Below are 144,179 nucleotides of genomic sequence, written 5' to 3' on the forward strand. Positions count from 1 at the left end.
AAAACATCAGAAATAAAGCGTATTTTGTCAATTGCTGTTTCAGAAAAGATAACGGGGAAACTCATTTCAGAACGAGACATCAATGCCATTTAATAAAAAAGTACTTCAAAATTTGGTCAAAATATGAACGATGTCTGGTCCAATATACAACAATTCCATGTGTAGTGCCTCACTGCCTCATGCTTTCAGTGAATGTGTTTTTATTTAAAAGTAAAAATAATGAATTGAAAATTTCTCTGACAATGGCCTGTTTGATGGTTGTGGATCTTCCTCAATCTGCCTCTTTGTTAGATTAAAGAAGGTCAGTAAATTGAGTTCTCTGTTATGATCATTTAAAATGACAAAATCCAAACTATGGCTTCCTGGTAACTTCATTACAGATAGAAAAGCCAGATTACTATAACTACCACTGGTCCATTGGGCGATGTCAATCTTTGTGTGTTTATGCAGGTTTTATGGTCCCAGGCCTATGAAAAACTTTTGTGCGTGGACTTAATGATTTAGAAACTGAAACTTTTTGCTCTTTTTAAATGTTAAGTTTTCTGCAATGAAAAAAGCTGTCTGAGTTGTGATTGCGCATCCACTAACAACCATCTTTCTCAACGGCAATGAAATGAAGGTCAGAAATGCAAGTTGCATGAAGCCATGTTTAGCCAAGACACCTAAATGCAAAATAGGAAGACGTGGCAAATATTAATAAAGTGTGCGCTTGTTTGTTGACAGCGAACAAAGAGGCAGAGAAGAGTTTTCTGAGTTATCATCCTTCCTTCTTCCCCACATTTCACTCCTGACAACATCAAATCAGGAATCAAACTGTGCAACAGGGTAAGAAGGAGAGAGAGAGAAAAAAAAAAGAGAGGGCGGGGGGGAAGAGTGAGAGACATAGAAAGGAAGAGAGAGCATCAAACACTCTGTAATAACTGGCCCTAATTAAGACCAGAGGGAATAGGGCAGTTATTAGCTGTCATAAGCAAGTTTATCAGATCCAGAGAGAGCAGTGTGTGTGTTTGTGTTTTCGTGCGTCAGTGTGCATGCTAAGGAAAGCTCTTGCAAACAGTCGAGCAGTAGTATTCCCTCCAAACACCCCAACTGTTATTAATATGTATGCAGCTGAGAGAGATACCCTCTCATCTCCAAGCTCATCAAAAAACACTCACAAATGCATTATTATCAATCCCCGTTAAGCCGCCACTCTACACAGGCGCACAAACACACACACACACACAGTCATCTATCAGCAAACAAATAATAAGTGTTTAATGCAGTCTGAGACACTTTAGTTCATTTACATAAAGGAAAAGCTCTTTAACTTCACTGACTTATTATTGTGTTGTTTAATTTCTGATTCCTATCAATTGTCTATGTGGGTGAGCGAAAATAAGCATCTTGTACACAGTGGGGGGCGGGACGAGAGCCACCACATCATCTTCTGCATTGTATTGTAGGCCAGTTTATCAGTGCTTGACCATTTCTATGTCTTGCTATTTTCACATTTTAGGATGTTTGGAGTTTTAGTAGACATAATGCAGATGACAATGGTGATAATTAGGATCACCCTGGCAACTGCTATTTAATGCGCAATGTACATTTTATAGTTAATGTACTTCATGCAATGTCTGCCTCTACACCCCCCCCCCCCTTGCTGGGGGACATAACCAGATCTGCTCCCAGAAGCCAGAAGCTCGACTGTTGCCTGTAGAAGTGGGGATGATGAGAGCGTTGGCCAAATGGTTCAGTTGTGGGCTGTGCATGAAGTCACCAGAGTTCATCACCAGCTTCATATTGCGCATACTTAAAGCATTTCTGATGTCAGTTATTTTTTTGATGCCGTTTTAAATTTCACTTCAAGTGGAGTTTATTTATAAAGTAGCTATGCTATGAGTACTCTTTATCATTCTACCAGTGCTCTGTGCTTGGGCTGCGTTTGCCTTTTTCCCTTTGAAATTTTTTTTCTCAGCCTGTTGAGATGTTATACGCATTTAGTCAGCAAAGCATAAGAGTGATTTTGAGTGGGAAGCAGATTTTCTGTAACATATTTTATTGAGCAAGAGAGCAAAACAACATAACGTGCGCTTCCACAAGATATCGTACATCTCCATGCCAGTCATTTCACATCTGCTACATTGATATTGGAAGTGGGTCTTAGAGACTGTGCCTGTGTTTCTCTGCAAAATACACACTCTATTTCAATGGCTCCACAATGGCTTTCTTCACAGCTGGTTCCATACAATTAAACTTAAAACACAAGTTAGCTCAAAGAGTGCTCTGTTGTTAAAGTTAAAATACAGCATATTTGTTCTGATACTGTTGTAATAGTGAGAGTGCCATTAAAGTCCCAGCGGAAATAAAGGAAGTCGCGATTGAGGTTCACCGGACCCTCAAATCAACAATAATTGAGAGGGCAGGAGTCATGTCTGCCACCTTATTGCTGTCAGCTGTGTTCACAGAGCTGGCAAGCAAAGAGGAAAAATAAAAATTCCTGAATCTGAGGATGTTTTCAGCTACGCACACCCCCCCCCCCCCCCCCCCCCCTCTTTTTTTTTTTTTTTTTACTTTTATGCAAATGAACAAACGCAAACAAGACTGTACCTGCTTGTTGTTTTCGTACTTTGTGTTTGCTCTGTTTTTGTCTCTTTTTATCATTTATTTTCTTCTCATTGGAGCCAATTTCCCTGGATTGCTTTTCTTAATCCTCACAGGGGGTTTGAACGAGTTCACTAAGGCGGCACAATTATGCAAAAATTTGCCTACGCTGAGAAATGGCTTTTTTGGTATCATTATTATTATTATTGTTTTTTTTTTCTTCCTGACATCACTTCTTGTAAGAAAAAAATGGATTCTCCCTTCCAGTCACCTTCACAAACTAATTTTCTCTCTTTTCTCTTGCATCGAATCTTTTTAATACATTTTGAAAAACTTTCCCACCTCTCTTTGGTCTTCCATGGCCTACATTCACATCGTTCGGTTTGCTCTCTTGTTCTCTTTACTTACCCATCCCCTCTGCTTCTCCCTTGACCATGCATTCCATTACAGTGCAGCCTCCATTGATTTGCTCTCTGGCTGAAGTGCTATTGATTACAATACATGCTCCACTGCTACTAAGCTCAAGCAGTACTGCTGAGCACAGAGCGTACACACACGCAGGCATGCACAGGCACACACAAACGCACACACGCGAGCCCAGCAATATCTCAAAAGATTCCTCGTCTGTCCCCCTTTTATTTAGCTTTTTGCTTCCATTTCATATTCACTTCAAAACATCTGATCATTCGCTAGATCCCTTCTTTATCTTCTCCTCGTCTCCATTGTGCGTCCCGGCATTCATCAGTGTATTGATTGTCATCGCACCACTGAAAGATTTATGTCTTCATGTGCAATTCTTCAACCATTGTTTTGGAACTGATTGTTGAAAAGAGAGTACGATGGTCCTGACAACCAGAGAAAAGTAACAGATGTTCTTATTGAGAGTTCTTCTGAGGAAAGGAGGCCCTGGAGTACGTGTGTGCGTGAGCGCATGTTTGTGTGTGTGTGTGTGTGTGTGTGTGTGTGTGTGTGTTTAGAAAAGGAGAAATGTGTTTGGAGCTCCCCACCTCGTGAGCCATGAATTTATGCATTTATGCTAACATGCTGAGTGTGAGTGCTTTTTAATGAGATGAAATGAGTGAGAGTGATGGCGAGAGGACGGAGGAAATGTCCAGGCCTTCATGCTGCTGGAAATGACGTATTTTATGCTATGAAGCAGGGGAAGCTCGTCGATGTGGAAAACTGCTGACAGGCTCACTGGCACATGGACAAATCCTTACCGTGCTTATAAGTGGTGTTCTCTCTTTTCACGCCATCCTTTTTTCCAGCTGTTTTTCCCCTGTAGTTTTCCACAGCCACCACTTGTGGTTCTCTTAGTGCTGAATGAAATATCTAGAATAATACACTCAATCTTGCATATGAGAAACAATAATGTAAGACATCGCTGCAGAGGGTTAGCCTATCTCTGTCACATGTAGATGGCCTGGGACTTGGCCTGATCCCCGGAGATATTAGCTCCACTTCATAGGGTATTTTCCGCTGTGGCACAGAGCTCATTCATTACTGGTAGATCTGATAATCTTGTCTATGTCAGTGTCAAGCCGTGACACATGTGCTGCTTTTGTTCAAATCAAAATGCAAATCAAATAATTGTCTCACAGTAATACTTGCGTGTAATAGTGGAGGGATTGGAGACATGGATTCATCTCTCTTTTTGTGCGTGCGTGTGTCTGTGTGTGTTTCCTTGTGTTTGCGTAGGAAGTGTGACACCCCATATTAACTGTGACTAGCCATTTCCTGTTTTATTTTGAAAGATTTTGAAAGACCTGCCGAACCGAACGAACCGACTAGTTAAATTACCTGTTGTGTAATAGTGGTTTGTGTGTGTGTCTGAATGAAGGACAAAATCAACAGTGAATAAATAAAAGAGCATTATATAATCTTAACTTTTTCACGTGCAGAACATTGGTTATATCATTTCTGAGTTCGCTGGTGGTGCATTAATTGTACTTTAATTAAAATCCTCTGAAGTGAGATTAGGATGAATGTTTTCTGTGATGGAGAGGCGATGTTCGGTGTTGAGGTAACTTCTTCATCAGTACAAATGACATCCTGAGGCTTCATAACAATAGGTGATCAATAACCAGTGAATGAACTGCATCCTCGTGGCCAACATTATGAAATCTATCATATTTGATGATGTGCAGGGCTGTGTGATTAATAGCATGAAGCGAAGGAATTTGCAGTGATCTAACTGCGGGCCAATCAGTGAGAGGATTAAAGTGGGCATCCAGGAAGGCCAGTCTCAATCAACACACTTGGTGCTCAGTTGATTTTCATATCTCAGGATGATGCCAGAGAGATATACTGCATTCAAGATGTAAGCCCAGATATGAAGGAAGTGGGGGGGGGGCATCTTGCATTTCATAAGACGCCAGATGTGACGTATCTAAACGGTGAAGAGGATGAAGTGCAGGGTATCATTCTCGGCAAATGCTTTATATAGAACTTAGAATCGACATAAAAACCCCAGAAAACTATTGAACTCAACTTGTAAAGAACTAGTGTCAGTGAATTTGGCACAGGAGGGTTGGATATTAAAAATTAGAGGCAAGGTGAGGCAAAGAACAGGATCCACTGCTGAACGTAGCCGGCATTAGGCTCTGACTCATGTGTCCCCCAGACTACGCTCTGATAAAACTGAACAATGTTATATAGAAAGACAAATCACAAAATATGTTCTGGTGAGATAGAAAAAAAACTAAACAAAAACAAAAATCAACCGTGGGTGGAATTTGAGGGAGAAAGAGAGCAAAACAAGCTATCACATAAACAAAGATGACAACCACAGACTCAACTCAATTGAATTATGGAAATTAAAAACACAGACAGGTCACTTACTGCGCTGGCTGCCACTGGCTGTCTCTCTCAAATCTAATTGTGCTGTTTCACTGCTTTCATTCTTGCTTGTGTTCAAGCTTTTTTTTTTTTTTTTTTCCTTTTGCTTAAGTTTGGGCAGAAACCCATTTGTGCCTTTCAGGTTGAATTATTCTGCCCATCAAAGCAGCACAGCCACTCACTGCCCCTTCACAGCATGCACAGCCCATCACACATGTACACAGGCCCGTACGCACACACCACGGACCCATACACTCTCCTATAACACACACACACACACACACTTATCGCATCCCAATCAATAGCAGTTGTGATGGATGCTGCATGTTGATGTACGTGCTGCCCTCTGACCTGTAATTGAATGTGCAAGGTTCAGACACTTCATCGTGATTGGGCCATTCCCTCCACAGGTCATCGGCTGCTAAATGGTTGATAAGCCACCGCACTGCGCGTCTCCTGCTCATATGTCTTGCTGTCAAAGGGATGGGGCTTTGCTGACCGATTTCTAGTGAATGTGAGAAAGCAAGAGTTTGTTCAGGAGGTTTCGGTGAGAGCGTGTGTGTGTGTGTGTGTGCGCGCGAATGTCTGCGTATCCGTGTGCATGTGAAATCGATTCCTAATGCCTGTCTGCCTCAGTAATTTCTCATCTGAGAGGACTCTGATGGTTCTGGTAACAAACGAGTAGGAGTATCGCATCAGCATCACTATCAGCATCTTGGCCGGTCCATGAACCATTCAGCAGCCTCTAAGTTTTAACATCCGACATGAGGCATCTAACCCCTGGGTCCTCTCCGTCTCAACTGTTGTTTATAACAGTCTGAGTCTTTGAAAAGTTCACATATAAAACTTGTCAAACTTGCATAAAGCTGTATAATAAATGTTTTTAGTATGGGATACGATTTATAAACAGAAAACACTGTTGAAATGAACTCATTAAAGTCCCACTTTCATGTTTTCCGTCACATTTCCTGCTTTGGTTGAGGAATCTCATTCAGGAAACTCACAAAGCTGCAATAACTTTGGTAATTGGTAATGAGTCCCCGTCTGAGAGGCATTTCAAATAATCATTTCAAAAATCACTCAGCAGGAAGATCAGACTATACAAACAATAGGTGCAATAAAAAAAAAAACTTCAAAAGGAAATTAGAAACCAAGGGAAGAAATTTATGTTCACAAACTGAGTTTCTCTTACATTTGTATCAGTAGCTGAATGCTTCCATTATTGGAGTCAGCTTTATTGTCAGGTTTTTCCCCAGTGGGTTCTAACATTTCACAGCTAACAGCCGCACATTCATAGTAACTTAGCACGATACTGAGAAGTTAAATAGTTCATTTCTTCAGTGTAAGCTGGTGGTAATAGTCATATTCTGATAATCATCACTTGTTCTTGAACAATCATGGGAGGATGTTGGCAGTATCACTCAAGAAACGGAAGTGCCGCTTTTCTACTTGTTCACAATGCTGCAACAACTACTCACTAAATTTTGTGCGACCGATTTGATAGCAATGTTCACTTGATAATCTTTTGATCCTTTTATGAGGGAAACAGTCCACCAGAATTGGTCCAGATGTGGAATTATTGACAAATCATGGTGTGCACGGTTCTAATTTCCTCCTGATATAAACTTTAGTTAGTGCACAGCTTTTAGCATCTCTTTGTGTCTTTGCTCCATATTACCTGATATCACACAAGACAGGACTCTCTGCTTTTGAATTTCTGCATCTTCAGAACTTCATATAAAGTTGGCAGATAATCATAACACACGAAAAAAAAACAAAAAAAAAACAAAACAGTAAATTTCCATCCCTTTCTGGTTTGTCTCAATTTGTTATTTAATTCATTGGTTATTAATATTCAAGTTCATAGACAAAAATGTGACATCACAAAATGGGATCATTTAATAATATATATCACTACATATAATCTGATAATGCTAGCTAATGTATACCATCAATCAGCTGTTCTCATGTGAAATTTTAATTTGGCAAGCTCTAAGGGATTTCTTATGTATAGAACTGTAATGACGGTAATAAGACTTAATAATGAGCCTCCAATCACAGTCACAGCAGGAGATCCAATTTGTGAAATGTGTATTGAAGGCCACCACCCTTACGTATTCATGTCTCTTCACTCACTTCATTGCTTTTTTCAACTTGTCTGTGAAGCTGGCAAGTCTGCTTTTGGAGATAATCAGATTGGTTCTGTTGTGCCAGATAAGACAAATGAATCACAGAAAGCTGGAATTAAAGTTAGTTAATGTTTTTTAACTGCTCACCTTTACGGAACCGTTTTCACAGTTTCTTTGCCAGTGTTAAAAATCGTAATTGCAATTGGCATAGTGTAATAGAAACTCCATCTGAAACGAAACAGTGGCATCATTTTGCAGAAAAAAAGGTTTTGATCTGGAGTGCGTCCAGTGTGCTTGGCGTAAGAACTAAACTTGAAGGAGACGTATCCTTTATATTGTGAAATTACAGGAATTATCAGTCATAACAGGACTTCACCGAAGGTATGCATCCTTGATTTTATATTGACAGGGGCCAATAGCAGGGTAGATCGTATTAATCGTGTCATGGTCTCCCCTCTGAGTGTGTTTGCTTGTGTTCGTGCATGTGTTGGTCCAAATGGCGTTCTGCCCCGGGTAGCAACTTTCGCTATGTTGTGTTATTTCAGCAACCACTCTCTACACCCATACACACATGCAGAGGATTTAGCAGGACATTTGGAGGAGAGTAAACAGAGAATATTTCATCAGCTGTGTGAGCTAGCAATATTTGGGCCTGCGGTAACAGCATTACACTCTATTTGTTTGAGGTAGTGTGTGTGTGTGTGTGTACACGTGTACATCCGCAGTGCCAGAGCCTGTGGTTGTGCGGGATAGAAGCTCACCTGAGTTGGTTTGTTTGGTATAATAAGCCGGTGTAGAGCGTCTCACATGCTGCAAAATACACAGTGGGTGCAAGAAAAATAGCTGTGTAGGAACATCTGCTCTCTATGAATTAGACCAGATAAATTCAGGGGAGAGCTATGAAGTGCTGCAGCCCACACTCTAAATCCAGCGCAAAGTGATGCGTAGATGAAGTGGAGGTGAAGGATGAAGCCTTTCATCTCTGAAGTAATGTAAAAGGAGACGATACAGTGCTCTACCATGCAGGCCTCTAGCAGTTGTGGGGGGGGGGGATTACAGTTGGTTTCTATCAAATTAGAATGAATTCATCAACCGCAACAACCCTAGTTTCAAATTCATAAGAAATGGATGTTCTCATCTAACCTGCTAAAGCATGTTTTTGGATTTTGAAAGAACGCAGCTCCCTGTAAGGACTGTACTGCGTCACGTCTTCAATGAACAAGACTAAATAAGCTATCATAGAAAAGCAAGCACTGTCCAAACAAACACAAGGAGTGCACTAGTATACTCTGCAAATGAACCGGTCACTGGTGTAGGGAAGGAGCGCTAATAAATAATAAAAGCCGCTGTAAGTAACTTTCCTAACTTAAAGGGAAATACTTGACAGGATAAAAGTCGTAGTATACATATACGTTGCCTGATTCACCACCATATCGCTGCACACTAGCTGACAAGCGAAACCACATAATAGCTGGTGAGTGTGGAGACATCCCATTAAAAATGGACAGGTGGTGAGTTAAGCAGAAGTTTTAAACGGCACCTCTTCTGAGAGGCACTTCCTTTGTATTAATCCTTTCACTCTCCTGTCTTCCCCTGCTCTCCTTTCCCTCACCCTCATGTTACACCTCACACTCTTCCTCTTCCCGGTGTGTAATTAAGTCCCCTGACGCTCTCCAGGCTGTCCAGCTGTGAGAGTCCATGAGCACGCCTGTTTCCATGTGCTTGCGACATTGATGAGGAACACATTCTCCATTTACCCTATCAGAGGTATCTGTCCCTGCTGAATAGGAAGTTTAAGTGTTTTTGCGCGTGGCACATGGAAGTGTGTGTCGCAGGTGGCTTTGTGTATCGTGCAGTGATTTGGCCTGTGTGTGTGTGTGTGTGCGCGTGCATGCGTACACGTCTCTTATGGGTTTGTGTATAAGCTGCACACAGTGAGACACCCAGTAAAGAAATTATTGAAGGACACATGGATACACGTGCTTTAATATTACCTTTGTGTCATCCCCAAAAGGTTTCCCACAGTCGTGCCATCCTCTCCGGCTGGCTTTGTTTGGGTTCCTCCCCAGCCTGTAGGGGGCAGTGTGATCCCAAAAATCCTGATCACACCTGAATGTGGGAGGTAAACACAAATTAGATAGTCCAGAAATACCTTGGTTGAAGCCATGTAAAATCCTTTTTGGTTGTAGAAACATTGATCCATTGAGGGCAGTTCGGTCAATGGACCTTTGGTCTCACCTCCACTTCTGACATCCAATCTTACACCATTTCTTTTTTTACACTGTGTGCAATTGTTATAAGCATTCACTGCTGATGATCTCATCTTGTCCGACACCGAAAGTGTTTGGTTTGAATCTGTGAGAAAGTGGTGTGTGAGTGCCATGTTTCAGAAGGCTACACTGTCAGTGACACTTTGATGTGGATGTTAATGATAAAGTCGGCCCATTTTAAGGATCTACACACAAGTGACATCACCCAGGGCAGTGAGTTAGTTGACACATTTAATTTAGACCCAAAACAAATCCTGACTCTTATTCGGTGCTTTTATAGCCGACTGACATATTGCTGTTTCACAGATAACTATTAAATTATATTTTTAACTTTATGCTCTATGTTAAAATTGAACTCAAAGGCCAAATAAAGTAATTTCTCTCATTCCTGAGGCAAAACAGGAAATAAGTCATAGAGTATGTCTTTCTGCCAACCCTAGACTGAGCTTCTCCCTCTCTGTGTTTGTTTCTGCTCTATATAGCCCAGTAATCACAGCATCAACTTTAAATGCTGCATTTCTATTGGCCGATGGTGGGACGCAGTGGGCACCCTTTCTCGGGGAAAACAGATTTGTGGAATTTGGTCCCGCTGACTGGAATGTTCATATCCGCATCTACGGCCTTCTGCGCATGATGTCAGACGCTGCGTTTTCAGGGCTCGAAACCAAAATAAGTACTTATCCCATTGTGAAAGGCTGCTGCAGGCATTAAGGTATCCCCAGAGATGAGGAAGAGATCTGGGATGGAAGTATATGACTTCCCAAAACCTCAGAAAGTCTTGCTACACCAACAAAGGACTGCAGAAACGATCAATTAGAGAAAAAGCAACACCGAAAGAAAAAAAGAACCTTTCCCTGTGCAGCATGTCTTCCTCATCAGCAGAGAAAGTGTGCAGCAGTGGACCTTGACTGCTAGCAGCAGAAATGATCAAGCCATTCTGAGAGGGGTGGAAGTTTGACAGCCTTTCAATGTAAAGCTCCCCTCGGTTTTTTTGTTTTTTTTGTGTTTCTTTGTTGGAGAAAAGTGGATGAAGAGGAGGATTAACACAGAACTGACGTAGAGTTAAACGGTCCCGTCCTGATCGACTGACTATGCAAATACGTTTGTTTGTTTGTTTTTTTTCGTTCTTCCTCAAAGTTCAAAGTTGAGTGCTCAAGACTTAATGGCTCTGTAAGAGAGCAAAGCCTGCGTAAAACACTGTATAGCAAAAATTGGCTTTCGCAGATATGAGGCTTTCACTGACGAGGGGAAAGAAATAGGGACAAAGAGCAACAGAAAACAAGACGAGGAAGAAATCATTTAACAGCAGACTCATACACCCGTGCATTATCCTTTGTGGCCCATCGGGGAGAACTTTTGTGATTGCTCCATTGCTCTCTGAAATCCCCTAGATTACTTTATCTGCATTTCAATTGTAGGTCTACAAAGTACACTACTTTTGCTAGCCAGGAAGCCTGAGGGCTGGGACATTCGCACACTAACTGGGGATTATAGGCCTGCATTTGCCATTTTCACCCTGTTATTGGTCTTCAGTGCCTTAGCTCCATTTCCCATGAATGAGGGCTCTCCAACTGTACAGCACTGAGCCAAAATATCTCTATGCATTGTGATGTATTGGGCAGCATGCTGAATTATTGATTGGTTCCCATGGATGATGACGATGATGAGACTTTGTAGTGCACTGGGTTAGCTCCGGGGCACGGGCTTTGATTAAGAAAGACTACTGAGAAAGAAAGAGGAAGAGAAGTGAATACGTGAAATGCAGTAAACAGTGGACAAGATTTGCCTAAACATTTGCAGAGGAAGAAAAGAGGAAAATTACAAAGGGTGTGTGTCAGGGCATCTAGACGATGCATAAGAAGAGTGAATAAGTTCGAAAAAAGAATAAAGCTGAAGGGAATAAAGTAGAAAATACAAACCCTTCAAATGGAAAAAACACCACAGTAAATGTTTTACAGTCTATGTGAAAGTACTCTGGGCGTTCAGCCCAACACAACCAAGCAGAGGAGAGCTTAGTCAGTTGTTTTGCTGAAGTAACCTCACGTGGTTGATGAAACACCACCGCTGGATCACCGTGACAGTTTTTATGCCACGTGTTGCCTCTCTGCTGTACAACTTTGAACTTAAACACTTTTTATAAGAAATCCTAATGTCAAAACTTTGTGGTTCCAGTGTTGGTTCAGCAGACGTTGCATTTAAGGAACTACATTTTTTTTGTAGATGTGTTCTTTATGCTTCAGTATGTTTTTATTAGGAGGCACAATCAGCTAAAACTAAAAATAACATGCACAACAAATGTGATGTAATATCTGGATTGTTTTCAGTTTCATTAAAATTTGAATGACTCATCGTTTAATTTGTTGTATCACTTTTGACCTTTTTAATATAAATGCTCCCCATCTCAGTATAATCCAGAGGTGCATAACTTGGCATTTCATTTTACTAGATTTAGCTGAGTTCAATCTATCTGCTAATAAATTCAAAACACAATGAAAGCATCATTACCTCCTTGTTCTTGTTTCTCTCGCTATTTCTCATCTGTCCTTCTTCAGTCGCTCCCTCCCGTTTTCTCTTTGCTTCACACCGTCTCTTTTTGCCTCACTTGTCTCTTCCTCTTTGCCTCACACTCTTTTTTTTTTTTTTTTTTTTTTTTTAAACTTCAAGTTGTTTTTAAGACACTGGGGGTTTCTGTCTAAATTAGAGCCAGTCAATAGAGAGAGTGTGTGCTCGGGCTGATACTGTGCTAATATATCTTCGCGCTGATTATAAAGATGATGTGTGTTTATGAGTGGGTGTCTGCCTGTGCAAGCATGCAATGAAACTGGATGCAAATCCTGTTGTGAGCACCAACCCAAGGTGCCAGCTTAATGCATGTGACTAACCAATTTTTACAACATTGATGGCCAGAGGCTTAAGCCTCGCCACAGCTCTGCGGGGCATTAAGTGAAAAGAGACTGGAACATGATGATGGTTCAGTCCTGTTCATAAGATGAATACAGAGGCAGCTGCTGGAGTTGGGGTGGGCATCACTAATGCAATTGCATCAGCTGTTGTCATACTTTTTTAAGAGTCCACAAAGGGCTATATCTCTCTTGAAAGTGAGTAACAAGACAAATTTGACCATACAGAATCTCAAATGTGGTTCCATGTAAAAGATGGTCTGTGTATGTTGAACAATGTGTGTGTGTGTGTGTGTGTGTGTGTGTGTGAGAAGAATGAAGCGTGCCGTGAATATGAACATTCATTCATCCAATCTTGTCCTGCTTATCCATTTTCCAGGTCATGGGGGGGGGGGGTGCTGGAGCCAATCCCAGCTCACACTGGGTGAGGGCGGTGTCCACCACAGGGCCAACACACAGACACAGATAGAGACACACAACCACTTACACTCACACTCAGACCTACAGACAATTTAGAGTCACCAAACCCAAACATACATGTTTTTGGACAGCAGGAGGAAACCCACCCAAGCACAGGAAGAACACGTTAACTCTACACAGAAAGGCCCCAGGCCGGGAACCGAACCCGCTTCCTCCTTTTTGTGAGGCAACAGCACTAACAATTATGTGGCTGTGCTGCTGTGAATATGAACATATGTAAGGTTGAAGGACAAAATGGTTTCAGAGAGGAGATTGTATTGATCATGCAGATCGTCTCCTGAGCCCAGGCTCCTCCGGTACACAGGCATCATGAACTCCCACTTCCATCCTCTGATTTGTAATAGCAACAACAAAAGACACAGTCCTTCTGAGCCAGAGCACAGTAACATCTGTGTAATACAAACTTGTAATAGCAAACAAAATCAATATTCTGCTGTCACTTCAAGCCGTTTGTCCTCATGACACCCACATTTAGTCTCTCCAATTCTGTTTCTCTAACACTTTACATATTAACACATATTAACATATGTGAGCTGTATTTTACAATGACTCAGCAACAGAAGGATGAAGACACACTCACACATTTGCATGCAGCCTCAACCATCACATACCAGCATCAGTACTGTCTCAACCATATCTTTTATGTGATGTGAGGGCTTGACTTTGCTGTTACACCAAATCTTTGGGTGTGCATATGGCTGTTTCTATGTGCGTGTATGGTTTTCCAACTGTGTCAATTTGCAGATTTAATCCACATGGTATAATGTGTGTGTCTCTTTGTGTGTGTGTGTGTGTGTGTGTCTAAGCCATGATGAATGGTGGCTTACATGAGACTTTGATTAACTGCCACTGAGGTCAGATTGCCGAGGTCAACTAAAAGGCCAGAAGCTGCACAAGCTGTCAAGAAGCCTATGATACACACACACAAGCACGCACGCACACACGCACAGCTTCTTGCAGATTTTCTGCTGGTTGATTTTCCACATTTGTTTAAACTAACTTATATGTGGGTGTAATACAGCTGTTTCTCTCTCTGTCATCTCTTGCTGCGTTTTTCTCTGTTTTTGCTAATTTGCAAATAAGACCAGATCAGATATGCTGATCTTTCTTCTTTAGAGTTAAACACCAGTAGCCAAGCACCTGTCTGAGTCATTAGAATAATATCGAAGGTTGGTACAGGACGTAAGGACAGCAGTTTTTAGTGCTGTGTGCAAAAAGTAGAAATAATGGATGACAATATGAATTTGTTTTTTTGGCTTCCAGTTGTTCCAAACAATTGTTTGTTCAGGAAATAGGCTTCAAATCCCTCCCCGAAAATTCAGATTTATTTCTATGAAAAGGTCAAATCTCTCTCTAGATGCATTTTATCAATGAATCCCATTGTTTTTCACGACAGTATTGGCAAAGACAGGGGAGATTTAAAAAAAAAAAAAAAAAAAAAAAAGCAAGAATGGAAACCATCTTGGAAGGCTGAGGCAGACAGAGAGCCAAGACCATGAAATTAGAGAAGGAAGATTAAAAAGGTAACCTCTATCTCTCTGCACTTATCTCCACACTCAGTCCATTTCACTCTTTCTCTCAACACTCCTCTCCTTCAGTGCTGATGGCTGAGGCCCCTGCCTGCATATTACGAATGGAACGTGCTCCTCTTTACGCCCCATTTGCGATCAGGACAGTAACTTATATTTCACATTTGATTAATCCCCAATGATTCATCGTCATGTCTATCTTATCAAGCTGGGAGAACATGAATATGCATTCGAAATAAATCATGAGACTGAGTGAGATGAATGGACAGGATTGAAAATTGTCGGGTCGGGTCTAATTATTTACGATTATTAATATTTTTTGTGTTGAAATTCAAGCGAAAATCTAACTGTAACTTTAATGGCAGCGTTTTCACTGTGCAGCAGATAAGTGGGATGCCAGGTTGAAGTTTTTCCCACAGTTTCTTACAGCAGAATGTGCCTCTTAGTTTATTGGTCAGTAAAGATATGGGGAAATGTAAAATGTAATGTATGTGCTTCCTATTCTTTCGCAAACCAACTCCAACCCTGACTTACACCAAAAGCCAAGCTTAAAACAAGTCCCAACAAAGTCTTTTAAAGCAGTCAGGCATGACAAAATAATCTTGCTTCGGTGGTAAAATGCTATCATCTCTTCATGCTGGTGAAAACATCCTGCCTTTCCAACACACACATGCACGTCCTTCTTACAGGCAGTGTTTTTCTCCTCATCACTCTGTCTCCACTTGCATTTTCCAATCTCACTCTATCGACTTTACGATACCCTTTCTATAAAACTCTGTCACTTTCTTCCTCTCTCTGTCAGTTTCCATCCGCTCTCATTCATTCGCTTCTTTCTTATCTGGCTCTTCACAGCTGTCTCCAGTGTCATTCACACTTTACTGATGACTGTGCTGTAAGTCAGCCCGTTTGCCTAACTGTCGCTCTTCCCGCTGCCTCAGTCTTTTAACTGTTTTGGAAGCGCTCCCTATCCAAGCATCAGCCGAGCATGCTTCCCCTAATTTCTTGCAGAGGCCCTCTGATGATCACTTTTCTAAGGCCACCTTCTCCTGGTGTGCTTCTGTAAGTAACCTGTGTGAGCTTCCAGCTATTCATTTATTTGTGTGACGGAAGTGAATATTGTGACACATTAACTCTGTGCCTCCCTCACTTGACGTATTTCTAAACGCATGAAAATATTGTACGAAGCTGGTTGATGGTCCCTGAAGTCCACGTTTTCTAAAAGTCTGTGTAAAATAGTTCAAAACGCATAAATACTGCAGTATTTAAGCTAGCCCCTTATTTCATTTTAAAATTCTCTCCCTAACATTACTGTGAAAATGTTAAAGTTTGCATCATTGCCTTCCTCACATATCTAATCATCACCCATTTGATAGAAGAGGGTTGAATGCTGGATGGGCCTGTTATCACCATGTCTGACTCCACAATTGGATGTGTCTACACTGCATTCCATTAAAATTCTAAGTATCAGGGATATTTTTATTATTTTGTTAACTTTGCTTTGATGTGAATATGAGCTGAAGCCATGAAGTGATAACAGTCTTAGTTGTTCCATCAGGTATTCTTTTCCCGGCTATTACCTGAAATAGTACACTGGCAAATGTTTACCCAAGTTGTTTGTAGTCTAAAAGAAACAAGCTGCACAAATGAAAGTGCGGATGGTTTAGAGAAGCCTGTCGGCCCTCCCGTTGAACTGGCTGAAGGGCGGAGGGCAGGTGAGGGCTGACTAGTAGCTCCCGTCTCTTTGCCAGTGTGCTGGAGTTTAATCCGGTGAGTAGGAGGGTTGCTTCCTTGCACCTTTGGATAAGGGAGGGTCCTGACGGTCGTTGGTGTTAATGTGCCAAACATTAGCTCAGAGTACCCTCCCTCCTCAGCTTGGCCTTACACTCCCTGCTAAGGCAGACTTTCTGTTGAGTGTCAGGACGGCAGGGCGCACAGTTTTAGGACACCGTCTCTGCTGTTCGCAATTAATCTGGTACTATGGGCTTCATCAAGTACATCCAGTTCGTGCTGGGAGGGTTAGCAGCCAGACACCTACCAGGGAAGGTGTGTTGTCTGAGGGGAGGCCTCAGGCCAAGCCCAGGACACACTGCCTCTCTGCTGGCTTGGGAACCTGTCAAGATGGTGGCGGTGGGCTGCCCCTCTGACCCAGAAACGGACAAACGTTTGAAAACGAACGAACGAACAAGTCTGCTCAGTGCTGTATGTAAACAGTGTACGCATTTGTAATGTTAGAGCAAGATTACAAGGGGAGACGTTCGGAAGTTTTGTCTCATCTTTCAAAACCAGATCAGGCCTGTTGTACTTGCCTTAAATCAGTTATCAACGTGTTTCCACAATTAGATTTATAAAAAAACCAAACAAACAAACAAACAACAACAAAAGTCTAGTATAGCATATCATTCCTTATGAAACACTTAAAATAAGTCTCACAGTTGTTGATGTGGCAACATTCATAAAAAAAAATTCAGATTTAATATGTTAAGATTTTAACTGGGTTTTAGTACTTCACTGATATGATCTGTTTTTCATGTACAAGTGTACAACATACTTATCCTCAACATTTCTCTGCTGCTACTGCTGTCATATTTTATGATGCGATTGAAAAAACTGGTGTTTACGCTGTCTGTTTTTTAGAACGTTGTTGTGATTGTACTTATCATGTCTGATTAGGTGAATGGATGTAAAGTGGATGCTTTGATCAAGAAAATGATTTATGCCGCCTTTAAAAATGTCTACACCTTTTCTTTATGGAGATTGGGGATGGGTGAGGAAAGACTCTTGGGAGCCACCGACTCTTTTCCCGAGCAGGACTCAATTTTAAAACAAGCTCTGCTCATGCATAAAACACAAAACACCCAGTGATACACACAATTGCTTTTAATGAAATATTGAATCAATTTAGAGCATGTGAGTTTATTACTATTACTCTGCTGCCATATAGAAACCATGGGAGTAAACAAGTAATTAAAAGGAATTAACTATATTAACGATCTAATTATGAAGGGTTATGATGTGATTCAACACCACCAAAAGGCTTATTTTCTTTCCCTCTTGTCCCTCTCTGTCCTCTGCAAATACTCTATATTGTTCTGTTGAGCACAGTATGTGCCCAATATGATGGAAAGGCTTGTATATAGGACAGAATGGTAGTATGTGTGTTCACCTTGACTTAGTTTAGATTTCTGCTGCCTCTCATCAACAAGTGCAGGTCTAAGGCAATTAGGACTTACCTATCAAACCATTCGCTGAGTGCCCGTGTCACATCGATTTTTGGCATTGTTGACATGCTTCTTCACTCGCTGTTCATGTTTTCCCTTTTAGTTTTTCACTGGTTTATACGAGACAGCTTATCAACACGAAAAAAAAAAAAAAAATCACCATTCCTCTAACAATGTTTCAGCTAAACACTTTCATTTGTTACAGCATTTTGTTATATGCTTACATTGTAGCTTAATTGTTGACATAAAAGCCCCCGCTGTCTCTTTTTGGCTCGGCCCTGGCTGGGGAATATGCTGTAAATTGTAGTCGCTGTAGCTTGAGCTTCACATTGAAGTGATGATGGGCAAGATACTTAACTGAGGTCATGCTCTGAATTAACCCTTTCGAATGGTCACTGTGTGTGAGCGTGTGACGACTTATGTTGTCCATAGACAAACGCATACATGGACATGACCCAACCTGAGCACAGCCAAGCTTCGGATAGAGATGTGGTCGAGTCAAATGCATTTAGTATGTATCAGCTGTTGCTTTGCTTTGCACAATACCCAGTTCACCGATCAGAGGGCTTCTTCTGGAATTTCAATGTGGAGTTTTGGCAGTACGGAGAACAAAGGGGAGAAATCTGCTCAGGTAATCCTGTTGGTGTCAAAAAGGCTCAGCTTTTATTTTCAAGGCAGACCAGAGAAAGGCAGAGTGACAGACTGACATCCGCACAAGGAATAAAGGAAGAGAGACATGTAGATAGGCTCATCGTTAGAGAGGCATGAAGTCAGACAGACTGACCAGACTGAGCTAGAGAAATAGGAAATGTGTCAAATTTTTTAAATCTTGACAAGGCCAAGTAATTAATGTATGTGGGAGTGGGGAGAAAGGTGAAGAAAACCAAAAATGTGCAGAGGAAAAAGGTGACAAAAACAGAAGGAAACAGTGGAGCAGTGAATGGACGACATCTATTGCTCAGCTCAGTAAGAGCTAACTCATGTTCCTAACATCAGTTTCATTAATTAGAAGCAATATCTGAGCTATTGTACCCTTCCCCAGTGTCATTCAGCATTCATTACAACCACTTTGATACTGAAATGAAACAGCCTTCAGTCGAATCATGGCCATTACAGCAAAGAAGCTTTCTACTACTCAGCCAAAATTACATGGTGAAGTTCCTCTTGGGTTTAACTTGCTCTGCATGGGTGCGTGATTTGTGATTTTGAGTGTACTTGTGTATGTGTGTGTTTGTTTCTCTTTGTGTCTTTCTGTGCACGCGCTCATGCATGGGTATGCATGTGTTTATTCGAGTGCATGCCTGCTTGCATGCAGATTCGATTATGTGGTCAGTGTGTGATTGTATGCGTGTGCAAGAGACACAAAGCGAGGCATTCAAAGACATAAGCAACAACCATTTAAAGCAGACAGGAAGGACCCTTAGGCTGTGACAAATTAAAATGCATCTAATAGAGTAGCAATGACGGGGACTGTCGGAAAAAAAAAAAAAAAAAATACACACAAGAACAAACTCTTTTAAAGCTGCACAGAGAAGCTCCCAAATCCCTGTGCACTATTCTACTTATTGAAAGTTGCAAGGGGGATAAACACAGATTAATACAGTTGTTTCTGAGGAAAACGCACACACACACACACACACACACAGACACTCGTACTCACACAAGCCCCTGCTTCACTGAACTTGGTGTTCCAGACAGTTGAAGATGATAGAGCAGCTCACAGAGTGCTATAGGAATAATCGTAATCATGGCATCTCATAACACCAGCTTGTGTGCATCCACTGGTTTGACACACAGTCCTAGATGAGCACCAGCTGTACGAGTGGTGTCATGAGCAGTCAGTCAGCAGGAGGTAATTGAAAAACTGTCTGAAACCATTTCGGGGTTCACAGGAAAAACTGTGCAGGATCGCAGCAGTGTTTATTTCATGCACCCGATTTATTTTCCTTTGACTTGCCCGCACTACAACATCGGAGTAAGGGGGTTGTTTTAAGCTCGTCCTACCAATTTCTGGTTTGCATTTTGCTCGTGTTTACTCTCATTTAGATCAGTAAAGGAGATAACACAACATCTGGGCCTTTCTGTAATTGTAGCTATAATAGACCTGCTAAGTGTTTTCCAAATTCTGGATAGTGAAATAAGACGAGGGATCAACAGCAATTGAGTCAAGGCTTTTGTTTTATGGCTATTCATCATAATAGAAAGAAATGTGTGCAGTGCAGTGAGACTAATATGCAGTTCTTTTGAATTGGAGTCATAACACTCCGGCTTAGTGCAACTGCAGCATGTGAATAATTTATAGATGCTGGAATTTCCACAGATGTTATGAAATGCTGCTACAGAAAAAGGAAAAGGAGAAAAAAATCACTTAAATTTGACATACTTTTGAATTTGACTGGAAACTCTTCCTGTTGTCGGAGTATCAAGAATAATGTTACTAATTTCATAATTGATGAGATGTTAGCGTCAGCATCATTGCTCAGTACACACACGCAGACACTCATACACACACGCCACACGTTTCCATTTAGCAGAATCTGTTCCGCTGAGTTACACCGTTAATCCACTTTTCTTCACCGACTACGCCACCTCCTCCTGCACTTCCCTGTCTTTTATCCTCCTTTTCATTTTCTTAACATCTCTACTGTACCAATCTCTAATTCACTAAGGCAGAATTTAATTTAAGTATCGCAGCATGAACCAACTACTTTAAGTGCTTAATTCTAATACATAGCCGTGGTAAGTTGGGGGGGGGGGGTTTTGTTTGTTTTTTGGTTTTTTAAAATAAGAAAAATTCCGTTTCCAATGCAGTTAACTTGTTTTCTCCCATTCTCAGGAAAATACATTTCGACCTATACAAGTAATATTTATATTATTAAATATTAATTGCCTTGCATTAATAAACTGTAATCCGCGTGTATTAAAGATATGCAGTGCAGCAAAACCACATCCGTCATCCAGCTGACACACAAAAACACAGATACATGCGGTCAATCCTCGCGTCCAGCCTTGTCACACAACTCGCTAACCTATAGTCGCGCACCCAACTGAAAAGAGTACCTCGGTTAAAATTTACAACCCCATGTGTCTTAAGCTTGTGTGTTTATTGCCTGAAATGGCAGGAGGAAATCAAATCATTACATCAAATCATTACAAGGGCCTACATCATTCAGAGCTGCCTGCCAAAGTCTTTATGTTCACGCTGCAGTTAGCTCAGCTTCTCACCCTGGAAATACTAAACAGGAAGTAACCTGGTGTGTGTTTATGTGTCTGCTTAGCATGCTAATTTTGAGGCCTCTGTGGAATCCAAGTGTCAGTCGAGGGCTGTTAGCAGGTGTTTGTAAATATTTTTAGCTCGGGACTCTCTCTTTGGTACCCAGCCTCATTAAAACATATTGCTTTTTCTTGCCTGCTGCCCGTTTTGGATCCGGCGCTGCAGCAGCAGAAGCCGGACCTGCTCTGATACATCCTCCGTGCGTAGTGCTGTTATGAGTTATGACATGCAGTGTAGTTTGGGATGAAAATTACCATGTTATCTTTTTTTTTTGCCACATGATGGAGGCTCCAGGCTGTGACGAGTAGCCCTCGCTACAAGGCCAGGGAGAAAAATCTCCCTCCCATTCCTCCTCGTCTCAGTCCATATCTCCCACCATTCAGCGCTTTCACCTCCCTCTCTTAAATCGGCACCTCCTCTCTGTCCTCTTCTCCCCCTTTTCCATTATGTATCATCCCTCACTACCTCCTTCTCATGCTGCTCCAGTACTGAACTGTGTAGAATAGGATTACAGATCCTGACAGATTTACTAAAAAACTCATCTTCACTTCCCTTCCCCTCTACCTTTCTCTTATCCATCTTGTCACCGTCTTTCTCCTCTCACAATATACCTTTCTCATACCTTTCCCTCCTCTCTCCTGTCAACCCTCCCAGCCTCCCCTTCTCAGTTTTTTTTTTTTTTTAGTCCTCCCTTCCCTCCTTTGCCACTTTTGCAATGAGTGACAAGGTATTGCATTTCTTCTCTCAGCAGTCCGAGCTTCAAGAGCGTGTCATGTTTAAAGAGGGGAATAGTTGACATCACACATCAAACCTTTGTAACATTTCAATGGGCTTCCTATTTCTCTCCACCACATCTTGTCAGACATCAGCCTATTATTGACAGATTGTGGATTAGAGGAGGGGGTGAGGGTGGTGGTGGTGGAGGTGGAGTGGGTGGGGTGGGGGGGGGACTCAGGGCTTTCAGCAGATTGCTTCTATCTGTGTTTGCTACTATCTACGGTACAGAGAGCTGTGGGACAAATGCTGGGAGAGGTAATAGGATTTTCTCTGCTTGGAAGACTGTGTATAAGCGATGTCAGGATGTTGTACAGTGCCGACTCGACAGCACATGCAGAGAAGCAGGACTAAGGCGGAGAACAAGAGCAGGAGGAGGAGTGACGGGAACTGTAAGAGACTTCCCACCGAAGTGCTGTTATTTAGCTTATCTGGCAAACTGCTTGACTGCCATAACATTACATCAGGTCAAGGTCCGTAAGCTTTTTTTTTTTTTTTACCCCATGAACTTCATCAACAAATTGAGTTCCCTTGGTTGCCATGGAAACATACATATTCAACTTTCCATAAATTTGAGCACAACCTTGCCAATTTTGGCTTAAAAGTTGAGCTTGTCACTCATTCTGATAACAACACTAACTCTGAAATTACTGATTCTTCCTCTGCTTTTGTGGAGCTTTTGCCCAAAGGTCCTTGTCAGCAGGAGGGTTACCGCTTGTGCTTTTTTCCCCTTTTCTTTTCTTTTTTAATATTTGATCAGAAGACTGTTACCGTTTTTTTGTCATAGTCACAAAGCATGGTCAAACATGAACAAAGTCAACATATGTTTCAAGTACTTAAGCAGAAAACACGTTTCTATATTTTGCATATTGACAAATGAATTTCTTTTCTCTAATTTTCTATTTGCCCTGTTTATAACTTTTTCCTATGTTATTAGCCTAAAAAATGGTTACTGTCAAATCTAAAAATACTTGAATTTCATTAGTATTTTTCTTCCTAACTCCATTGCTGGAGTTGGAACTGTACTCAGTGTCCCCAGCTGACCTCGGTATATCAATGTTACAACTACCTCATCTGCAACTTTCAACACAAGCTTTGCTAATCCTTCCTTTCATCAAAATTTCCACAGCCATTAGTTTTGTCCAACATCCCTCCAATATATAGTTATTTGCTTCCTTCCTTATTTCCCGATGTCATCTTTCCCCACTCCCCAATCCCACCTTAGCTCCCACTCTGTCATTTGCGCTTTGACTGATGCTTCGCTGGCTCCGTCCCTCTCAACAGAGTCACCACTTTGCATTCAAAATTCAATCATTTAGGAAAAATGGAGCCATGCAGCATCTCTCATCTCGACCGTTCTGGTGCTGACTGAAAGACACCGTTGGCACAGCCTCCTGACACCCTGCTTAGATATTAAACAGTTTGGACACTTGACGCATTTTAACTCTGATGTGCTGTGATAGCTTTCACTGGCTTCTTGGGGTTGATAGGAGTCATGGACCTATTTTGGGAAGAGGAGGGAGTGGGTGGGCTTCTGTTGAGGCAGAGTCAGGCTGAACTAAGCCGAGTTGTGACACCTGAGACCAGAAATTTATTACCTCCCAAGCTGGTAAATGCAAAGTGATATGAATAGATCATGTTATGTATCAATTTAAAAGGGATTTGGCCAGTGGCAAGTTTAAAGAGATTCAAGGGCAGAGGTTCGAGGTTAAGAATTGTGAAAACGTGTCTTGATGCATTTTGATCATGTCGTGTGGCATTTTGTTGCAGAAAAATATGAGCATCATTGAAATGATTTCCTTTCTTGGCGTCCGCAGGGGAAAGGTCTTTAAATAATTTGTAATAAAAATCTAATATATCCCCATTTAATTTTACTCCTGTGAAACTGCAACGCAAAAGTGAGGACTTATGTTCACAATTTCATCAAGGAAGGAGAGCAATATGGGCTTAATGCAGACAAACTAGTTTTGTCAGTGAAGCCTCATTAACAATGAATCAGGACTTTTGTACATCAACAGTCCTGTAAGCAAACTCCTGTTTCAGTAATGCTCTGTCTCTCCCCCTTTGGTTCTTGGTGTTTCCAGATATCCAGGAAACTCTTTTCTCCTCTCCCTGTATGAAAGTTTTTGACTTTTGCCCTTTGTTCATATGTGGTCTGTCTTCTTTCCAAGTCTTCATTGCTGAGGGGGCGATGCTTGGCACTTGGCTCATCCATATTCATACATGTTTGCAACTCTGTCCTATTCGCCTGCATTGAAAAGGGTGCTCAGTTTTTTGGACCCCACTCTTTATGTAAATTTGAATGCCAATCAGGTTTTTTAGAAATGATTATTAATACAGTGTAAAGCATGTTCTTCTTTAAAACAATAAAAAGGCAACTATAACTTCTCTTGAGGTTTATTGTTCTCCACTTCATTCTGCTGACAAGCTTTTCCTTCTTCTCATATTCTCCACTTTTCATCTTCTGTCATCACAGCATACCTGAAAAGTCAGAAAACAGTGATGGTGCTAACAGGAGAGGAGTCAGAGCCACACAGCAAACATATTCCTCCCATAAGCATAAATCTTTTTTTATTTGCCCTCATTTTCTCCACATCCTTAATTCTGCCTTATTATAAATCAATCTTTTGACCTTCATCATGAAGAGAGGTGATATTGCCAGGTACATTTTAAGCAATCCCTTGAAATGAGTCCATAATGTTGCCATCATGATTCGTTGTGCACCAGAACATTATATGCACACATTAAACTTTAAGACTGAAGAAAGCTATGAATGAAATTAAGTGAAATAATATTTTATCTTCCTGAAATACCCAGATCGGCTTTTGCCCTTTAAGTGTTGGTCAGGGATGTTAGAAATCACTGCTAAGCCTTCTGAAAGTTTCATGGGTTAAGTTCAATGAAGCATCTGTGAAGGAAGGTGCCAACTTGATAACCCTGGCATGCGGGAGCCTGACCGTACGCCTGGCACACTCAGTACTGTAACATTCAGATAAGGTGTCTGGTGAGTTGTGCTGCCTTTCCCATGGTCCTGTGGATTTATGGTTAGTGTGCGTGATGTCCTCTGGAGTTACCATTTCAGATTCTCAACTTAATTTCTTCAGCATCTGAATCAGGATTCTGTATGCAAATGCCCTCATTGGATGATTGCACAAAGGCTTGTCTAAGTCTATTGATCCATGTCAACCAGCAGTCATTCTGTGTGTGTCAATGGAGAAAGATATAAAAAAGAATTGTAATTATTATAATAAATAAATAAATAAATATAAATACAATTTAATTAATAAATAAAACACACAATAAGTTAAAAATGAATGATTGTACTTATCATAGTGAATGAATAACAAAAAAAATATTCAATACATTGAAAAAAAAAAACATTTTTATAGGTAAGAGAACATTAAATATCTAAAAATAGATGAGTGAATAAGAATGATGGTGCCTAAAATAGCTCAGAGTTGATTTTAATAAAGTGTGCAATTGGATGTCATTAAAACATTGATAACAGACAATTATTTTGAACAAGTAACCACAGCGTAACTTCATATATAATAGATGTCCTTATCTCATAGTTTATTTCTACTAGTTGGTTTCTCTGACATAGACGTGTAGTAATTGAGAAGAAGAAGAAATAAAAACAAACAAACAAACCCAAAAAAAAAGTAAACCTCTTTGCCCAGAGCCTCATATAAAACCAAATACTTATATAGCAAATGACTTTCCTGGTCAGACGTGTCCATGAACTAAAAACATTACAGAATTTAGCTGCTATGTAGCGTTACTCTATGAATATTGATAATGCCTTGAGGTATGCAATTCAACGTTTAATGAACTGAATTAAGAGGTATAAATTTTAGCGCTATTGAAGATTTGTTAATATCGCCCATCATGATATATAAACACAATCATAATCACCCTGTAGATTGTCCAGCCCAGTTGAAGGTATTACACTCCTGCCCGGCTCTGTCGACTATCACCTGGAGCTTAGTGGGAACGAAGAGGCGGAAGTGGTAATCTGCCCTCCTCAGTTGGGCTTTGATGTGGGTGAAGAGGGCTCTTTTCCTGGCTCCCGCCGCACTGTAGTCTGGATAAATGTGCATTTCAGGGTCTTTGTGAGACAACTGGGCTTTCTCTCTGGCAAGCTGCATCTTTTGCTGTTTCGTATGGAAGTGGTGAATGCAGGCTATAAAGCGGCGGGGAGCACTGTCCTGGCTCCTCTGGCCCTCAGTTAAGGGGAGAGGGAAAGTGGCGGCACCAAACCTCTCTGCAGGTTTCAGTAAGAGGTCAGATGGGTGCCCTCAGCTTTTTTCAGTGTACCTTTTATATGGCTGTTGCATCTCCTGGATTTGTTTTTGAGGCCATCGGTGTTGAACTTCACCTGCTCATTTTCTGACAACTCTAGCTTCTAGTTTCGAGATTCTGACTCTCGTTGTTGTTTCAGCACCCTGGATTGACTGGTCTCATTTCGCAGTTGTGGCATAGTTGAAGGAGATTTGCGCTGCCAGTTTTACGATCATTAGCTTTGCATTTGTACCCGTGCTGAACTGGATATGGTAGGTGTCAGGTCTGATGTCAATTTGAAAGCGGCATCACAAAATATTAGCGAATGAATGATACAGTAGTTCTCAAATAAATGTCAAACCGCCTTGTTGCTTACTCCGCTCCTGCCACACCGCAAGTCAGCATGCTGTTATTTTAAGCTGATGTGTATGCCAAGTCATTCTCCAAAATTTGGCATAAATGTCATAAATGTCAGCGTTTGAGCTGCTCAAAAATCTGACTCGGCTTTGTCTTTTTAACAATAACGTGGGGGAATTTTAGCAGGTGCTCATATCCAGACTGATTTACAATACCTGGAGCAGTTTTGCCACAAAGGAGCCGCAGGTTGGATTCAGGTATTCATATGCAAGCAGGTGTTGTTAAGGGACCGTATGAGCACGACAATGATGCTGATGCAATTGAATGACTAAAACCTGTAGAATGTGCAATGTTTGGGAGCTTAATTATGTGGATGTATGAGGATGAATGAAAATGAATAACAAAAAATTGTCAACCAGAATTTATGGAAAGCAGTAAGACAATCTATTCCATGAAAAACTGCATTAAAGCATCCCAGAAATTAGCCTCAAATCTTAAAAACCGCTGACGTTCTTTGTGTTAGTCCTTCACATTTTCTACAATTTCAGCAAAGGTCTTCTTCCTATCCTATTTTCTGACCCTTCAGGTCCTCCTCCTCCCTCTGGGGTGGTAATATGAGTCACTGAGGGAATGCCTTTGAGCACAGTCAAAATCGGAGGCAGATTAGAAGAAATGCTGTCCGATGAGGCAGGTTTAAAAAGGACCAGTGATTGCCTGGTTAGAAAATAGCCTCAAACCATCTAACATGCACTGAATGTTTGGCAGTGTGGCAATCTTCTTTCGATCTCTCCATCTCTGTCTATCGCTCTTCCACACATACGCATGCACATGATTCCTTGTACACCTATCTTTGTGAAGACAGTTTAATATGGCGCTGTTTTTTTTTTTTTCCTTCGCGCTCTTTCTCTCTCCTGCCCTCTCTGTAGCTCGGCCCAGGTGCCTCTAGATCAGGCCACCATGAGCTGCAGCTGGCCTGAGGATGAAGTGCCTAAAAGCTCTGGTGCCAGCATCAGAAGGGAGAAGCTTCTAACATGAGGACTGCTGGACTGTCTTGTCTGGATTTTCTGGACTTGTTTGTTTTAAAGGTGTCCTTAGTGGTTGGATTGGGTCACTGGCTGAGTGTTGTGTTGCCCGACGGTGTGGCGTGGCACCGCATCTGATTTACCCCAAAAGTATCAGGCTCCAGGTTTTTGGACCCAACAAATGCAGTAAAGCGAGGACATACACAGAGAAACAGGGCTTTGTCTCCATGACATCAGATTGATTCACTCACTCCGGCCTTGTAATTACAACTTACCACACCCTGACACGAGGATCACAGTTACCCACATTGTGACTCTGTAAAAAAGATTGAAGTCCTCATAATAGCAAAAATACTTGGACCACACACACACGTTTTTGGAAAGTTTGTATGTCTTTGATAGCACAGGAGTATCGTCTGTGTCCCGCTGGTTTTAGCAGATAGCCTTAAGCATGATGTCTTACTGTGTGTGAATAACATGTTCCCTCTCTGCAGGGCCTTTTTCACTCCTCACCTTAGTGTATTCACCACAATCCTGTCACATTCAGCATGACTCATGCTGGGATGTGTGTGTGTGTGTGTGTGTGTGTGTGTGTATGTGGCAGGAGCAATACAAAGTGACATGGTCTTGATCTAATCAGACGAGAGGGGAAGTTTGGGGATTAAAGATCGAAAGGCTATTGTACAGGGGTCAAAGAGCGGCAGAAAATACTATGTTCCATATAATACAGACAAATCTGCCATTGTAAAGAATGTATAGATGGTTTGTGTGTCTGTGTGTTTGTGTATTCAAAGTACTTAAAGAAGACAGAAATTCGGTTTCTTCTGAGAGTGACTGAAATCTTAATGAGAATATTTAGTGTGATGCTCAGTGTGCGTTTACCTGATCATCAATCTTATTTCAGAATGGCATTTACCAATGACAGCGTTCATTTGCATGTGTGTCTGCGTAAAGTAGGTGGACTAGCAAGCCAGGCACATTAGTAACTAAACAAATCAGGGGAGCCTCAGGTCTCTTCTTTGTCATAAATCATATTGAAAGTGCTTAGCCACTCACACAGACATACACACCTCTCAGCAGCTCAGTGAATCAGGTGGATGTGGACCAAAACCAACACTGTAAGACCGTACACTGTTTAAACTCTTATTGAACTTATTGAGTGAGCATGCAGTGCACAGATGTTTGCTGTTGTATAGTTAGTTGTTATAGTTAGCACAAACACATTTCAATATTTCAGTCTATTTTCAGAATTTTCATTTCTAGATAACCATTCAGTTAGTTATGAAGTGAAATATTAGTCGGCTCTTAGAAAGGTTTACTTTGCACACATATGCACAAGTGTTGGTCTATACATCTATATATAACATAGATAAATACACAATGAAGCTGATCCACAATGATTCCTCAATGATTAAAAGCCGCAACTGGAAGGGTAGAAGATAAGGTTACATGGGTGGAGAGGTAATGAAAAGAAAGGATCCGGTAATGGTGACATGATCAGATGATGACGATGATACAAAACATGATAATCGACAAAAAACATAAATGAATAAAAAAAAAAAAGATGACATTCTTGGTCTCACCCTCCGAAATCTCTGTTTTAGACCAGCGTTCACTTTTTTAGAATATTGATAACAAAAAATGGATGAAAATATAGGCTTATAGTATTTCTCTAAAGAAGGTGTTCAATGCGCAACAAATGCTTTGGGCCGATTGAATTGTAGTCTCAATTGTCGCTCTTGTCCTTCACGTCTAGATTTGAATACTGCATCATTCAGTTAGCAGGGACAGTTACCACAGGTAGCCATGAGAGTCTGATTTGTGCAGATGAAGACAATTACAGATTCAACCTTCTAACAAGTATGACTTGCAAAGCAGAATCCTGGAGCCAGAGTGTTCAGACAAGAGCGGTGCTATTTGAAATCCCAGCTTGATTTATTTAGTTTAATTCTTCACCTCTTTAGTCGGAGTAACAGCGTCCTAATGAAGCCAGTGTGTGCATGTTTGTCTGTTTTTTGAGTGAGTGAATTTCAATTCAAGCACGCGCGTGTGCGCACCTAACCTCGTCTGCAGTGTTTGTGAGACCACACTTGCCATTCAGCCAAGGCCAGTTAAACAAAGGAGCAGGCAACTATTGATCAACTGTTTGCGTGACTGAGTGTCACTGAGTGTCAATTGCCCCTACAATTCTCAATTTTACTACTGAGTACTCAGCAGCTTCTGCGTCTTCTGTTGCCATGATGAATAGATGATGAAGGAAGGGATATTCAGGAGAAGCGGCATGGTCATGAACCTGGTGTAGGAAGGAACACAGTGGCTTAAAGACGAGAGGAAAGGTGGATGTGGAGCAATTGCTTGAATGACAGTAAATGAGAGCATTCAACCAGATAACAAAAGAATGTGAATAACATACATTTAAAAGGAGAGTGAGGGGGGGAAAAAAAAAAAAAAAACCCTGCACAAGGTGAAAAGGTTCATTATTTGTTGGAAGTAGAGTGCCAGCATGGAAATAAAAAGCTGCATCAGTGAGAGTGGTCTGTGGAAGATGAAGAGATCCTGCTATCCTGAGGCCATGTGCCAATCAAACCTACGTGTCATTCATCGCGCCCACACTTCATGCCTATCATTCGAGAAACACAAAGCGCAGCATCTGTATGTGAACTTCCTGCTGGGTCTGTGCCTCGCTCGTATAGATGAAGTTAATAACAGAAATCTTTTGCCGTGCGTGTACGCGCAGGCAGGCGTGTGTATGTGTCGATGGTGTGCTTAACAGAGAGAACAGAAATGCATGGGGATTTGGAGAAGAGTTTGTGACAGAAGCTTCAAAAGGGAAAGACAGAAAGAAAAAAGGAGCACTTCAGTTAGAGATGGAGAAGGTAACAGAGAGGGGTGGTCCTGGGGGGGGGGGGTAAACACATTCAGATGTACCATCTCATAATAGGAAACAAGCTTGTTAACCACACACTGCCTCAATACTGAAAATGTATTACACACATTACATTACAGACACCCTGGATGCAGGGGTTGGTTGAAGTCGTCTGAGATGTGTGTGTTTGTGCGTGCGTTATGAGACGATTTAAGCTATATCTCTGCAACAGAATATCTCTGTCCTGGGAGCATTTTCCATAGCACTCTGTTGTAAATTTGTGTGTTAAAGTCTGTGTGCGTGTGCTTGTTTTGTTTGTTTGTATAGAGCCACATCAACCAATTAGAGAGCTTCTGTAAAACTTCGAGGAAAATATAAGATTCTACAAATTTCACACACACACAAATAGGGTTAGACATTTGGCCACGTATGTTGTGGTCTGTGTGTCTTTTTCTTTACTTCTTTTTTCTTTACATGCTGTCAGCTCCAGTCTTGCGGTCTTTGCTGCGGCCTTGGTGCTGTTTTGTACTCTGCCTGGGCACATTCAAACTTGTCACTCAATGTGAAAATGACAGTTAACAAGCATCAGCGACTGGTTAGAAAACAACCGGAAATCAACAGATCAACACGTATTCATTCACAGGTTCTGTGAGGGAAAAGAGGTGTCCATTTCCAGAACCACCTTGTCTGCATGACTGAGCACTACAACATTAGTTCATTACATTTAAGACTATGCCAGAGTAGTGCATGTGTGTAAGCTGAAAAGCTCATAAATGTGTGTGTGTGTGTGTGTGTGTACAAATTGACTTGGCGAACAGGTTAGTTGGCAAGCTACTTAGCCTTATGAAGCTGTAATTTTAAACTAGACAATTATGGCCCAGAGATGGGACAAGGAACAAAAATAGTGTGTGTGTGTGTGTGTGTGTGTGTGTACATATTGTTGTGAGTTCAACAGACGCAGTATGATTAGGCTGCAGTTTATGCTAGCTGTTTATCCCCATTACTGCTGCCAAGGAGCTTACCAGCTAAATTGGGCAAATTCTGGTCCCCTAAACAAATTACTCGCTCTATTTGAGGAGGGAAATCAAATTAAGAAATTAGCACAGATCCAGCACTGTATCCCAGCCAGTAATACTGTTCGCTCTTAGTTTAGATTTCATTGTTATTCCATCAACAAAGCTTAGGGAAACTGTTTGGATGCTGATGTTCATGGATTACCTTTATCCTCTACAACTGTAAATATACTCTTTTAAGTTTTGATTAAATACTGAGTTGTATTTGTTCTCACAGGCTGGGGGGGGTCTCACCTTTTGTTCTCCATCTCTACCTCAAAGACTAATTGACTAATCGTTTGAAATCCTGCGCCAGTAACGCAGCGTAGATGCAGAGTGGCTGAATCCTCGCTTCGCCTCTGCAGCTCAGGAACACGGAGCAACTGCAACAAAATCAAATACTTGTCTTTGATTCTAAACTGTTCCAGTGATTACATGGGCTTCTCATTACTATCACTGTGATGGTGTCTTGCTATGGAAAATTTGAACACAAATGAAATAAAGCGGGAATAAATTTGCATACACTACATGTTCACACACTTACATAGTGACAGTATGCATATCCTTCACAGGAATAGGCTTAATGGTTGGTCCAAACGTTGGAGCAAAAGGTGAGTGAGAGGTAATAAGGAAGAAAAGCAGGAATGATGTGTGATGGTGTGATGGGATAAAAATGACGTTAAGGTACGCGAGTGTGAGGAAGAGATAAGAAGAAAGCAGCAGGAAACAAAAAAAGTAGAATTAAAAGGTGGAGCAACAAATGAAATGATTGGATCAGTGAGCGGAAAAAGTGGGTTAAGCTTCTAAAGAGAGATTGAGACAAAAGGAGAGCGCAAGTGAAGAGAAATCACCAACCATACGTCATCTTCCCCGTCCGTACCGCTCCTTTTTTTCCCCCACTCACATTTGAACTACTCTCTCTACCCATGTCTCTTCCCCTACGTTGCCCTCCCTGTTTCTCCCAATGCACTCTCACCTGAGCAAGATTAATCGTTTCAGTCGAATCACATTACCTCCGAGCCCAACTCTGAACCCCCCCACCTACACACACACACACACACACACACACACACACACACAGACAGGAGATGGGTCTGTGAGCTAGAGTCAGAGGGAGATGGAGGACAGAGGGTGGGGGATTGAGGGAATTGAATGCATGGATGGTCTGCTCATTAAACTCATCACATTATTTTAGCCCTGTGCTTTATTACACTTAACTGGGACACTAGGCACTCAGTCAAACAGACACACACACACACATACTCCTGGACTCACACTTAGCCTGATCTGCAGGTTTGCTTTAATGTGTTTATGACGTAGCATTTTAATTTGAGGAAGAGGATGATTCATGGCACCTGATAACAATGCTTCATCATCTCGCAGCAACTGTGGCATAAAGAGGGGCTGTGTGGGGCAGGAAAACTGTTCCCGTTAATGGGAAGCTAATCATCTCATAACAGGAAATGGGTTAACAGGCAAAGCCCTCCATGCAAATGTGTTTGTGCTTGTTTATTGATGTTTATGTGCGTTCTTCTTTGTGTGTACAGATGTGTGCTTAGGTGTCCTTGTGTGTGTGTTTGTGTGTGAGAGGGTGAATATTGATCTACCACTATGTGCTCCATCACCCTGCCAAGCATAATAAGGAAGAATGGGACAATAAGGAGGTGCTCTCCTGCTGATTTATAAAACATATGCACTGGAGTAAACACTTCAATCACTGCAAAGGACAAGACTTGGTGGATTCATAAAATGTACATGCTGTAGGAATAACAGATTCTTATTTTATATGCACATCACCTATTAAAGTATTTACATTTTTTCAAAGGTGCAGTGAATGAATCTACAAATAATCTCACCCTGGGGAAAAAGTGAAGGCTAAATTGGGTCAAGCAGCCAAGAGAGAACAAGGGAAGACTTTGTTATGTTATGAGTTGTCAGCAGGCTACATTTCATTTTTTTACACTCCTCAAAGCAAAGCAAGTGTTAAGAACATGTTCTTACTATCTCTACCTCTTTCCTTGTCAGCTCGTTCTTTCTTTCTTTCTTTCTTTTTTTTCTTTCCATCTGAGTCATGAGCAGAAATGAGGACAATTTAGTGAAATGCGTTGGAGATGTGATTGTATGTCCCAGTGGGACATCATCGTATGCTGGAGGGATAGTACTTCTGACTTCTTAGTCCATCCCAAAATACACTTCTGATGCAACCGGTGCATACTGTAAGTGTTTTGTTTTAAGATGCCAGGAGCATTGGATTTCTTGAGTTTACATCAGTCACATCAAGATGATTCAGATGATCTGTCAATTATTTATATTTATACTGCAATGGCTCACAGCTAAGTTAAAATCACCCCCCCCCCCCCCCCCCCCCCCCGTTTTTCTGCAAATCCTTTTGGACAATGGCTCTGTTTCAAAGAATGTTGTATTCATGAGTACTTAATAATAAATTGTGTTTTAAAGCCAATCGGCATGTTGTGTGTCTGTGTGAGAGAGTGAGTGAGGCTGTTAGTTTTTACTCTGATGCTGACCAGGTCTCAGAGTGTGCTGATGGTGTGAGTTTTATTTAAGAAAAGACAGGGACACTAAGGCTTATTCTGGTCCGACAGAAACTGTCCACGGTTTGAACTTCTCTCCCATCTTATCTCAGAAAGAGGCAGCCTTCCCCAACACCTTTCTCTTTCTCACTTGGTCTCACACTCTCTTCTGTCCAGGTTGTTTTATTTATTGGATCATTTTTGCCATTTCTCTCTTTTTGTTTGACCCCAGACTTTCCTCCTCCATTATCTGTCAGTATTCATTTCTATTTTTTCTCCATCCTTTTACAACTGTCAGTGTGTTTACTCGTCTCCTTCTCTTTTTCTTTTTCCAACACAAACATTTCTCTCTAACTCTCCTTTTCTTTCCATCCACATTTTCCACCTCTGACATGACTGTCCGTCTCTGCTGTGAGTCTCATAACCCTGTCATCAACCAAAGGTAGTCAAATTTTATTTGACACGTGTCCCTGCGTCATTGGCTTTTGATAGACAAGGCTGCATCTCCCATGGGCACTTTGTAAAATGAGCAGGCCCCTCAGGCTGGAAATGGTTAATAATATATAAATCTGATTGGCGATGGTATTGCCTGCTGTAAATTGTTCATGTGTCCAGTGATTCTGCCTCTATGGGAAGATGCTGCTGCCTGTATGCAACATGAATCCTCCTCTTCATGTGGAAGGTCAAATTTATTCTGTTATCATATAATGATGCTCAATGATCCTTTCCTACCCATGGTGCTTTTATGTATAATGCTAATCACACATTAGTAATGAAACCTGGCCTTAATGTCAAACTTGCAAATTGTCCTTCCTGTGAGCCACCGTAACCTCCTTCTTACAGCTTCACTTCAGCATCTTTACTCAACAAATGTTGCTGGTGAACATAATCCTGGCAGCAGTTACAGTTTTGTCAAACTCTATTTGGAAAAGCACAAAACACCCCTATGCCTATGAATGCAATTTATTGAAAACAGGGTCGGAAAATCAAACCCAAGTTGTAATAAAACACTATTATCCTTTATACAGCGCTTCCTAATTGTCTTGGCCAGTACCCCTGCAGTTTCTGCAGGTGGACTGGATCATTTGGGCTCTTTTAAGTGTCTCATGTTGATTTTAAAAAGTCTCAGAGCAAGGTTCTGACTGCCAGAACTTTTTACAGCCAACACATGCTGGTGATTTGCATGCGATTTAATATGACTTACCATTGTTACTATGTTTTGGTCTGGCTTTGAAGTTGTTTACAAGTGCCTTTCCAGGGTATTATTATTTTGTGTATCCACACATGTAAAATCAAAGTACATCTGCACTTTATTTCATATTCAGGTATTAATCGTTGAATCCACGTGAATTTATTTTTGGTTACCGTGCAGCCTCTTACTGTTTCTCACTGAATCATTAAAAGGGGTTAGACACACATACAACAAATTTGTGTGGAAGATGAGCAGCACCAAAAAAAAAAAAAATGTTTTAAGTGCCTCCAGTTGCATAATACCTATGAAATGGGATGTAATTTGCTGAAAAGGAATGGGAATTGTGCTAGATTTCCCACAAGTCATTTCTGAATATGCATATAGCATCCCAGCTTTATTACCATAACATGATGATTGCTTCCTGCACATACAACTCTAATTCTAATGCATGTATGACTGAATGGATAGTTTATGTAAAGTAGCTCCTGAATTATTCATGCTATAGATGCCTGTCAAAGGCAAAATTTTTTGCTGTGTGTTTGTTTGTGTTAATGTGCATGCATGAAGACGTGCGTATGGGTGTATAGTTTTCTGTAAGTTCACTTAGTGTGTGTTTCTGAGCAAAACGTGTGTCCGTGCATGCTTGTCGAAGTGCATGACTAACTAATGCGTGAGCGCCCGCCATCAAATTATTGTCATCAGCTCAGGATAGTCATTTGGGCTTGACCTCACGTAATGGGGTTTGACAGCCAGTGGCTAAGACAATAATTACAAACACACAGACAGGCTGTATCAAAGCCTACTGACTAGAATAAAAATCATTTTAGAGCTGTTGTTACTAAAGAGAAGCAATTATCTGCACACAATTTGAGGCTCAGTGGAAATAAAAAAGAGGGAAAGCAGGGAAACGTCTACTGCAGTGGGTGAATCCTGTCCTTTTCTTAAAAGAAGACGGTTCCTTTGTGGTGATGTTGATGGACCGAGCTGAATACCTAATAATAAGGATTCAATGTGTGACTTGATTCTTGAATTTCCCTTCCTTTTTTATTGCATTTCCGATCCTGTAGTGAATCATCATCCCCCTCTATCCCCTTGCTCTCCTTCGCCATTTCTCCTCTCTCCCCTCCTCTCCACTCTCAGTAGATGTCACTGCAGTTCCACCGTCAGCCAGGGGAGCGGTTGGATTGCAATGCATCGTGGGACACAGACGCCCGCAGGTGACGATAGCGGTGACGAAAGGGACTGGTGGGGAGGGGAGAGGCGTGGAAAAGATATAACGAGGGGAGGAAGAGGACAGATAAATGGAAAGGGAGAGGAGAACACAGCACAGAGACTTTGGCTCCTTCTTTACGGGTCGCTCCATTGGGTTTGGACTGACAAAATACTAAAAGGGAAAAATAAATAAATAAATCACATGAGCAGCCCGACCTGAAACATGAACAGTACATATAAAGTATATAAGAGTACACAAGCACATACCAAAACTATTCAGAATGATCACACAGGCACATCCACACATAAACACAGAGGGAAACACTTACACTATCAGTTAGTAATGAAGATATAGAGTGTGGTGGCATCCGGGGAAATGTGACTGAAGATAGAGGTGTTGCTGACTCGTCTCTGTCAAACAGATAGTAATCTACCAGCTCTCTAGTGTTTCACCGTTTCCACTGATTAGAAATTGATGTAATTATTTTATTCAATATGGGAAAGGAGAAATATCAGTGCTTACTGTGTGGCATTTAGAGTAATACTTTACTTTGCTTAATGGAACTGTACTGAGCAGTTAGTTACCTCAATATTATCTCTCCGCTCACATTTGTTTAGTTTTTATCAGTCTAATACGTATTACATCAAACTTGCAAATCCCTGCCATTTTTTTTAAAGTTAGTGTCAACCTTTAGGATGGCTGCCCTGATAAGCTGTAGATAAATTGTGGCCCAAGATTCAAGAGGAAAAGCTGTAAATGTTCTGGAATTTGCAAAATACTGAGTGTTAAGATCAGAAACTTTTCACTTTTGAGTTGGTCACAGCATCAGTTTATTGAAATCTTCTGCCTCAACTTGGCTGAGCGAACAATCTGGACTCAGACCAGTCTTATAGTAACTTGCCACTTCTGCCACATGCAGAGTTCGTGAGATGTCTGGTGCTTTTTCTTTTTTTTTTTTCCTTCCAATGTCATACACAAAGATGTGATTAATGTGGTGAAATACTCCAGGGGTTTCCTTCAAACAGTTGCAGGTTCACTGAAGTGAAGTGATGTTTTCTTTTTCACAAAATTAGCCAAAGACGATGAAGAAAAAAAAGTTGCATTATTGTATTATTCAGCCATCATACAGGCAATCATTTCTTCCTACACTTGTGACAATTCTGTCTTTTCTTAGAGCCTTGATCAGCTGATCAAGTCTGTCCCTGGAGTCTTCTTTTGGTGGAACTCATCAACTGTTTGCTCTTTCAAATGAGATTCTCTTATAAAATTTTTGATTTTTCTACGAATAAAAAAAACCCTGAACAAACAAAAACAATTCACTGAAGCGGCAAAAAAAAAACTTCTGCAAAAAAACTCCAAACAACTCAATTGGAAGACAAAATTTCTGCAGTGTGGATATAGAACAGCTGAAAAGTTAAGCTGAGCAGTTTTAGTTGGATGGTCAGACCGTATCAGCGAAAAACAAGTGAGTCTGACTGAACTCTGGCTCCACTGACGCCACACCATTTACTACAAAGACACACAGCTCTTCTAACCATTGACATGACCCACATACTATCCTAAATCCCGGACTGATTGATCAGAAAAGGGGATTTGTTGGCAGTGTGCATATCTGAATTCTTTCGGAAGTGACAATATTTGGTTAGAGGCAGGAATATGCTGGTGGGGAAAAAAAATGAAAGTGCCCGCACTCCATAAGGATGATTGCCAGCCAAATTCACGGATTGGTTATTTACCCTAATACACAGAGGGAGTTTCCACTTCACAGTAATTCTGCTAAATGTAATTACAGTGCTTATGGTATTTTAACTTTGACAAAAGTGGCCCTGGCAGAATTTGTACAGTTGTGTACGGATGTGTTCTCCTTTAATGTGCAGTCACTCTCTTGGGTAAACACATTGTCGTCTGAGTGTTTGGTTGCACTCACAGGATACTATTAAATCCTTTTCAAGTACCTGTTTCACCAGAGAACCAGAGAGACTTGTGACTGGCAGTGCCAGAGAAATGTTTCAATTGTCTGTGTCTGAGCATAGATTTCCTTTAATGCGTGTGTGTCAGTGCATGTACGTATGGTTGTAAGGGTTTTTTGTGTGTCACAGTTCAGCGGCGGACAAGTGTAGAGGAGCATTAGACGCCCTCGTCCTCCAGTAATCAGGGATTAGACAGTGTTTAAGAGCATAAGAGAAAACCATAAAACAAATGAGTGTGTGAAAGAGACTGTTGAAAACGCCTATGAGGAAATGACGTGAATGTCTGGCAGTTGTTTGGTGTTAGTCTTTCCTCAATAGTGCCATGCATGTGTAACAAGCCATTTTTTGATTTCCTCCAAAATCTCGCTTATTTACACTTTCCTTTGTTTCCTTTCAACATTTTTGAGCATTCCTCCTTCACATTCGCCTCAAGGACCACCACTAACTTACTTTGGAGCTCCGGAAAATAAATGTGCCAAAGTGAAATATGAATATGTTGTTTTATTTTTTATTCACAAAAATTCTTAGTCTGCCGTTCAGGCAGTAAGAAAATATATCCAGATTATTCGTATGGTGGTGCCACTGAAGAAAACACGTGTAATTCCCTGGGTCACTGTTCATTTATCTAAACCATCCTAAAGCTACACGATATCTGTGCAAACAGCATTTTAGCGCCACAGCAAATATATTTTACATCCATACTACAGCTTGGAAATAAAGTCACATGACCATCTTCCTACACTGGGCATGTGCACGATGACGTGCAATTGTGTGCAATTCTCAAAATGATTAGTATTCTATTAGTCTAACTATTCTATGATATTATATTGATTTATCTGTTAGTTTATTATTTTACTGTTAATTTATTCTTGAAATAGATGCCATGTTGTTATTTGTCAGCTGAGGGTGGTGCAACAGTGCAGATTTGTGCAATGCTGAAAGTCCAGCCTTTGTACAATAGTGTAGACAGTTCACGTGTGTTGGTCTGTGGTGCAGTATGCGTGTCAGTTATATAGATGCAGCTGCTTGGCACTGTTGTCAAATACAAATTTCCCCTATGGCACCTTACTAACTCTTAAATTAGTAACAAAAAAAACAGTGTGAATGAGTGACAACAATGGCAGTCACAGCCGAATTGAACTGCATTACAGCTGAGAGCAGAGAAAAATGTCAGCAACGCTAGAACAGCAGTTCCGAATACTTTATTGTCCCGTGTCTCTTTTTCTGACAGAAAATGTCTCTAAAACACTGCTGTCTTCGCTTTAAGGTGCCAAAACAGTTTTAAAATCTTTGATGTTTCATGTCTGTAATGCAGTAAGATTCAGCCTCGACACAGAAAACCAACGTGAAATGAAAGGCGTCAATAATGTAGCTTGTATGGTTGTCAACCGGTGCTGAACTTGCTGAGTCGTGCGATTCAGCCGTGAGGTGAGTCACCCAGCGAGTGTGTGCACTTTAACACCAATAACATGGACCGAGACGTTCCACAGTTTCTCCTCAGACACGATGCATCCGGTGTGTCCCTGATTCGCTGCTGGTAGATTTGACAAACGTTTCCACAGGTCTCCGTTTCTGTCTTTGCAGCTCTCGAGGTTTCAAACAGAAACAGGACATGGGAACAAAATTCTCAGTTTTAAGGTTAAAAACCTGAACAATCCACTGACATGGCAAATCAAACTCATAAAGGTGGAAAGTGATAGGTTTTCAAAGCTGTGAAGTCCTCACTAAACACATTAGAGATCGATGATTTTTCATATTTCACTCAAAGCAGCCCACAGAAATCTTCCTTCCTGTCTCACCAGCTCCTGAACCGACGTTGTACTTTTTGGCATGAATGCCTGATAATACTCCTGCATGCTTATACACAAGTAAGTCATACTAACTGCCATTCTGGTAGTGTTGCAGCTAATGCAAAATGTTTCAGCAATGTATTCCAAAGTTGACACAACTGGGAGAAAGGTGAGGCCATTTTAGTTGCATGTGCATAAATAGAGTTCTGATGAGAAGCGGGAAACAAGGCATGAGGACAGAATGCGAGAGTTGGCTGAAGGGAAAGTGTGACAGAAAGAAAGGGAGAGAGAAAGATACATGCAGAATGAGTGGGAGAGAGAAAGATGGAGATGAGGAAGGAGAGGAACACAGTCTTCCTGTGGATGTAGAAATGATTAATGTGAAGCTGCCATAAAGGTGTAGAGGGGAAACCACAGTGATGGGGAAAGAGTCATGGCCAGGCACAGAGAAAGGAATATGACAGAGGAGAGAGAGAGAGAGAGAGAGAGCGAGATGGATGACAACGTGGAGATATGAAAAAGGTTCCCAGAAAGACGGCAGAGAGAGAGAGAGGGGAAGAATGAATGTGTGCAGGGAGAGTGAGTGGTAAAACCAAGAGAACGGTTTCAGAAGAAGACTACTTAGAGGGCAAATGAGAGGAAGAGAAATGAGGAGAGAGAGAGAGAGAGGGAACGAGGGAGAGAGGATGGAGGTGTGAAAGAGGATTCAGCAGTGAAACAGAAAGAGAGGCAAAGAGAGCAATAAAGAGACAGACAGGGACACCAAGACAGAAAGAAAAGAGATAGTGCTGCCTGCTAGGATGAGAGACCTGTGATAGAGTGCCTTATGGTTTCTGTTTAAGAGCCCGCTGTGTGTGTGTGTGTGTGTGTGTGTGTGTGTGTGTGTGTTTGTGTGTGGGAACGCTACCATAAATCAACTGTGTGAGAAGAGTTAACTTATTCTCTTGGCCACAATGATCTGTAGATTATTCAGCATGATAATGCTTATGTGTGTGTGGGTGAGAGAGAAGAATAGACAGACATGCAAAGAAGAGAGAAACCTGGGCGAAGATCAATGGTGTGAGAAGAATAAACACATGCTCTTCATTATTTATTAATGCCCTGATTGTCAAGGATGATACGGTGCGTGCGTGTGTGTGGTTACACACATATAAATCTGACCTTTGTGTGAACCACACACAATGTTGGTTTGCAGCTGCAGTTATTGTTCAGCTTCCCCTTTGACCTCGCTCTGCTTTATTACCCCTTTCCATCAAGTGGCTTTTTTTTTTTTTTTTTTTTTTGCGTCGTGCATACCTCTCATGGTGTAAGTCTGTGTGTCAGTGCCGCCATTGTAACGAACCTTAACACAACGATAAGATGTGGAAAGGGTGGTATTGGGGAAAAGGTTGTTTGCAGTGGGCTCTCAGTCCAAGTGCCTCCATTTGTCAAAGTTCAATTTGGGAGTTGATGGATTTTCCATAAATTTAGGCAAATCCCTCAACGTGCGCTCTGAAACATCATGCACACATGTTGAAAACCGACGTGTGTGTGTACACATTCACACAAACACACTAAAGAGCGTTTCTTTTTTTTTTAAATATATATATATATATTTTTTTTTTTTTTGCATAGTAAGACTTCGGTCATGGCCCTCGGTTGACGACCTCTGATGTAAGTGCTGCAAGCTTGCTCCAGCTTTTCCACTCCCTTAAAGCTTCTGTCATCATTATTACATTAACATTGAGTCAAATTACTACATCGAATGGAAAAGGGCTCTTTCATTGTAATGAGCTCAGAGAATTATTACCTGACTGCAGTTCCTGTCAGTTTCACTGAGTGCTTTACTTTGCTCAGCTTATTATTTTGGTTTACTAGCAGCAACTTTAAAACCAATGACACACTATCTGCTCAGCACTTGTTCTTCCTGCCAAATGAGGCATACCAACCCATCAGATGGCCAGAATTATGACCTCTAATTATGCGGTCTCGTCGTAGTCAGCAAGATTAACTTTTTAAGGCAGCAGCGTGCCAGTGAGGTGTGTGCTTAGCTTGTTTTCAATACCTCCGGTCATCAAAGGCCAAATTATTCAGGTTTGTATGGAAAATCCTTCAGCGGTCGTAGCTGTGTCATTTAGGAAGCAGCAGGTTGCTAACCCTGGTTTGCTGTTTGTCTGTTTGTTTGTTTGTATATAAAACCTTTCAAATCTCTCAAAGTCTCAGTGACATTTGTAGCATTTAAATGAGTAAAAATCCTGCCTTGGCACAGAGCCTTACTCAGTAGTATAACACATTCTTAACATCATACCTAGATTTATTCAACAATTCATTCATGTTTATTCACTATCGTGAGTTTGTTTAACGGCCTTTAAGAAAAATGCATTTCTGACAACAAGGATTAAATGTGTTGCATTGATGAAAGAGACGAGTCCAGTTTTCTCAAGGGGCCTCACTTAGCGCAGGCATGTCTCTGATAGAAACACAGAGGCGCTACCGCTGTATTCTCAAAGTAACCACCGTTAAACTCCAATATGCCAAGTAAAGTCAAGGAACGCTTTTTTTTTTCTTTTTTTTTTTTTTTCCCCCCCACAAAGATCACTGAAAGAATAAAAAAGAAAACTCGATGAGAAATGACTTTGATTTGCAGAAGCTCGTGCAACAGAGCCCTGATGTCATGACTTCAGCTGCTAGTGTATCCTTGTGCCGTGCACAATTATGTTAAAATGAGTCAACGCAATAGTGGACACCTACATTATATTGAGAATATTTAGGAGTTGTGCTCCTCCATTTTGGTCCAGCCCCATTCATTTAGGCTCATGTAATTTATTTTGCATTTTGGCACATTCTTATTGCACCAGTGCAATTCATAGGAGTGGATGAAATGGAATAAATAACATGACGCCTTATGTCACTGACTGATATACAGTTTTATAAAATTTATGGAAATATTCAAAGCCGCATAATAAAAAGTCGATCTTTTGCTCATCTCATTGAGTTTATACTATGGCAACAAAACCCTGAGCCTGCCCGGAATAACCATGAATTATTTTAGAATACAATATGCCACGTTGTGATGTGTTTTATTTTATTAACAAAGAAGGATGATAAATTATGATAGTATAATTCAGGCCCAATAAAATGTCATTACATTTTATGAAAATATACTCTATTGATTCCTGTTGGAGCAATGTTTCTTAAGGCCAGCAGTTGAACCGTTGCAGCTTCGGTCTGTCTCAAGGACACTTCAGCATATAGTTTTTGAAATCTATTTTCCTGTTTCTTACGCTCAACTAACTCATCATATGACCTGTGTGTAGTGTTTTTATGCTTTTTGGAAATGTTTGGATACTCCAATATGTTTATTCACATATTTACAAAAAACATCAAAGTCACACATAGTGCAAAAAAGACTGCATTATTCCTCTACCTGCATAGCTTTTATCGATGGTTTCCAAACCACCTCTGCATTTTACTGGACAGTAATTAGAAAACCGGAAGTTATATTGTGGAGATGTAACTTTCCCTTGGGGACAGTAAACGCATTGAACTAAGCCGCAGTAAGAAACTCCTGTGAACTGCAAAATGCTAAACTGCAGTTATAGTTGACCGTCTACCCCACTGACTTTGAATTTTAATCAGCTGAAAACTGTAAAATCATTTTTATGACATTTCAGTTTTCCTGATTATAATGCACAGGACAGAGACGGCCAACGTGGAAAGCAAAGACAGGATAAAACGCAACACAAGCGGGGAGCTCGATGTAAACTGTTACGAGTTGATATGTCGCAGAGTTTATACTGCAAGAAAGTAGATTGTGTTCTGCCTGGAGTTTTATGCCTCCCCCCCCCAAAAAAAAACAAAACAACTTCTTTATTGTTCTCAGTGGAGATCAAGTTTGGGCCAAGATATATTTCAGAAGCAGTTATAGAAACACAGGGGTCACCTGCACACTTACACTATTTGATCATTAGAATTAGGCATTTTTAATGCTCACCACTTTACAGTGGATCCAGTGAAAAATGTGTACCACTTCCGCAAAAATGGAATTTTTTTATTTTCCCTTCCATACCTCGCCATATCTGCCAGAGCATCTGTCACAACCTGGTGAGAGGGAGGCACAATAGCACAGAGACTGAAACTTACTGTATATGATGTCATTGATACAAGGCGACACACACCTAACAATTCTGTTTGAGACAAGCAGCAAGCAGTAAGTACGGGAAATATGAATCGTGCACTATTTGTCGGGGATGGTACAAATTGCTCCTCTCCCTTCACAATTCTCCTGCCTGGTGAACTTTTTCTCCCTAGTTCACCCTTTCCTTTTCTCAGGTATTCCCTTTTAACTCCCCATTATCTCACTGTAGAGTGTGTAGGTGGTACGGCGTACATGATGGCTGATTAAATAGTACAAGCAGCCCATACTAGAGGCTTCATTAGTCATAAAAGGCCAATTCACCAACAATTAAAACCAGCTTCACTGGCTTTAATGACACCACAAAGACAGCATGAACTGCACCACTTTATGACACAAAAGAAACCCAAGACCATTACAGAAAATATGGAAAGAGGGGAGACTGACGGGGCTTTGACTTTACAAAGACTACTGGCAGCCAACACCCCCCCGCCCAAAAAAAAAAAAAACCAAAAAAAAAACAAACAAACCTTGTACACACTGCAAAACCTTTTGGGGGCTATACAAGCGACATGCTGCAACTAAGTTATTGCAGATATACAGATAAGACACGGCCCACTCTCTGCCGATGTATGTACATACAAAAATCTTGAGGTGGAGGAATTCTCCATCAACCAACTTGACAAAACTAATTTTAGATAATGTAGATTTTTAACAAAGTGAGCTATACTGAGTGAAAACTATAGCAAGTTCACTGATATTGGAAAAGTTTTGTTTTGTTTTTTTTTATCCCAACTTGATTTGCATGACGTCACATTAGTCAGAATTTCTGATTTCTGAAAAAAAAAAAAGACTCTCCAGCATCAATACACATCGATCAAGGGGAGGCATTTTATCCACTTGTAATTTTACTTTATATATTATTTTATATAGGCGAAGTGTTCTCTCATCTGTCCTGTCGTCTAATTTACCATATTACATGAAATTACCTTCACATAATGATGCGCAGCTTTTGGCTTACTGCAACATAATGTACACGACACCACAATGCGTCAGACATACTGGGCTTGTAGGCTGAGATAATAAGCCTCTAATTATGCAGGACTCAGCAGACCATACTTACTGCCATAGAGAGCAGAACAGCTGGTCTGTTGCCCATTTAGTTCAACTCAGACGGGATGAACTCAAGGAGGGAGACCAGTCGACTAATCTTCGTGCAACAACCAAAATAAGATACATGAATTTCTTTTGTAAAACTTTTCGACACATTTTTATAATCCTTAAATATTGTTATCCAACTTTCATCCAACTTCCAACTTAAGCGTACTGTCTTCTATCCATCCACAGTGCCTCCAGAACACTGTAGCTGGCAGGAGCCTATAAATACTACGACTTATTGTTCTGATTAATTTCATTGCAATTATTGACATGGTCCAAAACTGCATGTTTTATTAAAAACTGACATTATTTTTACTCACCACAAATTCGATTATGTTAATTTCATCTCAGAAGATGCTAGACTTATCATGCAGGGCCCAGGGAACAGAGCCTTTATAGGAGGACTGGTAGAGATTGATTGGCTGAGGGAATGTGGATTGACATTGATTGTTCCAGGCTTATTTGTGGGGCCACAAAGTGAATAGCCCAGACTTCACAGTCTGCACACTCTGCATGATTTGAGATTTGGATCTACTGGTAAAAAAAGGGCATGTAGGCTCATTTCATCTTCATGATGATGATAATGTTCTGCCAATTTAAAAGAAGGCAACTATGAACTATATATAATACTTATAATGATATGAAATAGAAAAAAAAAAAAAAGAAAGACAGTGATACAAGTTTGTCAGACGACCAGGAAATTCAAACAGAAGCTAAAAACAAGTGATAAAAAGACAAGACAGAATGAAAGGGAAGCAAAAAATAAAAGTCTGAGTGAGAAAGCAGGAGAGTGATAAAGAGGAAGGGGAGGAAATGCCAAGGGAAAAGGGGAGAGGAGAGGAAATCAAGTGCTGACAAAATAAAAGAAAGTAAGAGGAGAAGGCAGGGGAGAAGACACGGGAGAGAACAGAAAGAGTGCTGTGTCTCCTGGTTGTCTTTGTTTACTGTGACAGGGACAGGTGGAGGCTGACAGCAGGACCTTTTCAGAAAGCCAGTTAAATAAAGAGGGGATGGAGGGATGGAAATGAGCAGAAAGAGAAGAACAAAAGAAGGAGGGAGACTCCGAGACTAAATGCCAGTCCCCGAATGGCTGCCAAGCCTTCTGTTCACTTCCTGCTCAGAGTTGTAGCACCATGTGGTTGATCAGCAGCATAGATCAAACTGCCACCAATAATTTGACTACCTCTTTGTCTATTTACTTGAAACATTAATTTTTGATCGCGCTTTGAGTACTACAAGGAAAACTGACTTGATTTTTATATATGAGCAATTGCTTGTGCATTCGTTGGAAAACATTTTCAGCCACGCTCTGTAGATGCCAATGTTGCTTGGTTAGTTAGTAAATTTGGTGTCATTTAGTGTAATTGGAATTGCCGGAATCAGTAACCTAAAACAAATTCCATGAAAGGGGCGAACATCTCTCCCAAACACACAGCCCATCCTTTTGAACCTATGGGGTATTATGGAATGGTCTCAGTGCTTACTGAGGAGCATGGGTACACCAACAAACAACAACAACATGAAACAAAGGGGCTAACACACACACCTGTGTGTGTACACATCCATGGAAAAATTGCTCGCACATAGATCGTCTCGCACATGTCCGGCCCCTTTGACAGGGATAATCCCATGGCATCCTGAGAGAGGGTAAAGTTACGAAGAGACAATCCCAAACCCGGAAAAGCCGATTAGAGGCTGAGGGAACAAAACCCAGGCAGCAGGAGAACGAAAGAGGGAGACAAGTAGTCAAAGCAAGCCAAGCCAACCCTGACACAAGAGGCTGGTTATGCTTTATAGACCAGCAAAACAGAGCGGGATTGGGAGGAAAGGGTACAGAGTGTGAGGGCAGATTGTAGGGAGGGAGAAGGAATACTACAGAGAGTCACGAAGGTGTGGAGCAGAGGGGAGTGAAGGGATTAGGAGATGGAAACAAAAGGGGATGATGAAGAGGAATGATGAACTGAGGGGAGGAAAAAAGGGGAGTAGATGAAAAAGTGAGACAGAAAGAGATGCACATGGGATACGAAAGGCGTTAGAGGATAAGGAAGACCGAAAGAGACAGAGAAAGTTGTGGGACATCAAGTATTTTATTTTGACAGGACAGAAAAGTAAAGAAAAAAGTGAATCCAGCAGGGTGTGCGTGTCCTTGTCACTCTGCCCCAGTTGATTGTTGAGGACGCCCCTTTTTCCCTTCTTCCCTTCTTCTCTTTTCCTTTCATACATGCAGTAAAGGGCTAGGCTTCCCTCCATCTTCTTATCCATGACCAAGGTACGCTGGACTTTTAATTATCGGCAGAGAAATGTAAAAGGCAACGATTGCAAAGAAAGAAAGAATATGACAAAGTGGATGCCTACTGCAACATCTTTCTTCTTTTATTTATCTTTTATCTCTTCATTTCTCACAATGCATTTTCTTTTCCTCGGCCCATTTCTGCTCCCCAAATCACGCCCCGTCTTTCTCTTTGTCACTTTCTCCCATTCACTGTTTATTTCTCAGTCTTCTTTTGTTGACGTGTCTGTCTCTATTAATCCCAGGGGCTCTGGGGTTTGTAGAGTTGGCATTTCCAGATAGTGATAAGCACCTTCATAAAATGAGTCTAACACTGGAGGGGTCATAATGTGTTGAAAGCAATAAAAACACGAAAACACGCAGGCATATGTATATGCTCATCCGGGCAAACACACATACGCACAAACGAAACCAGATTGTATCTCTTTAGTAAAATAGTGTGCAGATACCAGCAGTGATAGATGGATGTGAAAGGCTGAGAAGTCCTGATAAGTACTGGAAACATACGAGACAGATAGGTAGAACATAGAAACACTCTCATAACAAGGCTGGATTATTTGTTCCAGCAAGCTGTTCACCCTTTCCATCACCACGGAGACAGTTGATCTGCATTCAGATCGGCGCTGAGACCTGTGGCTACACTTGCTATTTTTGTTGGATTCGTGCGATGTGATCACGAAGAGTGGATTTAATGAGGACGTTAGCGCTCTGCATGCTTGCTTGTTCTGAAAAATGCCCTCTTGTGTATCTGGGGTTGTAATTTTCTTGAGTATACAATAAGCTTTGTTTTCCTTGCCATTCTTCTCTGTCTTCTTGAGCAGAGACACTGACAAATTCATTTTTTAACATCCTATAGTGGAACAAATAGGATTTTGTTGTTGTGCATCTAGGCTTGTCACTTCCTTGTCTCCTGGCGTGATTGAATGATAAATACTGCAATTAAAGAACACAGACGGAGATAAGTGTTGCTGGTCAATGTCTCTGTACGTCTTCCGGGGGAATACGTGCATGTCTAAACCATCTGCGTTATGTGCAAAGGACACACACATTGAAATTTAATACATCATCTTGATATTAACTCTTATGTGCTCTGTCAGTACAACGTTATTTGAAGAACTAAGTGTTGAATGACTTTACATTATGTACCAACTGCCCAGTCCATCACTGTTACATTTAGGAAAATGAAACCTTACAGGATCATGACTGCAAAATTTCACTAACCACAACTCACACATTACCAACCCATAACTTTATCTGAAAGGCACAGATGTGTCCAAATTAGAACTATTCCGTTTTTCTTAGTGAGGAAACATACAGCGGGTATATGATGGTCTTTCTACAGAGAAAAACGGGCATAAGGAGAAAAATCACAGAAATAGGGAGCCAGTGTGTACCATTTTTTTTCCATAGGCTTTCTTGTGGGAACATTTGCTAGAGTGCAGATTACCATTTTGTAGAGATATAAATATAGATATAAAATTTCGAGATCGTAGGCGGGCATGTACGTGACAAAGATTGAGACAGCAGCCAGTACAGCACCAGTTTGGAAGCAGGGGTGGGGGGAGGCTCAGCAAATTGAAGTTTCATGAGGATGTTAATAGAGACAGGATGTGGCCACAGCAAATTAGATTGTAGGGAAAATACAAAGCCAGGCATTTTAACACAGACTTATCCAATGGAAATGGAAGGTCTGGACATCATGGAAAAAGCTGTACTGATGCACTTTTCTCTCTCTCCAGTGTGCCACAAGTGCACGCAGGCCAAATGTGATGTTTTATGATCAAGCTGACCAAAAAAAGGTCAATTGAAACATACAGTATGTACAGTATGGCTTTGGATGTCCTCGCCGTGTGTTTGTGCATATGCCTGGAGGGGAATCGCAGAGATGTTGGCAAGCGTAGAATCTGTGACAAAGCAACAGTCGATATTTTTTCAGCCTGACGTTTGGGAAAGCACTTTTGAATAAAGGCAATTTCATCCAAGTGAGAGGAAAGCAAACACACAAGAGAAATATTAAGGGTAAAATGCGGAAATGTAAGCAGAGCTGTTGTGAAATGAGTGTCAAAGAAGAAAAAAAAAAAAAAAAAAATCACAATGGCAAGAGGAATAACCAGGGAGTCATGGGAGCTTGAAAGATGGACGGGGGGGAAAAGGAGAGCAGGATAGACAGAGACAGAGGAGTAGAAGTATTGATATTTCCAGCATAAACACTCATCCTAATGGACCCAGAGAGTCGGAGTGGGGATCGATCTGAAGACAGAAGTCTCGGCAGATGTATGGAAGGAAAATATACCTCTCACCTGCTGTGAGGAGGGCGGAGAAAGGGTGGTGGAATGGAGGGAGGAGATTAGGAGACGAGCAGACGCTGTGGGGATACCGAAAGAAAGACGAGGCTGAATCCTAATGTGCAAAATGTATTTTTCATGAGAGCGGGAATCAATAGTGATTTGGAGTTTTGTAGATGAAATGGGCTCAGTCCAAGTGAACGAAGAGGTAGGCTACAGAAAATAAAAGAAGAGGAGTGTGGGTGTGAGGCTCGGATAAATTGGTGGATGGATGGATAACTGGAGAGATAAATGACAACAGCTGGCTAATAGGTGGAAGTTCCCGGAGAAGGACAGAGTGGAGGGCAGTTACTGAGAGAGTGAGGTTATAAAGGCAGAGAGGGGACAACAATGTGTGTATGTGATCACAGGGCACAGCATTTATTTAAATCAGAAACATCCTGCAAATTGTGTGCCAATCTCTGTCCTCACCTCGCAAACTGAAGCACTATAAAAACAACTAGCTTCACACCTGAGTGTATGTATATTAATGTCTTCACACCTGTGCTTAATGCAGGGGAGTAATCTGTGTCCTGCTAAATGAGAGTGTGAGATGGTGGGAGCCCTGACTTACACACACACACACACACACACACACAGAGTGGTTCTCTCCTTCTCTCCTTCATATAACTAAATCCACATAACAGCACATGTGGCATCCATATTTGATTTACAACACAGGAACAAATCAAACACATACTAAAATGATTATACACACATTCTCACACCAGGCACACACACACTCAGCCAGACAGACCCAGCCAGTCTCTTTTTCTTTTTATGGCAGAACCTGAGCTTAGATTTAAGTACATATTTCATGGCACATTACCCCCCATAGCAGCGAATGAGGAGAAGAAAGAAGGCGACTGAGTGGGGTGAGAGACGAAGTAAAATGCACAGTCCTGTCTGTGTCGACTGCAGGCCTGCCTCAACATCTACTCTACTTCTTCTTCTGTCCTTTCTGTCCCCTCTTATCTTTATCCCCGTGTTTCTTCTAACTTAATGTTTTTTAATGGTCGGGAACCAGAATGGGTCACAGACGTGTTCCTGCTGGGTCCCCACATGACAAGAGCAGTGATATGTTTTAATGAGCCTGGGACTCGGGGCACAAGATGAAATTTCTCATTTGGGCCGTACGCTGAAAAAAAAACCACATCTACCTCCAGCCTTCTCGCTGTTTTCCATGTTGCGCTGTTTCTTTCATTCTATCAGGCTCATCTTGTTCTTTTTATGTTTTACTTCTTGCCGTCTTTGTTACATAGCTCATGCTTGTTCATGCCAGCACTAATTTTTCACTAATATTGACTACGTGCACAGATTTCACACGTATGTAGGAAAGAGCAGTGTATATGATCGTGTAGGTAGAGCAGACTTTTCTACTTCCAGTTCTAAAAATTTCACATTGTGTATTTTTTGGTATCCATTAACATTTTCCTCACCTTTTGTGCAGTTCAGCTGACTGAAGCCATGCTGAGAAAATACTGCCCACGTTGTATCACCGCTGGGCGTCTTCAGTGTCAGAAAATACCACTAAGGTCTGTAGACTTTTGGTGAGCGCCACATGTGTTTGCCTACCTGCTGAGAGAGGGCAAAGTCCTCTAACCATATGGCTTTATCTCACTGGTCAGTAAACCGCCATGTGCCTCTTTCCTATTCACTCCTTTTAAAGGTTTGAAGGACTATTGCCTGATTCTATATATATTTTGTCTGCTAAACCAGTACTAAACCAGCACGAGAACACAATGCTTGACGGACATTTTCCTACCAGCCTATCTAAAGGTATCAGCTACCTGCTCAAAAGTAGAATGGAGGCCCCGTGTAAGTACACAAAAAGATCTTTAATACTATGTTATACTTGCACGAATCTGGCCTGCGGTTCTATGATTTTGGTTACGTCATCAATACCGCCAGTTTCGCTACGAGGGAACAGCCTAAGGGGTGTGGAGCATCTTGGTTTTCATTTTGACTGCTATGTCAGCAGGTTCAAGTATGCTGTGCGATCCAGAGCTTCTGTGTTTGAGTGGAGGACAATCCATGAACAAAAGGACAAACTGTTATGAATTACTTACTTGAAATAAATTTTTCCTAAAAACACACGTCTGACAAAATCTGACAAGAACCTCTTCCTTTTTATCTAATGGTGCAGTGGTTTAATATTTAGAGCTTTTTTGGGTGCTTAACACAAATAATGAGCCCACAACATTCATCAAAATTAAACTGAGGCATACATATATATATAAAAAAAGCTTAATAGAAAATTAAAATATCTTTCAGATGGTGCTGGCTAAGTATGTGGGGGCTGCACCTTTCTTTATTTAGATAGATTGCAGCGGTCTCGCTTATTGAACGGATTGCGAAGGTGATATGCATGACTGCTTAGTGTTTCTCATAAAATATTTAACGAGACTATAAGTGCTAACCTCAGTGACCTTTACAGTGACCTCTCGCTGTTTGATGAAGCTCATAAAGTAAAATTTGAAAACAGCTGATGTAAATGTTCACACTCCCTGCACAGACACACACGTATTGAGACTGACAATAAAATATTTGAAACAGCAGCAAGAAAGAGTAAAATAATGAATGCCGGGGTCAGTGCACGTCAGGCTGTCTCTCATAAGTCCCGTGGGATCATTATATACTCTTTGAATACTGGTCATAACTGAAGACTTTTAATAATGAGGAGTACTTTGTGTCAGTGTGAACAGGGTCAAATGTACAGCAATCTGTATTGATTAAAGCATATTGTTTGTGTACTGCTCTGAGTGTTACCTCAAGGTCTAGTTTAAGCAGTGCAGAGGGCTGCCAACAAATTTAATAAATGCAATTTAACCATTCGATAAGAAATTCAATAAGCGTGATAAAACAGATGCATATACATGTAAAGATTTTCCAGTCTATCCTGACACCACCTGCTAGAAACAAAAGTAGATGTGGGTCAGAGTGCAGCCAGGCTTTTGTTTTTGAGTCTATTTATCAAATGGCGCCATTGGCTATATGAAGATTTGTCATCAAGATAGCTAACACCGCATTAAGTGGCTGACGGAAATCTTAAGACAAAGGGCCAACAATGCAAAGTGATCATTCTTGTCATTAGATTTTTTTTTTTTTTTTAGCTACATGTGTAAATTTCACTAAACACCTCTAAATAAACACAAGGCATGTCTCAGCTTAAGACGATGTTTTTATACGTCTCTGGAGTCTTTGGTGTTAAAGTTGGTGGGGACTCGTCTTTAGGCTGTGGTTCTGTTATAACAAGTAAGGTCAGCGTTGCTGGGAGAGGAATAAAAATGTTGAGGAAATACACAAATATCCCCTGTAACCCGCTGATGCAGGCCCAGACACAGTTTGAGCTTAAGCAGCTTTAGCGTCTCAGTGTTGCAGCTTCCTGAGTTCTGTTTCTTCAACAAAAACAAAGAAATATTGTTCACATCTATAAAAAAGCTAATTTCTGCTTCTGTGTAATTTTGTGTGTTGAATGCATTTATGTCATTAGAAAATAACCTTGAGATAGGGATACATTATTTGTTGGCTGTTGTTTCATACTACATATTTGTATTTAACATAGTGCATTTGAAAGTGGTCGTATAAATACATTTTTTTTTTTTCTTCAAATTTTCCAGTACAGAGCTGGATACTCATTATATGTAATCCTGTAATAAATACACTACCAGTCTTAAGTTTGGACACACTTTCCTATTCATTTGAATGGGAAGCTGTCTCCAAACTTTTGACTGGTAGTGTATGTAAATGCACGCTACACACTCAAGCAGTTCAGTAAAGTTGCGTTAAACCTTTGTTTGAAATTCCATTATAACTAGTCTACAGTGAAGATGGACTAATTTATTCTGTAGGTCCTTGTTACTTTTGGCTTTTTTGTATGTGGGACACTTAGTCTCAAACGATAAAATGACCACAGTTAGTTTATTATAGGTAGCGTCACACTGCTTGTGTTAGAGCCTGGATATTGGTTTGCAGATGGGGAAAAAAGGAACAAAATATACACTCGTCAAAGAGTTTCAAAACCCATAAAAGAGTGCAGAGACAGAACTATTGATTTTGGCCTTGTAGCACACTGGGAGCACTTTTAAACCAGTTTTATGTCGTAGACAAAGCATAAAACATCACTGGTTTATCCTTCTACTGAATGTCATTTTTGAGGCTTGGTCTCTCCTCCAGAGGTTGCCAGCCTTATTTGCACTATCATCTCTGCACTGTAAACAGCCATTTCCTTCCATGTTTTTCTTGTTTCTCTACTTATGTTACCGAGTTGTGATTTGTCTTTTAGACCGACACAGTTTGCCTTGCCGTACACGCTGATTCTGTGTGCATGTCGGAAAGCGAATGAGGCGTCATGATTAGTGGAGATCTTGATCTGAATAACCAGCTTTTTGAGGTTTTGCAGTTGCCGTTATTGCTGGTTTTCTCCAGCACACGGTTCCTCCCGTCATCCGGGGGACATGCCAGTCTTTCTCACTGTGTCCTCTTCTTGTCTCATCTTCTGCAAAACCTTTGTGTCTGCCTCTCTTCGCTACCACTATATATGACCACTTGCTTCAACTTTTGGTCCCATCGTGTCTTTTTCTCACAATTTATCTGTTTATCACTCTTCCCTGGCCTTTGTCGGCCTCCCTGTTCAATTCTTTGTCACCATTTCTGTTGGGATTGCTCAGTCTCTCCCTCCTAATCATCCCCATCCTTCACTCTTTCTCCTGTCTCCTTCTCAAGTATAGAACCAATTCACTTCTCCTTTTCCAGCAGCAAGTCATTAACTTCCATCCCAGGCTTCTGAAAGATTCTGTGCTGTAATGGGCTCTGTTCTGTGTGCCCGAATCAGCTGCAGAGATGTGTTAAGTAATTACTACTGAAACATCCATCCCACTGTTGACTCCTTTGAGAAAACGTACAAGTTTTTCCTTTTGTTTCAGATTTATTTGGGAATCCGGCTATTATTTAACACTCCTAATATTGCTGAAAACCTCATGTTCTGCCTGTTCTTTACAAGTTAGCGTCGCCCTCTCATATGTTTTTAAACAATAATGAGTATGCACTGATGATCAAAGGTCTATGTAGTCTGTTACAGTAGCTCTAAGACATGCAATGGCTTGCACCAAAGTCTAGAAATTATCCCCTCCTGACATTAATTCAGCACCAACTCTTCAATATGGTGCAGAAATCTTAAGGGTGAGGAATAAACGGTAAAGAAGATGTATTTTAAGACGTGTCTGTCTAGGGAAAAGGACTCGTATATACTTACATGGACAACAAAATGAGATTTATCCCTGCATACTGGCCGCTGCTGCTCAGGTAATTGCATCTGTGAGCTAAGGTGTGGGAGAAGCAGGTGTAAAATTCATTGCACCGTAGGCATGGCAATTGTTTCTATTCATAGCAGATGCTGTTAGCACGGTGGAGTCAGGGTTGCCAACACTAAGTGAGAGAGATTTTACTGCGAAGAGGGTGATCAAGAGGATGACAGAGAGGGATTAATCAACATCTTAGTAATGTCTAGTGCACAACTTGAAAGGTGCATTTCAGCGTTTTCAGCACCTTATGATTAAGCACCGCAGGATCAAAACAAACAAATATATATATATACATATATTTCAAGAAAATCAACTCATATAATTTCTTCTCATTTTTATTTATTTTTTGCTTTCTAGACATGTGCAAGACTTGTAATCCGCAGTCCAGCATCAGGATTTAATTGGCAGTTTGCATTTGAATGAACACAACAGCAGATGTGCTCATTTACATCATCTGTTTTCTAAATAAAACATGTGGTGAATCCCTGATGGTAATTTGTGCTAGGTTTAGTAAGTCAAACCCTGAACCTCTTCCAGGCTTTCCTATCAACTCCTTAACAGCTTGGGGGCTACAACTGGGCAGCAGATTTTACAGTGTTGAATCTCATTTATACTACATGTATACTGTAGCTGTGGCTTGAAGGCACGCAGGCACTTCGGTAAGGTCACAACACCGGTGTTTGGTCGGCTCATTTGTTTTGGATTGTTTGAAACTACAGTGGAATACAGTGTGTCCACGTTTCTAATTATGGTAACGCCATAACACAAACAATACTAGTTTTAAAAATCAGATTTTCACCCAAAAAGGTCAGTTGCCTACTCCCCCAGGTGAAAAAGTTCCTTGAGGAGTTCTTTAGGAGTTTTCATCCATATAGGATATTAATGGCTGCCAAGTCAGCATAACAGTCTCACTTAACATTTCCAATTTTAAGTCTTAAAAATCACATCACACCTTTAGGCCAGTGAGTTGGTGTTGAGGGACTGCAATTCCTCCATCACAGAAGGACGCCATGACTTGCGGGAAATTGCGCTGGGAATTGGGAAACACTTTAGGTTAAGAATATACTTAACTTAATTCAATCAGACAAAACTGTTGAATGAATGCAGAGGGGACACAACATTTTGGTACATTTCAAAGTGTATCTAATTATACCTACATTATTTGCAAAGCATACATCTCCTCTTCTCTTTACTTTCCACGCTGCTTTGTTGCCTTTCCCACTGTTGGACTCTCTTCAATCCTCTGATCCTCATTGCTACCTTTAGAGAGTGCAGTGGGGTTCTAATCCTTATATTCCACCTCATCATCTGCCCTCATCAACTCCTCTATGTTGTTCAAATTTATAGCATGCAATATTTTTTCTATTAGCCCCTCAGCTCTCCGACCAGTCATGATTCGTAGTATTTTCAGCCCTAACTAGCATAACTAGCATTAATGCATTCCTGTTGAAAAGCAGTTGTGCAGTGTATGTATAGCATGACTTCTGATTAGACTCAAAGAACACCCACCTTGTGCTCAGACGTTCATGGTATTAAATGTAAGTTGGAACGTTTCCATGCATATTTCATACTTTATGTGTTAAAGATCAGTGATTTTTACCTCTCAGGATAAATAGTCATTTTCCAAGACAATATCTATTTTCAAAGCAAGAACTGGTGTTAGTGACTGACTCGGTGCAGCTCGGAGCACACTGAATCGACCATCTCTCTTTCACTTCTTTTTTCTTTCTTTCTTTTTGGTAAATCATTTTTCTGCTCCATTCAACTGGGTATTAATTATGTCTGCTGTAAATTCAGCCTATTCACCACAGGATCAAGGCTTAGAGGAACAGTCACACACTCAAGGCCATTCGGTTTTTGAGACCACAGCATAACCAAGGAATGAGCCCGACTCATCGACATGCATTTCCACCTCAGGCTTTTTGATGAGGGCTGGAGAAGATGCTAGATACTCTTAGCTCAACCGTCTGTCCTTCCTGTCTGTTTTTCCTTCCCTGCAACACACAGCGCCGCACACTTTGCTGCTCTTAAATTTCCACCATTAAAACCTTTTATTATCCTTGTTAATCCTGCTCGCACACATCCAGTATAGGCTGTAAAATGGATTGAACAGATCTGTTCACTGACTCTCTTCTCTTCTTCCATGCTGTTCCTTTCATGCCCTTTGAAAGACTTGAATTAGCTTTCCCCTGTAGCAGCAATGAGTCTGGCTCTTGTCCCTTTCAGTCTCTCTTTCTACTGTCAAAAAAACCCACTTTGCTGCTCAGTACTGATATGATTACGTTCCTTTTCAGCTGGATTTAACACTGAAGTCAGCGTATGTCGCTCTGGTACTGTAAGACTTTGAAAGGAATTCTGGGAACATGGACAGTCACTGTTTTCTGTTCAACTCACAATGAAAGAATGAAAAAAAAAAAAAAAACAGTATAATAAAAGAGAGAATTAAAAGTGACAACTGGGGGACTGTGCAGTGAAGAGAAATTGACATAAAATTGAAAATTTACTTGATTGAATGCAATGATGAGCTGTAGAAGAGTTTGTCATGTTTTTTTTTTCTTAAAGTTACTAGCTTTCTTCTTGAAGAAAGTTTCAACGCTGCTTTGGGCAACTTGAAAGAAATTTGAAAGTATAGGCAGGAACTGAATAAAAACATTCTCAGAGGGTGAAAGAGACAAATATCAAAGAGAGAGAGAGAGAGATTTTCACTGCAATAATCAACTGTTGCAAGTTAACTGTGGTTGGTAAAGTTTAACTTTGACAACACAAAAGACCAGTAAATTCAATTACAACCGTATGCCACTATCATTTCAATTTACTGACCGTGAAACTGTCTTTAGGCTCTTTTCCTCTTGACAAAGACAGCATCTTGTTGGCTGTGGTGGGAAAGCGATTGGTGTGTTCCTCTGCGCATCCCTGTCTGCTCAAAACGTTCTTCGTTCGCTATGTTCCAAAAGTCATGAAGTCAAGTAGTTTTGAGCTATTTGTGTTTTTTTTCCTCACAATGTCTGCTCTGCTCAGTCTACACAAGTTTGTACCATTTTCGCAGTTCCCCCCCCCCTATTTATTTATGTATTTATTTATTTATTTCAGATTTGCGTGTTTCAATTTGGACTGCCAGTTGCTGGAGGAAAAGTGAAGTGGTAAGCTGGTCACGCCCCAAAAAGCAGCTGATGATCCTGCAGGTGGCCCTACGTGTGCCTGAGGAGCAGGTGAAACGCCGTCCACAACCCGTACAACACACAGACAAGTTTCAAGTTTTTCCAAGTTCAACATTTACTCATATTTTCAATATGTAAACAACTTCATCATATTTTCCTTTTTTTTTTGGTTACCTTATTGTTTGTTTGTTTGTTTTTTTTTGTAGCTTAAAATGCCTTTGCTTCACGCTCTTTAATTGTAGTAGGTGCTGTTTTTTGCATTGACATCTACTAGCTTCAGCAGTGAAGTTGGCAGTGTAATCTTGTATGCTGCCGGCGTGCTGGCACAGCTACATACAGGAGCCCTATATACACGCTGTGGCTTCACTATCAAAGAGCTGAATGTACGTGATGTTTTTAATACACAAGCTTCTGTTTGGAGAAGGCAGCTATTGAGCTCACTGACATTGAGTGCAGCAAAAAGTTTTTTGACTGTACACTTCAACACAATACGCAAACAGACACACAAACGTGGAAACACACACACACACACACTCTTCTTCAGTAGAAATGACAGCATACACTTTTTACTGTGCGCGCAGACAATGCATCTGCAGCTGGTCATTTCCCAGCCTTTGTCCGTTCATATGAGGGATAGCCGGGTTGTTCTTTTATTCTCTCTCCCAGTCTTTGTACCCGTCCCGCCCTTCTTTGTAGTCCTTGGCTCATCTCTCATTCCTCCATGCACCCAGGAAGAAGCAGGTGAAAGAAAATGTCAATTATAGAGTCACACTTTAAAACTTCTGTTGTACAAGTCAGAGCTGAAGTGTGTTTGGTCTTTGGTACTAAACAGGATCCAGCGCACTGTGCATCTTTGAACCTCCACATCCTCTTTGTACATGGACAAACTCACATCCACAGACATACATGCACGCACTCTGCGGTATCAAAGGTCAATCAGGTGCTGTGGGTAGCTGGAGCATTACAGTGTTGTAGTTACAGCACATCAAACAGCCTGTAATCACTCTCATGTTCTCACATTAGCATTTACCAACCTGTCCTCCTTCCCTTCTCTGACACTTCACACTTCTCTGAATGTTTTGTCACACATTTTACCTAAACTCTCTGTATTTGTCTACTTCCGTAACCCTATTTCAGGACACTAACATGTATTTTTATGCACAACGTGTTCTTGAAAATAATGAATAAATCAAATAATCAAAGTGATGTAACCAAGGTAATTTCCTCAGCACTGCTTCTCTGTGGGCGTCGGCGTGACCTGAAAAGCCAATTATGTTCTGCATATACACAACATATTATATATTTAAGGTGTTGTAAGTTAATATTTTCAACTAGAATATTCAGACAACTTAAAAATTGTTCTGTAGTACAACATTTGATACTTGAAAACACATCCGGCCTTTAGTTCATAGTAGACAATCTATAGACGTCAATCTGCTGTCAGATTTTATCAAGAAGGAAACAAATGCAGAGTGAGAAAATATTGATGGAATAATGTGTCAAATCTAAATAAGCATATTTAAACTAATCACTTTCCAGCCAGTAGAGGCATTTAAATCAGCATAGTAATGACTATTGTGTTTAAAGGAAACATGGGTAAACCGGCGTGCTTTCATCTACAAATTACTATGAGGGATTCTTTTGTATCTGTTGTCCCCAGCTGCTTCACAGCTATACGAAAAAGCTTCTCTTTCGGTTCATTAAATCAGTGCAGCATCTGACGGCAACAGGACACATACGTTGGTGACTCGCAGCACTCTAATTTGCGCTGCATCAGAGTGCTGTGACATTTTCCTCACCGATGTGTTTACATTTCTGAAATCACTTGGAAGCGACACCAGACTGAAAGAAAGTGACCTCATACGTCCCACTACTCACATTACACCGATCCATTATGATGCTGCACTCTGTTGTTAAAGATATATAAATTAGATTACAGCCACTCATTAATTCCTTGTCATTGCCTTTCCAACTTCTTCCTTTTCAGCAGTTTGCATCTCGTATTTTATGCTTTGAGCGCATCATGGTGCAAATTCCGGTTTGCCACATTTTACAGTATGATGTGGCCATTTATGATGAGAGATAGTGTAGAAATAAAACTGAAATACTAGTGGATTGATGGCCTCATCAGCATTTTTTATATATTTATTTATGTCATCATTGTATCATCATCTGTCTCCATTGTGCTGTTGCTCACCACCCAGACAACAATATAATCTCCTAGAGACCCTCTTTCCATCTGTTGAGCTGTTGTTGTCATGCATCACCGTGATTGGTTGCGGCGTTTCAGAGCAATAAGACCAGAGATGTGACTAGCAAAGCTTGAATTTTTTTTATTTACCGCACCGTTTGATTTATATTGTACCTCAGACATCCCTTTTACACTACACTGCTGCACCCACATTACCCAAAGTAGCAGGTGTCACTGGAAATGCTCAGTCTGTATACCTAAAAACCTAGTTCTCTGCACTTGTCATTGCACAGTTAAAACGGGGCTGAGTGTCTTTTTCGTTACAATAGCAATATAATACAGAATTATCGTGCAGCTTCTATCCCAGCATCTAGATATAAATACCTTATGAACACAAACTGCACACAGGAGAACACCTGCACACAAACACGAAGCATCACCCTGGGAGCTTACCTAAGCGGAGGTGTGTGGTGACCCTAAGCTCTGGCAGATGGCGACTGTGGGCACTACCTGCAGGTACTGAAAAAACATTTTGCTTAAAATTCGGAACAGATCCAAAATCACGCAATGTGTTATATCTGCAACATATTTCGGGTCCCCGAGAATCAGCTTTAAGTACACCTGCTCGGTAAACTGCTACTTAAACGTTTATAAATCAGACTATCTAATTCTCATTATACCTGAATTAATTCAATTAATTACATTGTTACGACTCCAGGTTTTGTTACAATTTAGAAAAACTAACCCTAACCCTCCCAAAAGGAGACGTTGTTTATGTGCCCACACCATTTAGTGATAGCAGAATAAAACATAGGTAGGCTAAAAGTAACCTAATGAGCAAGAAATCAGAGTTTTTGGCTTTTATACTGGTGAAATAAAAGGGATACAGCCTGATCCGTTCTGGCACAATGGTAGGCAACACTTTTCACCTATAATCTGCTGATGATAAGATACTTGGTTAATTTTAGGTCCACCAATTTTGAACCTCTGCTTGTGAGTAATTTTGTATGTTAAGATACATACTGTGTGTGTGTGTGTGTGTGTGTGTGTGTGTGTGTGTGTGTCTGTCTGTGTGTGTGTGTGTGTGTGTCTGTGTGTGTGGTTGTGTGTGTGTGTGTGTGTGTGTGTGTGTGTGTGTGTGTGTGTGTGTGTGTGTGTGTGAAGGAGGAAGAATGAAAGTGGACTATACTGGAACAATAGGAATACCACACTATCCTTTATCACTTACCCAATTATGTGGGATTGCAAAACTAATCTACAACTCTATTAAAACAAGAGACCCTGCAGCTCAGGGTTAAACAAAAGCAAATTACATTACCCTCTCACACGTACACGCACACACACACCCTTCACTTTTCCAATACACTGTGCCACTCTGTCAACCAGACTTGTTCCCATTCACCCATATCTCAGCTGAGATTTTAGAAGAGCAGCAGTGCATAGAGAGACGTCAGCGCTTAGAAGTTATGGATATGTAGTCATATGTAGTCTTTAAAATCCCTAGTTTCATTTGAACTTCCCACTTTCATTAAAAGTTGATTTGAATGAAAGGCATGTCAGCGTTTCCCTTTTCCCCTCATTGTTCTGAAAGCAACGGGGAAATTGTACATGGGTTGTACATTACAGTCTGAGTATGAGCGTGCATATAGCGTCAAAGTTAAAAATGTTTCTTACTTTTAGAGGATTCAATTCTAATTTTAGACATGCTGCTTTGCATATATTAAGCAACATATAATAGATGTTTTGTTTTTATGTTTGCTGTGGCTAAAAGAAGAGTTTCCACTTCAGTACTTTCTAACGATATTGGATTTTATTCAGCACATGCAGCAGTTGAGTCTGTGGCGGCCTAAAACAATGAGGATGTAAAGTCAATTTCAACAAAATGAGAGTTAAATGAAATCCATCCATCTTTCTTTTTTCCCCCACAACATAAAAGCTAAATTTTGCTGCTTGGTCTGCTCAAATAGAAATTCAAAAATGTTTTCAGAGTGCTATAACTAAATGAAAGGTTATTAGCAGAAAATTATTTGCAGTCAGACAAAGAGCAAAGGTTTCCTGCTCCATTTGTTTTGTTCTGTGTTTTGACCACACAAAGGGAAATACACAGTTGAAGATCACAAATAGCAATTTCTCCAATTTGGCTATCAGCTGTGGCCCAACCTCACCTCATCCAAATAATTTTTCTTTTTGTAAAATTGTTCTGCTGCTCTTCCTTTTTACTCTCATGCATGCAAAATCCCCACTTGTGTACATGAAGCCCCAGTTCAGACTGGCTCATTAATAATTGGAGAGCATCACAATATAATTTGTACAATGTCAAATGAGCGAGGCACAGTAAAAGGGATCCTGTTTATGAAGATATCAAGTTTTGCATATTCTCTATAAACAGTGAGTTAACTAAATTGAGCCCATTTAGTAAAACTTTGAGCATCTCTTTGTGTCTAAGGAGTCCCTGTGTCAGTCACATGGCCTTTGCCTCGGTGACAATACTTCTCTGAACCACAATAACCCCCTTCTGTGTCTCAGGTCACCACAAAGATTCTGTTTCTTCTCTAATTCACTCCTCACTCAGTCGCCCTCCCTTCATCTACTATGACCTCAAATCCCAGATGGTTTTTTCTGTCTTTTTCTCCCTCTGCAGCTATCTGTCCATCTCCTGTCCAACCTTTCTCTCTGACCTCTGACCTTGTCTTTTCAAAAGTTGTTTGAAGTTCCGACTCTCCACTTCCCGTCTTGTCAAAGAGAAGCACTTGGTGTAATTCTCTCTTAATCTTTTCATCCCCTCCTCTCCGGGAGAAAGCTCTGCTACCTACTGATGGAGGACTGGAGAGGGTGGAGAAGGAGAGGATATGAAGGAATAGACAGGGACAGAGAGGGACAGGAAGCTGGCCTGTGGCTGCTCCCAATCAGGCTTTCCTTCTCACTTTGTTTTTATCTTCTTTTGTTCAATCCCTTGTTCTTTTGCTCAATCTTTCTCTCTTTCTCTTGCTCCCTCGACTTAGAGAGTTTGCCTAATCTCTCATTTAAAGTTCAGAGAAAATGCTTCAGAGATGAGAGTCAGAAATGAAATGACATGGGGAAAAAAAAAAAAACAAAACAAATGGGGTTCATTAACAAGAATGGTTTGAAGTCATGAAAAGATGAGGCTTCACCTCGTTAAACTACATGTCAATTTGACTCTTCTTTTTTTCCACTTCAGATTAATGCCAGCGAGTCTGATGTGCAGAAAAGACAGGAGAGAGGATGTGATGGACATCCGCTGAAGAGTCTGGCCTTTCAGTAATTGTACCAGCTGTGGAGCAGAGGTCAGAGGTAAATGCCACACGTGGATATGTCCTGCTATAATGAGTGGGAGGGGGGTGTGACACATTCACTAACACCAACGCACCACTCACACACCTTTGCAAAGAAACATCATCAGTGTTACATTGTTGCATGAACTACAGGCACACAAACATGTTTTCCTGCACACAGCGGCAGTGAGTCGGCTATTTTAGAAATGTGCTCCATCACAGATTCTAGTTATCTTATCAGGACTGTAATCATTCATTTCCTACAGCATTGGTAATATATTCCGATCTTTGTCAGATTATTTTTGTATATGTGAGGTCGACCAGTGAAAGCTCCAATAAGTTGGAGGTGTTGATGCGCCTTAATAATCAGAGGTAATAAGAGGCTGGACTATTTTTGGAGACCTATGGTGAGTTTCATTTGTCACATTAACATGATGCACTTACACAGTGCAACATAACAGAAAATATGTTTAAATGAAATGTCATTAATTTAGTGCAATTCCGTTATTATTTAGGGAAGAGACTGACTGTATTTTGCTTGCTCACACACACTGTTAATTGTCCATAATCATGGTGCTTGCAGCTTGTCAGTTGCAATATGTGTCCAATTACGTGGTTGTGTTTTGATAATAAGGAACGTCCACATCAGCAATGTTAACTGCTGGGCTGCATTTATGCTGTTTACCCTCCACCACCGACACAAAGCATTTTTTCGGACAGTCAGAAACTCACTTCAGATGACGCGCTTTACTTTTTATTGTGAAAATGCCAGCTTGACCCAGAGGGGGGTTGGCTGCTGGGTACAGCAACCCGAGAGGAAGAGGCAATTTCAAAGATCCGAATGTGTCTTGGCAGTTTTGAACATGTATATTTGTGTGTGTGTGTGAGCGCTTATCAGGAGGTTCGCTTGTTGCATACATGTGACTTTGTTCAGTTTTTATTTGCACAAAAAAGTTAACAACTATGTGCCCGCTTGAGCATTCACCTGTGTTTCGCTTCACCACACCTATGACTTCATGTCTGTGTGTGGGTGTGTGGTCCAGATCCCCTACTGTTTTAGCAGATGCCACCTCCTCCTAAGCCAACATGTCTCCTCTCTCTTCCATTTAATTCAGTGCCTCACATGAAATATGCATTCTTCTCAGAGCTGTAATATTGTTTTGTTGCGGTGATAAACCATTATTTTCCAGCCCATTTCAGCAAGTTTTCCCTAAAATGTGAAGTGAAGTGAATAATTTTTTATTCTTTTTTCAAAGAAAAAAAAATTGTTCATGGCAACTGCTCCTAGAGGGAAGTGAATATATAAATATTATTAAGGGTCAAAGTCTCATATTTGATTGGCTTCACAGACTTCTTTTGCTCATTTTAACATTACCTGGGAATCAAACTGTGGGAAACAGCAGCCCACTGTGAGAAACCTATCAATGAAGTCACAAAAGCTTAATCTTTTGTAAAAAGTCAATAAGTATTAGCCTTGATAACTGCAATGTGTCTGTGTGTGTTTATGTTTCCACAGTCTGTTGGATATCATATTGCTAGTAAGGTAATTAGACATACCTTTTGCTGAACTCATGTCGTGATGCCTGACATTTTTACGACCCACAGTGAAACCCAAATGCAGGCCGTTGACTCAGAGTTGGAAGTAATAAGGGAAAGTTTGATATCTGCTCTAATTGAGTCAAGATGGACCGAGCGGATGATTATGGTGGCTGAGGAAAGCAGGCGGGGGGCGAAGCACAGCAGAGTCTGGATGAAGGCCAGGTTATGAGTGTGGCTGGATGACTGACTGGCAGACAGGGAGTAAGGGCAGGAAAACAGGCAGGCATGCAGGGATCCAGTCACTCGGGGAGAGAAGAATTAGTTCAGAGATCAAAACAGCATGAGCATCAAAGCAGCAATCTGATGAGCGGATGGAGAGCTGGGGTTGATATACTGCTGAGATGATGAGTAGAAGGAGTGCAGGTGTGCAGGCTGATCAGCAACCAAGGAGCCGGAAGAGGGAGAGGAATGCCACGCCCACAACACACACACACACACACTGAGATAAAGGCTGGCAGGGGAGCACTACAGGCACAGGGAAGGGGAAATAGTAAATAATAAAAATAAAATTGATGCTGATAAAGAAGAGGCACAGCCTTGACCATGCCACACAGTGTACATAATATACCACAACTGTATAACACAGGACATCCCACTGCACATGGACTTATGCAGCCGGTGCAGTTCGTAAATGTTGAACACACACATTTACACATACTCACACACACTTGTACATGATTGAAACACACACTGGAATAGCAGCACAGGAATAACTTTTATTTGATCTGCATCGTGCACCGTGGAAGCAAACATCGCATTATTATGCAGCAATCTGATGTACCATAAAATCAATGCACCTGACTCTTGCTAAGCTATCCCACATTCTATATGTAAAATAATGTGACCATGTTGCCTTCTGTGTGTGTCTTTCTGCCTGTGTGCGAGGGAGTGTGTTTATGTTTTTTTCTGGCCTGATATATATGTCTATGTTTATATGAGTCTGCATGTGTAGAACTGCACCTGTAACTCGACCTTTGTGTGTGTGTAATGCACTTTTTGTATGTTTTCTTCTGTGTATCTGTGTGTGTGTGTGTGTGTGTGCTTCTGAATTTCCATCCTTGAGGGTGACAGTATATAAGCTATAATAATACAATAGTCAGGTAAGTGTGACAGAGAACGGAGGCACATGAACTAGCCTCAGTTCATAAAGCACAGAAACATCCACACACAGACACAGTGTTATTAGACTCTGCTTAGAACAGCAATTATTGCCTCACTGTGATATTTCACTGTTGTAATAACAGCATAGCATGAACTGCCCTCTGACCCATAGATGCTGAATCTGTGTTGCTATCGGACACACAAAATGGCTGCTGTTAAATGGAGGTTAACTGATATGGGGGCAAGTAGTCAGGCACAGAAAGACTACTGTTGAGATATGGAGGAGTGGGTTGTTAGACCACAGATGGAGCTTCTCATTGAGTCTGGCCAGGCAAAGTGTTTTTTTTTTTTTCAGTCCCAGAATTTTTTATTTTTTTTATTTATTATTATTATTTATTTATTTATTTATTTTTTTTTCATCTAGTGGTCGAGCCCAGAAATCCTTTGCAGTTGAGCCAGGTTCCTCGCTTTTGCCAAGCAACTCTTCACTTTTGCTGGAGCTCGCTGCTCAACTTTGTAGTGGCCTCATTGAAATTGCTGAGCTTTTAAATACAATACTGTTGCCTTCCTGAGCATGGCCTGATATTATGATACCTGTGAAAGTTGGGACGCTTAACAAAAAAAAGGAAAAAAGAAAAAAACTCATTTGGTTCACTGAAACTGTTTTAAATGAACTTGATAGTCTGAATGCTTTCCCACATGTTTTGTCTGTATACCAATGTGCCTCTAGTACGAGCAGATGTATTGTCCTCCACCTTATGACCATTTCAACGCATTTGTAATGCTCCTACATGCTAAAACAAACATGCAAGAAAACAATCAAACAACAGAAAACACAACACTACGAGCCTAAACCGCTGAGTGACATCCTCAGGCACAAGTGGCTTGGCACAAGCAAAAAGCAGCTCTATGTAAATGGATTATGAATTTGTGAGTTTGAAATTTGGAAAGTCAAAAAAAAAAAAAAAAACACATACACACTCACACACAAAGGTCTCACAAAGGCACATCAAAATAGCTTTAAGCAAATGAGCTTTTCTGATACTGAAACTAGGGAGGGTTGAAAGAAGGCCTTTCATGCATAACTTATCAAACCACTGTCACTGTTCTCTTATCATTACCCAGCACCCTAATGTTATGTGATGTCATTCATAATGCAGAAAGAGCAACGAGAAGACAGTGGGCTTACATTTATTAATATTTATACATTTCAGTACCTTGAAAGATGCTGAGGTTCTTCTGGCCAAAACCTTAATCAACATGAAATATGCATCCCAATATTTGTAAAGACGCTGCAGTGTCTCATTTGCAGCTGAAATATTTCAGATTGAATTCATTATGTGTCTGTGCAAATTTGTTCATCATGTTTTACCTGACAAATGACACCATGAAGAGTCATTTTTGAGCAGTTTGTTGAGCAGACCTAAAAATTAATTCAAATTAATTCATTCATTAATTTTCTATACCGCTTGTCTGTCAGGGTCGCAGGGGGTGCTGGAGCCAATCCCAGCTAATGTTCTGGATGAGGGCGGGGCACAGCCTAGACAGGTCGTCAGTCTATCGCAGAGTTGACATTCCATTTGCGCCCACATTCAGGCCTATGGGCAATTTAGAGCCACCACTTAATCTAGATGTGCAAATGTGCATGTCTTTGGACTGTGAAAGGAAGCCAGAGTACCCGGATGGAACCCACGCAGGTACAGGGAGAACATTCAAACTCCACGCAGACCCGGGAATCAAACCCTCTGAATTAACAACTAAAAAAAAAAACAAAAAACTGTGATTTGACTGCTTTACTGCTTTCAGTTCAAGCAAGTCGAATTTTTATGGCATTTTTGTGTCGTCGCAGTTGTGTGCTCCGAGCAGTGGATGTGTATTGTTTTGCTCTAGATTTTTCTGCATGCGTGTGCAGCAGTTCCCTCAATGTTTTGTAATTAAAGCTGAAGTCAAGTCAAATTTTTATTACTTTGCAGTTCCCGGGGTTAATTGTGAGAGCCGCGCAGCCCATGGCAAGAGAGAGGACTGTTAGCGGGAAATGGGAGGATGTGAAACGGCAAGAAATAACACCACCATTACTTGCACAGTACATGAAGAGAACAGGGCGAGGTAGGGCCACCAGTCGGCCTCCATGAAAATATTAGTGTGGGCAAAGACAATTTTTATGGTTAAAGAAAAAGATGCTTAGGTGTCGTTTCAGTGAGGGTTAGTGAGGTGAGGTGATTTTTGTTTGTGGTTTTGTTTGTGTGTGTGTACAGTTGCATGAAGGAAGTTGTTTAAAAGAAACCTGAGATAGAGTACAGGATACTGAGCATCTGATGCTTGTCTGGCTGAAGTGGCTTTGGATTATTGAAAGACATGGGCAGATACAATAATAATGAAACTTTTTTAGATGTGCATTTTAAGTTCATTTTCGAGTAATGGCTTTGCTCATTATATGTGTCGCACTTATTTATCTACCATTCTACAGTTTATTGCAGAATATATTATACACAGGACATCAGGATCGCAAAACAGACTTGAGCATATCGGGCAGTGTGTGTGTGTGTGTGTGTGTGTGTAGGTGTGTACACATGCTTTTTACCTGTGGGCAGTCTGAGCCGGGGAACTGACAGACATCCTCTAACCTTCTTGTCACGCAAACTCTGTGATTGACGTCTCCATGGTGAGAAAGTGGGCAGCAGGAGGACAAGATATTACTGCGGAGGTCAGGGTTGAGTGAAGTGAGCAATCACTCCAATTCATATGTGTGTGTGCATCGGCGCACACATTTGTGTGCCCATATCTACCTTCCCATTGCAATTTCCCTCTTGTGATGATATCAATTTAGCCGAAGGATAGCACTCGCTATTGAACTGTAGAATTATCATTTGATGCCATTTGATACCAATACCTTTCCCTGCCCTGTAATAGAAAATCAACAGAGTGATTACAGCCTTGGTGTGAAGGATGGAATCTGGACAAGGAGGACATGAATCTCAGTTTGATCACTGCTAAGCAAAAATCATTACCAGAGAAAATTAAAGTGAAAGTTGAGAAGATGCAGTGTTGTGCTATTCCTCTGACGGCCGCCTTGTTGTGTTGCTGTAATTAAATGTGACAAATGGTAGAAAAGAGATTTATTAACTCGCATACTCCCTGCTGCATGACGGTGCCCTTCTCTCTCTCTTTCATCCATCCGCCTCCCACTCAGCGTCCCCCTCAGGTGATGTTGACACCTGTGTGGACCTTATGTCATTTCATCAGCTCCACATTGAACTGATTATTCTTTGCAGCAGCCACTTATGAAAGAAGCAATATTGGAAATTTTGGTAACACACATAAGTTAACATCTTCTTGATTAAATGTACATTTGTAAAAGCTGTAAAAATTGTATGAAGCGTCTGCATGTAAAGGGTTCAAGGCAATCAAGCGTGTCTTCTCCCTGTCATGGACTATTTAAGCACCTAAACCAGGGAATTCCTACTCTTGTCTGAAAGCACCCATTTTATTTTTCACCTTTGGTTTAACATCTTTGACCTAATGTGCAGTTTTGCCTAATGCTGCAAGTCATTTTGCTTTCTGTCTGTGAGCATCGATTATAAAATCATTTTACTCTGTGATAGCAGCAAGCTTCCATTCACAATGTATTTCATGGTCTAACTGGCAACACTTGACGATAAATATTGTGGACACGTAAATCTCTACAGAGCACATCAGATAGGATGCCATCTCAGTGGTATTGTTTAGGTTTTGATTGGTGCTGAAAATGAAGGTGAATGGTGTGTTGAGGGAGAACAAAAAGGAGAGAGGCCTCGATGGGAAACAGGCTGAACACTCAGCGTTGCTGTAATTATCCTTTCATGCCTTTAACTGTCTCCTCTTAATTGGACTTTCATATGAGCCCACCTTGGTCTTTTCCCATGGACTCTGGTTAGCAGAAGTCAAATGTGATGTGTGTGTGTGTGTGCGTGTATGTGTGCATGGGAGTTAGTAGATGGAGACTTTTATATTGTCTAGTGGTTTGAGTAAACCTCTTTGCTGTCAGTTCATTTGTCTTTATCATACACGTGCAAATGGCCCCACAAGGAGAGAGCCATTACCGTCTAGTCATTGTCAGCACCACTTCCATAAACCTAACAAATGTACACACTTTATGTGGCTTTATGACACAGGTAACTTCACCGGTCATGGAGACAGTTTTTTTAAGATCTTATTTACAGCACACTCAAAGAACATAAACACAGTAGTACCTTTCCTGACTTAAAAACTTCATTATGTTAGAATATGTGTACGGTGCAAATGCACCCGGCATGCAATCCCAGTCCATTTCCAGCGGGAGACAGACAGGCACGGTAAAGCTGATTCATAATTTATCGGGACTAATAGCCACCTGCCTTTGCCACTAGCTGTTATCTGCCACAAATTATGGGCTCAGAAAACGCTGTGTTTTGACTGAGTGTGCCGGCAGTGTGACAGGCTCAAAGCGGATGAATTGAAAATGAGTATGGGTCTTTCTTCACAGGGTTGTTTGCAAAGGGGTGCGCATACAGTAGCTGCTGCAAGGGGCCTGCACGTGTATCTGTAAGTGAGACGGTACCAAGATCTCTTATCAAAGAGCGTAGCCATTTTCATCCAACAGTAGGCATTTGGTATTATTTCCACTCCTTCTCTTTGGTCCCCTGGAGTCTGTGGGTGATCACAGATTTCTTTGAGCTATAAGACTATATGAATTTGGTGCTCTCCCTGAAAAAGTGTGTCATCGACAGTTTCATCCTCTGTTATTGTTAAGGTTTATATTGTTACTTTTTCGAGTGCTCACACTCCTTCTGAATGCATTCTTTCACAGTGTATCCAGTAACTATGATATGTCATGATAAGAGGTATTAAACTATAGTGTGAGTGCTACAAATCCACAGTGACGATCTCAGCTTTTTTTCTCTTGTTTTTCTTTTTTTGGTGTTTTTTGTGAAATAAGCTCCTTTCATTATGCTACTAGTAGCTGTACTCAAGTCTGTAGCATTAATCAGAAATAAGGTCAGGGCTATAGATGTCTGCAGTAGTCTCTTCTTTTTAACACCCTGTTTCTACTCTTCAGCATCAAGCATCCACTCGAGGAAGACCTTCCAATAGGCTCAACACACATTTTTCCTGGTACTCTTCTCTGAGGCCTGTAAAGATACTTTAATGTTGAAAGTTTTAGCTTTCTGCTTTATCTTACCTGCGTCAGGACATCACGTCATCTCATGTGAAATAATTTCACAGGGAGTTGCAGGTCCAAGAACCAATCATTACCCTTTGCTCCCACAAAACATGGATTCAATTATATGCGGTTCGTGATTATGTGTCTGAGTAGACAGCACCAATTCAAGATAGTCCCAAAATGGTTTAAGCAACATACGAGAAAATCCACAAGGTGATTTTAACAAGTGGATCCTTTTGATGACTTTTTTCCCCAAAGAGCATTAGGACGCAGGGGGGTTATCATCTCTAAAGCGCTTTACTGATTAAACCTTTGGCCTTTTTTTAACTATGGTCTATACACTTCCTTAATGCCCAAGTGTCGTTATCTATTCACTGACTGGATTTTTGATATACTCCATCTGTCTAGTAAGGAAATGAAATGACATGAACTTTCAAGCCTTTAATCAGAAGTTCATGCTAAGTCTGTTCCAACACACTTCAGTAATGTAGATAGTTTTGCTTTGTGTTACGTTGTCCTCATTGTAGAGCAAGTGGTCTAGTGGAGACACTCTCATTGTGTCATGTTGCAGTTGATGCTTGACAACTCATTAACTGGAATGATTATAATTAAACCTAATGGCAAAAGTAAACCACTGAAATGTGTATAAATGTGTGATGCTTAAAAGTGTAAAACTTCTGGGTTTAATAGGAAGGTGAAATACTTTACACCAGGACTTCCATCGTAATGGTCTTCATGTTGGAATATATATTTTTCAGGGAAGCCTTTCTCAAGTTTTAACATAGTTAAAAGGGTAATCTCTCCCAGCAGACTTTCACACAGTTGCAAAGAGTCCAAGGTAGACATAAATGAACCTGCCTGTAATGGAACAAGACCTGCAAATCACTGAGGTTTAGTGAGACCTAGAGGGTTACTGAAGTTGGCATTGAATGTACCCTATTAAACCTGCATTTTCACTGCTGCTACCCCCCATCCCCAGATACAAAATGGAAAAGTCAATTTCAAAGTCAATTTTTGTTACTGGTTATCAAGACTTATCGAACAGGGAAGTAATTAAATGAAGACCTATTCCAAACTTTCTCCAGACTCATTTCTGAGTCTGCTTCAAATTTCTTTCACTGTCAAGTTAATTCAAGTAAAAATGTGTCTTTGAAGACCACAGGAGCCTCAGTCTGTGCATATGTGAGTATGGCCACTTTAAATAAATGGCCGTCGTCCCAATTCGTCCCTTTCCTAAGTAGCGTACCTCAAAACAGCCTCCATGTTCTCTCTCCTCCGTATGTGTGTGTGTGTGTGTGTGCACATAATCTAAGATGATGTAAATAATTGAAGAGGAAATTACAGAATGTAAAGTGTCCTCAGACATTCTTGATTCATAATTTAGAGCTAGACGCCAAGTCCCTTTTCCTGCCTACAGATCTAATCTGTGGTGCGAGCTAGAAGTGCATTAAAAATTCATTATTAGAGAGGTACAGCCAATGATAATGATACCTGTAACCTTGTCGCGCCGACATAAACACACTGCACATTTCACTTGTACATGTACAGAGAGACGGCACACATTAGCAAAGATTTCAGTGAGCCTATGTGCACAAGCAAATAAACCAACAGGGAAAAAAAACAAGCTTATGTACACACTTCCTGCTTGTTCTCCTTTAGTGTCTGAGTGTCAGTGCCAACAACAATTTGTCAAGTGTCAGTTGCCGGTTAGATTTTAGCCTGCTGCACTGGGGGGACTTTGCCAATTCACTGCTGGTACTTTGCCATCAGGACTTAGCTGATCGACAAAGTAGAGGTAGTGGTGAGAGGTGGAGGATGTAAAGACAAAGAGGTGTGAAATTGAATCATACAGTATTCTGTATTTTTTTTTTTTGTGGGGGTGTGTAGGTATTTTTTTCTTTATGTTGTGTCCTAGATTGTACAGTTTTTGTGTTCTTCTGGCTTTTTCAGAGACTCCGTCCTAATGTTTTACTAACACGTAAACAATAATGCAATAAAACGCTGCCAATCTTCTCCCATTATACAGACATTGATTTGGACTCTATTTCTTTGGGTAGCTTTTCAGAATCTCTTTGCTGTGTCTTTCTTTGTTTTGGCTGCATACTATTGATGCTGAGACATTGAAAGTTTACGTCACCCCCCGGCTCATTGTCTGAAAACAGGTCTGCCCCATCCCAGACAAAAGTAAAAAAACAAACAAACAAAAAAAGAAAAACGCATATACATACACACGCACACTTACACACACACACACCCTAACATATACATACACACACACTTTAATTGAGGCTTGTGCTTTGGACACCTGTTCATTATTTTTCTCAGCAGGGAATGTAGTTCCTTGCCACTCGCTATCTTGTTACACCCACTTACATACTGTGCATCATGGGAGCTGAGTTGTATTTGTGTGTATATGTCAGTGTGTGCGTGATGCGTGTGTGTGTTTGTGCCATGTGTACTCTATACTATACAAACTGGTCCTTTGACCTAAACAACTATATATATTGTATATCTCTGGTCTATAATCCAAGTTGGCACACCAGATTTCTGTTGTCATGGTAACAATAACGCAACCTGTAGAAGCGTACCAGCCCGAGAACAACATACAACGATGGGTCATCGCACAAACTATGAAATCATTTTTAGAAGTGGTTGGCCTCTCTTGTACTGTGCAGACTTGTACAGCTATCACATCATGACACAGGTTTACACATAAAAATTGGCATTTATTGGCTACATAACATGAATTTACTGAACTATACTCCATGTACGATCCATGTTTTCATAGTTTATAGGTAATGCCTATTAAACAAATGTGTCAAATATATGTGTGGCTGGAGCTGATTATAACACCTGCAGTATGTTTCTTATGATTCTGAATAGCAGAGAAGTATATGCTCCAAGGTTTAACCTTGACCTCCGCGCATCCAGGGCCTGAAAGGAGAAAAAACAGACGTAACGTACCCTCAGCCTGGCACCCAAAGATGATCCTGCCAATAAATACTCCATAAAATATGGTGTCCACTAACCCATTCATCCACAAAGGTTTGCACTTAGTGAAGCGGCAGAGTAGCAGAGATAGAGCGCAGCAGAGGGAATGACAGAGCAGCTGCAGTGGAACAAATCAGTAGGTCAGCCTCCATGTCCTCACAACACCTTTGAAAACAGAGCCACTTGAACAGGAGAAGTAGCAGAAGAAGGAGAAGCATGTGATCCCTTATTAACAAAACCCCGCTGTTTTCTCTCTGTGCTCAAAGATTCCAGGAAAAACTTTGAAAACAGGAGCTTATTACTGTATGGCAAATTCAAACATCAGTGCAATGACTCAAGCAATGCTGCAGTTTGCTGTTGGTTTAAAAGTGAGCTGACCAGACCTCAGCTCCACTCTGATATTGGTTTAATTTTCAGATTTAATTTTGCTCAGTACCATGCCAACATTTCTATTGGCCGTTTCTATTGGGATTACAGGCTCTGGATGAATTGCAATGATTTCTGGTTCTCTCAACCTTGAATTTTGCTCTTCTCAATCTCAGAGATCTATTAAACATAACTGTGGCGTTCATATGTGAGGAAGTCGTTTATTACCTTTAATAAGGCAACCGAGTGTAGAAATATTGACATGCCACAGGAATACTACTTAATTTCTTCTCTCCGAGACACTGAGCATAGTTCAATAACTGAAACATGCTGTTTTAAAATGTTATATTGATACAAATTCATACAAATTATAACTGATACAAATAAATACCACATATGAACGTGAGACAAAGAAATGATAAACAACAAGACAGATATTAACAGCTGTGAACAGAAAAAACTTAACAGAGACAAATGAAAAGACAGTATTTCAATTCTTGAGTTTCTTTATGGGATATTAGTCTGATCTTTTTCTGTCTTATAAAATCCTCATCTTTTCCATCTCCCCCTTGTCTGTATAGGAATTAAAATACATGTATTATACAACTAAAGAGGATTTAGTTAATTGATGTTGGCTTATTTTTAATTGCAATTAAAGTTTTTTTACAGCAGAGTGGAAGATTGTTGCAGATCATTTAAAGAGATTAAATATATATAGCAATGGCAGCATGGGTGATCGAGGTTGGCGTGCGCCGTATTGTCGTGGCGACCTGGGTTCAACTCAGATCGGGGCATCTATGCTACATGTTAGTCTTCTCTCTCGCTTCCTGTTGGAATCTCTGCCATTTCCTGTCTGAATAAATAGGCCAAAAAATAATACTTTAAAAAATATATAGCAATAAAACATGATAATTAAGGGTACTATGTGGGAAAAAAAAAGTGAAATAGATTAATCTATGTCATCAAAATGTGTCTGCGTGTGTGTGTGTGTGTGTGTGTGTGTGTGTGTGTGTGTGTGTGTGTGTGTGTGTGTGTGTGTATTTGCTTCACCTTGAAGCAGCAGCAGGCTGAACAATCAGATATTTGATCTGGGCTTAAAGGGAAGATTTAATCCCCAGCATGGTGAAAAGGTTTTCTCCCAAGTTGCATTTATGCAATTTTGCCTTCTGGTGCAATTCTAAAGAAATGTATCAGTGCAATTCCAACACCCAGGCCAGGATTAGTGTGTTGGAATCTATTTGTGTGTGTGTGTGTGTGTGTGTGTGTGTGTGTGTATGTGGAGGGTGGGGGGGGGTCTGGAAATCAGTGTAGTCTGGTTTGTGAGTGTGAGTAAAGCAGCAAATACCTCAAAGCAACTGTCAACTCACAGTATGAGAAGGTTCTTTAGAAAAGGATGGGAACGGGAAAATCCGCCGTTGTATATAACTCCTAAGGAAAGACAGTACACACACAGCCACACACACATGAGAGAGGAAGTCATCCAAAGATTAAATGTGAATACATTTCTGCTTTCATGTAATTTCTCAAGTACACAGGACATAAAGGAAGATGACATGGCTTTGATTAGCGTCGGGATCTCTTTGGCCTCTGATGTAACTTTATGGGTGGTGTACAGAAACGACATATTAACAAATCTTTACATGCATTTTTAGTTAAACTGTTAAGTTGACTGTTGAGTTAAACTGAGCTTTGTTGAGTTGGGTATCTCTGCAATTCCCTGGAGCTGCGGTGATGGGCACAGTACGGTGATGAGCAAGAGCAAGAGATTCAATTTAATTTAATTTAGTTAAGAGATCAATTTATTCAATTTAAGTTTAACTCTTTAGTGCCGCTACTGTTCTCCTAACACTTGTTAGGAGAACAGTGTCTGTTTGTTTTCATGTATGAACTGGTCACTTACAAATTGGATATTCTGAACTTTAATGAGTTTACTTTACTTTGCAGGGAAAAAAAAAAAAAAAACTACATTTGTTTCCCTTAATTAACTTGTTAGGACTGTGAGCGCGTCTGTCTAATATCAATGGAACGCCACTATCTTTCCCGCTTCCATTTCTTTTACTCATCTTTCCACGCCCTGTTTGCTTGCCATCTCTTCTTTCAGGGTGTGTAAAAACTGCCAGGACTTGGTGCTCGGTGCTTGGTTAAAGGGATGGACATAGTTCACAGACCTAGGGGCCATCTGTTCTCCCTGATTAAAGGGGAGTGTAAATATCACTCTGGCCAAATATTGATATCAATTCAGTGAGAGGTGCCATCTTGTTACTTGTCTGAGCCAAAACTGTGCGAGCGTATGCGTGTGTTTGGGCGCGCACCGTTTGCTTTTCAGCGCCTCTGCATGTTTTGCCATACGAAAAAGCCCATAGGAAATGACAGTGCCACCTCATCTAATCTCCTCCACCTCTGCTCTCCTGAGTCTGCATTTTCAAATGACTGTGTGTGTGGCAGGTGTGTCTACTTTCATCTGCCTGCGTGACTTTGTTTATGTGTTTATGCATAAAACATGGTGCTGTGTCTGATTTTACAGCTCCAAAATGACGAGGCAGCCAGACTGCTATCAGATGTAGTCACCCCCTGCCTGAGTTGGGTAAATAAGAGGCAATGAAGGAGCCAAGACTAAATACCCTGGTGGCCTCACTGCACTGGCCTCAGCTTAAGCATCTTGTGCAGCCAACATATCCACAGCATAATGAGTCTGGATCTCCCCGGAGTATTGGGATAAATCTAAACACTCTGTAACTATCAGCATGTGTATTTTGTCTGTGTGTGTGTGCTTGTTTGTGCGCTAGTGAATGAGGTTCCTTCCCCAAGAGGACTTGGGTAAATCTAAATGCAGCTCATTGGCATAAGAGGATTTGACTTTTTCGTTGTCGTGGTAATGAGCTGCGATAAACACCAGCGGATAGGTTGCATGTTACAGACACATATGAACTCCCACACAAATGGGGGAGAGTGAGAGAAAGAAAGGATTTACGCTGCCAGTGTTAAGTGATAAGTGTTGCAGGTTGTGCAGATCCGTATTTACTGTTCCTTTGGGTAAGAAAAAAATTTTTAGAAAAATTCATAGCTCAACCTCTACATATAGTTGACATTTGAAATTCTTTAATTTTTCAGTTGACAGTTTCACAATGTTGTGTAGAAGAATGAACTTCACTGTGGATGAGCTTCTAATCTGTTTCATTAAATTGTGATTAAAAGGAATAAAAACGTAATGTCTGCTATTCCACTAAGTTAGACACGACTCTCTGCTTTTGCCAGAGGAAGGAAACACTGATTGAAAGCCAATCTATAATCAATAGATGGAATACGTGGAAAAAGTTTGTCACTTTCTTAATGCCAGAAATGGAGCTTTCCATGGTCCGCGGAATCCCGAGCAGTCAGCCGCAAAGCTGCAGTTTATTTGTGTGCACAGTGTAGGCTACACATACTGTTTGCACATTTCCTTGGATATATATCAACAATGTGCACTTTAGTCATCATAGTAGCACTCCAGCGCTCAAATCAGGGGACAAAAAAAAACTTCCAGAAAACACTCTTCTAGCGAAGATCAAAAGCCCTTATTACATTCAGACTCCATTTACATGTAATGAAAGCATGAAGCTGTTTGCGGTGATGAAAGTCTGAGCCACTTAAAAGTTTGCTGCTCATTTTTTACTTTCACTTTTTGGTTCAGTTTTGCACATATTCACCATAAATCTCCTAAAGTGCACAAGGTTTGATCTCAGAGATCATTATATCATGTAGCACCATAGACAAGAGAACTCATCCTGGTAGATCAACTTCTCCTCTTTCAGGAGTCACTCAGATTACTGACAGTAGTAATTAATTATTTAATAGTTTCTCTTCAACAATTTTGATAAATTTTTATGCATAAAATTAAAGAATAGAAAAGTAAAGAATTTTGTTATTGATACTTTGGGTAGAAAAAAGATTTACATAATGACTGGATTTTTCCTGCATACACAAGTCTCCCTTTGAAGAGTCTCAGTGCTGCAGCCATCTCTTTTCATTTACTAACCAGACTATCACCTCCACCTGTTCTCTGTGATGCTCTTTGTGATCAGACGGTGTTGTACACTGAGACAAGCATCATCATCACCCCCTGAATGATTTACAGCCGCTCAGCTGCAATCAAACACCCTCCAGTCATCCTCAGCCACGTCCATTCTCTTTGTGCATATCACCTATCATATCATTGCTTGTGAATATATGTGCCTTTATCAATATGCAACAATACTTGTGCATGCATTTCTTGTTAATGTGTGAGAGTGAGAGTGAGAGTGAGAGTGAGAGAGAGAGAGAGAGAGAGAGAGAGAGAGAGAGAGAGAGAGAGACCATGCAGCATATCAGCTTATGATGTAGAATAAACCATGGGTGTCCCCTAGCACCAAAGTGTTAATAATGGAATAAGTAGCTTCATTTCTGTTATGTATTATTAAAAGAGATTATACACACACCACATCTACTGGGACAAACGAATAAGTACTGAATAAGTGTGTGTGCATGTGTGTGTGTGTACAAAGTGCAGACTGCATGTTGTGCAGTGATGGAAGAGCAGGTGTGCGTGTGTACAGATGACATGTTAGTGTCTGCATGTTTGTGCATGTTGAGACGTCATCTTCATACATTTTGCAGAATGTTGTGGACTGTGGGTTGCAGATCAAAGCTCTTAGATAAGAGGAGGTTGGGAATGTCTGGACATGTTTCATTGGGATATGAAACATGAAACTTCAATACAAAAGGAAAAAAAAAAATTACAACATTTGATGAGAGGCAGTGGTACAATAAAAGCTTAACACTGTTATGATATGGGACACGATGCATATCTTTGATGAAAATTGTGTGTCTGTTACATGTGATACAGCTACGCTGACACTAATAGCTTTTTCTGAACCTTGCAAACATGTTTGACATTTTCCTTTAGTGATTGCATTGTAGCAAAGCTGTGTCAGACTTAATTTACAGTAAAGTGAAGCATAGACAACAGCAGACATCCAGTCTCAACAGCTTACTGGCTGATGGCATGATGGGTTCCATTTAATCCTTTATTTCCTAGTATGAAGCATTTGATGAAGGTTAGGGGTGTCATGTGTCGGTGTCAAGGCATCGAGGTAAATCTGAGATTATTTACTGGACTGACACTAAATTGAAAAATGTCCCATCTTGCCTGACACTGACATAAATTCGTCACATTGTATGCTGACATCTATGCCCCATCAGGAAAACACTCTTTTGTCATAAGAACCTACCTTTTCCATTAATTGCTCTGTAATAACTCTAGAATCATTTCACATTCTTGGAAATCTCTGTGTATTTACATCTTTGAAACATAGTTTGCATCGCTGTCAGTGCTCAGTATACTGATCTGCCTGGAGCTAAATATATTCTCAGAAATGTAAAAATATCTTAATGGTTCTTTTACCAAAGCTCAGCCATACCATGCAAAAGTCCACCATTCCTAATGATGTTTCTTATCTTGTTGTGTGTGTGTGTGTGTGTGTGTGTGTGTGTGTGTGTGTGTGCGTGCGCGTGTGGTAATGATATGCCTTTATCTCCTCTCTCCACAGCCCATTAATCCTGAGTATGGGACAAGCAGTCATTGCATATTTAACCCAGGTCACTTACTGTGGGTGGCAGATAGGTGCTGTCACTGTCCGTGTGTGTGTGTGTGTGTGTGTGTGTGTGTGTGTGTGTGAGTATATCAGAATGGTGAAGACAACACCCATGTACACACACTTACATGTGCATGCACCTGAATAAAATTGCAGGAAATCACCCAAGTTTTACACATACAGTAATTATTTGTTTAAATTCGAAACAACACTGAACGACTGTGTTTGCATAGTTCTTGTGTGTGTGGATATGATATGTAAAACCTGACCTTCAGATAAAACTCTCAGCTCAAGCATTCCTAATATTATCCCCCATCCCCCCTGCGGTGGCTGATAGATAAATTTCAGCTTCAGAGAACAGGTGAGGCTCAAGGAGGTAAATTATGCACTTGGGACCTCACCGACCCCCTCAATACCCTCCATCTTTTCACTTGAAGTTGGTCGACTAAGAATAAGAATAACTCCTCACACAATATTTTTTTTTTTCTTTAATCCAAGTGCCACTCTTGCTGTCACGACGTGTGCCGAATTTTACATGTGTAGTGCTTATCGGCAGTTCCCATCAGGGCTTACCCCAAGCATGTGCAATTCCTATGGATTTCCTGACATTTTCCCCTTCTTCTTGTCAGCCTTCCCATGCTATTTGTTCCAGACGGCTGGACTCAGCCGATCTGGGATTAAATGCCGGATTTCTGTGGTAAAGTGATGGGCATTAGAATTCAAGGGCTTATAACTTTTTTTTTTGCCCCTCTGAAGATGAATAACCCTACAACCTGATAACCTTAAGAATCCATTTAGAAAGTACCTGAATTTATTTATATCTCCAAATCCTCTCCCACCCAACCAACTTTTCAGAACTGCCACATCTATGTCTGTTGGCATGTCTTTCTGCCTGTGTGTGTGCGTTTGTGAATACGATGGTGTTTGTGTGTGTGTACAGCTCAAGGGCTGGAGGATGGTCTAATATGCTTAGCTACCAAGGGAAATAAAAAGCTAATACTTGGGGTCAGAATAATTGCCTGAAACGGCCTCTCACTTTATTTTTATTTAACCCATCAACAGCCACGCACATGCATAACAATTGCACATTGTACACGCAAACAATCGCACAACACAAACATTGAAATGGACTGAGCTGTCTCTCTATATTCAGCACACTGGTTATATTTAAGTATATTTAAGTAGCCTTCAAAATCCCTACTGGGTGTGTTTATATCTCTCTGGCTTGGCATCCGCCTACACACACAGACACGCACACAAATTGCCTTCTTCCTGTCCCCAAACAGACTCAAAGTCAGTGAATCATCATTGCATTTAGGACTACCTAAGGCTAGCCCGGGGTAACCGTACAGCTAGCTCTGCCATGAAGTAACAATAATTGCAGCATGATTTTCGTTCTCCTTTTTGGTGCCTGTGTCATAAAGGAAGGCAGCGACCCTGCAGCTGTCATATCACATTTAGAGCCGTTAGGTATAAAATGAGATCGGGAAACCCAAGGCCTTGAGACAGACCAGAACCAAACAATAACCACATCCTTATGGCCTGTACATGTCTTGCTCAACTCGGGGGTCAATATATGTTAGAGTGTTTAAGTGCATGAAAAACCATCATTGCACGTGCATATATTTAAGGTAAGGGTGGCAACGCTGGGTGGTTGATTTGTCACCCATTTCTTGCAGGTTTTTTTGCATGAATCCCCCTGAAAAATCAAATAAAAAAATCTGAATATCTTTGATAGCATACCTGGATTTTCCTTCACATTTATGGTGAGTAAAAGGTCCTGACAGCTATTGTTAATTATCATGGCATTTGTTACAAACATATATTTTCCCTCTCAGGATGATTAGCAATGGATTGTAATAATTTAGGGTCCAAAATATTCATCAAGATTCATCTCATAAAAAGAGAAATGTTGTATCGGATTTAGCTACTGGCTAGTTTAGGCTCAGTTGCAGAATATCTACTGTCACTTTCACAAGGGTAGTAATCCAAAGAGCATGTGTGGCTGTATGCGCTCATTTCTGTTTTCTAGTCCGTGTCTTATCCCCCAAGGAGAGCTGGAGCCAGGCTTGCCCCTTCACTGGGAGTGTCACTGACTATCTGCTTCTCTTCTGAACCTCAGAGACAGGAGACAGGAGAGGGGAGATTTACTGCACAGGAGAAAGGGGGGTGGGGGGGGGGGGTGAGAGAGGGAAGAGACAATAAAACTGGAGGAATAATTTAAGCTTGAGGGTGGGAGAGGGCACAATACTGTGGGCTCTGGCTCCTTTTTTTTTTCATCTGTGAATATGCTGCATTCACGTTGTTCAGTATAATCTGTGCTCATGTTGTGTGTGTTTGCCAGGGTTGTCTGTGTATATTTAGATTTGAGGATGGATTCAGATAACGCACGATAATGAGAACTTCTCACCTATCTCTTGGTCTGTCAACATGTGCATTGATCTCGTAGCAGTGTACAGAGAGCTGGGAGGCGTCTTTTTGCATGTGTACAGCGATATGACGAGGAGTGCTCATGAGCCTGGATACAGGGCACATCTATGCATGTGGGGAATCAACAGTGTTTAATTTGCTCTTTCTTTTTTGAACTTGAACCTGATGCCCAAAGCATCCTTTATGACTGCGGTACCTAAGAAATAAAGCGATCTTTTGTCATGAAGGGTCCCAAAGGTAGCTTTCCACTTGAATCTGTTATACGATTTAAAATGAAAAGGGAATTATGTTTTTTGCATTTCGAAGATTTCTTTCACCCGAGGCCCGCCTGTTTTCATGCGGGGGCTGGTATCACCTATCAGTAACCTGTGTGTATTGCTGTTCACCTCCTTCTCTCCGTTTGAAGTCAATAAACTATGAAGGATGACTCAGTTGAAGCTAATGCTGTTTTGAATGTACTCCATTTGAATCGAATGTGTTTCAAAGCATGTGTCCTTTGAAGTCAATACCTGTCCCCCTCCGAGGCCACACTTCTCAGAGGCAGTCCTCTCTGAAGTCAATGTGTGTCCCATTTGGAAGTCAATGCTTATTAAAGCATGGATAGTAAAAGATCGCTGGATGTAGTTGAATAACAGTGTTTTGGTTGGCTGCTTCCTGAACAGTGTTTACTGTTTAGCTCTGTTCAGGTGGGGCTTGTTTGCTTTCTTTTTTTTTTTTTTTTTCAGTTTCTCAGCCTTGTTCATCGGTAAGCTAATTAGATTTTTGTGTGTATGCAAATGTATGTATAGTTGTTGAACAGCTTGGACCCCATGAACTAGATATTTGACGGCAGCTTTACAGCTTTCAGCTGCGGATACGGTATTTGGCATATATTATAAAATATACTGTACTAGTTTCATGAAATATATTTATGCTGCTAATGATTGGACATATGAAACATATTAGACAAAGCCAAGGCTAATAATGATAATTTCAAACTCAGTGGGACCAATTCACACAGTTGCAACTTCTTAAACTAATGAGCTCGACCAAAGAAACCAAAATGTCAAGACATTTTACGAAAAGCCACAAACTCAACTTATGAATTATCATCTGCTCAGATGTATTTTTGTTTACCTGTGATAAAGACCTTGACATTATCATTTGTGTACCTTTGTGTAAGTAATCCTTTTCACAGCACATTGTGTGTGTGCGTGTGTGTGTGTGTGTGTGTGTAAAAAGCTCCAAAGCCACTGTGGGTTTTGGAGCTTTTTGATAATAAAATCAAACTGGCTCTAAATCAGAAAAATTCAGTTTTTAATATTTTCCATGTAAGAATATTAGACCTTTTTTAGCTGAAGATTAATGGTTCAGACATGTTTGATTTGATATTATGAAACTTGATATCACGACCATGAGTACTGCTGTATCAAACCAGAGAAACTTGTTAAGGAAACTCTGTCTCAACTTTGATTCCCCCCCTTCTGACTTTTCTTGAAATTTATTTCACGATTTAGAAACTTTCTGATAAAATATACTTTTTCACATGCTCACATTTTGAATTTGAGCTAGTGTAATCTACTTTCCAACAAATCCTAAACTCTTTGTCTTTCTTTTATCTTTCTTTTAAGTTTCCAAGTTGGCATCTGTTTTTTTGTTTTTTTCCCCTCTCCACAAAGTTTTATTTCTACTAAGCATTATCTGTCTACAATGAGAGGATGGTGAGTTTTGTCATCACAGGCGCTGTGATGAAATATGTAAAAAAAAAAAAAAATCCTTGTTTTATTCTGTTCTTTAGTGCTACACATTGTGTTAGAACATAACACAACTCTCTGTAGTGTTTTAAGTAAAATTTAAGATTTTGTGGCACCCTAGATGGTGGCTGTGTTGGGGATGAGCCAACCATTTCCAGGATGTTTTTTTAATCTGTGGTTTTCTCCATTTAGTCGTTCACGTCCAAGAATTTCCACAAGGCTGTGCATATGTGTGCATTCACATATATGCCGTGTGACACCATGAGGAGAAGCAAACCTAGCAAATGGACCTCAAAAGGCGTAGAGGCCCCCAGTGGCACCTTGTTGCCAAACTTTGCGACGGCAATGCAAAGCAAATGTTAAGCCCCCAGCCAGGATATTATGCAGAACACTGCTTTTGCCCCGAAATTTGCAATTGCCTGCATGTGGGCATTAGGGCAGTAAATTGTAGCATCTACAGATAATCTGCATAGGAGGCCTTTCAGGTTCTGGGATTTGATGGGGTTCTTTGCCTCTCAGGCTGAAAAGGACTCCCACTGCATGCACTTTCTGCGTGCACACACTTATGTTTACAGTGTGTACATGGTTTCACTAAAACGGCGTTTTGAACCATAATTACATGCCTTCCCATCTCCCCCTCATCAACCAGGTTGAGAATCACTCCTTTCCTTTTAGACCGATGCACTCTGCTCGAAATGCTCTGCACACACAGACATGTACTCACACACCAGTCAATCTCAGGATGCATCACATGTTTTATGTCATTGAGGCTTTTAAAGAATGAACTTGTATAATTACTGATTTCTTTCAATAAACCCCCCAATTCATTTCTACACAGCTGTATCACTTATCAGAACGGGAAGCAGAGCAGATAACTAGAGATAAAAAAAAAAAAGCAAGAAAAAATAGATATGAAAAGTAAAAGTAAAGCAGATAAATATAATATTTGTCGTTCATAGTCTGTCCAACTTCTTGCCATTTGATTCCACACACCTGAACTGGGACCTGAATTTCTGTTCTTCCATGAGGGTTTTGTGAAGACAAGGTATTTAAAAGATACCAGAGAGAAAGGGAGGGAAAGAAACAGCCAGACAAAGAATGCCAAACAAACAGGAAGGCACTGTAACAAATTACGTTGCAGAAAGGCATGCCTTATCTTTCCACATCTTCACCGTAGCTTCTTCAGAGGACAGGGCAGCAAAAAAAAGGAAATTTTCCCAGATGCTTCAGAACAAATGTGATTTTATAAGCAGGAAGAAATGAATTAAAGGAAAACAAAGCCAACAGTAGCGCCTCCTTGTAAACGATCATCTGTTTCTGTGTCCTAGCAGAGTCTGGCACCTCCCTTGTGCCTCCTCTGATGGTGGTCACCTGAAAGGGGAATAAATCCATTTTGGTATTTGTGCATTCTTTGGTTCCTCTGAGATGAGATGAGACTTTTTATGCATTTCAGTCTATTCTTTTCTGTGCTCTGTCTGTTTGGTGCCCCAAAGATATGGCGCAAAACCAAAATTTCCTTGTGGAGGGTTAATTGACTTCTCACCTGATTGCTGGCAGCTTTACTTGTGTGTGGGTGGGTGGGTAAAGCGAACAATCTTGTTGTTAACAGCAAAATCTTAAATCAACATGATGATTCTAGAAATGATTTCAATGAAACAGGTGTCTGAATCGGCTGAGATTTTTACTAGCAGGCTGCTTATCATTGAAAGCCTTTCCTCCCCAAGTGCATATTAAAACTGTGATGCATTCTGGTTAGTTTCACTTCAGCGAACTAACTTTGCACTAACTATCCATCCAATTCCAGACTGGCAAACCAACAAAATGTTAAATATTTTTTTATTTTAATTCAGTGCCCAGTGAGGTATGAGGTAGATTAGGTCTCCTTTTTAGCAAGGATAGCAAAGATATCCTAGTAGGGGCAGGCAGCGTTTGGATATAAATATCAGTTTATTTTCCTCACTGACACTGACAAAATGAAAAGATTGCACCGATCAAACATCAGTTTGGGGAGGAGAACAAATATGGGATAATTCAATAATGGAGGTAATTTATTTGGTATATTTCTTCTCTCTGTCTGTCTACATTATAAATGCAGCCACACAACCGCCTTCACAGTCAATTACATGTGGCAGCAACACAACAGGTCTTGTCATTACTCTGAAGTTGTGTAGTTCACCAGCCTTTTGAAAACTGCCCCTGAAACTAAGACTAAGTTAATGATCAGTTGCATGCCGAAGGTCAGTGAAAACACGTGTTTGTATTGAAATTATATTGAAATATATAACAAGGTGGTTGTTCCTGTGTAAATGGATTTTGATTTCTTGGAAAAATAGAGTCACGATTGTTGCTTTTCTCCTCAACAATTTTTTCTTTTTTTCTTCTCAACGGATTTCAGCTCAGTTCTCCTCCCTCCACCGGGCGCCAAGTAAAAGGTCTTTGTGTTTAGGGTTGTTCCAAACAGTTATATTTTAAGGGATCTCAGAGAGCCTTCATAAAAAAAGCTATACGATGTACATATTACTGTAGAGAACCATTCTCACAAAGCTGTGCTTGAGTTAAGAGTAAGTGATACTTTTGAGCGAAAGAGAAGCACAAATAGTGCAACAAACCACCCAAAGATGTTGGTACACAACACTGCCACAACTGTAACAAAGCAACAATGCTGATGAGTGATATACATGAAGCACCTTTCTGTCCGATTGTCGAAGTCCTTTCTTTCCTCTTAGTTTCCGAGAGTTACACCAATCATATTCTCAAATGTTGTCATTACAGTTGTTACCTATCAGCAAAGCCAGTAATTATGAGTAAGTGCTGTCTCTTTCTTAACAATAGCTGCAATTATATGGGGAAGTCTTGAGTCGTGATATGGGAAAATCACTCCTTTTGGACTTTGCTTCTACGTCTCCTTTGCCTGATACTGAGCCTCACACATTAAGCAGTGAATAAACACCAGCCGTTCTCACTGTGGCATTTTTTTCTAAGTTGAGGTTTCTAATTCTAAGTGCTACAGTGACAAATCAATTAGACACAGCAGTTAAATGACTTTCCGTCTCGGTAGTATGTTGTGAGGTTTATGGCTTAGACACCTGATTATTTTCCTATAAAGCCAATGTAATGGCATGCAAATGATTACAAACTACAATCATTAGTATGCTGTAATTACCAACTATCAAAGAAAACATCAATAGTAAGCAGTAATCTAATATGCAGCCTGACATAACAGCCATTACCATTGCTGCAACTAATAAACACATTTCACTTTAATTGTTGTTCCGTCTCAGTCTTGACCTTAAGTGTTTTCCTTGCATGCACTAATGATAATATTTCATCGATGGTGAAAGAAAGCATCCCTCTTTGGAGGTGGGCTCAGTGACTTCACAGGATGCTATACGGCATGCTTCAGCATAATAATGTACTTTTTTCTTTTTTTAAACCAACTATCTTTATTATATATATACACGTGTGTTTGTATATGTGTCTATATAGTCAATAGGTGAATTTAGTATGCTGTGCAGCAGAAAAAATTTTCATTCACATCCTAACTCAGCCAGATGGAGATTGAGATAGCATGACAGTGATGAATAGTGTGACTAGTCTCACAAACTACCTGACAAATTTCCATTTTTTGTGGTGATGCTCCAGAAACTCTCATTCACCGTTCCTCATTAGTACATTAGTATGGAGCACATTGTTGTCACAGCAGAGCCAACGGGGGCATATTAGGACAGAACGCATTTATGAGAACAATTTTTTGGGGGGCTTTATGTCTCCCTCAAATGTGCGCCAGCTGAACAGGTTGTCTTAAGAAAGACATCTTCTCCAGCTCCAGGCGTGTAATTCGGGATCTGACTGTGCAGTTAAAACTTGAGGACTAAATTCCAATGTAATTTACTTTTGCAGTTTTCTTCATTGATACAAGTGTGCAAAGTTCTTGATTGATATACATTTATTATTATTTATGTTGCAGGAAAATGAAGTTAGTATTTTTGTCAGTATGAGCGCAGCCCGCCTTTTCCACATCGACTTGAAGCTGGCATCTCACACGATCTATTGATATGAATTGATGTTAAAGTAGTCCTTCAGATGAAATACCCAGCAGCTGATGTTGAAGATGAACTTCCGTCTGCTGTTCATTGGAGTGTTGTTATCAACAAGAAGAACTGTTTGAAAGTAAAAGATTCCCATGGGCTGTTAAATCAAGAGCGCGCAGCTGTCTGAGGACCTTAAGGAAAACTGAAGTATGTTCAAATGCACACACACATGTTTGAATGTGCTTCATTCTTCTATGTGACAACTTAAAACATCACTTTTTCAGTGAATCCTGAAATGGCGCTTGATTATAGAATCATATCTATTAACAAACAAAATTCAGGTGCATGAGTATATTAGATGCCTGATAGTCATATTTCATTAAGTCCTTGGAAAGCTTTTATTGTTCACAATGCACCCATAGTGACTTAATGCTATAAAAAGCTAACTGCTGACTCCAGGTAATTAAAGGAAGACTGCTTTATTAAAAACCAGGTCCTACTTAAGCAACTCAGGTCATTAGATGAAAACTCAGTAATTACTGTGATCTCTGTATGTAGCAATATTACAAAAAATTAGGTCAATCATTGCGTTAAACACACAAGTAGTCTGACAACCATGCAAGCTTGAAAAAAAAAAAAAACTACAGTGAAACAAATTTAGAGGAGAGAGAAAACGCTAAAGACATAAAAAAAATTACTCAAACTGCATTTTGGCCACATCCATCTAGTTTTATAGTCAGACTCCCTCCTTCAACTTGACCTAAACGTGTCAGCACGTGTGTGTTGTCTTATTTTTATCCGCAACATTCCAGACCCTCCATATCGCTTCAGATCCCGGTATTTCAATGGATTGGTTTCCATTATACGGTATAAAGCCTGATCAGTTACCAAAAATGATATGCACCATCAAATAAATATATCACAGTGGGAGAAATTGAAAAATTAATTCATCCATTGGCTATACTACCCCTGACAGTTTATGGCTCTTTACTCAGTGTGAAGGCTGCGCTGCGTGAACATGTTCTGACAAGAGGAGACAAGAAATCAAGACAAAGTTTTCTCTCTCTCTTTCTCCCAGACTCCCTCTTTTGCCAGTGGAACTTGAAGAGCTTGCAACATATTGTGTGGCTTGAGTGTGTGACTGTGTGTCCGTGTGTGTTCTGGCTGGCAGACCATTCGACGGAGGTTCTGTGTAATCCCTATTGTAGCTAAAATGCCACCGCTGTTATTAGGAAAGATTTATGTGCTGTGCCCAGGGATGGAGTGAGAATGCCAGCTTGTGTGTGTGTGTGTGTGTGTCTGTGTCTGTGTCTGCTCACATTATTAATACATTGCCATGAGGGATAGAGTCACAATGCCAAAATGCGTCCATGTTTATGAGTCACTGTCAGATTTATCACATATTTTAGACCAGTAATTGATTTATGGAACCAAATACTTTCTGGTCAGTTGGTGCTATTTGTCATCTTTTGTGCATAACACACACACACACACACACACAGACATATTTGAATGGATGAGATACAAGGTGTACACATGTATGTGTGCTACATTATAATTTTGAACTTGTCATTTCAGGAGAGGAAAACAACTTTAATCTCTCCGCGTTTGTAATTATGCAGTCAGTAATTCAAGTCAAGTCAGGGCTCCTTGTGCTCTCTGTGCACAGATCCTGTGTCATAACCCACAGTCAGTGGGAAACCAAAGAGGGAGACCACACAAGGTTTCAAAGTATATTAAAGTCCAGTATTTTTAAATTAAGAATAACTCAACCTTGTAAAACGATCAGTAATGTGTTTGGTCAATGATGAATACAGTGTGTGTGTGAGAGAGAGAGAGAGAACAACCAAAAATAGCCAAACAAACCGAAAACAGGCAATCAATGGTGGGAGAGAGAGATAAATGAGAAACAGGAGCCATGTATATCTATAACCCAGCCCCAGCCTGCCCAGGTGCTTGCCATCAGGCTCTGCAACTCCACCCCTCTCATTAGCAGCACCTTAAAAAAAAAAAAAAAAACACCTGAGAAGGAATCCATACAAAGACAATGGGAGGGGTCGCCACAGCCCCCCCACCACACATAAGATCAGAGTCCCACCAAAATGTCAGATTAAAGTTAACCTGATGAAACAACATAGCAATACCAAATTGCATAATACCTGCTCGTTCTTTTATTATCCCACTAAGAACGAAAAAAAACACCAACACCTTCTGCAGTTGAGTTAGTTGACAAAACCCAATATCTTCTGATATTGCTCCCCCCATGGAGCATTTTGAAAAAGGGCAGAAGACTGAACAGGAACAAAGAGAGCAAATAACTTGAAAGTGTGAGAAAGGGCATCGGCCATTACATTTTCAGTGCCTTTTTATATGGTGAATGTTTAAATGATATGGCTGCAAAAACATTGTCCATCTCAATAAGTGTTGATTTGGATTTTGCAAAAAGCACAAAAAGGTCAGGTGGCTACAGTATGGTCAGCGTACACTGCAAGAGCAGTTCCTGACCCAATATACACAGGCTGTAACCCCCAGATTAAAGCAAGGGCCTTCTTCTCAACAACAGAGTCGTTCAACACAGGAGAGTGATATTGTCAAGAGCACATTGAGCCCTAGCTGACCGCACACACTTCACCTTAGACTTGAGGGGATCTGTGAGGAGTGCTACAACTGAAGAGAAGTTCTTGCAGAGGCTTCTGTAATAACCCACCATGCTCTTGGAATGCATCCAGTCATTTTTGGTTACAGGGACATTTTTTACAGCTTCTACTTCAGTTTCAACAGGGCAAACCTCCCCTTGCACCGCCAAGTAAGTGACACTAGCTCTGGCAAATTATATGTGCTCCTACCAGTCTGTCAAGCAGTGCAGGTATCCTCTGCAGGTGTTCCTCCCAATTACAGTATCGCTGACAATGACAAGAACACCCTGTTGGATGTGGCTGGAGCATTACGCAAACCAAAGGGTGTAACTTTGTAAGAATACAAGCCAGTGGTGCAATAAATGCACTTATCTACAGTACCGGGCTAGGGGGTCGTCACATAAGCATTGGTACGATAAATGCTTAAAAAAAAAAAAAAAGAAAAAAAGAAAGACCAGACCATCATGGAAACTTCTGCACTGATTTCATTAATTGCTTTAAATAATTGTAAGCACACACACACAGAGGGCACGAACACCAGACAGACCAAGTAAGATAGGATAATTCACATGAGTATCAATTGCTGATTTGGTACATTTGCTGCCATATGACCTCCCACTAACTAAAGGCCTGGTACCTTTATCTTTATGCTGTGTGTTCAGATTGATCAGATGTGGACTCTAGTTGGCATAGCTATGCATCTGCCAATCAAACAGCTTATTGCTGATTATTTCCACAGCTGTTGGAGCAAAAGTGCAGAAACAACACACAAAAAGGACAAATGATTTAAGGAGCAGGGGTTGTGATTTGAGAGTTTTGCTTCAGCTGCACAACTGTATCCTGGCAGTTGGTTGGCAATTTATTTATCTCCACTACAGGAAGGAGTTGAGGTGTGATTGGTTTCAAAAATGTCATTTTTCATGTGTCGTTGATTTACATTATATTTGTCCTCTGATTTGAAACATGCATGTGTCATCATACGTCTTCTACATAGTATAGTTTTATATTCATCACGTTTAGAAATTTGAATAATCTATCTTGCACAGAGAATAATCTACTGGACATGGCTTTCGATATTTATTTATTTTACTCTTACACTGTGATATCCCTCCAAATAAATGAATAACAACAAAGAAACCAACCCGAGGATTTACATCTGATGAATAGGCCGATCTGTGTGTTTGTGGCAGTGTTGTGACACGTTAAATGAGTTCTACCTTATTTGTCTTTTACAAATTGGATTTTTATCAGTTTGATGTACATATGCAAAAATAAACACAATCAGGGCAGCCGACAGTCTTGCCTGGACCTGGGACATGATAATCTTAGATGCCCCCCCCACACACACAGCCCTTTCTGAGCGCTTCCTTTCTGATGGAGCTACCAAACTCAGCTGTTTCTTTCAAAGATAGCGTTTTGTGTCGGGCTTTAATACAAGTTAGGCTAATGGACGTTAGCATTAGAGCTAGCCAGTTAGCTTACATTGCTCTTCACTGTCACCGCCTTTTTTAAAAATATTTGTTTAGAAAATTTCTTAACCCTTTATTTTCTTATTCTCTTTTCTGGGCTGACCAGACCAGATGTATTCCTATCCAACTTCAAGCAACTGAAAACAGCCTGGCATAGCAACAGTGGCCATGGGGGGGCGTGGCTTAGCATAGGATCGGCGGCCAAACCATTTGTTGGGAGGCTGGGGGGGGTGTGACAATCAGGAAGAAAACAAATAAGAAGCGCATGTAGCTCAAATATTCCATAATTTAAAGGTGCGTCTCCAGCATCATCTTCATCACCTTCCATGCAAAAAGCTGAATCAGAGGACAGTGAGGAGGACCATGCTACGTATGGAGTGAGAACCACACAGCAGCTCCTGGTACTCACCTGAGTAATTCACTGACAAAGTTACGTGCACCCCTGCTTATAAAGTAAGAACACAAGGGCGCGCACACACACACATTAAAACATATGCATACACACACACCCAGATCTATCACTGCTCACTTTTAATAATGAGTCAAATGCTGGCTTGGAAACTGAATATCAGTGGCGGTGTTGGTAGGATTGATGGCACAAAGACGGGTCACTCTGTCCTCTCGGAAAGGTCTTTTGATATTCACGACAGCTATGCATCGCACAAGCCATTTACATGTTGTTGTATCTCCTGGTCCTTTGTGTGTCTGTGTGCGTGCATACGCTCTTATGTCAATGTGTATCTAAATCAAAAGTGTGTGTGTGTGTGTTTCTAAGTGTGTAAGGTCATATATTCAATTTACTGAAAGATGGCAGTAATGAGTGAGCAGCACCAATGTCATCTTAGAACTTTCAAGAGGGCAGAGGATTAGAAAATAGTTAGATGAGGGGAGAAATAAAGGAAAAGGGGATGAGGGGGACTGATGAGAGGAGAGGAGGATGATTACAGAAGAAACTGGAAGGGGATGAAATGGGACAAAAGGACAGCCAGGGCTAATTTCTAAATGACGGAAGGAACACTGATTGAGATCCACACAGTCCATTCTGCAAGTAAAGGAACTTCTCTTTAGTTTTTTTTTTTTTTTTTTGGCTTTTAGCTTTATGTTTTGAATCTCATTTCGACCTCTTGTGTCTGTCTCCCTTCTCTGCCTGTCCTCCTCCATCTCTCTCCTCTCCTGTCTCTCTCTCCATTACTCAGACATCATTTTCTTCTCCTAGGCAGTCATGTCACATTGTTATCCTTACAGTTCTTGAATCCGTCACTCCTCCTGCTCTCTGTCGCCTGTTTTCCTTTCTTTCTTTTTTTATCTGCTGCATCAAGGTTTCAGCTGGTTGAGCAGCTTCGGGCTTGCCAACAGACTTAATACGTAGCTCTTCATTTGACCATATCATCCTTCAGCTGACCTGTGGGTTTAACCTGAGTGCTGTTACCCACAGCGGCCTTTTGCATTAGCTCCAAATTTAGCCATAATTTCCTGATAATGGGTTTCCTGATATGGGGTGCCCTTATGCAATAATGAAAAATGAGTGAAGCGTCTACCATGGCTTCTTTCTAAACTGCTGTAATTGCTTTTATCTTTTAATATCTTTATTAGGACTCTGATTTGACCAGAAAACTAGCATTGAAATATTTTCTTGGCACTTTTAAAATGAACTGCTCTGAAAAATCTTTAAAACCATAATTTCAATGCTATTTCATCACAAAATCACAATAAATCTTGGACCCAATGAACACTTCATAGCTTGGATTATAATACCTAATATTAGAGGTTTATTTTCTCACACCTTTGTTCCCATTAAAAACAAAACAGAACCTGAACAAGAGAAACATGTTTACAAAGAGATTCGAAAGACGTTAATGAGATAGAGAGTCAGCATGCTTCACAGTGTAAGCGTAGCAAAAAAGGCCCAATCAGCAATATTCACAAACCTTGAACTGTGACTAGCCAGCAGGTGTCCTTCCACAAAGTCCAATTCTCAATTGGTGATTTCATAGTGATTTTGTAGTTGTGTTGATATTCATATATCAACACAACTACAAAATCGAGGTTTGTTGGTCGCATTGTTTTCATGTTCTTCCCCTGTCTTGCTTAGATTTCCTTATTATTATTCTTGACTGGTGAGCGATGTGGATCATCCGTGCTTCTTATTTACTGTGAGCCCCCTGTAGGCTACACATTTCATTACTCTACATCTAACACGTAATGATTCAAAATATATCTATATATATATAAAGATATAGGCACCATCAAATGGATATGTTTCTTTTTTTATTCAACTTTCATGTAGTTCTTGGTAAAAGAACAACAACTTTGTTGACTGAACAGACACAAAAGGACATGCCAATATAAATCATTATAATTTCACACACTACAAATACATATATATGACTGTTATTGGGTTGAGCACAAATACGCCTAAGTGACACACAAACCAAGCTAAACTTTTCTGGTTTTGTGAGAAGAGATAAGTTAAAAAAAAAAAAGACATTATTGCATTTGACCTCTTTCGGCACATCTGAAAGAGCGAGCCTGACACAGACATGTCCATCGCTTTTATCTTTTATCTTTGATGTCCCCCATTCTCTCTCACTCTAATCAAACACTCTGCTTTACTTCATCCTTGCCAGGATATATTTGTATTTATTTGTGTTTATTGTAGGTCTTTGTGCAGAGTTTGCATAGAAAAGCAAGATTTGTCACTTCAGCCTCTAAAGGGCTTTACACGCACATCTGTGCGCATACGATGAGAGAGGAACTGCATAAAATCTCACAGTACTTACTCACGCAGTAAATCGTGACATCCGTGTCAGCAAGTTGCTTAAGGCTTTGTGTATACACCATCATTGGTAGTCGAAAATCCTCACTGGCCGCAAATATTTTGAATGATGGGTCACTCTAGATTTCAGTTTCATGCGGAGAATGACATATGAGATAGCACTTCCCTAGACACGCTCAAATACAAATACTGGACACAGTCAGTAAACCAAATCAGTAGGCACTGTACAGTAAAACTGACAAACCTGGCATTAGAAAAGAGACATGCTTGCCAGTTTGCAGTTTCCATATCGAGTCTTCGAAATTGGCATTCACTTCCTTGGCTGAATGTCAGATCATACTGGACCAAAAAAACACAAAAACAGGTTAGTGGTCTCCTGGAGTGACAACACCCGTTAGATCTGGGCTAACCGCAATTTTACCGCAATAGAAGACGGTGGCAATTGTCATGGTGTATGAGAATAGCCCGGAGTTTAACTGTTTTAAACTTCAAGTGGTGCACATTCCACACTGCTGCACGCTTGAAGATTATGAGCCGCGATGTAAAAGCCTGGAACTACGAGAACAATGCAGATTTGTGTGTCAACACTTAAGCTTCTGAGCCTGTTTCGTTTTACAGGCCTGGTCCAACTATATATAGAAGCATGCTGACTTACACAACTGTGACTCCAAGCTCAGCATAGCTTTTTTTCCAGCTTCGTCCTGAAAAGAGTCTAATTACAGACCAGCCCGAGAGTGAAGTCAAATCAATCATATCTAAACTCTTAAAGCTTATTAAAAGTGAAAAAATGTACAGTGTCTCGTATAATGCCACGGTGACACTCAGTGTTAAAACACATGGCAGCACTTAAACTCATTTAGGTGAACTGAAACTTTCCGCTGTTTGTCTGTCTGTCTCGCTGACTGAAGCTTTACACATTGAAAGTCTTGGATTTGAACTTTGGAATCTATGGAATTTATATTAGTGACATGAGCTTCAAAGATTTACAGCTAAATGAGAGAGAATTTGCTCAGTTTGTGCTCACTGCCATGAATAATCCCTGCCAGGGTTTGCCCTTTTTGAGCACAATAACTTTTTGCCTTGTTTGACTGTTGTCTTTGCAATAGAAGCAATGTCCCACCTCACTATAGCATCATGATACTATAGTTGGAGGGGGGGGGGGGGGGGGGGACATCTTTCCCATTTTAAATGCAGCACACATTTGTGGAGTACAGCCCACAAAAAGAGTCTCTAAACTGAAATGTAACCAGATCGACCAGATTACAACTCATCAATAAAAGCACAAAAAAATAAAGAAGAAGAAATAAAACATATAAATATGTGTTTATTTTTATTAATATTCTTCATTCTTTTTTAAAGAATAGGTATTTTAAGCACTAATATTTATGCAAGTTGCACTATATTACTTTGTCATTACATTACATTTTTCAGTTTAGTCAGGCCTTCTTAACATAATTACTGAATTAAACAAAAAATGTATTTTATTTTTCTTTCAAATATTGAAAGAAGTGGTGCAGACAGGTTGCAGATTTAACCGAATGCTGGCAAGGCATCAAGGTATAAGTAGTAAAAAGCAAAGTACTTCAAAATAAGTTTTCTTTGAAGTAGCCTGAGTAGTTTCCCAGTTGGGAATGATCTGTAAGTAGTATTCAATTCCAGACTCGCCAGTATGTCAATATATAACTTTTGTGGCACAGCAGTAGGCTAATACATCAAGTTGAATATCCAATACTCTCAAGTGTATGTATCAGTGGGGAAGTATCTTGCTGAGACATCCCTTTTTCAACCTATCAATTGTGGTTTCTCTCCCAACTTGGTCTTTTCCCACTCCCCTCATCTCTCCTCTGCTTTTGATCTTGCTCAAATCCATTCTCTGCTCTTTCTCCAAACTAATTCCTTGAAGTATCAGAGCCATTGTTCAAGTAAATCATGTTCTCTCACATGCTCTTTTCTCTCTTCTTATTACTTTTAGCTTTTCTTTCCCTCTGCCGTCTTTTCCTCTTCTTTCAGGTCCACCCCCATTGCCTGGTCCCCCTGCTCAACTCTCCAAATGACAGCCCTTTTCTCCCATGATGTCTCCTGGACCTTTTGTCATCCTTGTTTGAGTGTGTCCGTGTGTGTGTGTATTGGATCTGCACGTATGTTTGTGTGCGCTGCAACTGCAATGTGGCTCCCAGTAATTTGTTGGAGGAAATTATCTTATTGGAATGTACTGCATGTGTTGTATTTGTAAATACCTCCGTCTTTTTTATCTATTTGCAAATCAGCCATAAGACCTTGTGGTTGTATTTCACATGCATGTTTGTATTTTGAGGTGCCATGTGCCAGATGTCTAACAGATAAAAGCATTGCATGGCTGGGATTAAATTTCATCAATCAGGACCAGGCACAATATTTCCACTCCTCTCCTCCACCCTTCCTGCTTTCCTCCTCCTGCCTTTCATAAATTTCAGTTCAATATACTGCTTGTATCTATTTTTGCCAATAAATCTGATATAATATATTTTTTATTCAGGTTCTCACAAATTGTCCTGTTTTCAATATCTTTTTATGCACAGACTGACTTCCACCTGAAAGCCTGAACCCTTTGCCAAACAAAGCGAAATTAATTCAGTCAAACCTCAAATAAAAAAGGTCATAATTCTGTGAAAGTTTCTAGTCATCCAGGCCATAGTTATCCAAGAAAGACGAATCTTATAATACAGAAACATTTGTAGTGCTACTTTATTGTTTTCCTTGGATCCAAACTGATGACATCATTTTCCAAAGGTCATCACTACTTTCGGGTTGTCTTTTTGTAAACTGCCCTCTCCTGGAAGAATGAGAATCACCCTGGCATTAGTGCCAAGTTTAGTTTTACAATGTCAGACAAAGAACACAATAAATGTAAGGAGAGCTAAGTGGCTTTGTCAGAGAGGAGCTACTGTCAACTCTGACCTCATGTGAAAGCAAAGACTTTTATATGTCCCTCATAACTCCAGAGAAATTTACCGTCCAACCTTAAATTGATTTTATTAGCCTGTCGGTCCACACAACGACCTGAACTCTGGTATGTATGTGTTTGATTTCTCCTGGCAGAAATTTACTGTTTATAAGGATCCGTATACAACTACACAAAAAGAGTGACCCACATAGCTAACATAGTGACATAACAATAAACTGATTTGTGTGTGACTAGTTGTGAGACTGTCTCACAGCAGGCATGCAGTATTTGTGTATCAGGAGGGGGGGAAAAAAAAAAGCTTTATAAGGAGATGAGTTACAACAGAAGTTTATCGAGCATATTATACTATGAATAATAAAACTCTTGACTGCTTCACTCATTCTCTGCAGCTATTGTGTGTATGTGTACAAAGGATGGTTTGCATGAGTGCGTTTTCATGCGTCACCCCAACATCAAATGAAGTACCACATTTGATTTATAGATGTAATCAATTAGAAAATCAGATTTAAATGAAGGTGTTGGTGACACAGATCATACCAAACCCATCCATAACATTGTTATAGGCCTGTCAGTGCGTCTTATAAACTACCTATCATAAAGTAGATATGAAAAATAATGAACATTATATTTGTGTTGTCATGCTGGGCGACACCGTGTGTGTGTGTGTGTATATGTAGATATATATGAATGCATGACATTTGCTCAGCTTACTAAAATTTATATCTGTTTTTGCAAAGGGGGGTTGGTGGGAGGTTTAACTACGGGGTCGCACTTTCTTCACATTCAACACACACAGGTCTGTATTGTTGGTGTCATGCATACACAAGCAACACTCTAGGAACAACTTGAGGCGCAACTACATGCGCCCTCCTAACTTTCAGTTTCAGTGCAGGAGGAAGAGCAGTAGCTCACTGAACCGTCCTTCCATTGATCCATTTTTGCAATTACTAAGTCGAAAGGAAAACATCTGTCAGCCATATCATCTCTGTCCTCTCTCAGGCACATGTGATGCATTTGTCACTCGGTCACGACCTCTCATACACTGAACACAAACACCCCCCAATCACACATGAAGTATTGTTGAAGGTAAAACATGGCTTTCTTACCCCATGATCTATTTCTTACATTTTCAGAGGCTTTGCCGGTTGTTACCTTTACTACAATTTAATGCCAGTGGAGAAAGTACTTGAGAGCTGTAAAGGCACAGATGCTCAAGAACTGCCTTTTGGTCATCCCATTATGAATATATTTATGGTATATTTCAGCAATTGATTAATGTGGTTTACACCATTTCCTTTTATTATTCTTTAAGGGTGTCATTTGGTCATGGTGGATCGCTCGAGGCAATGACAAGACGAAACTAGTACATTCATATAACTGAGAGGGAAACCGCGTCGTCAGAAACATTCTACAGTTTATGGCTTGAGTTAAACTGTATTTACAACATACAAATAGCTGCATTAGTTTTACAGCAATCTTACAAGAAAAATGCCAATGCCAATTGTTGTTACTTATGATTTATTTCTTTTTCACTGAAATTCTGTCCCAAATTTGATTTGTACATAAATTGTATTATCGAATATCAGAAGTAACGTTTGCGAGTGAGTTTTATTGAGGAAGCCAGTACTTCAAAAAACTTTTATCCTGTAGTATGCCATTAAAACTATAAACATGCCCAAAGTTTTTTATTTGGAACAGTACACTAAGGTAGACTATACCATACAACAGTACAGAAACAGTAGTTTCATAAAATGTTTTTTGATACATGTTTGGACAGATTTGTCAGCTGCCAAGCATTTGTTCTACCATATCCCAAAGATGCTGTCTTGGATTCAGACATAATGACTCGGGAGGCCACTCAAGTACACTGAGCTCATTGTCATTTTCATGAAACATTCCCCGAACCAGCCTGGACTGTTTACACAAGGCAGATTGAGCCCATGGTTTCATGGAGCTGACTGGGCCATCTTCACTCACCAGATAATTTGATGTGCTCTTCTTTCTGAGATGGTTTTTCTGCCCGTCCCAACAACTGTAGCCTCCCCGCCAGTGCAGACATTGATTCTTGAGCCATTTATTTGACGTTTTCCTTTTATTGAAATCGGTTAAGGAGTGGAAGAAGTTGGCCCTTTCTGTGTGATGTTCAGCATATTTTTTAGGTTGGTTTTTTAAATACTTGGTGGGCTTCTTCAGAAGTGCACATTTTTTAAGGAGTGATGTGTGTACCATTGTGACCATTTGTCTGGTGATAAGGCAGCCTAGAGAAGGATGCCCATGCCAGGAGGGAGGTCAAGGCAGCCACTCATTCCTCTTCCTAGACACTTCCATTTATCAGGCCTGACTGCATGTATCACACACCCTCAAGGTAGGGCTGTGTGCATGTCTGTGTGTGTGTGTGTGTGTGTGTGTGTGTGTGTGTGTGTGTGTTTGTGCAGAGAAAGGGCGGAAGACCTGCAGAGATAGGTAGAATTATGTCAGTGGGCAAGAAACAGAGACGCTGAAAGAAACAGGTGAAATATCCAAATAGTGATCAACCCATAAATTCATTCTAGAAACCTAACATTTATATGCAATATTATTTAATCGAGAGGCTTGGTGTGAGGGGCTGCTACTCTGACCCCAATTATCAAGCTTTTAATGCAAAATATCCTTATGTAATATTTGGGGCCTTTGTAAGCAATCAGGATTTAATCTACAAAACAGCTGTAACATACAAAAAACAAACAGTGGTAACATACTCTAAGTAAAATAACTATTAACTAACCAAATGACAATTATAACTATATATTTTTTAGTGAATTTAGGTGAATAATGCAGCTATACCACTTGAAACTGTAATCCTTCCTTTTCTGGTCTTTAGTGCCTGTGCTGTATATCATACCTGACTCACAAAGGTTGTCATCGCGTGGCTGATCTTCAAGGTCACTGCGATGCTACCTTTCATGCCCTATTCTGTCTCGTGTTTACAATGTCATATCAGTGTTTTATCTAGTTACATGCTGGAGCTCAGAATTGGTAAGAGTGCAGCCATTCAACAGAAAAATGTGGCTGTTATGTAAACCTGTCAACTTGTGTCATTTCAGAGACACCGTCATGTCGGAAATAACCTTTCTGTTGCTTGACTGGATGGCTGTCAAAAGGCCATCCATCCAAGATGATTTGCTCACCCAGGAATTCAAGGATGTACAAAAAATGTGTGTGATCCATTAAGCCGTGTGGAACATGCTGTTGAGCAACCTACAGATGGAATATATGTTGTTGCATGCCTTTCCAACTCTTACATGGAGGTTTGATTCAAAAATAATTGATATACCTGCAAAAATAAATCAATCCTTGCCCTCAAAACATAATTCTGTGAATTCATTAGTTGAGCAATTACAATCTTAAATGGCTGGAAAAGAGAAAAAATTGCTGTTAAATGACAGCTTCTGACCTGATCATTACAGCAAATCAATGAGGCTGTCACATACTGTATAATTCACACTGCAGAACTTTTCCGTACTCAAGAGGAGTCAAATCAGCTTGAAGATGAGAGCGTCGGAGTGTGAACAATTAAATCCTGGCATGTCTTTTGAATATTTAACTGTCATGGTGGTGAATGTACAATGGCAACGGTTGACACACGCACACAAGCACACACGTCTTTGTGAGGACGCTCATTGATACTGTGGGTTCTTGAGCCCGTTGCATTAATCTTTACCATTCTTCATAACTAACTGTCAATCCTAAACTTAATTCTAACTATAACCCTAAAACTCAGTGACAACCCTAACATGGCCCTCAGAAGGGTGGGGAGTGAGGTCCAGTCAAAAAGTCCTCACTTTGTTGGGAAAATACGTCACTCTCAGTAAGCAGCATTTACAAGTATACACATACACACAGCTCAGTGTGTGTGACATATAAGCAATTAAATCCTTGACAAGGTGCATCTTGAGGCGTCTTTCCCACATGCTTACATTCCAGCGATTGAACTTGCGCTTTCTGGAGACACATCTGAACAGATCTGATCTGTTCAATTACAGCACTTCTCTGTGTATCTGTTCATCGGTTGTTGTTGTTTTTTTTTATTATTATTATTATTATTTTCTTTACATCAAGTGTGTGTGCTGCATCAAGGCAGACAGGCCTGAACCTGTGACAGCAGCACACTTGGTTGAGCACCATGAGCTGCCAAGCTGTCAGCTTGATGTCTGAATTACAGTGCATACACATCTGCACTAGTCAACCCACAGTTAATACTAACACCTGCACATGTAGCCTCAGTTGACTGCCTGGGAAGGCATAGGGTTTGTAAAATTGATACAACTAGCCTGTAATGTTGACTGTTTCTCTTCCCAAAATAAGACGAAAAAAAGTGACAGCCACGCAGGCAGTATGGCCCGTGTTAATCAGTTGGTTGGTCTGTCCACAACCTTGGTCCAGACAGAAATACATCAGCAAATATTGGTATAGGCATGGTAAATACAGGGAAAATCTTTATTACCCCCTGATGTTTTCCTCAAACATCGACGTATGTTGGTTATGTAGGCTGGAGACTCATAACTTTTGAATTTTGTCATGTACAAAAGACAAATGTGTGATGTAATTCATTTATTTATTCAAGCCCAGCTCCCTGCAAATGATATATCCTTACGTACTTTATACAATTCAAAGCAGTTGTCCAGAAGTAGGCATTGGTACCTGAAATTAAGCACCAAGTCTTGATACCTTGTTGTGTGTGGGCACAACCTCCTGCCATTTAGAAAATGGCTAAATGGGAGACGTAAGATTTGTACATGACATCAATGATATGCTTGTCTCCATAGCACCTACATTACATCTGTATATGCATTTGGGTCGATGGAGAGCTCTTGTGCGTAAGTGTGTCTTTTTTGGAGTAGCTCTGCTCTTATGTCTGGCATGATAAGGGCTTGGCTCCAATGACTGTTTCAATTCAAAATGCGTAATTTGTAATGCCATTCATACATAATCGATTCCTTTCAAAATGATCTGGATGGGAGAGGAGGCAGCACACCCAAAACCCCCTTGTCAGATACAAAAATTCAGGTACATTAACAAAAATAACCCGGAACAGAACAAGCAGCAAAGAGACAGTAACTGATGGACAGGAAGATAAACTTCATAGCTGCTTTTTTTTTTTTTTTTTTTTTTTTAATCCTACCTGAAGTTCATATTCAATTTATCTTGCCAGCAGGCAGCAAAAGGGACATTTTGAAAGTATGAAAAAAGTTTTTATCCAGAAATCATGTGTATGTGACATTCATAATCTGCTACTCATGGAGCTAAAGCGCTCCATGAGGTATATTTAACATCTTTAGAGTCATTTAGCAGCTATCACAGATAGATTTGTGTGAATTCCCATTCTGTCTGTCAGCGTTTATCTTCTGCCATGCCTGGTCAGAAATAGTTTTCCTTTTGGGGGAAAAAAAACGCAAAATTCTTCTGGTGAGAGTAACGTAAGGAGACTTTGGCATCTTGGTCTTTGTTTATTACATAGCTTGCAGCAAGCTCAGAACTCTGTAGCAAGGAGTGAGGAATGACCCCTTCCTAAAGCACTCAGCAGATATATATACGGCGTACAATGTCTGCAGATACCTGTTGTGAAAGGCCATGATGAAGTGCAGAGCACACTTCCCTCATGTGGTCACATTACATGCAAGGGTTACAATAATAGCGAGCACTTTCCCGGAGTAGATAACAATTACAACATTTGAAGAGTAACAAATCTTTCACCCTCTCAGCATGTGTTGAGAAGTGATAGTTGAGCATAATGAGCATGCAATCCACACACTTGCCAGAATATGCACGGAAGCACAAACACACACAAACATGCACAACGTGCAACAATCCACTTGGACTCCCACTGACTTCTCTGGGGCTTGATCACCTCCACTCTACAACATCCGATAACATTAACATGGACTCAGTATTAATTTCCCACCCAAGTGTGTGTGTGTGTGTGTGTGTCAGCCTTTCTCTTATCCTCGTTTCCCTTCCTGCTATTTTGTCTGTCTCTCAGTTGTTGGTAGGACAATATACTGTGGGCAGAATTACCATGGAGATGTACTCGGCCTAGCCAAAGGGCCCAACAGAGGTATTAACCTGATAGGATCTGTGGTACTCCATCACACTCCGACAATTGCACACACATCGGCACTTGCATGTTGCGCCGCATGAAGCGAATGCACTCACACACATTTACACAAATGCATGCTTGCACACATTCAATGACTGATTGTTCTTCCCTTATCTGATGTTTCAGCCAATGGTTTATTTCCATTCCTCTGCCAGGGAATTGTCCCATGAATGCTTTCACTGGAAAAAACTCATTCCTGATGATCTGAGTCAGATAGAGGCACTTCCAGCGGCCACAGATAATTCTGGCTCCGAATGGCCGCAAAACGTTAAAGGGAGAGGGTGAAGGGGGAAAGGGACTGCCTCAAGACAAGATGCACCCAAAATGATAAAACAAGGGAAGTTGATATCCACCCAGTCGTCTTCCTGACAGACAAACACATGGCTCTCTGAGTATCCGTGGAATGAATATTCACAGCCCAACCTTCAAACATTCTCAAATCTATCAAATGTTTAAAGCCGTGTGCTCATACAGACCTGTCTCTCCTTTTGTCGTGCTGAGCTATAAATTGCTCCGTGTCTCTCGTAAATCCATGAAACACCACTTGGAAGGAAATGCTTTCTGTTTTCTTTGGTGGCACATTGGCTTTGGGGAAATTGGTTTGCAAACAAAGACATGCATCAAAAATATCTAACTGTTCCAAGTTTGAGGATTTTCTTTTTATCACATCCCTTGTGGAAACTTTGCCAGCTGCAGCGCAATTCAAAACTCGGAGAGATTTATTAAACCGGTCGTACGGTGTATCACAAAAAAATTTGTAAATTAATTCACTTAAAACATAAAGTCACATTTTGCATAAAAATTTTGATTATAAAATCTTTTTATGTTACATTGATATGCCAAATTCATTTCAATGAGATTTTACTGAGAAAACTGAAACGTCTTCACTCTGAATTTTGAGGTACCCATCTGCCATACAGTTTAGATTTCCACTGTGTGTTAAACAGGGAGAAGTAGATGTGGTGGAAGCAAGTGTTTACAGCACATGTTCCCTTTCAGACCAAGTAAACACAGGTGTAACATAATAAAACAAATGAGAGGGTTTGTCAATGAACTCACCAAACTGTGTTAGTGTTGTTAAACCTCTGTTACACTCATGATGATGAGCATAAATCTCAATGACTGCGATCATGGTGACCGAGCAGATCAAAAACTGAAGACGATCGGGTTTCTCTCTCCTTTGCTCTGTACAACATCATATTAATGTTTGTTATTTTTTATCCAGAAACGGATAAGCGGTTGAAGATGAATGAACAAATGATTTGCCTAAGCTGTAAATGGTATAAAAGTATAATCTGTGTTAAAGTCAATCTGTATGTATCAAACATATGTGATGTTATCAAGATGAGTCATGTCAGCCTGCAAAATAATCAGGGCGGTTGGAAGTGAATCTATAATATCCTCAGATTGCCAGATAATCTGGATTGACAATCAGTTTCTGAACAAGGTTCTGATCAAGATTTCTTCCCTCCAGCTGTCAGGATGAGTATATCTGGTGTAAATGGTCCACATAATCCTCAACTGTGTCCTCAGCTTTATTGATTACATCTACAGTCATATCCACTTCAGTCAAAAAAGGAGCAACAGCAAATAAAATGGCAACAGACTTGAAATATGTTGAGGTACAGAATAGGGACTGCAAGTATGTTCAGATTTATTTTATCTTTAACACTGTATCAGCAAAATGCTAAAGCAACGGAGAAAAGTACTCTGTGTGTGACGGGTCAACAAATTCTGATATTAGGAAACACGATAGAGACGCCCTTCGATTACAAAATCTGGGACTAGATGGAAAAGAGCATTAATGATTTAATGTGTGACCTTGATACTGCCCCACTTCTTCAGGCTCTGCTTTTGCATTTCCTTGCCATGTTTTCATTGCCCTTTCTGCCCACCCGCTCTCCTCCCCTTTAATCAAATGATTGATTCGGTTGATGTAACTATTAAAATTCTAATATTAAAAACTGAGCTTATCCTGGCAGCAAGATTTACCTGCAATAGTTTTCTCTTAAGCATTTATCCTGAAGGTGGCTTTTGGTTGCCAGAACACAGTAAAAGAAATTGTCTTGTGGGCCGTGACCTCAGTTGTTTACATTTTAAAATGTGTTTAATAACTTGTCCAGTTTGCTAATGATTATAAATTGAGCTTCTGCCCATTTATACACACGTGGATAAAAGCAAGCTGACAAATTGTGTGTGATCCACATTAATTAATAGCGCTCTTACTTTGGAGTTTGGCCCACTGTGAGACAAAGCCACATACTGTCCTTGTTTTGCTTTCAGTGAAAAGGAAGGAATCTGGAATCCAGCCACTGTCCTAGCTGAAGACGGGAACACGTGGAAATGCCCCAAATTCAGATGTATAAGCGGGCAGATTGAGTCAGGACACCGCAAGGGAAAAAAAAGCTGATTTAACTGACGGATGAGGTGACACACATTCACAACCAGGAACACAAGGACAGGTGGCTGGGACCGAAGCAGGTAGTTTTGGGCAAGAGCAGATTATCCTACAGGGAAGAAAGAAATAAGGCTGGCTATAAATGAGTCCTAAGTCGATTCCTCTATGATGTGAATGTGGGGAAAGCTAAAGTGACTGCTGATGAGTGGAAACGGGTTTGAGCAGAGGCGAGGGGAGGTATTTGTCAAAGCTGAAAATAATCTATCCCAATATTGCCCCCTTTAATATTTGTTCGTACTGTGTAATATGCTAGAATTTGCTGTTAGCATCACAGCACAGGTTTTAACGATGGCTGCCTGCTAGCACCGCGTATTAGCTGATGAGTTGGCCAGTTTTTACTCAGTCTACTCATTTGCTAAGGGGCAATATGAGTCTGTGTCTGAAGTGAATGTTTCATTTTATTGACGTTGAGTCATGGGGGATATATTCCAGACTGATGTTATTTTACTTTTTGCTATTGACAGTCACGCAGAGTAAAGTTATCAGAGACTAAATCTCGATGGAAGAATTAGCTACGTCGGTGGAAGCGGCGAGGTCAGATAAATCCACTTGGTTAGTCCCAGACAGAGATTCTAGACAACATTGTATCAGTAAAGTTTTTTATCAGCACAATGCAGCAAAGCTAATACAACAACAACAACCAGGTCAGTCTGCTTCAACCTGTTGTGCTTCCATTCTTGTTTATACTTAATTCTGCATTCTGTTGGACCAGCAGACGGAGCAAGCTGTTTTGAGAGAGAGTGGATTGTGATGGATGGGCAGCACGGCGGCATAGTGTTTAGCGCTGTTGCCCCAAAATAAGAAGGTTGCGGCTTCCTGGGCATGGGGCCTTTCTGTGCGGAGTTTGCATGTTCTCCCTGTGCTCGTGTGGGTTTCCGCCAGGAACTCCAGTTTCCTCCCACCATCCAAAGACAATTGGTGACTCTAAATTGTCTGTAGATGAGTGTGAGTTGTTGGCCCTGTGATGGAATGGCGAACTGTCCAGGGTGCACCTCGTCCTTGCCCAGTGTGAGCTGGGATTGGTTCCAGCACCCCTGCGACCCAGAAACGGAGAAGTGGTCGAAGATGAGGGAGTGATTGGATTGTAATGGGACCGTTGGGGTTGTGTGATGTAGCTGCGTGGCAAAACCTGTAGTCGCCTAGCTTCCCCTCTCCCGCACATAAAAATACAGTACCAGCAAGGATTCAGACTGATGGAGCCAGTTAATAATGACATCAATAAAATCTTGGTTTGCCAGCGGAGTTAGCTGTCTGCACAGCTGCGTCAGGAAAGAGTTGGGTAGATGAAACCTTTGAAATGGCAGACGTGCAGAGACTGAGGCAGTAACAAAGGTGTTGGGGCACCCAAGCAGGAGACAAAGATAAAGATACAGACTGAGCTATTGTGCCAGGAAGGGTCTACATTAAAATGGTGTAATTTACGATGCTAAATGTAGCAAGGAGATTGCCAGGCTCCAGCCAGGCTGCTTGATGGAGACGACACTTTGGTTTTACTGTAGTCTTTAAAGAGAAGTTTTGCATCGTAAATCATTCATTCTGGAAGCTGCTTTAAAACGTTGGGGATCGCTACCTGACTTTTGGGAAGGATTTATGATCATTATATCTGTGTGAGCGAGAGGACACACAGGTCCAGGTCTGACAGACAATTTACCTTGTCAAATCATCTGAGGAGGAATTTTGTGTCTATGTGTCTGCATTCTCAAAAAGGGCAATATTCAAACTTTTCTTTGACATAACTTAGAACTAAGATTCCTACTTTTCTTAAGCTCCCCTTAAGTTTTTCATCACAAATAACTAGGCTGACGTGACTGCTGCTATCGTGTAGTGTTTTTATTGAAGGGGGGGGGGGGTTCTCTTTCCTTGCCTTTTTAGGTTTATTTTTCAAAGAGAGACTTCTTTAGGTTTAGATTTCCTCAGTAGTCTTCAAATCCACTTTGACCTTACTTTGAAGGAAAATTCATGCAAAATGGTGAATGAAGTTCTTATTATCAAAAGCACAGTCCTCTGATAAGGCATTGCACTTCACCCTTAATTTTTTTTTTTTCTCACTTTTTTCTGTGATATTGAGTCAGGTCATCTTTCCTTTCATTTCCTTCACTTTCTTTAACTCTAAATATTAAGTTTACCATGTCTCACTGGAGAACTATAGAGTGGATATGATATGCTCTCTGGGAGTTATAGAAGGGTTCAACTATTTGTTTTGTAAGTGTTTTTTTTTTTTTTTTGAGTGTTTCTTTTTGAGTTTGAGATGTAACCTTCAGCTATTAAATACTGTTTCATTAAAACACCCAATGTTTTATAGGTATAAAAACTTAAAAGAGAGACAGGTCTGGTTTCATGCTTTTGAATGTTGTATTTTCACCATATTTTGGTAATTTTGCCTTAAAAAGACTATCTAACTCTGTTTTACTAGTTTTGGTGTAATTTCTGTCACCTCTATAGCTAGTAGCCAGCCTCTTGGCCAAAGCATAACAAGCACAACAGTAGACACCTGCCTGTCTGCTTTGCTGTCCAACATCTCTCCATTGTGTTTTTAATTCACACTTCCCCCATTTTCTTGGGACAGCTGCGTTTTTTGATGGCTTTTTCCTGGAAAACAGGGATGTTTGGTTCCACTAGTTGAATTATTAAAACTAATGAAATCCCCAGCAGTCTCATTTGTGCTTTACCTCCAGGGCCTATTAGTAAATGGTAGCGTGACAGCATACTGAAATGGAACAGAGAACATGCTAAACATTATTAACTCCACTTAACATCAGCTTTTAAGCATTCATCACTGTGAGCATGGTGTTTCTCTCAAAGCACTGCTGTGCCTGCTAACTTTTGCACTCAGGATACGGTGAGATTGCTCCTTGGCATTGCTACCCTTTTGGAGGGTAAATGTACGAGCAATATGTGAGAATTTTGTGGATGTGGGCCAATTTTTTGTGTGCTATCTCTGTAGTAATTAGGGGGATGCTATTTGAATGAGTTCAGCCAATTTTTTGTTTGTGTGGAGCAGCTCAGAGACATCGTGCTAATCTTATCCTGGGCACAGTGGATAGTATCTCTTCCTCCTCTCATCTCCATCATGCTCGCTTTCTTCTTTCTATCAGTATGCCCTTGAGCTTTGACTGATGCAGTCTTTTCATTTTCATCTCTGTCACGAAAAAAATAAACACAGGAAAAGTTATACTTATATGCAAATTTTACGGGTCTCAGTTGGATCGTTTTGAAATGACAATAAAAATTTCGGAATTTCGCCATTATGGCATGCATTTCAAGCCTTTACAAAGATTGAATTGGAAGAAAAGCATTTAAACTGACAGGTTTAAATGCTTTTAACAGTGACAGATGAAAACAAAACCTGTCATTGGATGAATGTAATGAATATTAGCTAAGTGGCTAGTTAATAATAATTGACTCAAGTGAAACTGGCCCATATCATTGGATGGGAGGCACGGCGACAATGTCTGAAGGAAGTACTGGCATTGTGACACTGCAGTACATCAAGGTGAACATGAAATTAGTTTGAGTACATTGGAAATACATTGGGAGTAAACCATCAACATACATTTCACATCTCAGCTGCCACTCACTTAATTTAAGAAGTCATTATATTATGCCGTAATTAATATTCTGTGTGTATTCTGAGTGTTCCAGCTGCCCATTCCAACATTATGTGTGTGAGAACATGTGAATAAGGATTATTACCTATGACGTCACTTGGCACATAGATTCACCAAAAGCTTCCTGGAATTGATTTATTTAATCCATGAATGTTGTACTGGGATGGTGAGTTCATGGATGATGAGTGTAATAACATGAGAACACATGCTGAGCAGGTGGACTTGATATTGAAAATTAATCCTGTCATCTCGTCCTGTGTCAGTTTTCAAAAGGTGGAAATATCAAAACTTAGTTAAGTATTTGTGGATAAATTTAGTTTTCCCGTGATCTTCGCCATTTCACTAGTTCTGCTAAATATAGTTTAACCCATGTGTTTGAATCATTTGAAGCTGCTCTGTGACCTAGAGGCAGGATCCTTGCATATTTTTACAACCACATAAAAGGTAGTTTGTGAATGTTCTGTGATCCCAGTTATAGTTCACAGAGAAAGTTAAATCTATGTCTTTTTCTGAATATAATCCAGAGCTGAAGAAGTCTCTTGGATGAGAGGTAAAACATCTGCGAGAATATACCTTCAAGTCCAGTTGCACTAAATTCAACTTTCTGGGCATACATGAAAGGTAATATTAGGTACTTTTTTTTCCATTTTCATAAAGAAATAGAATGCACATCAACCATCAAAGGTCATGCTTGGTTTGAAAAGACATCACCTGTGGAGCATGGGGATTCAATAAGTGCATGGTGTTTCTTTTATGGCATATTTCTTCAACTCCTCGCACTCATGTGACCCTAAAAACAGATAACTGCATCATCTATACCATTGCAGTTAGAAAATTCCATCCAGCCCTTGTCAGGAAAACGTGACATTTTTAATATGAACAAGTGTGCCAAGGCGTCAGGAGCACTGCATTGTTGAATGACTGGCATCTGGTGCAATAAATTATAGCCTAACTGGGCTATAATTGTGAAATACACTTACAAATTCAATTCAAAAAGCAATTCTTTCCTTGTCTAAATTGGCTTGTGGGTGTGTGGATCCAGCAATGGAAAACCATATGTCAAGTAGCTCAATTTTAAGCGACAATATACTGCTAGATTCTAGTTGTCATTTTATTTTCACATCTGTCATGTGCTGGAGAGGTAAATGAATAGCAAAAATAAGGTGTGGCAAGATGGAATAAAATGTAACAGTCAGTGGAAGGATACATTGCATTAGCATAATCAAACTCAAGGAAACAATATGTTCCAGGTTCAGTGACAGGTGATGAAGCTGCACATTTAAACCACATAACCAGATCTCCATATCACACTTTTGGCAGGCCATAAGAAAAAAAAAAAATATCCAAACCAATACCTTTTATGGGCCAATCCTTCATAAGTGCATGTGACCAATCTAAGAGCCCAAAACCAAACTGATGTTTGCATACCCAAGGTGAAGTAAACTCTGTGGTGGTTTGTTGTAATCACTTTAAATAAGAAAGGCTGCGCTGTTTATAAATGTTGTGCGCGGGCAGTTTCTGTAGTTTCTGTTGTTTCTATTGTTCTATAAGTGTACTGTGTTCTGTACATGCTTTTTTAGGCTGTGTTATCCTGTGTGTGTGTGTGTGTGTGTGTGTGTGTGTGTGCGCACTTTGGCACAGTAGTCAGTGTTAGCACAGCTGTCCAATCCAAAGAGACACAGGAGGCGGGACACAGGTGCCACATCCACAGCAAGCCACATACATAATTATCACTCCTTGTTTATCTCCTTGGCACTGTGTCTCATTTTCTGTTTTTTCTTTGGTGTGTGCCTTTTGTTGTTTTTTGTTCGCCTTTGAGTGTGTGTGTGTTATTCTATGTGAAAGGATAAAAAGTGAGAAGAGGGAGCAAAAATGGTTGCGAAAAACAAGAGAAGAAGAAAAGTACAAATTGAAAAAAAAAAAATACTGGCCTTTATGATAAGGACACTTGTAGCTGGAAGAGAAAAATAATAGGAATAGCATAATTACCCTGGAGTCAACATGATTACTGCCCCCTTGAGGTTTGGAGGTCCCACTCTGATAGCAGGATTACTGCTAAGGGGGCTATTAGTGTCCCCTCCCAGTCATAGCTACCAATGCCAGGGACATTTATTACTGCTGCTGCAGACTCTGACTTTGCCTCCTGCGGGTAATTAGGAACTAAGGCTTGTCATAAGAGGACAGCCCATAGGGCAGATTGTGTTCCATCATGTTATCATTATTTTAGACTGCTGACCTTGTGAAGTTTATGAACATCTGTCCCCGCTGGCCTTAGATGGGGTAGTTGATGCGTATAAACATCATAATGCAGCAATTTCATAGAAATCAGTTACTCCTAGAGAGTTGGAATGGCTATATAAAGTACAACATCATCATGAGAATATTGCTCTCTGTCCATATTTTTATTTTTAATGTTTTTTACCTACTTTCACAATTTCACTACAGATTGTGTTGGAAAGTTATCATCACTACTTTTTAGGTTGGATAGAAGCTCATTACATTGAACTCTCTCTCAGCAGCACCTAGAACAGTTAGAGATGACATGTTGGGTGAAGGTGCAGAAGGTGTGCGCATATGTGCCATTTATTCATGAGTCTCATTCATTATTTCTGAACACTTTCTTTTTTTTCTTCAGAGCACATTGCCTGTTATTAACACTTAAACTTGGCTGGCAGTTTATAAGGTTCACCAGTGCGGTCTAATCCATCATGATTCCTGTTATGTTTAGTTCGTGTTGAAACTGCTTTCAAGTGGTGCTGACTTTAACTTTATGATCATTTCAGAGGATGTGTTTAGTGCAGCTGTTGGGTTTTATTTTTATATGGAGTAAGTGAGTAAGTAAATTTTATTTATAGAGCACCAAAGAACACTCACAAAGTGCTTTACATATGATAAAATGCAGGAAACAATGAAGAACAAAAACCTCCAAAAAACTGTGAGATATTTGAAAGGTGTTTTGTGTTCACACTGAAATAATTGTAGTGGACAAAATAAAAGAACCACCTTTGTATATAATGCGGTTCATTATAAAAATGAACGTCAAGCTGAATAAACATTTCTATGAAGAAGAATAAAAACTTTTGTGCAGTTAATTGATATATTAGTTTCTATTAGTTTTAGCAACTCTAGTTTTAACTGATAAACTGACCTGACCTCACACTCACAAAATAGCATTGTAAGATTTTATTGGTATTGATATTCTAATATTTTACAGATATCCTCAACTCACTCTGCTGTTTCTTTGCTCTTTCATCCACAACACATTTGCCACTGTGAGTTTACTCAGACTTAACTACAGTCTATTTTTTGCACATCCATTATAACTCGACTGCCCCGCTACCTTAGCTACACTGAGTCTGGCAGATTTGCTTTGGCAGCTATTCAGTGACCTCATCATGACTGCAGACGCTCAGACGCTTCCGTCTTTGCTTGCAATCGGCGGTTATCTCTTTTCTCATTGTAGAATGTTCTGATGCTCAATTCACCTCTGCTCACCAACAGGTGTCAAAGTGAAATGAACTGCAGGGAATTGAGTCCAGAGATTGGCAACACGGTGGAGGAGGGAGCACAAGTTTTCAGCGGTGGTTTGTGTGCGAGTGTTGGGGGCATGTCCTGTGTGCTGTGCATCTCGGTGTATACTTCTATGTTGAATGTAGATATGTATGTCTGAGTATGTGCACTGAGGGCTGTGCAAGAGGGTTTTCATATTATAACTGCTTTCCAGCGCCCCGCCACCTCCCAAATCCTGCTCAGACAAATAGAAATTTCAACCAACCACTTCAGAAAGCTGATTTTTCCACCCGGTCGCCTGTTCTCACTCTCTCTGGCTGTAGCTAACAAGGCAATTGACAGGATGATATGAGCACCATTTCCATTCTGGCATTTCCTAATGTTAAACACCAGAGTAATCAACAAGCTGCCTGCCTTCCTGTCTGTGCCCCTCATCCGCCCCCCCTTCCCTCAGCACCACCGCTCGCTTGCTCTCCTCGCCTCTGCTAACGTTCATTTAACGCATCCATATTGGATTTCCTAATGCTTACAGCCAACCAAGTGGTTTGTGCCGCTCGCATCTGGACCACTTTTGTTACAGACAAGCCCAATTTGTGTTTGTGTGTTTCAGCACACCTGCCCATGCAAGTGAGAGGGAGGGGAACTGATTTTTGTGTGTCCATGCCAGACTGAGTCCCTACAGCTTTATTTACAAGTGCAATTTTTGTCAGAGGAATTCAATATAAGTATGATCACACCACCTTCAGAGACAATTCATAAACACAAGGACTTCTTGTTGTGTTATATATAGGATTACCACGTATGGGAGGGAGTGCGGGAAGGAGGGAGAAAGTTCTTATGTGTTATTATGAACAGGATTGTGTAAATAACATTCAGAGAGGTGAATTAAACCCAGGCAAAAATGAACTTTTATAAAGCTACAAGAGGCATATTGATTTGCAAATACTTAAATAGAGAATGTGTAGAAAATAGCATTAACAAATCGGATTGGGAGAAGAAATGGGAGAATAGACAACTCAGACTAAAGGAATATTAATTTTATTTGTACAGTATAGTATAGAGTATAGTTCGGGTTTTTTGGCCATTTTTTTTATTTTTTCCATGGACAGTTAGAGAAACAGGTCATGGGTGAAAAGGTCATTATGGGGATTTGAACCTGGGTGACTGCGGTTGTGTCTTAATGGTACGTGCTCTACCAGGTTGGCCTCCTCCCAGTGTGTGTTTTCAGGGAATAGTAAAAGTAGATTTGATGACATTATCCTACCTGTGATACAGCCACAAAAAAGCACCTGTCGCCTCTGTTGTGAGAGAAATTATCACGCTGGCTATAAATTTTTTTTCTGAAATGCCCCTATATACGTATATATATATACATACCCAAAAATAAATTAGTCATAGTGTTTACTACATCCTTCACAAGGACAACCCTTCACTTTTCAGTGGTTTATTGGTTGCTATTTATCATACTACAGTTTGTTTATTGCCCCTAATTACTGGGAATCAGGATTCGGAGGTATTTGTAATTCCAATGTGTGTCATTCATTTATTTATTTATTTATTTTCCTCCCCTTCCCTCCAAACTATCAACCCATCTCACGTTTGACGTCTGCGAAAATGAGGCATCAAGAATCCTCATAAATTCGCCAAAAGCAACTAAACTCCTCCATGGAAGATTTTCTCTCTTTTGATGGTTTGTAGATTAGACGGGGAGAACGTTATTAATGAGTGAGATTACACCCAGCCGTCGCTAACCGGATTATGGTTTAATACAGCTCAATTTTCCTCTGCTATCCAGCTCCACTCCTCCTTTTCTCTTCCCGCTGTCTCATCGTTGCGTTTACTCTCCTCTCCTCCCCTTTGGCCTCTCTCTGGTCAATGAGTGCTGCGAGCACTCTTATCTCCTTGTTTGTAATTTTAAATGCAGATATCAAAGATCCAGAGACTCGATGGTTTGGCATGATGGCACACACACACAAAAGCACATACGTAGACATCCGTGGGGATGAACAATGTGTCATCGCGAAGTTAATGATGGATAACAAAAAATATGCTAATGGGCATGTTTATGCTAATGGGCCAGCAGGAGGCAGAGAATGAGTGTTGCAGCATCAGAAGTTTCAAGAAACCTATTTTGACAATTTAATTACTTCAAGCTGGGATATGACTTTGAGTTCTGCTGATTAACCCCATTAAACAAAAGACAGAAAACCAAAGAAGGCGCAAGAGTGTAGAAAGTAGGAGAAGATTCTTTCTTGCGGCTTTTGTAGTTGTAAAAGAGGGGCTAGTTTCCACCATATTGCAGAAAATGAAATGAAGTGAACAGACATGAAAGGAGAGTGAAACAAAAACAGGATGACAGTGACTGTGAAAAGAGTTTTTTTTTTTTTTGGGGGGGGGGGGCTGTAAGACTGGGAAGCGTAAGCAGTACTTAAGTCTGTATCTGTAGCATTCTGCTTTTTCCCTAATTGGGGATGCCTTTCCTCATCCCCTTCTGACCGTTCGTCCTCCCTTCTCTCTTTTTTTTTAAACTCTGACTCCTGCTTATGGGTCTCCTTTCCAAATCACTTGACTTTCTCCACCTCTCTTATCACTGCAGTAGTAGTGGTGGTGGTGGTGGGGGGGGGGGCAGATTACACTATTGGCTTTGGGAAACAATAGACCTAATGCAAGGCTTAAGTGGCAAGAACCAAACTAAATCAAACATTTTGCTGTCGGGGGGGCACCATTGTAATCCTCCCATTTTTTTCCCTTGTTTTTCTCTCATCTTTTTTCACCCTTTTGCTTTCCCATTTTGTACTCCTGCACTTGTTGAGAGCCAATCCCTTTCGCATGACTTTAATCAGGGCTTTGCTGTTAAAGTTGGCTCCACCAGAGGCATTTTCTCTCATATTAAGAGTGTTTAATTGGCTTTAAAATACTACCAGTGTGCTTGGATGATGGGTAAGGAGGCTTAACTGTAAACTCAGTGAAAAATACCGATCATGATGACTTCCTGTTTAAGGGCACATGTGTGGGGGGTGGGGCTGGGGGGGTCACAGTATAATAAAGGAGCATTATGGTTTATTGAGGCCTCAATGGGTACCCCGCCTCTTGACATGCTGAAGATGTACCACCTTAAACCCAGAGCAGACTGATTAACACTGAGAAACGGATGAACAGATATGTGTGATGGCAGTCGTACTTGGCCTGAGATAAGATGGCACTGAATAAGCAGAAGTGTTGGAGAAAGTGACGGAGGATATTTGTCAACATTGGTTGAACTGGCTCTCTTTCTGGAGTCTGTTTGGATTACCGTGGCTTCTACAGAATATCTGTGAAACTGATCTGTTATCATTTAGTCATTAGCAGGACCAAAAAAATAACATGAGTCCCTCTCCTCTTTTCTCTCTAACGAGACCCCCCCCTCCAAAAAAAAAAACAAAACAACAACAACAACAACAACAACAACAACAACAACAACAACAACAAGGCAGATGGTTAGCATTATGGACCGATCAGAATTCACCACATGAACTGGAAAGGGAAAGCGTGGGACAGTTCATAAATCTGTTTACAAAATCTGGTTTTCCATTTACATTTTAGATTTTAAAGATTCGATTTTTATGGTCACCCAGTATGTGTGTGGGCTTTTGGAATATCTAGCTAAATAATAATAATAAAAAAAAAAAAGATCACCTGCCAAATGAGTTGTCTGAAGATGCCAAAAACCAGGGAAAAGATCCACAACAAGGGTAATACAGACAGTTTGGGAAAGAGGAAGAGCATATGAGAATGGGTGAACACGGAGACAGGAAAAGAAAGCCAGGCTAAATATGAATCTCGTGAATGGAGATGTGAAACAGCTTTCCTTCTCTCTCTCTCTCTCTCTCTTTTTTGTTTGAACACCCAAAACATTGCTTCTCTCTTTCTTTTCCCATCCTGTTTCTGAACTCTGTTCGTTTGCCTCCACCCAGGTAAGAGAGTGTCATGTAGAGAGGGTGTTATAGAGGTGGCTTCACATGTGCTATGATAACAAGGTGTCAGGATTCCCTGGGGTAGATTTGCACTACTGGAGATTTAGCTGTTCATCGGATAACATCATCAGATAATAGAAATACAGTGGAAAGGAAAGGGAAGGAGAAGGAAGGGGGCCACACAGTCGTACTCAAACTAGAATACTAAATGGCACAAGGAGACATGCACGTGTGTGAGCAGAGATAAGCATATGCAGCACAAGCCAGAAAGGCCAGCAGCCACAAGATATTCATACAAACACATACAATATATTGGCACTCATGCACAGTTTCATCATGTATAGCAAATAGTTCATATACAACAAAAATGGATGTAAACATCATAATTAAAAGAAACATATGAGCAAAGCCCAGTGTATCTAGAAACTATGTTGATATGACATGATTCCATCTCTCACAGCTTATAGGAATAACTTCACATTTCAGGAATGTTGTGTTATTTAATGCATGGTTGTGTGCCAGCCCTTTTCTTGGCTGTTTGTGTGGGCTCTGAGCAGTTTCTGGGTAACTAGCAGAGATGCCGGAGAAAATTATTATGCCTGTCCAAGAAATAGCTTTGGCACATAAATACTCATTGAAAGGCTGATTGCTCTGTGTTTTCTTTCTACTGGTGTTTATACCAGACAAGATATAAGCTGTTAATCAAAGATCTTAGCAATTTAGTTAAGAGCCAACCTACTGATTCCTCATTCTTTGTATTAAGCCAGCTTACAGCTGGCTGTAGTTTCATATTTATTGTACAGAAACGAGACTAGTTTTGATACTTGCATTTAACTCTTTGCCAAATCGGGATTATGTGCATTTCCCAAAGTAGAACTTTTGCATTTCCAATAGCAAAGGTTGGTGCCAATGCATGCTTTCCAACTTTGATGTGAGAGACTGGTGACCATCTGATCACAAACTTGCTTTTGACAATCTCCTGTTTGTTAATCATAACCACAATCTTTCTAAACGTCACCTGCCACGCTATTAATTTTTACAAATTTTCATTTTTTCATTTTTTCATTTTAAGAATGTGCAAAGGCATCAAATGCAGAGTTTTGCAGTTTTACTTGAAAATAATGCTGACCATGATTGATGATCATCTTTTGCTGTCTTCCAATTGAATTAACATCTCCACACAGGTTGGGGGTGCATAAAGAAAAACTCTCCTGGGAGCGTCCCACCAGATTTTATGGACAGCTGTTCATCTACAAGATAGATTACTGCTTCATTTCCAAACTCTAATTAATACACGCAGCTTCCCATATGCAGAGGTTAGGAACAGGAGTGAAACAATATAGCAATATCATTCCCCATGTCCTGGCCACTAGGGAAATACTCCATATTTTAATATGTTTATCATAAAAGTTGTTTTGAATATGTGTCAAAATCGAAAGCATCTCAGAGAGAGTTAGCAACTTACGTTGAGTATAATTAGGAGAAGAGGTGTTTCGGAGACAGAAAAATAGATTTTGCCTGAGGCTTTGACAGATCTGCTTAAGAGGAAATGCTATGGATCAAAATGGCCAAAAATGCACAAATATGTGGAGTTGGGTGGAGTGAGGTGACAGAGGGTGAATGTGAGGGGATTTCCTAAGTATACCAGGTGTGTGACTGAAAGAATGGACAGAAGACGACAGAATACTAAGGGGAAAAAAAGCTATCACATATATATATATATATATATATATACATATATACATATGTATGTAGTATTGTGGTGTATTTGTGTGGTCTTATTTTGTCTAGCCTGGGGAATCACCTTGGCTTGTTTTTCAGGATGCAACAACCACTTGCTGAGATTTGTCCTGTGCAACCAGCCCACACAGTTAGTTACAAAACAACTCTGGCAGAGTACTTCGAGAAGTAGTGCAAAAACTTCTCAAGGTTTGAAAACTGATAACTTCTTAAAATCTTACTACGCTACAAGGACAGGAAACTCGTAGATACTGGCTAATGCACACCGGCACATATACTGTAGGTGCACACAGCAAATACTCAAGTCAACAAGAGTGTCCCACAGAAGCCAGCAGAAACTACAATAGCAGCACGCACACAGAAATATGCTCAAGGAGAAGGTCAGTGCAACACCAACCCTGACCCCCCCCCTCCCTCCCTCCACTGTATTGTCCTGACGGGAAAAGGTCAACCGTGCCATTCAATCATCTAGCCAGCAATCATTTAGTAATCATTCCTCTTCAATGCCTGGAAGCAGAAAGGAGGCGGGAGAACAATAAAGGGAGCGAAAAGGAGCGAGAGAGACAGCATGTGACTAAAGCAATAAATAGACAGAGTGAGTAAAAAGAGGAGAAGGTAGTAGATAGATAGAGTTGGGCTGAAGGGGGTGGAGGGTGAGCAACAGCCTGCGCAGCGCTAGCTGAAGCATGTATGTCTTTGACAGCAGACAATAACCCCAGATGGTAACTCTTCCTTTGTTAACTTTGATAAATATTTCACATGCAGTGCCAAGGCTGAGAAAATCTCTATATCACCTTCCACCAGTTGTTAGCCATCCATCACCATATACCTTCACCCTAAATTTTGGTTGGGGATGTGTCTCCTTTGGTGTGCGATATACTCTCGTGTTTAAAAGCACAAAAGGTTCTGCAAAATCAATCATTAGGATTATGTATGAAGGCGTTAGGTGAATTGCCTCGAAATTGCTCTCCGTCTAGAATGATGTACTTCAGAAAAAAAAAAAAAAGTATTGATCCTTGTAGGGAAATTGCTTTGTTACAACTGGGAGAAGGAAAGTACATAACTGAAACAACTCAAATGTGAAAATAAAATACAGTGTATAATAATAAACAATTATGAACTAATGTGTGTGGTGAAATCACGACGGACAAAAGTGCAAAAATGGAAACATGTAAAACAGCCTGCATGGTCAATGTGTGTGGATGATAATACCATAACGAGAGCCTATAGGAGCAGTAACCATGGGCACATTATTCACAGTCTTTATGGGTGAATTTGAATGAGAGGATTAGATGCTTTTCTAGCCAACATGGATTGTTTCACACCTCCATATTACATGCTTATTGCCTGGCCATTTTGCACAAATATAAACACCATTTCGCTTGCATTTATCAGCAGACTTGAGATATCTGAGCGTTGTTTTAATGTTTATATATTGACACAGAAAGCCCCCTTTCATTAATGCCAAACTTTGAGCTGGGTTAAATCTCATCAACTCAAGAAGTGGCAGGATGACAAGGTTAAAGGAGTCAGGTTACAATTTGTAATCAACTTTCTGTCAGAGTTTGCCCTCTGACAGACCTATAGACTTAAAAAAGGGTGAATGCCTGCATTTCCTGTTATGTCACCAACATGAAAACAAGGCCATGGCTTTGGGTCACATAAAGACGTGAGCCATCACTTGCACCCTTCTGTGGTAGGGGCATGAGACAAGACCACCCTAACTGAGCTTGACTGCCCTGACACAGTCCAACAATCTACCCAGTGGGAAAGAGCGCAGCAGTCACGTCACTGCCTTGGTGAGTTTAAGGCAGATATTTCCACAGATATCTTGATACACACGACCATCTGCATTCAGGATACGGTCTTTAGGTGGCCTATGCCACTAATTACACTCAAAGGAGGTGGAGGGCTGTTTTTTGTTTTTAGATCCTAGTTGGATAAACAAATAAATCCATATCATGCCACTCAGGACATTAATTTGAGTGCCATCCAAATTGCCTTTTTTTTTTTTTTTTAATTCTCTCTTGCATCAAGAAAAAAGATTAACTGCTGGCACGGAGTGGCCTATCATTCAGTTATCCTTACTTTAGGCTTAGTTAGCCGGAGAGATCCATTCCGGCTCATTTCTTGAAGATGAGGCATAATAACTCTAGGAAAGAATATAGCTCAGACTCCCTATGGTAGAATTTATAAATAAATAAGAAAGAAGTAGGTTGCATCACATTAGACGGAAACAATCGCAGAACTACATGCCCTCAACTCCAATTTAATCATTGCAAGAGTCAGTAGGGAAGATAAAGATTTAATTATAATTGTATTTCTGCAGACATCCAGCATTGGAAGGTCAGATTGAGATTGGCAACGGTGTTCCGGTTGATCTCTCCCATTGCAATGCGACTGTTCTGCAATAACAGGAAAGAACGTACCCAAATATCCCCCGTGTAAGAGAAACAGATAAAAGCGTGTATGGAGTTCTGACACTACACAAGGGGGGAAGTAAGACAGAAGCCCGCAGCTGAGGGACGATATACTCCTGTGATGAAGCCAGTGTGTTAAAAATCTCACATAATGACACTTTGTTCTTGTTGTTCTTCCTCTTTCCTTTAACCTGAAAGCGGATTTTTGAAAATTAATTCAAAAAGAATTTAATATGTCTCATGCCTTTGCAGGCTGTGATGTGTTGAGAATAAGAAAGGTGATGCAGCTAAAATGATTCTCACTTAAGTGCTTTGTGTGGATGTGTGTGCATGTTACATATTGTCTCAGAGTTTGTACACACTGTTTGCAGAGGTTTCATAACCCATGCAAAGTAATTCAAATGCACCTCTGCCTTCTCTCTTTTCAGTAGTTTTTTTATGTCCTTTTTCCACCCACCTATTTCTCTGACTCTATTATTTGCTTGGTGATGAGGAATTACAACACACATTCTTCAATTATAAAAATATGTTTGTGTGTGTGTGTGTGCACGCTCATACAGGAGCACTTCAGTGCCCACCCCAAGGTGGTGCTGTGCCATTACCAATCAATTCCATATTTTCCAAAAAAGCCCCGTGCAAGAAGCTGCCATGTGCACATGCTCGCACAGTGTATCTGCTTGTGTGCGAGTGACAGAAAGATTGAGAGAAGACATCCAACACGTCAGGCAAAGATCTTAGTATAAAAAAATGCTAATATCTTCTGCATTTTAATGTAACATTAGTAAGGGGTTGTGGCCCAAATAAATATATATATATATATATATATACACATACACATGTAAAAATACTAATTTACAGCAGATGAAAGAAGCCCCAAAGATTTATGCATAGCATGTGAGCACAAGAAGTCAAGTATAATGACGATTTTAAGTGAGGCCAACAGATGATCGTTCTGGTATCCACACTCCAGTGATCTTTGAATGGCTTGCGGATTCCATAACAACAACCACTCAGTTTTCTCCAAAGCAAAAATTGATTTGGCATGCTACGACTGTATATAACATGGGACTCTACGCCTAATAGGAATAGAATCATGCCACAGGCAATGTGTGGTTAATCATTTCCACATCCCAAGACTCAGGAAATTCATATGTCGAGGGATGGAGCATGTAGGATTTTGTTTCCCCCAGTATTGTGTATATATGTGCGGTCTAACATGAGCTGAAAATTCAGTTTTGTTGTGCAGCATGGCTGCATGGTGGTGCGAAATATTACCCCGCAGCAAGAAGGTTGTAGGTTCAATTGCTGGGCCTCTGCCTTTCTGCGTGGGATTTGCATGTTACCTGCATGGTTTCCCTCCCACAGTCCAAAGGCATGCATGTTTGAACGTCTGGTTTAATTGGTGGCTCTACATGGCCTATAGGCATCAGTGTGGATGGTTCTTTGTCTCCATAGACTGAGAAAGGATGACGACCTGTCCACGGTGTTCCCTTTTCCCCTCATTTGAAATGCCAGCTGGGATTAGTAGCCCCCCCACCACCATAACCCTGATGGATAAGCGGTTGAAAATGAAATTGCACTGTTGTGTAATTTCCATGAGTTGTCTGTAGAGCAAGTATTCATTGCATAGTAGTAGGCATCAATATTTGACAAGTCACAGATGGAAAACTCAGGCTTCCCCGCCTATCCCATTCCTCTGAGAGACCAGGTTCAAGGGATGGAGTCAGGGAGTGTGACAAAGAATTGGGAAATGGAGAATGGAAGAAATAAAGAGCCAGAGAACAAGCCTGTCATTGGAAAGATTGATGTGATTAGTGGTGATAGCCATTAGTGAGCTATTTAATATCTACGTGCGCCTTTGAAAAGACGTTAGTTTATTATTTTTGACGATTTAACCCTTTAGTTGATACTCTTCTGATATGTATATCAGTTATTTTCTGTCTAAAGCCAGATACAATAGAAAATAAACCAAAAAGATCCATCCATTCTTTATTTCAATCTTGTGAAATTGGATTATTTCCATGAACATCCTCTGTTATATGATATGCATGATTCCAAGTGATTGAGTGTAGCTGCAATGAATCTAAAATGATATGACTGAATACAATTGCTATTTTTATTCCACCTGCAAAAAAAGGAGAAGCACAGTCAAGACGGGCTTGAAAGCAAAGATGATTTAATGGAATTGCTTCAGTTTCCCAGCTGTTGAGTTTTCATAAGGCGAATACCCTGGATAATGGGAAGTTAATGAAATTACTGGATCATGGAATAATTCTCATGCAATACCTTTACATTAGTCCAAACTCTATGTTCAGTATATTTGTCAGTGCTGCTTTGCGTGAATCAGCTATCAGCCAGGACAACAGGAATTATGCTTTTGGGTTGTGTGTCCATCCGTTCATCCGTTCCTCTCTTCTTCTGTCTTATTCTTGTGAATGTGAAATCTCACTATAGCCTCTTTTTTTTTCCAGATTTAGCTCACACATTCACTTGGACTCAAGAATGAACTGATTTGATTTTGGTGGTCAAAGGGCAAGGCCACCGACACATCATGTCCATCCCATTCTTGTGAACGAATAACATCACAAATTTAATTACATCTGGCACAAATTTCTACTGGGATTCAAGGTTGGCCCAATTAACTTAATATGGTGGTCAAAAGTCAAGGTTATTGAGAAGCACAGTTTGGCAATAACTCCAAAATGAATGCATTAATAGGATAAGAGGATGAAGTGATGGCATTTTATGTATATCCCAAAGGTCAACTTCCCTGTAGCATCTTACTGTCCTACAAAAACATTTCTAGCCGTTATCCAATGCTGTAAATCAGGAACAAAAAGTGGGACTGACCATATTTTCTGCTCCTTGGCTGGTTGCTGGAGGTCAACAACTGTGAGGCGCTAATTCTTAATTTCTTAAATTTTGCTGAATTCGGTCACAGTGCTGCGTGCTTTCTTCTCATGCTATTCTAATAGTCTTCCAGAGAAAGAAAAAAAAACAACCCCCCCCAAAAAATAAATAAATAAATAAATAAATAATGCAGACCAATGCAACCCAATATTTATTACATGGTCACTGAATTATTATTTTTTTTTTTTTTCATTCTTTTGTGGATTTTAAAGGAAATCACTGCTTAGCTGTCTGTTCCTCTTTAATTTGAGTATTAATTGCATGGTAGAAGTTTAATCACTGCTAACCACAAAAGGCAAAAGTAAAATAGTGCACCCTAAAATCTTTAGTAAAATTATACAGTGTATCCATCAATGCTCAGTAGTTTTCTTATCAATTTATTTATTTATTTTTTGGTCTCAAATTAGTTGAATTTTCTTGTTAGGAGTTATGGAATTTCAAACAATTAAGTTTAAGAGTTTAAGAGTTAAGTTTTAGAGTTGTCCACAATATATTTTGTGTTTGTAATAGTAATAATGAATAATTGTAATAACTTTGTAAACTTACAGTTATTTTTTTCCTTCTTAGGTGAATTATAAAGGGAACAGCAATATGACAGCAATTAACATTATTAATTTCACTGATTCTCAAAATGATTAATAGGTGCAAAACACCAAAAAAGGGATTTTTTTTTTCTGTTGAATGATAAATATTGTTCTGTCAAATAATTCAAATTCAAATTCAATTTAAAAAGAAATTTTCAATCTGATGAATCACAAGATAGCTGTGGAATAATCACCATTAATCACCATTTCAACAAATGACCAAAAATTTCAAATTTTCTCTGTATGGTTGGAACAGAAATAAAAAAATGAGGCAGATCTCTTTTTTTTTTTTTTTTTTTTTTTTTTTTTGGTAAATGTTGGATAGTTGGAAATGTTGTAAATATGAATTGATGCAATTACTATAATGTAGTTCATATGAATGTATCTTGAATGGGAATCAAAGTGAAGGACTTAACCTGATGAACTTACCTTTTAGATTTGTTTCAAATCAAAAGGAATGTAATATGCTGAGGTAACAAAATGTGTATTTCAGAAATGTAGCTTGCGTTCAACATTAGATATAAAGTAAGTTCATTCTACTTTTGAATTGTCTAATGATCCGTTTTGGAGGGTTTTTCCTTTTTAAGTAAAACGAGCCATGAGAGGCTACTCGTTGTTTTTCACACCCATGAAGGACAGTATGCTACATCAGGAAACAGGAAGCTGCTGACAGCTAGAAAGCCATTAAGTTAAGGGTGCGATGAAGGGACTGAATAACAGCATGTGATTAAAGTGATTTAAAAAAAAAAACAACAACAACAACACAGCAGTCACTACCTTTTAAATCAGTTGTGATTTGAGTGTTAATGTCGAGAGGGTGATACACTGTAAGCATGATTAAAAAGTTTCTGGGTAAAAATGCTATACAGTATATGCTTATCTGTCTGTGTTTGCAGCCACACCCTAGATACACACACACACACAGACACACACAGACCCACGGCATGTGCAGTACATGTGACTGGAAATTGGCAGCACTTTGTGAGTGTACAAGGTGGCATAATTGCATATATACCCTCTGGCAAGAAGCCATGAAAGTAAAAGGGAGGAGGAGGGGGGGTGAGTGAGGGTTGGGGGGGGCACAGCGGTCAAGAGAGGGGCAATGTTGAAGGTAGAAAGTGGCCACATTGAGGTCGGTGTGCAATTACAACACAGACTCATTCTCAGCCTCTGATGTATATTTAAGTGGCAATAATTCACCATCGATTGTGACGAGCAAATATTTTCAGTGGTGTTCTAAGCAAGTGTGTAATAAAGGTAATGTCTGCATTTTATCCGAACATACTGTTAATGTTTTAGACCACCGGCTAAATCGCAAATAACGGGCCGGAAAAGAAAAATAAATAAATAAATAAAAAATCAAGTGGAATTCAGGTGACAAACAAAATACCTACCATGTTCACACGAGTAGCTTTCATAGGAAGAGCAGACGATGCACCTTTCCACAGCATTACTAAATGTCAAAAAGCGTTGTAATGCCATACCTATTATTTTGTTGCTCTGAGCTTCTCTTGTGACTTGATTCTTGCCCATCTCTTGTGCTCGCTATTCAGTTTAATGTTGAGTTGCAGTGGATGAAACTCAAAATGTTCAAATGATGAGTCACAGTAAAGGATCTCCAGAAACTAGATTGCATTCTCCAAACATAGTTTTCAGTGTAACAACATTTTTCTAATGTAATATTAGTACATTAGTATATATATATATTTTACTTTGTAGCCATTCTCACACCGTGTGCTCTTTGAATGGCTCTCAGTTTGCCCTTTGGTCCAGACCAGTGTTACCTTTGTTTGTTTTCGTCAGAATGCTTGTCAATGAATGACAGAAATGAAATGAGAACAAATTAAAAACTAAGTGACTTCATGTAACTTTTGTCCGTGAACAAAAATCTGAGCAGTTAATTTTCGTCAGACAGTTGGATTGACTGTCTTTCGGAGATGGTGGGCGAGGGACTCCAAACATTTTGCACAAGGGGAAGTCAACAGCAGATATATTCTGTGCTAAACTATCTTTGAAAGCAAAAGTTGGTTGTAAGAGACGAGCAGATGTCTGATGTTCCCAGTGAGCGGAGATCTAAGAGGAACATTTCAAATAAGGCATCACACTTAAACCAGAATTAAGTTGACTAATCTACCATATATTGTGTCAGACTAAAATAATTATGGTGTTTTGTTTACTAAACCTAGACAAAGATTAAAGCATTTTAGATTTATAAAATTCAACTAAAACTAAAGGGCGTTTTCTTAAATTGAAATTGCTTGTCAAAATTAACATTGTTCGAAACAGAAATATGTCACCAACTAATGGATGGAATACCATGGGCTTCTACAGACACTCATGAATCCCACAGGATGAATCTTACCACAACTTTGGTGATCCCCTGACATTTTCTTTTCTGACCCAGTTGACACGTTTGTTTTTAATGAAGTGACAGATATTGGACTGACTACCATGACATTTGATACACATATCCCAAGATTGTGCCCACAGAATAAGTTCTGATTACTTTAGTGATCCCCTGACCTTTCTTCTAACGCCACCATAAGGTCAAAATATTATTATTTTTTTATTTTTTAATTTATTAGCAAAGCTGACATCCCCCATCACCCTCAGGTATAAGTCATATTCTGTTCCAATTAGGCAAGTCTAGCATGCTAACTTGCATTTAAAAATGCTGAATATTTTAACCTTGCGATTGCAAGCATGTTGGTCAGGACAAAAAAGAGCCAATAGCATAGCTGTACTGTAGATTTACGGCGTTGTTTCCTTTATTTTGGAGTCCTTTTAATATCAAATGAAAGGTTTTTCAAAAGAAAGAGAAAAATTTAGAGCATATACGGAGCCATGGTTCCTGGAGGCTATTATTTTTCCAATATATTTTTGGGCTTGCTTTTTACATCAGGATATTTATGAATAACTGATACATTATGTTACTTTCTTCTTTTTTCTGCCATCAATTTTAATTTCATAGAATAATTTTAGTTTACTTTGGTTTAATAATTCAGCGTACACACCCAGAGACTGATTGTACACAGGCTTGCAAATTGTAGTCAACTAGTCAAATATTGACTGTAAATTAATTGAAATTACTGGCTATTCCGTGAAAAAGGGTTATTCTGCCCTCAGGATTTCCAGAATGCATTATCAAAGGTTAAATTTGATATTTCTCATCTTTGTTGATCTCAGTTGTGCCTTGGAGCAAACAAAAAAAAAGGACGGGGGCATTCATTCATGTCTTCCAGCTGAAGAATTTCCTTTAAATACCATGCACCTTTCATCCTGAATGCAGACAGAGATTGAACTGGCAGTGTGCCCTTGTGTTGTTAGCAGCATGATAACTTCAAAAATACCACTTATGAAATATTACATAATTTATGTCACGTTTCATTTTTAGATGAAACAAGTTTTTTACATTCCCAAATCTCTGTCACAAGTGGCAAATGAAATGTCTAAAAAAAGATTTGTTTCTTATTAACATCTGAGTGACAACCTCTTTTGTAGCTGCTTTCCTCGCGTTGTGTGTTGAAAGAAATACCGGCAGTCAGTCTTCATTCTTCCCTTCGCTCTATAGTAGGGAGAGACTTCTCCATATTTAATACCTTTCTGTATATAATTTACAGAACCAACCTCAGTACCTCACTCGTCAGGAACTCCTAATTGGATGCGACGTGGTTCCCTGTTTCCCTTTTACTCTCTCTCTGTTTCTTTGGTCTTTGTTTCACTTTATATTAATGTATCTAGCAATCTTAAATCCCTGTCCTGTGCCACCCCTCTAGGTGTGCAGTTTTTCAGAACTTATTATGCCAGAGAAGTTTCCAGAAGTCAATCACAATCCTAAACACCTGGTCTGAGAGAATTCTCACCATCTGCAATCCTGTAATAGCGACCTTTGGATGTGTGTCGGCCATTGTGTGCCATTCATTACGAGCAAGTATAAGACCTCTAAAGCAATTTCCTCCAGACATATTGTTAAAAAAGCTACATTCCACAGGTGGATTGCTTCACATGCTGAACAAATAGTGTGTTCATGTAGGTCACATCTTTTGACAGAGTATGCTCCTGTTAATTTCAGTATCCAGAAAGGTGGGAGAAAACATTTTTTGCTAGACTGGGTTTACGGACCTTTGTCTCTTCTTCCCATTTGAAATGCTTTTGATTAATTAAGTATATATTCTCATAGGGCGTATTTCAAGATTGTTTTTTTTTTTTTTTGTTTGCTTGTTTTGCTGCAGGCACCGACAGGTAAACTTAGCACAGAAAAGTCGTGAGCTGTGTATGCTGCACTCAACCCCAGGTCACTTAAACGTAGGTGTCAAAAGAGGCGTAAAAGTAATAACACATAATCTATTTTCAGATTAATCAGTTGCACTAATTAACTAGTTAGATTATGTATTAAGTGGTTCATCTATTGAGGTTATCCAACCATATCACATCCAATGGATTCCCTCCCTCCTCCTCACTTCACTTCGCTTGATGTATAACCATTTTAATCTTTCACAGTGTACCCCCCCCCACCCCCTTTTAATCTAAACCATCAACTTTAACTAATATAGCAGATATCCTATTAAGAACATCTATCCTCCAGCTTCCACCCCTACATTTTTCTCATCTACGGCTCTTCTCCTTTTCTCTCCAGCCCACTCTGCTCCCATGGGCTTTGGTCAGTAATTATGGTGGATAGAGGGCCCATTCTCACCTCCCCCAGGCTTAAGATGTCTTTAGAGTGGTCAGCAATAGACTGCGCACCAACCATAGTCTGGGGCTATGATTCACGATGCTGTGCAAATACACCTGAAGGATCAGGTGTCCATCACTCTTTTTTTTTTTTTTCCCCAATTGCTTTGTTTCACTTCTCTCTCATCTTTCTTTTAATAGTTTTTCCTCATGATAAATTTCTCTTTTCAGTTTTGTTGCCTACAGTACCTGATACCTAACTGACTGCCTCCATGATTCTATATTTCCTGCAAGTACCTGTCTCTCATTCACTCTTCTTTCTGGTAAAAGACCTGTGCATGTAATGGTGCCATCAAAATGGACTTACATGACGGTGACTGTGACCTGAACTGCATGCTATATGTGAAAGGGAGATGGTGTGACATAGTGTTGTGATAACTGAAAGATGAAGAAGAAGATAAAGAGGATAATACGTTTAAACATATGCTTGTTTGTATTCCCTCTACTGTGTGTATTTATGCATTACTACAAATAGCAGCATGACAGTCATTGCAACAATGATAGCTCTGTTTTAAGATTGTCAGCCAAACCCAGTGCTCTTTGTGCATGTGTGTGGCCTTGTGTGCTGCTACTTTCCAGTGGCTGCCTTAAGCCAAAGTATATTACAAACAAACTAAATGCTTGTGACAGCAGTTTATATCTTGCACTCAGCTAAAAGGTTTTCTGTACTAAGTAGGTGTTTCCAGTGGGATATATTGTCCAAAATCAGTAAACATATCTGCCCTGTAATAGATGCTGACAAATGTTTCATTTTTAAAGTAGGGTGGCATATTTTTTCTCACCACACAAGTGGTGAGCTGTTTGAGAAGAAAAGGACTGTAGAGACCCCCTTTAACATAAAGAGTGTGCAGAGGATTTATAGAAGGTGCTGTGGGGGTTATTAAACTACATACTAACAGAATCCAAGACTTGGAGTCATCTTTCCAACAGGTGACCAACTGCCTGTACTGTAATATAAGAGACTAAAGGACAGTCAAGGAAAGAGCCAACAGAGGATTGCAATTTAGTGAAATGTTTTCATAATCAGCTGAATAGGTTATTTTGATCTCGATCAAAGAAAAGATGAGTCAAGCTAAATGTGTAGAAAGAAGCACTTACCTGTACATATATAGGCCGCACTTGTTTATAAGCTGCAGGTGTCAGAAATATGGTAGGAAATGGCATATGGCAGGAAATATGTTACACCAGATTGATCGACTGTAACTTAAAAGCTGCATCATATGCATTGCTTCGTGTGTTTTCCATGATAAGGGTGTGCGCATGAAGCGCAAAATAAATGACCGATCTGACGACTTCAGTGTGGGTGCGTTTGATTTCATTCGAACAATTTCATGGGTCCACTGTGACCTGTTCGGTAATTTCATTGGTCTGATGTGACGCTAAATGTATTGGCGGCATGAAGTTACCCGTAAAAATTAGCCACATCGTTGTTTAAGCCGCAGGTTTCAAACGTGTAAAAAAAAGTAGCGGTTTATAGTCTGGAAATTACGGAATTCTAACAGTTGTTTCACAGTTCTGCAACCCAATGACAGATCAAATGCTATGCATTTAACCGCAAAGAAATAAAAGAAGCACAAGTCACTTTACAACTGATCAGTTTATGTGATTTAGTTTTTTGCCTCCTCCAACCAAGCTAAATTCTTCCTTGGGTTTGCTTTTATCATGCCAGGGGTTTGTTTAAAGAACTGATCAAGTCAGACGGAAAAGCTTTACGCATTTTCACTTGGTTGGCCTGCTCAAGCAAACAAGATTAGCTTTCATCAGTATAACACAAAGCAAGGTTAGAGAAGGCGTCACTATATTAGTGGTACACATATTCAACTCCATGTTTGTTTCCTCTTCAAAATATTTTTCAGGCCATTTCAGTTACCTCAAACACAATGATTATCAGGTAAGCTTTAACAACAAGATGAAGATCAAAAACCCTGTTTCCCTTCCAAAGAAATCTTTCTCTTTTATTTTGCAGTTGAAAGAGTGGGTTGATAGTTTATAAGTGAGAAATAAAGAGTCTGAAGTTGTGTGTGTGTTGACACTCCAAAGGAAGTAAAGGAAATTCCTTCAGAGCCCAGACAGCCAAAGCACAAATATTTTAGCCCTCTTCGCACAGAATGCGCTTTTGTCTGAACTGCACGCACTCAAACGAGGCCACACACACAAACTACAAGGATTACACGTGCACTAGTGAGGTTCAGCTTTCCCATCCACTCAGTGTTCACACTAACAATGCACACGTATTAGATAATCTAATAGTGTCCTCTGACATAGAGATGCGTTACTTCAAAGAGTTTAGCTCAAAAAGCTCCCGCCTCTGATACCTTAAAAAACTCCCTGGAGCGTTGGAGTGTTGAGAGCGCACACTCACATACACACGGTCTTGCACTTCAGCAAAAATACACTGATTGGTCCCAGTGCAGAGCCATTGAGAGGAAGAGTCTAAAAAAAAAATAAATACAGCACAGGGAAGAGAGAGAGGGAGGGCTTTTCCCCCCTTTTGAGAATATCTTTAATGGTATATTTATCATTACTTATTCCTTCCACAGTATTTCTTGTCCTGCTTGTGTTGTTTACGCATTAAAGCCCTTATTTTATTAGTGCGGGCAACTCTCTAACAAGCTTTATAAGATCACTTCTGCAGAGCGTCACAACAAGCCCTCCTCGTATTGGCTGTATAAATGGCCAGAGCACAATAAGTTGTCATTCTGTCAGGCCCTCCCTCCTGTCCGTTTCCCTCCTTTATCTTTGTCCTTGTGTGGAGGCCGGCATGCAGGACAGCAGGCTACTCGATGATGGCACACACTACACCATTAATAACCGGCCCACTCATTTGAGGGAGCTATACTCTGAATATCTGGGAAACGTAGAGGAGTTTTCATGCAGCTTTCTAAGTTGTGTCACTGCTCCTAAACCATTCATTAACAATGGCCTACTCAAAATTAAACACATTGCACAGTGTTTTTATTCTAACAGGACTAAGCTATGGTGGGATACTGTTTACAAAATGGAGGGTAATTGCAGCAAGTAATTGCTGGTAGAAATGGTCTTATGTCTGTGAAAACAGACAAGACGAAAAAGAAATAAAAAAGGGAAGAAAAAAGAGTTTTATTGAGAGTGCAAAAATAATTAAGCTGACATCACAAGAATGCAGGCGCTGTTATGACATGTTTATAAAAAAAAATAATTGAAGCAAAACATTACAGTAATTTCACTTGATGCTTCTTCAGTTTTATACAGCTTTACTTTTCCACCCTGTTAGTATTAGTGTGAATTTGTTAAGACAAAAATTAAAACAATTTTAGCAGGTGGTGAAGCAGAATATTCAAACTGGCATGTGGATTTTTTTAAGCATTTCCTTTAGAGCAGAATCTCTCTCACTCCTGCTGGTATGTCTGTCTCATATCAAAGGTTTCTCTTCCAAAGTTGTTTCACGTGAGTGAGTCTGCTAAAGGTCAGCGCTGATAATCCTCCCGAAACTTTCAACATTATCATTATTTCCAAATCCAAATCTCCAAACACAATAGGCTAACTAACAGAGAACACAAAGGCTCTGGAAGATACTTTTGTTTTTATGCAGTCTGTTTTTCAGGGTAACTTGAATGCCTGTGTCTTGACCATAATGCATTGATGAAACCCTTTGTTTTCCTATCACGTCCTTATCTTTTTCAATCTATCATCACAGTGACACATCCAGACAGATTCCTAAAAACACAATACAGAGTAGGTATTGGACTGCTGCTACAAGCTGTGCACTAAAACCACCTAAGAAGAACAGAAGATGAATTTCATATGATATTGATATGCCATCCAACATGAGAAGAGGGAGATGGAAGGGGAGCAGGAAGGATGTGATAAGAGAAAAGTAAGAGAAAAAAAAAGAATGCGAGAGTGACGGGCTGCAGAACAAAATGCAGGGTGGCGAACTGAGTCACTGCGTTATGCACATTTGAGCTGAAATGAAGTTGATGTACCATGCAGCTGTTTGTTGCACTCTGTTTGCCTCAGTAAGAGGAGTTTGCTGCATGGGAGCTCAAAAAATGCAAGGCCTGCACACACACAGCAAAATTAAAAGATTTCACAAAAAACATCACTATGCAGAACATCCAGTATGACAGGTGGGAGGGCTCTGCATTGTAATGCCTTAAAAAAAAAAAAAAAAATCAGTCCAGACTCACATACTAAGAAGCTTTGCACACAAGCATTTTAAGGATGTTTATTAAATGCATCACCAGCAAATTAATAGTGTTTTGTTTTTTTTTTTCCCCCCAACTCTGTTTTCAGAAGTGCCATGAACACAGCAACCGCTAGATAGCGCAGTTCATGTGGAGCTGAAATTTTATTTCAGACAAGTTCAAGTACGTTGCAGTTTATTTTGGGAACTTCATAAGGCAAGAGCCACCAGGATACAGTGTGTGATGTCCAGTGACTGTATTACAGCTCATAGCAATGAGCTGGTTTGCTGCTCATTTCTGCCTACTTAATCGCGCTAGAAGCTGAGCAAAACTAAGAGAAGCTAATTGCTGCATCTATAGCTGTCGCTGTAGCTTCTCCAAAGCTCAGCAGGAGAGTTGTGTGCACTGTGAGCTGTGCAAGGTGTTTTATTCTGGAACTGAAGAACAAATTGCATAAATGTGATTTGTAATGATTGTTGAAATTTTCATACTGCACCGTTTGTTGCAGTATGAAGTGAAAAGCGACATTGAGCTGTAAAATATCTGTGCTGTTCTTATGTTGTTTGAGGGTCGATTCTTGATATTGACAATTGTGAGATTTTAATTTCTGCCTGTGGATGCCCTCTTCTCTCCTCGGGGAAGATGTGTAGTTATTGGGCCATTTTGAGAGGAGGTAGGGACCAATTCCCTTTGAATTTCAATGAAGAGAGGTATATTTTCATTGAGGTTATATTCATTTCACTTTTTTCCTCAGGCTCAAGATTTACATGCAATAAAATGCCACAGTAGGCTTTTAACTTTAACAGAGCTTTAAGAGTAACACAACCTAAAGACGCTAAAACATATAACCTTGTATGGAGCTTAATGGGACAAACCTAAAGGAAGGGTGCAAGGTAGACATAAACAGATTTTCACTCTTTGGAATTAGTTGAGCAAGAATCTCTGCCAAAAGAGCCCCCCCCTCCCATTTTCCTAATGATGGGAGGAAGAATATATTCATGTAACAAAGAACACAATAGAGTTATGAAGGTGACTTTGACTCTAGACTGTTAATTATTTTAGCCCTTTGTACCCCCATCCTGTCTTATCCCGTTCTCTCTTACCCTATATCCACGAGCTTTATTCTCCTCAATCCTTTTATTGTCATCATTATCCAGATTAATCTCTGCCCACCTGCTACTCTGCCTATTGATTTTCTGTGAATCCTTTAAAAACAACTGGATTGTCAAGGGTACATGCAGGTGAAGAAAATATGGCCATCCTGTCAGGGTATATAGATTGTCCTAAGAGGTGAGTTCACCCAACAAAAGCAGTTATAGCATTGTCATGTCATAAAAGAATCCAGCCTCAGTTAGTTGTGTTGCAAGAATCAGCTGACCCGGGCCATGAGTCTTTGCCCATCTCTGGGTAGAAATAGGTGCTCTAAATCCAATCACTGGGGGGGGGGCTGCCACTATGTAGAACATTTTCATCAACTATCCACTTTTAAACAATTTTCCGTCATGTCTGTCCTATCCAGTCAACCACAAATCTGTTTAAGTGTGAGGGATCATTTCATCAGAACTATGACATTGATAAAACCATAATAACACCGAGCCAAATTTTACAGTCTGCTTGTCTAACTGTATAAAGTAATTTAGTGTATAAACGCTCGGCACGATGTTCCTTTAGGCCAGTGACACAGATGGAGGGATCCACTCTGTGCAGGCTTGTCATTGCCTATTAATGACTTTTCACACTAAGTGGCTGCTTGAACGCTGCCTGTTCCTGTTGATTTGCATTTGTTGCTTGGTACCCTTTACGCACCTCTTTATGTCAAAACACACTCTCTGAGCATGACAAGCATTACATACTAATACTGCTTTCATTTTAACCTCCGGACAGACCGTGTTCCATTAACAGCACCGCTCGGTTAGCGCTGATGGGGAGTGACTGTGTAGATTTTGGAAATTTCTGTGAAACAGCACAGCATCACTTTAACAGTGACTCAGCTTTAATGTTGCTGTGTCAGCATTTTGCTGTCTTTAAACAGCTTATTTGACGTAGACTGTAAATGCTACAAAGCTAATCAACCGAACCAATGGTGGGGCTTCCAACACCTTTTATGCAATTTTAGAATTGTTTCAATTGCAACTTTCCTCCCAACGATTTCTTTCTTCCTTATGTTAGTCACACCTCACACACATTACAGGCATCACTCTTGCTAAGTGATGCCTTCCCTTTTGGTCCTTCCATCCCTCTGTAACACTTCATGTTTGTGTTTATTTACTCATAGCTTTAAAAAAAAAAAAAACCCGCTAACACCAAAACACATTGAATAAGCTACCTCTCTATCAACCTCCATTTTAATATCACTTTCAGCTTTGGCTCGCAGTTTAGATTTTATAGTGATGAACTGTAGGTTATTAGGCATAAACGGCTGATAAACACTTGGCATTTACAATAGTGGCGCTTTAATATATTCCATCTCTGCAAGACTCCAAACTAAGCCTTGTGTTTTGGCACCGCAGCAGTAAAATTAGAGTTACAAAAACTGGATATGCAAAATACACAACAAAATGCAGGTCTACAAAAACTCAAATTGATTTGAAGCTTCATTTGGAGGTAGGCATGTCCTTTTTTTCTAAACACATTTTCATTTTGTTGTATATGTGTGTGTGTGCGTGAGAGATTTGCTTATCCTGAACGCTGGGCGGCTGATAAATAGGCAGACAGAGGCTGATGTGAGCCCATCAATCATCCAGACCTTGGTCTATGGCAGGCAAATAAAATAAAACATCCCACGTGCATCGGCAGGAGAAATATGGAATGGACAGGAGTGACAATGACAGAGGCCTCCACATACACACAGCTGTACACCTATATTTTTTATTTTATTATTTTTGTTTGCCAACCAGCTACCTAGCTACATTTCACCAAATAGATATCTTTTTATGTCTCTGTTTCCAAAATTAGTTTTCTGTTGTTTGAGTTAGTTCCTGCATGCAATATGTTAAAATAAATATATCGTTGCAAAATACAATGATTTAATGGCGTGATATCAAATGATCTGTGTTCTACGTTTGCGCCATGTCTTGTATCTTAGCTGTTGCTCCAATGCTGCAGGTCAGCCTTGATTTGTGCCTCTCGTCTTCTGATTTTGAGTGGATTAGGGGAGACATGTTTCCAACGTTCGTAGCGACAGGCTAAATGAAATGACATATTGGAAATGACATATTAGAAGTGGTGTGCGTGTCTCTGAGAGGGAAACATACACCGCAACCATTTTCTGCTTGCGCTGTCTCTTCTGAATGTCTTCCAGAAAAGTCACTGTTGACAGCAGCTACTGATTATCCAACTCTCTTAGAAGTAGTTATTTATAACCAAACTGGATACATCAATTAAAATAATACTGTTCTTTATAGCCCATAAGCAAATTTGAACCTGTAATATACATACTGAAGCTTAGATGAACAACCAAATGGAGCTGATGGGAGAAGTTCAAGCAGTCATAAGGATAGGTTTATATTATCAAAGATCTTATGACTTGGATGAATTTGTGGTTATTATTGTTAACAACCAAAACAAAATGGGATTTTATTACATTTGTGCCCCTCATCAGTTTCCCAGAAACAAGGACTTAAATCTTTGTATGAACAAACTATCCTACTCTGTCCATACATGAGCTCATTCTTAATCATAAAGACACTCGCTGTCTGTGTGGTTGTTTTATCCAGGCTAGTAGAAGAAACACAGGTTGTCTGCACCATGAATATTTACACATTCATTCAGTCATCATTTGAAATTCAATAGTAATAGTTATTACTTCAACCAGTGAGTGACAGGAAACAGGGAGAGAGAGAAAGGTGGATGACCTGCAGCACCGGTCCTGGGCTGGAGGTGAAATTGGGACAGAGTACATAGCATCCACTCGACTCTCACCAACCCTGCTATCTAACTATTAACAGGAACAGACTGTGGCTGCTGCAGACCAAAGTTGAAAGCATATGTATACTTTCAGCTTTGGATTCATGGGCTGCGTAATATGAAAATTTAACTGTCACTTCCTCACGTTGCTTCATAACATTTGTATTCCCTGAGCTGTATTCATCTTTTTTCTGTATTTCATTTTCTATCTATCCATTTTTATATTTGTAGAGTGGCCAAAAAAGTAAATGAATCCAAAGCATTAACCGCTTTTCTTGAGTGACTGAACAAAAAGGTGATCTGATCTGAATGTGCTGAACATACACACAGTTATTGTGCCTCTGTTGAACACAGCCATTAAACGTTCACGGATCTGTAGGAAAAAGTCAGTGAACTCTTGTGTTTAATGCCTGGTTGAACCACCTTTAGCAGTGGTATTGTCGACCAGACATTTGTGGTGGCTGTGGACCACAGCTGCACAAAGAAGAATTTTTGGATCATTTTTCCTCTTAAAGCTTCTTCAATTACGACGCCTGCTGTGAACACTGATCTTTAGGTCATTCTGCGGCATCTCTATTGAGTCGAGGTCTGGACTCTGACTGGGCAATTTCAAAAGGTGGATTTTTTATGCCTCTGCACTTACCAACGCAAGCCAGGGCCAGAGGCATTATGCTTTTTGTCTTTTCTGTCCATCGGCTCATTCTGTTTCTCAGGAAAGGGATATCTCAGTGATGCTTCGGGGACATTTCTTTGAATTTGGCTCAGAGATGAAGGCCACAGTGACCTCTCATTCAGTCTGTTGAAATCTGCAGGCATGGTCAAAGATCAGGGTCACTTTGACCTCACAAGAACCTCTTTGGCCATAACTTACAAAGTCATGCTCAAATTTTGACACTTTATACATTTTATTATCCAAAAGGTCAAAGATCAACTTTACTGGGACATCATAGTGTTTTGAAAAAGAAAAAAAAAAAACACCCCTGGCCATTATTCAATGCAGTAACTCAGGAAGGGGAGGTTTTGACTATATTTCCAGCCACTTGGTTGGCAAAGACTCCCGACCATGAGACGGCAGTTTTAGTCTTTGTTTTAAGTCATTCTGGAGTAGATGTACTTAATTGTGCTGCAGCTGATGCACGGCCACCATACCATTATTTTGTAAGATGCCTTAATTATGATTTATTTTCCCCTCAGTGATGGTGAGCTGTCCATATTTAGAGGCAGCAGAGCCCCAGATTGCGATGCTTCCTCTGCTGTGCCATGAGGATGTTTTCATATTGGTTGACAGTTTTCCTGTTTTACACCATGCACAGTGCTGCTGGTTCATCCCAAAAGTAAGCAGACAATTTTTCCAGACTTATGCCTTTGGAGGCATCTTACTTGGGAGCCCACTTCTAAGTTAAGTAGCTAGTGCTGCTAAATTGTCCTCATTTAAATGCATTTTTTTTTTTTTTTTTTAACTCTAGACTGATATTTCACTTTTATGAAAATCAGTCGGCTCTTCATGGTGAGGGTTCTGAGATCTCTCTTTGCAAAAGCTTGGTTCACATGATAGAAATACTTATAATCAATAGCAAATTTGAAACGCTGTCACATTTTTTCACTTTGCTTTTATTGATGTTATTATGGGTTTATATAATTTTCTAACCGATGCTGTGAACATTTAGATGCTGTATTCACCATGGACAAACATAGCACAATGATTTGTGCATTATGAGTTCAAATAGGTTATGTTCATGCTTGTAAATAAAATCTGACTGTGTTCAAAGGCAAATTTATAAATTAAAAGGTTTCAAGTTCCTTTTTGTCACTGCAGAGACTGCTGCTTTGGAAACTCTCCGCTCACATGCACAGACTGTCCCACCGAATAGAGCCCCAGTTCTGCTTGAAGACAAAAAGCAAAAATCTCTGTACTGTAAGGGATATTACAGCTATTGCATTATATTAAGTAAATTATGATAATACAGTCGGCAATGCCTACGTTTCAAAAATGAAAGTGAGCCAATAAAATACATCCATATGCAGACTAAGGACCTGTAGACTCTGCGTTTTCCTTGAATTGCTCTCAATATAAATCTTTTAGACAGACATCTGGGATTTCAGCGTGCTCTGGTCACGTGTATGTAATGGTGTCACAGTCTTACGTCCTCTCGCTTTGAGAATATTTTATATATGTTGACTTGCTGGCCTTTCCATGCCATGCAGCATGACTTGGAGCTATTTATAGCACCTTCCTTCCATGACACACAAACATGCATACCCTGCAAATATTCTTACAGGAATATTGTAAAATGCAAACCACATGCAGTAAACTGACATACTGTGTATGCACACATGCTTTAAAACTGCACTCACAGATGACATAGTTTAGCCTGCTCAAACACAAAGGGTGATATTTTAAAATCTTTTTTTGTTTTGAATATCCACCCTTGAGGTCCTTTTCAGCAGGAATTCCAGTTTCAGGCTGGAATCTGTCCACCAAAGCTGCAAAGCATTGGATTTTGGCCGACTGACACTTTCCATTGAAGAGGGAGGAGACCTCGAAAATCTTTGCAGTTACTTTTGAATGGAGGCAGAAATCTAATATTGGTCAGAAAAAGCCAAGAATTGCAGCTTGGTGCAGGAAAAAAAGCCTGCCGACATTTTTCCTTTCTCTGTCATCAGCAGATTTATTTATTTATTTTTTTTATCCCTTTACGCGCTCATTGATATATACGCACAGACATAACTAACGCACAGAAACATTTGTGTGCACACATACTACACATAAATATAGTATCTAGTATGTACCTTGTACTTTGAGTGAAATTGAATTTTCTCTATTAAATAAATTTGTGTTGCATGCAAATGCTAGAATTCTGAGAATCCAAACGCTCTGTCTCACTGTAACGAATGTAAAATGGAGGTGTTGGGTTTTGTGCGTAACCAAAAGTAACTCCAGCCGTTACTACACTCACTGACATGGCGCATGTTATGTTAGACAAAAACCCATTCCATTTATTACTGACGTTGTTAGCCATCAATGCCACACAGTAGTTTCTAAAAATATAGTTTAGTGATTGCAGTGGAAACCCAATATAACAAGGCTCAATAGTTGTGTGTGCCATGAGAAAATCAGGATCACAGTTTGGCAATCATTTTAGAACAGTTAAAGAAATGAAGGGAAAAACGTCCAAAATGCAGCATGTAGTCAGTAATACGTTTTTCAATCACCCCTGTGTTAAGAGAAGCTTTTCATGATTAAGGTTTTTGTGGATTGTTCATGAACCAGGCACTGATATGACCTTTTGTGTAATTCATGATGAGGTCAGAAACTAAGACATTGATTTTCAGAGACCGATATTTGGTGAAAATGTTCCTTTTATTTCTTAATTAAGACTGTCGGAGCTTTGCACATGTGAAGTGAGCGTATATTTTGCACCCAGCTAACAAAACCTTTGCCCTTTTTGTCTTGAGCAAAAACTATTTTAGGCAGCGTTTTCGTCATCTTTGTCATCTAGCCCATGCTAGCGTTAGTCTCTCTCTCTTGTACTGACTATCTTTCTCTTCTTAGAAATACTTGTAGTCACTTGAATTATGTATGAACTGGGCTGTGCTGTAGTCTTTGGGGAGAACAGTAAAACATGCCTCCACATCCTCATTCATAGGCTTTGACCCAGATTATGCTAATATCTTCACCCTGCAAACAACAAAATAAATCCAGCATAACCTCAAAAGCTTACAAAACCAATATCACAATTTTAGAACATAGTGAGGAAGCATAAGTTTCACTCTGAGTGTGTGTTTCTGTCCTCACAAACAATGTGCTGTATTTCTTTTTGTCTCAACAAAGAGCAAATCCCTTTGCTTTTGCGCACACACACACACACACACACACACACACACACACACACACACACACACACACACACACACACACACACACACACACACACACACAGTTGGGCATGTTTGTGTGGGTCCATGACATCCCGTAACTCATCCCAGTCTGATTGGCCCTCGTGCAGGGTCTTTGTGGTCAGCAAAATAAAAACTGCTTACTCAATACTTTTTTGTGGTTTCTTTTTTGTTTGCTGCAGATGTGAGTGACAGTAAGGTCAGCGAGGAACCCCATGGGCTGCAGATCCTGTGATATTGCTTTTTTAGTGTATTGAAAAAAGGCAGTCATTCAAAGAGATAGGGATAAAAGGGGCTGAATAAATTCGTCTTTTTTTTTTTTTTTTTTACTGGGTTACAGGTTTATTGAATTAAGATTATGCACAATGTTGAGTTATGTGACAGGAAGATAATTTCCCGTTATTGCGTGCGACATCATAACATATATTATATACAGTATGCATAAAATGCAAGCTGTTCTGAGAGAGAAGTAGCATTTATGTCGGATGTGTGGAAACATTTCCATTTACTGAATAAAGACTACGAGAGCTGTTAATTGCTGAGGCAGGTACTCAACACTTCAGCACAGAGCAGTAAGAGAATAAGTAATTTAAGATATTATTGTTGGGGATTTTTTTTGTTGTTGTTGTTTGTTTGTTTGCGTCATTTTTGAGCATGTAGGGGAATTGGATGAGCAGCCGGTACACCATAATCCTGTACTCGTGACTTTTGTGCTGTGAACTTTTCAATTTCAAACAGGTGTAAAACTGAAAGAAACAGAAAAATGGAGAGAGTTATACGAGTGTAAATACCAAATATGAATGGGATCCGAGCTATCCACTGGAGCAGGAAGTTGTGACAAGACAACAAAGAAACACAATAAAAGGTCAGTCACAGTGTATATTATAAGTGTTTATGTCAGATACATGCCACTTGTTTGGCACTGCTCATCATGTCTTTCAAGGCTCCTGCATATTTTAGCTTGGCTGAAGTACACCATCTCATTTAGAGTCATACAATTACCCCAAAAGTTAAAATATTCATCAGACTCATAAAAACACAGTTTCACTGCAGGGAGAGGATGAGCTATGCAAAAGACTTCTCCTTTCCCCTGAAATTGTACATCTTTAATAGCGGATTACGCTCTCTGAAATTTTGGGGCTTTTCTTGTTTTTTTGGGAAAATCGTCACGTCATATTACTGAATTCTCCAAG

The sequence above is a fragment of the Echeneis naucrates genome, chromosome 13 (assembly GCF_900963305.1).
Source record: "Echeneis naucrates chromosome 13, fEcheNa1.1, whole genome shotgun sequence".
NCBI classification, from domain to species: Eukaryota; Metazoa; Chordata; class Actinopteri; order Carangiformes; family Echeneidae; genus Echeneis; species Echeneis naucrates.